The sequence below is a fragment of the Rhinoderma darwinii genome, chromosome 4 (assembly GCF_050947455.1).
Source record: "Rhinoderma darwinii isolate aRhiDar2 chromosome 4, aRhiDar2.hap1, whole genome shotgun sequence".
Classification (NCBI taxonomy): domain Eukaryota; kingdom Metazoa; phylum Chordata; class Amphibia; order Anura; family Rhinodermatidae; genus Rhinoderma; species Rhinoderma darwinii.
In genome coordinates this window covers 140,117,042-140,261,220 of record NC_134690.1, presented here as the reverse complement: position 1 = coordinate 140,261,220, position 144,179 = coordinate 140,117,042, and the positions used below count along the sequence as shown (strand labels likewise).

General features: G+C 42.0%; 2 protein-coding genes across 4 annotated transcripts; one reads left to right on the top strand and one right to left on the bottom strand.

The window, feature by feature from the left end:
- Positions 1-25,670: 25,670 nt before the first annotated feature.
- ECT2 (epithelial cell transforming 2) lies at positions 25,671-90,302 on the bottom strand. Of its 3 annotated transcripts, none has more exons than XM_075861625.1 (24): positions 90,195-90,302; positions 79,539-79,682; positions 76,878-76,957; positions 72,374-72,556; positions 71,978-72,067; positions 69,871-69,978; positions 67,792-67,865; positions 63,329-63,459; positions 62,663-62,778; positions 62,514-62,576; positions 61,287-61,509; positions 58,384-58,520; positions 58,147-58,266; positions 57,886-57,954; positions 56,548-56,658; positions 55,348-55,444; positions 50,496-50,577; positions 38,899-38,977; positions 38,598-38,717; positions 37,017-37,155; positions 34,646-34,800; positions 32,634-32,741; positions 32,193-32,339; positions 25,671-26,417 (listed from the first exon to the last, which is right to left on the bottom strand). In XM_075861625.1, the coding sequence occupies exons 2-24, from the start codon at positions 79,663-79,665 to the stop codon at positions 26,337-26,339; spliced, it is 2,640 nt and encodes an 879-aa protein (XP_075717740.1). In that variant the 5' UTR covers positions 79,666-79,682; positions 90,195-90,302; the 3' UTR covers positions 25,671-26,336. The 3 variants fall into 3 exon arrangements, with proteins under 3 accessions (XP_075717740.1, XP_075717741.1, XP_075717739.1); XM_075861626.1 differs by lacking the exon at positions 25,671-26,417 and adding an exon at positions 28,179-28,581; XM_075861624.1 differs by lacking the exon at positions 25,671-26,417 and adding an exon at positions 28,179-28,581 and having other exon boundaries at positions 61,287-61,506.
- A 14,416-nt stretch (positions 90,303-104,718) lies between these two features.
- On the top strand, positions 104,719-136,290 carry NCEH1 (neutral cholesterol ester hydrolase 1). The gene is made up of 5 exons (XM_075861623.1): positions 104,719-105,285; positions 112,242-112,470; positions 121,430-121,499; positions 127,905-128,076; positions 132,524-136,290. Exons 1-5 carry the CDS (start codon positions 105,148-105,150, stop codon positions 133,139-133,141), a joined length of 1,227 nt encoding a protein of 408 aa, XP_075717738.1. The 5' UTR covers positions 104,719-105,147; the 3' UTR covers positions 133,142-136,290.
- The last annotated feature ends 7,889 nt before the right edge of the window (positions 136,291-144,179 follow it).

The window sequence follows — 144,179 nt, the reverse complement described above, 5'->3', positions numbered from 1 at the left end:
CACTTCCATTCACAACGCCCAGCTAGTAAAACAAGTAAACACACCCAGATGTAACGAACACAATACACGCCCAGTTGGAAATAAGATTAAACACGCCCAGTTGTCCATAAGAAAGGCTCATTTGAATAAATATAAAAATGCTCATAACTTGGCCAAAAATGCTCGTTTTTGAAAAAGAAAAACGTTACTGTTATCTACATTGCGGCGCCGATCAGCTGCAATAGGAGATAGGGGTTTCAAAATCTGGTGACAGAGCCTCTTTAACCCCTACCCGCACCAGGACGTAACTGTACGTCGTTGCGGGAAGTTACTTCCCGCACGAGGACGTACAGTTACTGAGTTAATCCCGGTGCACACTGTCGGCGACAGTGTGCACCGGGAACCAGGAGGTCAGCTGTCGCCGACAGCTGACACTCCCCTCTTGCCGGCCAGCGGTCCTTTGCCGCTGATTTCGGCGCATTAACCCCTTAAATTCGGCGATCGGGTGCAATCGCCGAATTTTAGGGGTTTCTAACATATCGGCAGACCCCCGTCCGAAATCGCGGGGTCTGCCGATAGTTAGTATGGCAAACGGAAGCCAAACAATGGCTTCCGGGTCTGCCATGGACAGAAGCCCATCAGGACCAACCTTCGGCTGGTCCTGATAGGCTTCCTGTCAGAGTGACAGAAAGTCACTGTGCCGTTCCCGATGCACACTGTCGGCGACAGTGTGCGTCGGGAACTTGGAGATCAGCTGTCCCCGACAGCTGACACTCTCCAGTGTTGCCGATCAGCGGCTCATCGCCGCTGATTTCGGCAATTAACGCGTTACATGCGGGGCTCGATTGCGATCTCCGCATGTAGCGGGTTTGTAGCGCATCAGCAGCCCCCATGCAATCGTGGGGGCTTCTGATGCTTGTGATGGCACCCGGGGGCCAGACAACGGCCCCCAGGTCTGCCATGTATGTCAGCCTATGAGGATCAGCCTCTGCTGATCCTCGTAGACCAACTGTCAGAGTGACTGTGACGTCACACTGACAGTTGGAATACGTTACACTACCTAGGTAGTGTAATGTATTCTAGCAGCGATCAGAGCTGCAGGTCAAAAAAATAAAGTGTAAAAAGTAAAAGAAAAGTTAATAAACAAAAATATAAAGTGTAAAAAGTAAAAAAAAGTTAATAAAAATGTTTTATAAAAGTGTAAAAATAAAAGGTTTTGTTTTCCTATAATAAGTCATTTATTATAGGGAAAAGATGAAAACGTTAAAAAAAAAGTACACATATTTGGTATCGCCGCGTTCGTAACGACCCAATCTATGAAACTATAATGTTAATTTTTCCGCACGGTGAACGCCGCAAACAAAATAAACGGAAAACTGTCAGCATCGCTATTTTTTGGTCACCACCCCTCCCAAGATATAGAATAAAAAGTGATCAAAAAGTCGCATTTACCCCAAAATGGTACCAATAAAAACTACAACCCGTCCCGCAAAAAACAAGACCTCCCACAGCTTTTTTGACAAAAAAATAAAAAAGTTACGGCTCAGAATAGCGTGTCCCAGAAAATAAATTATTTTATAGAAACTTAATTTTATTGTGCAAACGCTGCAAAACTTAAAAAAAACTATACACATATGGTATCGGCGTAATCGTACCGACCGGCAGAATAAATTAAAACGTAATTTATTGCGCACGGTGAACGCTGTAATAAATAAAGAATTTAAAGCGCCAAAATCGCTGTTTTTTGGTCACCCTAGCTCTAAAAAAGATCCTGAGGGGCCAAAATGCTCACTATACCACTAGAAAAATTCCTTGAGGGGTGTAGATTCCAAAATGGGGTCACTTTTGGCGGGTTTCCACTGTTTTGGTCCCTCCGGGGCGTTGCAAACCCGACATGGCACTGAAAACCAATCCAGCAAAATCTGCACTCCAAAATCCAAAAGGCGCTCCCTCCCTTCTGAGCCCTGCTGTGGGTCCAAACATCAGTTTACGACCACATATGGGGTATTGCCGTAATCGGGAGAAATTGCTTTACAAATTTTGGGGTGCTTTTTCTCCTTTATTCCTTGTAAAAATGAAAAAATTCTATGTTTCCACAGAAAAATAGGTGATTTTCATCTTCACAGACTAATTCCACTAAATTCTGCAAAAAAACTGTGGTGTCAATATGCTATCTATACCCCTAGAAAAATGCCTTGAGGGGTGTAGTTTCCAAAATGGGGTCACTTTGGAGGGGTTTCGGCTGTTTAGGTACCACAAGACCGAGTCAAACCTGACATGGTGCCTAAAATATATTCCTAAAAAAAGGAGGCCCCGAAATCCACTAGCTGCTCCTTTGCTTCTGAGGCCTGTGTTTCAGTCCATTAGGACACTAGGGCCACATGTTGGATATTTCTAAAATCTGCAGAATCTGGGCAATAAATATTGAGTTGCGTTTCCCTGGTAAAACCTTCTGTGTTACAGATTTTTTTTTATTACAAATGAATTTCGGCAAAAAAAATGAAATTTGTAAATTTCACCTCTACTTTGCCTTAATTCCTGTGAAACGCCTAAAGGGTTAAAATATTTTCTGAATGTGGTTTTTAATACCTTGAGGGGTGCAGTTTTCAAAATGGGGTGATTTATGGGGACTTTCTAATATATAAGGCCCTCAAAGCCACTTCAGAACTGAACTGGTCCCTGAAAAAATAGCCTTTTGAAATTTTATTGAAAATATGAGAAATTGCTGCTAAAGTTCTAAGCCTCGTAAAGTCCTAGAAAAATAAAAGTACGTGAAAAAAAATGATGCAAACATAAAGTAGACATATAGGGGATGTTAACTAGTAACTATTTTGTGTGGTATTACTATCTGTTTCACAAGCAAATACATTTAAATTTAGAAAAATGCAAATTTTTGCAAATTTTTGCTAAAATTTGAAGTTTTTCACAAATAAATATTGAATTTATCGACCAAATTTTTTCACTAACATAAAGTACAATATGTCACGAGAAAACAATCTCAGAATCGCTTGGATAGGTAAAAGCATTCCGGAGTTATTACCACATAAAGTGACACATGTCAGATTTGAAAAAATAGGCTGTGTCCACAAGGCCAAAACAGGCTGTGTCCTAAAGGGGTTAAAGCCTTATTCACACGACAGGGTTTCCCGGCCGGGTGACGGAAGTTCATAAAACGGCTGTCACCCGGACGCAGTAGGAGCAATATACCCCTAATGGGGCTATTCACACGAGCGATTTTTTGACGGGCCGGGAGAACCGGCCGTCAAAAATGGGACATGCCCTATTTTCGGCCGTTCACCCAGCCGCCCGGCTCCCATAGAAGTCTATGGGGCCAGGTAATACACTGGAATGTTTCCCGAGTGACGGCCGTGTCTACCATCGCTCGCTCGCTCTCGCCTCACAGCGCAGAGTGCATGTGAGGAGGAGGAGTTTATGCCATTCGAACGAATCGCTGTAATCTGGAGGTAAGATTCTACAATGTGGGGGTGCTGTATACAGGGGGACTGTGTGGCAGGGCTCGGGTGTACAGCAGGTGGAAGGGGGCACTGCGCTGGCTCCCTTCCCCTGCTTGTTTTAAAAGCGCCCTGGCCCGGCGACACCTCCCATGGCCGATGGCGCCGCTAGCAGCTGCTCTGCTATGTGCTAGACCCACTTTAGCTCCCTGAAGGAGCAGAATCCCCGTGTGTTTGGGGATTCCGCTCCTGGACAGAACGCTTGATGTCTCTGTCCATATATGGACAGTGACATCAGGGGAAACTCCTGAAGCGGAATCCCCAAACACTCTGTGACCGGGGATTCCACACCAGGAGAAGCCAGTAACGTTCAGTGTCCATAAATGGACACAGACGACAGGGGCTTTTCCTGAAGTGGAATCACCGGCCACATGGGGATTCCACTTCAGGAGTTGCCCCTGATGTCACTGTCCATATATGCCCGGAACGGAATCGGAACAGATGCAAACCGGCCGGGAAAAACGGTCGACACTCGGACCCTGTCGTATGAATAAGGGCTAACTGTTCTATGATATAGAAACTAACAAAAACAATCGTCTATGCAGGTCACACACGTAATATAAAAAAAACGATACAACTTTAAGATAGATATTCGATAAATATTTGTGCCATCATCCAGATTCTGGTACATCTCCAAATACATACATTTTTTTATGTTTTATTGAGCACTACATGGAAGGAGACAAGTAGTTTGTATCTCATCTGCAGGGAAAATGCAGGAGACACAGATTGTGTCTTTGGTTCTAACCTGAACTCCAGTACGGAAAATAGGTTTTTTTTATACTTTTTTTGTATATTACTTACAGTATAAACAACAAAAATGTACTCACCGAAATGTTTATTTGCTGGAGTCCGTAGGCAGCACAACACGAACGGGTTTTAGTGCCCTAGGTACAAATAAAGAGGCTCTGTCACCACATTATAAGTGCCCTATCTTCTACATAATGTGATCGGCGCTGTAATGTAGATTACAGCAGTGTTCTTTATTTAGAAAAACCCATTTTAGATTTATGCTAATGACTTTCTTAATGCCCAACTGGGCGTGTTTTTACTTTTCGACCAAGTGGGCGTTGTAAAGAGAAGTGCACGACGCTGAGCAATCAGCGTCATACAGTTCTCTCCATGCATTTACTCAGCACATAGTGATCCTGCTAGATCATGATGTGCAGTCACATACTCACACATTAACGTTACTGAAGTGTCTTGAGAGTGAATAGACATTGCTTCCAGCCAGGACGCGATGTCTATTCACAATCCCGACACTGCAGTCATTAAGTCCCACACAAACGTTACCGAAATCATGATCTCGCAAGATCACGCTGTAAATGACAGCTTACAGCGTGATCTCGCAAGATCATGCTTGCTGTCATTAAGTCCCACACAAACATTACCGAAGTGTCGGGATTGTGAATAGACATCGCATCCTGGCTGGAAGCAATGTCTATTCACTCTCAAGACACTTCAGTAACATTAATGTGTGAGTATGTGACTGCACATCATGATCTAGCAAGATCACTACGTGCTGAGTAAATGAATGGAGAGAAGTGTATGACGCTGATTGGTCAGCGTCATACACTTCTCTCCACAACGCCCACTTGGTCAAAAAGTAAAAACACGCCTAGTTGGGCATTAAGAAATTAATTAGCATAAATCTAAAATAGGTCATAACTCCGTCAAAAATTATCGTTTTTCTAAATAAAAAAACACTGCTGTAATCTACATTACAGCACCGATCAGATTATGTAAGAGATGGGGCACTTATAATGTGGTGACAGAGCCTCTTTAAGCAGAGACAGGTTAATTAGCAAGAAGCATTAAATAATTAAACAATCAAGGACTTCCCCTATAAGTATGTACCGGTGACCGGGCCCCATCGTATTTTGATGAAGCAATAGATATAAGTTCTGCCAGGGAGGGAAGCTTGTGCTGCCTACGGATTCCAGGAAATAAAAATTTAGGTGAGTAAATTTTCGTTTTCCTGATCGTCCTTGGCAGCACAACACAAATGGGAATTGCCAAGCAATAGCTATATGGGAGGGATAGCAGACACCATTTCAAGCACTCTTTTGCCAAAAAGAAAACCCTCTGATGCTAGCGAGTCGTGCCTATAGTGCTTGATAAAGGTTGACGTGGATTTCCAGGCAGCAGCCCTGCAGATTTGGTCCAGGGGAGTATGTCCGACTTCTGCCCATGAGGTAGCTGTAGTGCGCATAGAAAGCGCCCTGATCTGGAGAGGAGATTGAAGTTCACTAAGATGATAGCATTTCTCAATGGTTGACCTAATCCACCTGGCTAGGGTGGCTTTACTAGCTCTTTGACCCTTGTTAGGACCGGCATTCTGGAGGAACAAATTTTCTGCTTTTCTAAAAGCCTTTGTTCTTTGAGTATAGGTGAGAACGGCTCTTCTCACATCCAGTGTATGCCAATTCTCCTGATCTTCACCTTGGGGATGAGGGAAAAGGACTGGCAACAATATTTCTTGATTGATATTTTTGAAAGAAGGAACTTTAAGCAAGAACCCAGGCATGGTACGTAGTAGAAGACAATCTCCAAGATCTCTCAAATAGTGTTCTTTGAAGGTGAGGGCCTGGAGCTCGCTTATTCGCATGGCCGATGTAATTGCCACCAGAAAGAAAGCCTTGAAGGACAGAAATCTGATGGATGACTCTTGCATGGGTTCAAACTGAGAATTTGTTAGAGCCAACACAACCACTGAAAGATCCCAGGAAGGAGAGGGTATTTGGGAGGCTGGGCTAAGGTTGAGAAATGGTTTTGCAGTTGGGCATTGATCGCTGTAAACAGCACTTTAAGGGTATTTCGTTTTAACCCTTTATTGAAGCCCTCCTGAAGAAATTGAAGGATTGTGTTCAAAGAGGCTGGGTTTGCTGAATTTCTAGAGCACCAAGAGACGAAAAGGGTCCAAACCCTGTTATACACTTTGACAGTTGAGGGACGTCGGCTGACAATAGGGTGTCAATGACCTCGGAGGAGAGCCCCAATTCCGTCAGATTCTAACGGTCAGTCTCCAGGCCATGGGATGTAGACTGCGAGGGTTCGGGTGATACATCCCTTTCTAGGACAAGAGGTCCAGTGATACCGGTAATTCCAGGAACCTGCCCTTTGAGAGAGATCATGCTAGGGAGAACCAGGCCCTGTGGGGCCAAAATGGCAGGATTGCAATGGCTTCCACTCCTTCGTCTTGTACTTTTCTGAATACCCTGGGTATTAGGGGAAGGGGAGGAAAAACAAATGAATTTTCCCCTCCATCTGATAGACAGGCCATCCAACGCTACCGCGTGGCGTGTGTGGTATAGAGAACAGAATCTGAGGACCTTGTTGTTCTCTTCTGATGCCATCGCATCCAATCTGGCATTCCCCATGTGGCAGTCAAACTTTTGAAGACTTGAGGGTTGAGACTCCACTCCCCCGGATGGAGGATGTTTCGGCTTAGGAAATCTGCAGTGTGGTTCATCCAGCCTTTGATGTGAACCTCTGAAATTCCTAAAGAATGTTGTTCGGCCCACCTCATAAGTAGTCTGCATTCAGCCGACATTGAGACAGTCCTTGTTCCTCCTTGCTTGTTTATATAAAAATCAGTTGCTAGGTTGTCCGACTGGACCAGGATCTGATGATTCTTTAGATGAGTTTGGAAAAACATTAGCGACAGTCTTTCGGTCCTGAGTTCCCTCATATTGGAGGATAGTAACATTTCCTTCTGACTCCATTTGTTCTGAACCCATAGATGATCTACATGGGCACCCCAACCCCAGGAGGAGGAATCCATTGAGAGGACTTCCTGTGGTGGGGGAACGAGAGACTTGCCGGACCGGAGAGTGTCTGGGATTAACCACCAGCTGAGGTTTTGAAGGAGTAAAGTTGGAGACTTTGAAGGGAGCATCCAGGTTTTTGAAATTCTTGTCCCAGGACCTGAGGATGTCGAGCTGTAACTACCTCATATGTGCTTTGGCCCAAGGGACCGCATCTGTAGACGAGGTCATTAGACCTAGGACTTTCATAGCCCCTTGAACGGATACCTTCGGATGGTGAATGAGGTGTTCTACTGAACCCTGTATTGCAGCAATCCTGTCTGGAGACAATTTGACGGTCATTGACCTGAGAATTCACTATGAACGCTAAAAATTTCAGACAACGTGATGGTGAGAGTTGTGACTTTCTGAAGTTCACCAGGAACCTGTGAAAGTGAAGAAATTCCAGTGTGGCATGATGTTCTTGGAGTAAAGATTTTGATGGCGCTCCTAATAGCCAGTCGTCCAAGTAAGGCAGCACACATATTCCCTTCAGCCTCAGTGCTGCTGTTAAGACCACTACAATTTTTGTGAACACCCGGGGTGCTGACGAGATCCCGAAGGATAGGCAGGTGAATTGGAAGTGCTTTATTCCACACTGAGTCTGGACCGCTAGTTGAAGGAATTTTTTTGTAAGCGGACAGAATAGGGACATGCAAGTATGTGTCCGTAAGGTCGATCGTTGCAAGAACATCGTTCCTCTCCAGAAGGTTCATCACCGACCGGATGGTCTCCATCTTGAAAGTTCTCCTTAACAGATATTGATTGAGGAAAGTCAGGTCTATAACCAGTCTCCAACTGCTGTCTGATTTGGGCACCGGGAATACTCTGGAGTAGACTCCTTGCCCCCTCTCTAAGACTGGAACATCTTCGAAGGCTGCTTTTTGAAGAAAAATCTGTAAAAGCTGATGGACTATCGCATTGTGATGCACATTGAGAACAAAATGGACTGAGGGCACATTTTGAACTCCAACGAGTATCCTCTCTTGATGATTGTCGTCACCCACTCGTCGGATGAAGTCACCGACCACCGAGAGGAGAACCTCTGAAGCCTCGCCCCTACCTGTAGGATGGGCGTCATTAATCACTGAGCTTTTGATTGGGGTTTTTCTTTGCTGTAAACGTGCGCTGACGGTCTGGAAACCTTCTTTTGAACTTTGGGGATATTCTTTTCCGATCCCGAAAATAGTGTCGGGTATCCTTCCTTTTAGGCTCCGGAGACCTGGCCCGTTTGCCTTCCCCAAAGGATTCACCACAATTTAAGCCAATGAGCTCTTCTGGCTGCATTCGAAAGGGATAGGGCCCTAGATGCATATTTTATGTTATCCAATTGAGAGTCACACAGGAACTCCGAGGCTGCCTTCATTACTGGGAGGGACTGGAGAATTTCTGCCCTTGGGACTCCTTCCTCTAGATCCCTCGACAAATGGCTCAACCAAAACTGAAGTGCTCTAGCCACCGAAACTGAAGACAAGGAGGCTTTGCACGAGCCCACCGATGTATAAACTTTCTTCAAGAGGGAATCCGCTTTGCGGTCCATGGGGTTTTTCAGTAATGTTGATGCATAAGAGGGAAAACCGCTTTCTTTGCCAATTTCACTACTGGTAAATCCACCTTCAGCACATTTTCCCACTCCTTTGAGAAGGATTCATCCAGCCTGTAAAAGGTTTCTGAACCGTGAGCCCAGATCTGCCTTCTTTTGCGGCCCATCCCAATCCCGTTTCATCCATTCCGTTAGGACAGAATGACTGGTAAAATTCTTCCCTTTGGAAATGGGAAAATAAAAAAAAGTCTGTCCTTTTTAGGTTTGTGTTCAACCTCTTTCCCCGTCTCCAACGTATCTTTCACCACTTTGAGAAGATCATGGAGCTTATCTTTGCTCAAGATATAATATTCCTCGGGGACGTCAGAATCTGTGGCATCAGAGACCACCTCTGAGTCTGAAGCACCTGCTGAGGAGGAAACCTCTTGGTACTGAGGAAGAGTGTCTGGCCCTTTTAGAATGGTGTGATGACTTGGCTTCCTCAAAAGCTACAGATAACTGCTGCTTGAACCACTGCATAAATCCCCTGGAGTCCTCCCTGGGAGAGGAATTAACTGGGGTGGAGCACAATACACAGAGCTCTGACTCAACATCAGGAAGGGGCTGATGGCCCTTCCTGCAAAGTCTGTGTCTTGATTTGTGGGTCCTTTTCCTACCTTCTCTTCTAGAGGCGGCCGACATTCAGATAAGAGCAGAGACAAAACGTATGGTAGAACAATACGTGCCTAGGAATAACAGCATAGGGAAAACATGCCGACCCATAAATCAGACAGCCATACCAACCTTAGCACGCAGAGGGCTGGACCAAAGGCAGAGAGTGCTATCCTTTCAAAAGACGCCGGCATACATGGTATGAGGAGGCTACGATTTCACTCTTCTACTCAAGCAGAATAATGGCCAGAATCTGACCCATTGTGGCCTGTCAAAGAATAGATATTTTTGTGTTATATCCTTTCTTCTATATTACAGTTTAATCCCTTACAGTTTCACCTTAAATTGATATAAGTGAATATGTCAAACCAACTTTGAAACTTGTGAGAACGTGATTTTTATTACAGATAGGATCAATATTGAGGGAGAACGGTAGTATAGGCTCTGCTCCAGGACTCTGGACATCACTGCCTATATATGGACTGTGTGTGGAATCTCCTGACCTATATGAGTCTTCCCCAGAGCTGGAGTCCCGGGCAGAGCGCTAATATAGGCTCTGCTCCGGGACTCTGTGGAATCCCCTCACCCCAGCGCCAGAGTCCTTGTGATAGCGCTACTTGCAACTGGCTCCTGACATTTGATTTCTTCTGATAGTTTCTGGTCTGCTGCTAGGGGGGGAAAAATTATGCGGAGGCGCTGTGATAGCGCAGGAGTGGGCATGTGTGGTAAACACAGCTAGTGTAGATACCACGCATGCTCAGAGACTAGCAGTGTTTCTCTCCCCTAGCAGCAGACCGGAAACTATCAGAAGAAAGGGAGTATCCGGTCCACCACTTCCCTCAGTGTACAGTGACGTCAGGAATGACGTAACCGTACATTGAACCAACCGGAAAACGGAACACAGATCATGGACGAGCTAGCGTCGGAAGTATTTTGCTACTGGAGACGGGTATTAGAAGATGAAAAATGTAAGTATATTACAAATTACATTATTTTTGTAGGTACAGGGGAATAGAAATTAGTTAATTGGTTCCAGAAAACCCCTTTAAGTAGCTGCTCATTGTCATCACAGGTTTATTGTAGCAGGGACATCACAAAACTGGACAGGGATTAAACAAGAGTACTGCAGAAAATGTGTAAGGGTATATTCACACAGTGCAGTTTTTGAAACCACACCCCAGAGTGGATTTGGTCACATGTTACAGAGAACACCCATAGTAATGTCACAGGATCGTTTTAACGCTGTTTTCTGTATCGGTCAGAGCATAGAGAACAGTTTGAGATTCCTCTGCTTAGCTTGCTTTGGTTTCTTGTGACTTTTTGACAGAAAAGATGAGCTTTAAACCTGTTGACCATGTCCTTTTAGCCTGGCTTCTTTCTCAGTGCTTTGGACAGCAATCTGCTATGCTTGACGAAAAACTGAGGAGTAGGAGGTATTGGGTTCATCCCATTGTCTCCCAACAGGTTTCTAAAGGGCATTTCCATACCCTCTACCATGACCTGCGACAGCACCCCGAAAAATGCCAAAATTTCTGCCGTATGTCAATCAGCACCTTTGATTGTCTGCTGGAGGCCATGCATCCTGGAATCACTCTCCAGGACACATATATGAGGCGCTGCGTTTCTCCTGAACAACGACTGATCGTTACCTTAAGGCCTCCTTTCCCCCAAAAAAACCAAAAAAAAACACAATGTCACCCTGGTACAGCTAGCAAAATGTAAATGAAATTCACTTAAAATAAAAACTTGAGTATTTTCAAAAATTTGTCAGATTTCTGGTAACCAGGTACTCCTTTGCCTCTCTACACTGAGTTTCTGCTTGGGAACACCACCATCTCTCGTATTATCCGGGCAATGAGAGAGGCAATCTTGCGTCTAGACAGAGAGACCGTGATGCCACAGCCAACGGCAGAAGACCGGATAAAAATTGCAGATGGCTATCTGGAATCCACCCAATTTCCAAACTGCATTGGGGCGGTTGATGAAAAGTACATTTGTGTGCAGAAGCCACCTCACGCAGGGTCCCAATACTATAATTATAAACAGTTTTTCTCCGTAGTATTGTTGGCCTTTGCGGACAGTAACTACAGGTTTATAATTGTAGATATTGTGGCCTATGGGAGCACTGCAGATGCTCGCATGTTCAGGGCTTCCAGAATGGGTGAACAGCTTCAATCAAAATCAGCTCTCCCTCCCTGAACCCAAACCATTACCAGGATCATCTGGACCGCCAGCCTCATTTTTAATTGCGGCTGACGAAGACTTTGCACTATCTCCCCACGTCATGCGTCCATTCCCTCATCGAGGTTTGGACAACAGGAGGCACATTTTTAAATATCGGCGGACACGCGCCTTTTGGATTTTAACTCATAAATGGAGCGTGCTAATGTCTGCCATACAGATGGATCCAGGCAATGTGACCCTGGTGACACAAGTGTGTGTGATATTACACAATTTCACCAGGATTCACTATACTTATTTGGACCCAGACGTCAAACAATATGCTGCTTCTGCTGAGGTCCCACTAGATCAGACGATATATAGAAGACCTAGATCGTCTAGACTGGCTATCTGTGAAATTTATGCAGACTATTTCAGAACCCCTGAGGGAGCAGTACCCTGGTAGCAGGACTCTATCTGTGCTGCTTCTTAACCCTTTCATGCCGACAATCTGTACATAGACGTCCTTTTCGCACATACTCCGTGCTGCCAGGATGTGTATATACAGATCTCTGCTCCAGCCGGCATAGCGCTGTGAAAAGCGCTCGGACTCCGGCTGTGTCAGAGAACAGGTTGCTGGGGAGCCGCAGACACTGACAGCCGAACCGATTGGTTCGGCTACAGAGAATATGATCACCTGTATTAACCGCTTCCTGACCGCCCACAGTAAATTCACGTCGGCACTTGCTGGGCTCTGTGCAGCGCCGACGTGAATTCACAGTGGGTGTTAAAAGCACGATCCGGGTGGCTCAGAGTAGTGCTGACACCCGGATCGCGCTGTCAACCCCTGCCTCTGGTCCCGGAGACATGACCGGGACCTGATTGGTTCAGGTCTCGATCATGTGATCGCAGGGAAAGTTTGTTGTAGCAACAAACTGGAAAGTTTGTTGCTACAACAAACTTTCGAGGGCCGATTGCGTGTGCTGCCATCGGTTGCATGGCAAAACCGGAGGCCATACAACGGCCTCCGGTCTGCCATTCACGGAAGCCTATGAGGACCAGCTGGTCCTCATACGCTTCCTGTCAGTGTGACAGTCAGCATCAAACTGACATTTTATAACACGTTACACTACCTAGGTAGTGTAATGTATTATAGCAGCAGTCAGTGCTGCAGGTCGTCAAGTAAAAAATAAAAAAAAGTTATACAAATGTTTTATAAAAGTGTAAAAACCAAAAATGCTTTTTTTCCTATAAGAAGACTTTTATTATAGGAAAAAAAATAAAACGTTAATAAAAGTACACATATTTTGTATCACCGCGTTCGTTACGACCCAAACTATAATATGATTTTTCCCGCACGGAGAACACCGCAAAAAAAAATTCAAAAACAATACTTGCATCACTATTTTTTTGGTCATCACCCCTCCCAAAATATAGAATAAAAAGGGATCAAAAATTTGCATGTACCCCAAAATAATACGAATAAAAAGTAAAACTACAACCCGGCCCGCAAAAAACAAGCCCTTACACAGCTTTTGACTGAAAAAAAAAAAAAAAATGACTCAGAATATGGTGACCGAAAATAAATTATTTTATAGAAAAGTGATTTTATTGCGTGAACGCCACAAAACATAAGAACTATATACATATGGTATCGCCGTAATCCTACCGACCTGCAGAATAAAGTAAAATGTAATTTATAGCACACAGTGATTACTGTAAAAAAAAAGGACAAAAAAAAAAAAAGATTGTCAAAATGTATGTTTTTTTTTAATCAAAATATCACATGTACCCTAAAATGGTACCAATGAAAACTACAGATTGTAATGTAACAAATAAGCCCTCGCAAGGCTCTGGTGGAGAAAAAAAAAATTAAAAAAGTTCTTCCGCCCTAGAATATAGTGACAGAAATTGTGCAGAGTGTCCAAAAGCGCATAAGATTGGGCACCATTTATCAGTGCGACACCGGCCACATATCTATGATTATTTATTTACTGCATGATTATACCCTCTTATTATGCCCTGATGTACTCCACACAGATTACATATACCCCTGATGTATTCTGCCCAGCTTACATATACCCCCACATTATAAAATTAAATACCAGCAAAACCCCAAACAGAACTATTACCAAGCAAAATCTGCGCTCCAAAAGCTAAATGGCGCTCCTTCCCTTCTGAGCTGTGCCATGGGTCCAAAAAGCAGTTTATTACCACATATGGGGTATTGCCGTAATCGTGAGAAATAGCTTCACAAGTTTTGGGGTGCGCTTTATTATTTATTCCTTAGAAAAAAAAAGTAGATTTTAATTTTCACAGACATATTCCAATAAATAAAGCAAAAGACCTGTCGGGTCAAGATGCTAACTATACCCCTAGATAAATTCCTTGAGGTGTGTAGTTTCCAAAATCACTTTTGGGGAGATTCCACTGTTTTGGCACCACAAGACCTCTTTAAACCTGACATGTTGCCTAAAATATATTCTAAAAAAAGGAGACTCCAAAATCCTCTAGGTGCTCCTTTGCTTGTGAGGCCTGTGTTTCAGTCCATTAGTACACTAGAGCCTCTGGGCAATAAATATTGAGTTGCATTTCTTGGGTGAAACCTTCTGTGTTACAGCAAAAAAAAATTATTACAAATAAATTTCGGCAAGAAAAATTACATTTGTAAATTTCACCTATACTTTGCTTTAATTCCTGTGAAGAACCTAAAGTGTTAATAAACTTTCTGAATGCTGTTTTGAATACTTTTAGGGGTGCAGTTTTTAAAATGGGGTGATTTATGGGGTTTATCTACTACATAAGACCCTCAAAGCCACTTCAAAACTGAACGGGTCCTTGACAAAATAGCCTTTTGAAATTTTCTTGAAAATGTGAGAAATTGCTGCTAAAGTTCTAAGCCTTGTAACGTCTTAGAAAAATAAAATAATGTTCAAAAAGCAATGCAAATATAAAAGTAGACATATTGGGGATGTTAATTAGCAACAATTTTGTGATTTTGTGTGGTATTACTATCCGTTTTACACGTAGATTACATTTAAAATTAGAAAAATTATAATTTTCTTTACATTTTGGTGTTTTTCACAAATAAGCTATGAATTTATTGGCCAAATTTTTCCACTAACATAAAGTACAATATGTCACGAGAAAATCTCTGAATCGCTTGGATAGGCAAAAGCATTCCAGAGTTATTACCACATAATATGACATGTCAGATTTGAAAACATGGGGCTAGTCATTGAGGTATCGATGACCCTTGGTCCTGAAAGGGTTAAATAATGCATTTTGAAGAATGGTTCTAGTTGTTCTTCGAGTCAGTTTAATTAGTTATACCTGTTTGGTTAGTTAGTTTAGGGACTCGCAAGACTATGAGGACCCTTGACGTGGGCTTGTGAGCTTATACATTTTTGCAAAATTAAAATTCTTTTTTCCAAAAAATATTAAAACAAAAACAAAATTGTAGTATTTGGTCTTGCCATACAACACCAAATTGATTGACTACTCAAAAAATAAATTTAGGAAAAATATAAACAAATACCTCATTAGGTGTTGAATGAGCACCCTGAACCATTGGGTATGATCAACGATCCATGTCAAGCTTTGATTAAAATAGAAATAAATGTAATATTAAAAATATATCTATTTTTCAATAAAACAATGTTGGGGGGCCTGAGTATCGTTAAAAAAGATGATCTTTTTATTGGCTCTGTCGACAGATACTGGTATTCAGCAAACATAGCTTTAAAAAAAATGGGATGTCAGTAATCATACCATGCTCAATAGATCATAGTATATGAACACTAAATCATCTGACGTGTAAAGCTATAAACACCCAAATACGCAACACAATCAGATTAAGACAAGTGTTTTTTTTTTTGTTTTTTTTTAAGAGAACTATTTTTTTTAACCCATTTAGGACGCAGTCTGTTTTAGCCTTGTGGCACAGCCGATTTTTTCAAATCTGACATGTGTCACTTTATGTGGTAATAAATCGAGTGCTTTTACCTATCCAAGCGATTCCGAGATTGTTTTCTCGTGACATATTGTACATTATGATCGTGGAAAAATTTGGTCAATATATACAATATTTATTTGTGAAAAACACCAAAATTTAGAGAAAATGTGCAAAAATGTGCATTTTTCTAAATTTAAATATATCGGTTTGTAAAATAGATAGTAATACCACATAAAATAGTCACTAGTTACCATTTCCCATATGTCAACTTTATATTTGCTTCGTTTTTGAACATACTTTTATTTTTCTAGGACGTTACAAGGCTTAGAACTTTAGCAGCAATTTCTCACATTTTCAAGAAAATTTCAAAAGGCTATTTTTACAGGGACCAGTTTAGTTCTGAAGTGGTTTTGAGGGTCTTACATATTAGAAACCCCAATAAATCACCCCATTTTAAAAACTGCACTTCTCAAAGTATTCAAAACAGCATTCAGAAAGTTTCTTAACCCTTTAGGCGTTTCACAGGAAATAAAGCAAAGTAGAGGGGAAATTTACAAATTTTTTTTTTTTTGCCGAAATTAATTTTTAATAAAAAAAATTCTGTAACACAGAAGGTTTTACCAGAGAAAGGCAACTCAATATTTATTGCCCAGATCCTGCAGTTTTTAGGAATATCCCACATGTGGCCCTAGTGTCCTAATGGACCGAAACACCGGCCTCAGAAGCAAAAGAGCACCTAAATGATTTTGGGGCCTGCTTATTTTTAGATTATATTTTAGGCACCATGTCAGGTTTGAAGAGGTCTTCTGGTGCCAAAACAGTGGAAACACCCCAAAAGTGACCCCATTTTGGAAACTACACCCCTCAAGGAATATTTCTAGGGGTATAGTAAGCATTTATACCTCACAGGTTTTTTGCAGAATTGAGTAGAATTAGGCCGTGAAAATGAATATAAACATTTTTGTCCACTAAAATGTTGATTTTTTTCATTTTCGCAAGGGATAAAAGGAGAAAAAGTCGCCCTAAATTGGTAACACAATCTCTCCCGTGTATGACAATACCCCACATGTGGTAGTAATTGATTTTTTTAATAGAAATTACTTAACCTTTGCAGGACTGATCCTTTTTTGCTTTTCCATTTTAGTTTTTCACTCCACGCCTTCCAAACGCTATAACTTATTTTTTCCATGAATTGAGCAGTGTGATGGCTTATTTTTGGCAGGACGAGCTGTAGTTTTTATTGGTACCATTTTTTGGTACATACAACTTTTTGATCACTTTTTATTTTTGGCCGTTTAAATTCTTTATTTCTTACGGTGTTCATAATGCGCTATGACAATTTTACTTTATTCTGCGTGTCGGTACGATTACGGCGATACCATATGTATATAATTTGTTTATGTTTTGCAGCGTTTGCACAATAAAATCACTTTTCTATAAAATAATTTATTTTCTGTGTCCCCATATTCTGAGAGCCGTAACGTTGTTTTTTTTCAGTCAAAAAAAGCTGTGTAAGGGCTTGTTTTTTGTGGGATGGGTTGTAGTTTTTATTGGTATTATTTTGGGGTACATTTTTGATCACTTTTTATTCTATATTTTGGGAGGGATGGTGACCAAAAAAATAGTTATTCTGGAATTGTTTTTAGTTTGTTTTTTTGCGGTGTTCACTGTGCGGTAAAAATAACATTACAGTTTTATAGATTGGGTTGTTACGAACGCGGTGATACCAAATGTGTACTGTTTAACGGTTTCATTTTTTTCCTATAATAAGAGAATTATAGGGAAATTATTTTTTTATTTTTACACTTTTGTAAAACATTTTTATTCACTTTTTTTTTTACTTTTTACACTTTTTTTTACTTGCAGCTCTGATCGCTGCTAGAATACATTACACCACTTAGTAGTGTAATGTATTCCAAATGTCAGTGTGACGTCACAGTCACTCTGACAGTTAGTCTACAAGGACCAGTTGGTCCTCATAGGCTTCCATACATGGGAGACCTGGAGGCCGTTGTCTGGCCCCCGGGTGCCATCACAAGCATCAGCAGCACCCACAATTGCATGGGGGCTGCTGATGTGCTAGAAACCCCCTACATGCGGAGATCGCAATCGAGCTCCGCATTTAACGGGTTAATTGCCGAAATCAGTGGCAATGAGCCGCTGATCGGCAACAGTGGAGTGTCAGATGTCAGGGATAGCTGACATCCCGGTTCCCGATGCACACTGACACAGACTCTGTCGCCGACAGTGTGCATCACGAAGGGCAGGGACATCCTGTGACTGACAGGAAGTCTATCAGGAAGCTGGTCCTGATAGGCTTCCGTACATGGCAGACACGAAGGCCATTACTTGGCCACCGGTCGCCATGCTAGCCATCTGCAAACCTCACGATTTCATTGTGAGGTCTGCTGATGTGCTAGAAACCCCTAAATTGCAGCGATTGCAATCGATCACCGCAATTAAGGGGTTAATTGCCCAAATCAGCGTAAATAAGCCATACAGTGGAGTGTAAGCTGTCAGGAACAGCTGGCCTCCCGATTCCCAGTGCACCGGAAACTGTGCAGTAACTGTACGTCCCTGTGCGCTAAGACACTGGCCAGCCGGACGTACAGTTGCGTTGTGGTGCGCTTAGGGGTTAAACTCAACCAAAGTTTATTAACAAAAATACAAAATGAACCATCGTTGTTCATATGCACCAACATGGTGCCAACAATTAAGATCTTTTCAATCTACAATCGAAGGTCATAAAGTTCATGACCTAATGGTCCAGCAGTAGAGGAAGCAGTCTGACACTTCGTGGCCCTGTTGATGCCCTTGGTAGGGGTATGCCACGTTCCCTTGGTAACTGACCGCTTTATGAGAGGCCATAGTAATCAGGCCGTAAGTCCATGCCTCTATCCTGGCTGAACAGGCTAGATGAGGGCTCGTATATAGGCCTATAACGGGTAGTGCGCTCAGGTTGCGCTACAGGAGTGACCGAGTTTGTTAAAGGCGCTCCACTATCAATGGGCTCATCGTTGTGGAGACGCCACAAATAGACTGCCCGGAAGATGGGCCTCGAATTGTTTGGTGGCATTGCTGCCTGGGGCATTACGATCATCGCTCCGTGTACTCGCAGCAGACGTTCTGGAGGAAGGCGTGTTAGATGAGGGATGGCTCAGAAGGAACATCTCCTCGGGATTTTCCACACTGCTCTTATTTTGATAATCTAGGACTTGTCAATTAAAGCCCTGGTGTCTGCAGCACTAGCAGCAGACCCATGGCTGCACCATGAAGTGCTCCAAGGTGCTGTGTTTGAATGGTTTGACCGTATGCTCTGTTGCCACATGAGGAAATTCACTTGTAGGAGTCGACCGTGCTTTGGTCTCCTCTAATTGAGTGGCATCCGAGTCCATTTCCTGGGCATCTTGGAGATTGTCGCATGTTCGGTTTAAGAAAATAAAAAGGTTAATAAAATCATAACAAGTACATTTTGTTTAACATTAATTATGCAAAAAGTAGTAAGGGATGCCCTATCCTCATAATAGGCCATCTACTGTATATCCTATTTGTGGGTGGTGCGACTACATGCACCCACGACTATCAGCTGTATTGAACGTGGCATAGCAGTCGTACCTACGGTCCTTACACGACAGGTTAGAACCTGTTTGTACGGTCAATTCCTGACAAACTTGTAGTGGGAGTACACAGAAGTGTGTACTGTGAATTGCGGCTCAAAGTGTGTGTGCGATTGACATTGCAATCAGGTTAAAAGAATGGAGGGTAAGCACGCCTCGTAAAAGTGCAGCTTACACCAAAAATTGTAAACATGCACGCAATATTTTAATTTTTTTTTTTAAATAATCCTCTAATTACATCATGACGATAGTAACATTGCTTTAATTTTTTAGGATCAAATTACAATAGTGGTTAAAAATTGCGCAAAAAAAATAAACATACTTACAGACGAAGTTCCATAACATCTGTCAAGAACATAAGCTGCTGCGTGAACACGTCCACTTTTTCCAACAGTGGAGCGCTCACGTCGAAATTGGTCTTGGCACGAATTCCAACAAGTTTTAACCTCTTGGACTTTATAAAAAAAAATACGTTATTATTGCACTAGACATAGAACAGCCCATATGTATGCTCGTTGGCGGTCAAACTAGATGCACTCACGTGGATCAGTTGAAGGAGCCGTGGCGATTGTGCGAGGTATCCGGTTTACCCTCTGACACTTGAAGCTGTGCATACTGTATACCACATACAATTGTATTTGTGAAGCACCGCAATGAATAGATAATCATTGAAATGGCCTCAGTGCTCTCACATGCACAGCGGCTCATTTCAACAAAACATTTTTGCGTGTGCGTAAAGTTGGACCACAAACAAGCATTAATGGCATAATAACAAAACAGGTCAGAAATAAAAAATTACAGTAAAAGTGCAATGTGTGTATATACTTGTTCTGATGCTGTGCACTTGTCCCTTGCGCCCTTTGCAAGTTCCTCCCACGCAGAATCCTTTTGATAGCGGTCGTGGTAGCATTCTGATTGTGTATCCCAGAGTTCTGGGTGGTCATGCACCATGCTAATCAATTTCTCCACATCCATCTTGTGCTGAATGCTGGGAACTTTGGCAAGCCCTGCAGTTACTTGGCAACGGATCAGTAAAAAACGGACAGCACACGGAGGACTTCCGTGTGCCGTCCGTTATTTTGACAGACCCGTAGACTTCAATGGGCCCCACGGTCACTGAATGACAGACAAAAGTAACGGAACGGATCCGTCAAACCAACGGAAGTGTGCAAATAAATGATCAGTGTGCCATCAGTTAAAAAAACGGAAGGCACCCTGAAGAATATAACTGAAGTGGGCATTAAGCCTTACTATAATCTTACCCTATGTTTTACCTGTTTAGATCATCAAGATAATCCCAGAAACAGGAGACTTCGGGTAGGCACAATAGGCGTAAATACTGCAGATTTTCCACAACTTCTTTCATTTCAGAAAATCTACAACGTATTACAGTAGCAGCAGTGTGTGAAATTTGAACAAAATCTGCCACACAAAGCGAAAAAAAAAAAAAGTCAAGAACACTTTCATAAATTGACCTGACGTGCGTTTAAGCAGCATGTCAATTTATGCTGCGGAAATCGCTGCTCTCCTGTTGTGGGTTTTCCCCATTGAATTCAATGGAGAGGTAAAACCCGCAACAAAGCAGCATGTGTTGCGACATTTGCGGCAGAAAGGTTTGCGACTTCGCCATTAAAGAGAAAAAAAAAACAAAAAAACACACAAACCGCTATTTTTCATTTGACATTAATAAAAAGAGAACTCCCCTCTCGCTATAGTCATAGCGACGCAATACACTATTCTGAGTGCAGCCCGGACCCCTGGGATGACATTTCATCCCATGTGACTGCTGCAGCCAATCAAAGGCTGAAGTGATCACAAGGACTGACTACAGCGTCATCCCAGGAGGCCGGGCTACGGACTGTAGAGTGGGGCGCGTCGCCATGACTACAGCCTGGCTAAGTATAAGCCTTATTTTTTTTCCTTTATTATTCCTGGAGGATCTCCGCATTTGACATCCTGCCTGAAAAACTGCACCACAATTTGGTGCATTTTTTCGGATGGAATTCCCTGCAGTTCCAGAGCGGCACCGTATTCGCCCAGTGTGCTCGCACCCTTAAGACTATTTTTTAATTTCCTCTTAATTTAGATTTATCTGTTAGTTTTTACACTTTGGCAACAATACAATTGAGGCGTGAATTGCAGTGAATCTAGAAATAACTAATGTATTTCTTGCTCAAAAACTTTACTTTGTTTGTATGACAGTAGTTTCATTAACAAGTACGGATTCATGTGATCGGACATCCTCCCGGCACATATAGGAGCTGTGACAACTACTGTTTCGTAGAGCAGTTGCCACAGCTCATTCAGCAAGGACCGATCGCGGTGTCCCCGCTGATGAACCCCTTAGAAGCCGCATTCAATAGCGAGCATGGCTTCTTAGGTGTTAAACCACCATCGACGTCCCGCTACATGATAGCGGGCGGCGATTGTTGCCATGGCAACCGGAGGCCTAACAATGGCCTCCAGCTATGCCATCTACGGAAGCCTACTGGATCCTGACAAAGCCAGGACCCACTATTCTTGTGGTCAGCGAGTAGCTGACAGCTCTAATACACTGCACTACGCACACAGTGCACTGTATTAGAATTGCAATCAGGGCCTCCTGGCTTCAAGTCCCCTAATGGGACAAAACAAAAAAAGAAAATTAAAAATAGTTGTAAGAGAGAGATAAAAGTTATACTGTAATAAAAAGAAAAATCCTTCTTTTTCCCTTATCAAGTCTTTTATTATAAAAAAAATAAATATAAAAATAAAATAAATAAAACTATACATAAATTGGTATCGCCGCGTCCGTAACGGCCTGAACTACAAAAGTATTTAGTTATTTATCCCATGCGGTGAACGCGATAAAAGAAATAAACCATACCAGAATCACAATTTTTTGGTCACTTCACATTGCAAAAAATGGAATAAAAACGAGCCCTTACAATGAGCCCTCAACACCACATGACTTTATGAATGGTAAAAATAAAAAAAGTTATGGCTCTTAGAAGATGGCAACACAAAAAGTAAATGATTTTTTATAAAAAAAAGTATTTTATTGTGCAAACGCCAAAAATATATAAAAAAAAACAAAACTATAAACATCTGGTATCCCCATAATCGTATCACCACACAGAATAAAGTGAATGTCATTTATAGCGCACGGTGAATGCTGTAAAAACATAAAAATGAATTAAAAACAACAAAAAGTAGAATTGCTGTTTTTTAGTCACCACACCTCTTAAAAAATAGAATAAAAACTGATCTAAAAGTCGCAGCACCCCATGAAAACTACAAATGAATTCCTCAAGGGTTCTAGTTTCCAAAATGGGGTCACTTTTAAGGGGTTTCCACTGTACTGGAACCACAGAAGCTCTGCAAATGCGACATGGCGTCCCGAAAACAAACCAGCAAAATCGACATGCCAAATAGCGCTCCTTCCTGAGCTCTGCCGTTTGTCCAACCAGCTATTTATGACCACATATGGGGTATTGCCATAATCGGGAGAAGTTGCTTCACAAATGTTGGGGTGCTTTTTCTCCTTTATAAAAAATAAAAATTTGTACCTTTTAAAATCGGAAATATTAGATTTTCAATTGCACAGCTTAATTCCACAAAACTCAGCAAATGCCCACTATACCCCCTCGAGGGATGTGATTTGCCAAATAGGGTGACTTTTGGGGGGTTTCCACTGTTTTGGTGCCACAAGACCTCTTCAAACCGGACATGGTGCCTAATAAAAAGGAGGCCTCAAAATCCACTAGTTGCTCCTCTGCTTTGGAGGCCGGTGCTTCAGTCCATTGGGACACTAGGGCCACATGTGGGATATTTTTTTTAAAAAAACTGCAGAATCTGGCCAATAAATTTAGTTACATTTCTCTTTTTTACAGAAAAAAAAAAAAAAATGAAAGAGTTTTCTGAGAATTTTTTTTTGTAAATTTCACCTCCACTTTAAATTCCTGTGAAACGCCTAAAGGGTTAAGAAACTTTCTAAATGCTGTTTTGAATACTTTGAGGCGCTAGTTTTTAAAATGGTGTTTTATGGGGGATTCTAATATAGAAAGCTGAACTGGTACCTTAAAAAAATAAAATAAAAAGACGACATTTTATTCAAAATATGATAAATTGCGGTTTATGTTCTAAGCCTTGTAATGTCCTAGAAAAATAAAAGAATGTTCAAAGAATGATGCCAACATATAGTAGACATATGGGAAAAGTGAACTAGTAACTATTATGTGTGGTGTAACCTTGTCTTACAAGCAGATACATTTAAATTCAGAAAAATACAATTTTTGCCAAATTCACAAAATTTTTCACAAATAAACACTGAATATATCGATCAAATTTCACCACTAACAAAGCCCAATGTGTCACAAGAAAACAATCTCAGAATCGCTTGGATAGTTATGAGCATTCCAGAGTTATTACCACATAAAGTGAAATGTCAGATTTGAAAAATGGGCTCTGAGCCTTAAGGCCAAATTAGGCCTGCGTCCTTAAGGGGTTAATGTGGTCAATGTTGATAGCCATCCTTATGTTCAGCCATAACAGAGAACCGGTCACTAGATTTTAGGGCAATAAACCACCAGCATGTTGTTCTACTGCTGGGGAAGTGTCCTAAACATGCCTCCTCAATACGGTTCATTATCGCATTCGGTCTAAAAAGTAGTTATAATACAGACGTGAGGTGTACCAGCCTCGGATTTAAATATCATCCACTTGCCTGCAACAGACTTTCGCTGCGTATTCTCTGCTTACAAATCCGGAAAAAAAAAAATAATCTACTACAAGCGCAGGTGACCTTCGAGGATCTGCTGCTAACTTCTTGATGCCAGATACCAAAGGACTTCTTTAGAGGTCTTGTGGAGTCCATGCCTCGACGTGTCAGTTGTTTTGGCGGCTCAAGGGGGAACTCCACATTAGACAGGAGGTTTTAATGTTATGGCTGATTGATAGCCATATGCTCTAATAGGGCATATACACCAAAGAGGGGGTGGCCTGTAGGGAGACGCTAGGCAAGAGAGGCTTCTGCATTGGTGGCCTCTGCCCAGGCATATATTACATTGTCGTTTAGGTGAAATGTTGTGTAACATGAAAATGAATAGAGTGGCTGGCAATATCAGCTGGAGCTCCAGGATCTGGACCTGTGGCAATGATCTTCTCACCTTTGGCCGGTGGTTTTAAGGTTATGGCTGAACAGTGTATATCCAAGACAGTATTAGTTTCTTTCTGTAACTCCAGTGATTTCCTAGAAGGATGGAGAAACCGCAGACGCTTAGGGTATGTGCACACGACAACGCCAAATACGTATGAAATTACGGAGCTGATTTCAGGAGAAAACAGCTCCTGAATTTGACGTTTTTACAAGTGCACGCGTTTTTCGCGGCATCTATTACGGACGGAATTGGAGCGGTTTTTCAATGGAGTCAATGAAAAACGGCTCCAATTACATCCCAAGAAGTGTCCTGCACTTCTGACGCGGGCATAATTTTACGCGCCGTCTTTTGACAGTGACGCGTAAAATTACAGCTCGTCTGCACAGAACATCGTAAGACCCATTGCAAGCAATGGGCAGATGTTTGCTGACGTATTGGAGCCGTCTTTTCAGGCGTAATTCCAGGCACAAAACTCCTCCATTACGCCTGAAAATTGGTCGTGTGCACATGCCCTAATACACCCAACACGTGGGCCGTTCAATGTTGGGCCCCATAGCAGTTGCATGCTGCCTGTATGGAAAGTGGACCATTACAACATAAAATTTTAACAATTGTTATCAAATTTTGTTCTCACCCACTTTAAAAGAAAATATCAGCAATCAAAGTTATGAGTTTAGCAATTTATTTATATACAAGTTACTGTTGCTGTGAACACAAACCGTTTTAAAATAAAGCGACTTGCTTTTGATAGGAGTTTGAGCAGCTGATATTTAACATACCAAATTTCCTATCCTAAAACAAATAACAATTATACTAGTAATAGTAGTGTTAGTACACATAACCATCAGACCACAATATCCCTGCATGACACAAATTGACTACAAATAAATATATCTGAATGGTTAAAACAAAATCAACACTTTCAATATTGTCTTAACCCTTCACTTTTAAATATTAAAAGTAACACAAACAAATCAATTGTCCTTTCTAGGTATTGCAGGTGTCTCAATTTTCTTAAATTGCGATTTGGAAATTATTCACATAATGCCCTAAGCAAAGAAAAAACAAAAATCGGAAAAATTAAAAAAGAAAAGGTTACATCCAGCAAAAATTTAGGGAAGAAAGTTCTATGTTGCTGGTGCAGATATTCAGAACAATCCTATAAAACAGGCGTTCCTTGATCCATTATCTGAACACATATCCTGAGAAATCTCAATTGCATGTAGGGTCTCAAACCGGACTTTGGTAAAGGGTTTGAAGACTCTGGCATGTGTCAGCTTTTCTCAGCAAGTCCCCACGCATTGTGCAGAGAGGAGACAGAGGGAGAGGTACAACAGAGATCGAGTTAAGAGTAAAGAGATGCTTCAATGTGCCAAGCACACTAAAATCTGTTATATACCTGCCCGACCATAACAAGCCAGTCCCCAGGGTATCGTCCTTTGAAGCTACTACCTAAATACACACCCAGCTTAGGACAATACCCTTACAAAACCGGCTTGTAGCATTAAATAGGTTATATACTTACATGACCTCTGCCTGCAATACACAAATTTTCCAGTAGGCAAGGTAGGATGTCATTCTGTAGAATGTTTATATACAAATGGACCAATGAAAAATTTACCATCATAATATTCTCATAATATATAGACTGTGAAACCTTATCTAAAACAGATATGAAAACAAGCCATTGCTTTAGCATGAACATAAATGGCTTGCAAGTCATTCTACATGCATGGATCATGGCGACACAAACATTTATAATGCACGGGACAAAACATGAGACGATCAATTTTTGAAATTTATACAAATTAAGCCTTCGCCTTGCACTTGGGTAGAGCACATTATTCGTCATATTTGCAAATCAAGTCTGTCTTCATTTGAAGTGCTACTGTGAAGTACCATACTGGAAAAAGACAGTCTTTAAGAACAGCCAGCTGCTTTAGTCAGTTATACCAATAAAAATAATCTTCATTCCTCAGATAAGATGAGTTGTTGAACGACTGAAGGTATGATACTTCCGTTCAAACAGGTTCACCATTGAAGGAGAAGGTACATTCTGTAAGGGGAAAGAAAATACTTAAGATGAGTGTCAAACAACCAAACCTTACACAATGAAGAAGGCGTTCTAGAGAAAGAGAATGGAAACAGAACAGAGATCCCATTTGTGCATCTGTGACCATGGTGGAGGTTTAGCTTTCTTTCCAAGTCTTTAACCAAATTATTTTTTTCTGCATGTTAATCATTATAGCTAAATGTCACTCATCCTACCATTCGAAAAACTGCTATATTTGCTCCCCTATTACGGCTGCAAACCCAGACCCATCTCCAGGTCTGTTGACCTGAACTAACCGCATCAAAGGGATTTTTGCATAAGATAACTACGTGATTGCACAAGATCTTAGGGACAGGCTTTTGAAAATTTGCCATTTAAAAGGCTATGTAGACCTTTGAACGCAAATAAGGTTTTTTTTAAAAATAAAACAATGTGATTTTAAGCAATCTTTAAAAATAGGTTTAAATTTAAAAAAATAAATAAATAACTTTTTGAGATACAAGTTCTATATGTCCTGTATACATAGAAGCTGTATCTTGCTGCCAAAGCTGAATCAGTCAGGTCATCAGGGCTGACGGCTCGGCTGAAATCTGGTCATGAACTTAGATGTGATCGATAACATCTGGATCCGGGGGGTGTCAGAGCTACGCAGGATCAGCTTTCAGCCAACCTGACTGATTTGGCGGCAAGGTTCAGCTTTTATATATAAAGGATACATTGGAAGCGGTTTATCAAAAAGGTACAAAAATAAACATTTTAATAAAAACCTATTTTAAAAAAAAAATGCTAAAAATAACATAATACGTGGTTTTATTTAAAAAAAAAAATTTGTTCAAAAGGTTTACATAGCCTTTAAGGATTTGTTACATGTTTTAGATAAATGTTTTTCATCACACAATAAAGAAGTTATGTACATTTCTAGTAAACCTTGACATTAAATTCCCGTGTCCAAGATATCTGCCTGCTAGCAGTGCACAGAAACATCCTTGCTTAGGCCCCATGCACACGACCGTAGAAATGCTCTAATTGCGGTCTGCGTTCACGGACCAATTAATTTCTATTTACCACGGACACCTTCCCATATTTTTACGGGAAGGTGTCAGAGCTGTAGATAGGAAAAAGATAAGACATGTCCTATCTTTTGCTTTTTACGGTCTGTGCTCCCATACTTTGAATGCGAGGACAGGCTGGAAATGTGGGTGGCTGTCCGCTGCAGTCGGCGGCCAGCTGTGCCCGCAATGACGGACAGGGATTATGGGCGCGGCTGTGTGCATGAGGTCTTATATGAAAATTGGTCTTGGTAATGGTCACACAGCTGAGGGTTTCTTACACTGTACCATTGCAAAAGCTCGGAACCTAGAGTTCAGGACAGAAGGGACATGTGCTGCTGACAGTGTGTCCTTAACTAAAATATAATAAACAAAAGCTGTGTTAAAGCAGGACTAGGTTAGAACAGGTTTTCAGCTCATGAATGTAACAAGGAGGTTTCCATTCACTGTTAGCAAGCAGACGTGTTTAAAAAACTAAAACAAAAGCTAAGGAATTGAAATTAGTAACCCGACTATTCATTAGGATTCCATTTTATGTAAAACTGGAAAGGAAGCCTAAAACATGCCTCCATAAAAGAAGAACTGAATCCTAACTAAAAGGATGAAACACTGCAAGCAATGTATAGGAAACAAACAAAGTATTTGGCTAAAATATGCTTTAAAAGCCTTGGAAAGAAAGACTAAAAACGAAACATTGTGCCTTAAAGTGTCTTTAATTCCCAACAGTGGACAGGTTATCACCAGTTCCCAGAGGAGGTGACCATTCGTGATAGTTGGAACACAAATCTATAGAGCTCACACAGTTCTGTGGTTCACAGCGTGGGCTCCGATCGAATTACCATAGACTGCTTGCTGCACAGAGTGTCTGTGCCCTGCTCACTCTGTTCTGTATAGTCTGTAGTGACTATTTGGGGAATAGTATACGTTTCACCCAGCTGACTAGTAGGATATAACTGAGGGGTAGACTGGCTTGCTTCTCCTTTCAAAGAGCGAGACAAAGAGCACAATATAGCACATGACCTGGGACTCTGCGAGTTCCCATCAAGGGAATTAGATCGTTGAACAGTAGTATGTTTAGCTGGTCCATTTATGTTGAATGTGGAGGAGGAACGTGTAATCTATAAACAGGAATGAATGATTTGTTAACACAGGAGGGAGGAAGAAGAAAAAGTTTAAAAGCGCACCTACTAGTATAATCTTATTTTTGCATAAATCAGTAGTACATGTGAATAAAATTAACATTTTAAAAGATCATATTAGGGCAAAGTGGCATCTTCCTCATCTACCAGTCTGCAAGTCCCCACCTCCGTCACCAAAAAATATCTCTAGTGCAAAACAGTAAATACAGAGAGGGAGGAGGAGGGGGCTGCAGCTGCAGTTTTTCGTTCAAGGGGTTTTTCCCCTTTCCACTAAGACCCCCACCGATGTCTAGAACAGGGGTCCCGACCCCCGTTCCTTCTCCCTGCATGATCGTAGTGAGGAGAATTTTGAATGGAGTGGCAGTTACACATGTGCGATGCAGCTCCATTGAATGTCTATGGGGCCGACGGAGTGTAGCCGTCAGCTGTTTTCATCGGCCCCATAGACATTGAATGGAGCGGCAGCACACCTGTGGGGGCGCCTCAACATTTAGAAAATAAGCCCCTATCGTGTGGATAGGTGATAATTCATGAATCTGGGCAAACCCTTTTAAAACAGAATTAGGGAGAAAGGGGAGTGGGAAAGCATCAGATTGTCTTAGAGCACCGCACAGCACAACCTCTCTCGCGAGAGAGACACACACACACACACACACACACACACACACACACACACACACACACACACTACAGCTGCCTAAGGAATGATTCTCATGTTTCTTTTTTGCAACGATAGGTTCACTGTGATCCTCTGTGTTTGTGATCCTGGCCTAGCTCTGTAAATACAGAAGTAGGGCACTATACTGGCTCAATGTGGATACATCTCAAGACTAAGCTAGAGAAAACGTTAAAGGGGTTTTCCGGAACCAATTAACTAAATTTATTTTTCGCTGCACATATAAAAATGATGTAATTTGTAATATACTTAGAAGATAAAATCAAAACATAACACCCAATTCCAGCGCTGGTCACGTGATGAGTCTCCAGCAGCAAAATCCTTACTTCAGGCGCTAGCCCGTCCATGATCTGTGTTCCGTTTTCCGGCTGGCTCAATGTACGGGTACGTCATTCCTGACGTCACTATACACGGAGGGAAGTGGTGGACCGGATACTCCCTTCCTTCTGATACTTTCCGGTCTGCTGCTAGAGGAGAGAAACACTGATAGTGTCAGAGACTAGCAGTGTTTACCGCGCATGCTCAGAGCATGCGTGGCTCTACACTAGCTGAGTTTACCACGCATGTCCTGCACCATCACAGCGCCTCATTTTCTCCCCCTAGCAGCGGACTGGAAACTATCAGAAGAAATCAGATGTCAGGAGCCATCTGCGCTATCATAAGGACTCCGGTGCTGGGGTTAGGGGATTCCACAGATCCCGGGGCTCTGGGGGAAGACCCTGACAACACTGTCCATATATGGGCAGTGACGTCAGGGGATTCCAGAGAGTCCCAGGAGCAGAGCCTATAGTAGCGCTTTAAATGAAGTTTTTTTTTACAATTATGTAAGAGTGTTCATTGATATAGCACGGATATGTTACAGTTTATCGTTCGCGCTCACTGATCTAATGAGAGCAGTAAAACGGCAATGGAGATTGTTTATAGCTGGGTGTAGTAGGCGCGATGTGTCCCTGCTGCCAGCGCATTGCATGCTGGGACAAAAGCGGTGCATGCCGGGAATTGCATGACCGGAAGAGCAAGACAACGAACACAAAGGGGTAAACAAACCCCTCAATGTAAACAAGAGTATAATGGTAAAATTTAAAAAATGTAGATAACGATAGTCATGGGGTATTAATATATGAATTGAGAAGCTTTGCAGTGATTAAAAAAAAAAAAGTATTGGAAAACCCCTTTAACATAGCAGCATCAACCACGGTCCTCAAAGAGATTAGAACAGTTTTACCGTAGTTTTTAACCTTTAGATTGAATAAATGGCTCAATGCAAAAAGATTGTTGTAAGGAAAATCCAGTGGAATAATTGGTCTCCCTCAAGGTAACTATAGACTCGTTCGATCATAAGGTAAACCTCTATATTAGGAAAAAGTTTAGTTAAGGGGCATGTTAGGAAAACAAATACAGGAGCGTGTGATTATTATAAATTGTGAACTTCAGTCATTCCTAAATCCACGGTGGTTAAAGCCAATGGGCCTCATTTATCAAAACTAACTGGCCAATTACAGTTCAGCTTTCATTTTTCAGCAGCTTAAGAAATTAAAGCTGGGCTCTGATTGGTTGTTATGGGCAACAAAGGTCAGTTTTGCTCTTAGACAGTTTTGATAAACAAGGCCCCATGTCTTGAGGGGCAGCCGTGGGTAAATCTAAAGATTGACTCCCTTATAGCTGAATTTCCAGCAAGGATGGATGAAATAATGAAATTAAGGAGCCGTTGGGCCATTCCAGGAACCAAACAGACTTTAGTGGCCTAGATTCATAGAAACATAAAAAAAAAAAATAATAATCTTAATCCGCTAAATGGTCTTTTGTAGTTAGAAATTTGTTGCTAACATTTTGGGTTGTTTTCTTAAGAGGTTTTGCCATCATAACAGGTGATCACACATTGCTAGGATGATCAGGGGGGTATCTTACCGCCGGGACCTTCACCGATCCTTAAAATTCTACCTTGCACAGCGGCACGCATTCAAGTGACTGGAGTTGTGCTGCTATTTCATGCGTATCAGGTAGCCCCAGTGAAAGTTGAAATTCTAGGAGCCAAATGGTCTTTGGCTATGTTCACACGGAGTATTTTGCCGATTTTTTTGACGCGGAAACCGCGTCGCAAAACTCGGCAAAAACGGCCCGAGAACGCCTCCGATTGATTTCAATGGGAGGCGTTGGCGTCTTTTTCCCGCGAGCAGTAAAACTGCCTCGCGGGAAAAAGAAGCGACATGCCCTATCTTTGGGCGCTTCCGCCTCTGACCTCCCATTGACTTCAATGGGAGGCAGAGAAAGCGTATTTCGCGCTGTTTTATGACCGCGGCGCTCAATGGCCGCGGGCGAAAAACGCCCCGAAAATCGCCGCAAAAATCGGCGTGCAGGGAGAGGAATATCTGCCTCAAACTTCCAAACGGAATTTTGAGGCAGATGTTCCTCCTGCAAAATACCCCGTGTGAACATAGCCTTTATACCTAGAAATTTGCTCCCCTTCACCCTTTGTTCTCGGGATTGATGCCAATGTTAATGTCATGTTATATCCAAACGATAGATCATAAAACATTATGTAATGGGAATACCCCTTATACTGGACATTTATATTTTTTTAGGCAAATTAACTATGTAGGTAATCTGCCCCTTCATAGTTTTCTTCTTAGCGCTCTTCAAATTGTGAGAAATAGTGTAGCCTTGCAAATTTCAGAAAGAAAAATGGGCGGGGGGGGGGACAAATACCATGTCTAGGGCATTACTGAGTTCTTTGTTCTATGTAAACAAAAGGATAAACAATACATGCTTCGACAATACATTCTATACAGCACAAGAATCTAAATACAATGCATGTGAATTAGTGGAGGTGCTTATGAAGAGATCAATATTAAAAATGACTTCTGACAGTCGTGGGGAGACACAGAAGGTGAACAGTATAATATGCTTTACATACTGCTAGAGAGGTGGTACTTGGCATACGACTGCTTGCAAATCCCTCTGCGCTTGTACCAGGGCTCCTTGAATCAGGGGTGTTATGTACCATGAGCGCCCTCTGCAGGGCTCTCTTGGGCGTTTTTGAGAAAGAAAATGCTCTTGTAACCTATAACAAAAGATACATAAAGTTAAAGAAACAAAAATGTTTTAAATCATTCGTACATCTAGATGGATGTAAACCGCAAGTATAAAATGGACACAAATAAAAGGTCTATAGAAGCAATACGGATGTCGTTACATGTACGTTTACCAATCTAATGCCTGACCGACGGTCGGTCAAGGACACGAAGGGTTACTCCTTATATCAGTGTAAATATTTTAGGCTGAACAAAAGAATGATTGAAAACAGTAATATAATGAAATTACTATCAGATAAGAGCAATACAACAACATAACTTACTTTCTTGGAAGTTTTCTTTATGGCTCTCGATGCTCTGCTCAATGTACTATCCACATCTTTTGTGTTCACTTCTAATGAATCGGGATCAGTAGTATAAATCAAATTTTCCTACAAAAAAAATAAAAAAAAATTCATGCAAATACAGAAACTTGTTCTGGTGAGATTGGAAATAGAAATTGCAGAAACAAAAAAGTCAAATTTGCAAGAGCCAAATAATAAACAAAAAACTCAAATGTAGTCCTTAGACCTATACTGCCATCAAGTGGAATTCTAGAAAACTGCTAAAACTCATCGAGGACCATTGATTTCTTATAATTTAAGGCCTCATACAGAGCAGTGTGCGCATTTTGGCCTGTATTATGGTGCGCAAAACTGAACCATATCGAGGCAACTGTTCAGTTTCATGGATCGAGTTTTTCCTCTAGAAGCTCTGAATTCCACACTTCTAGGGAAAGGACCATTGAAAGGCAGCAATACCGTACTTGAGATCCATGTTACACGGAGCCAAAATACGCTAGTGTGCATGAGGCATGTTCTGTTAAAGGGTTATTCCAGTCTTACGAAGTGATGGCATATCCCCTTATGATCACTGGATTTCCAACCTCTAGGACCTCCACCGATCCTGAGAATGAAGGGGCCACGGTGCTGTTTTAGTCCCCGGTGCAGGGAAAAACCATTGAAGCGGTTGCAGTACAAAATCAATGATGTAGCCGCTCTATTTCCACTGATCATAACTGGATGTATAGGCCATCGTTTTATAAGATGGGAATAATCCTTTAATGGAGGTGCGGTTAATGTAAAAAAACATTTTGCCAGCTCAGATGAAGCTTCAGTTGTGACATCTGTTTACACAGCGTACAATGCACGCTCTGTATTATTGGAATTGTGATCTCTTTTCTGCTTATACTGAACATTTGTCCACGTTTTCTGCTTTCTAATCTTTGCCATTTTCAACCTGGTATAACAATAAAATCTATTTCACATCCAACATTAGACAGCATTTTTGACATTTCATAAAATGCAAACACATATTTAAAAAAAAAAAAAAAAAGCGCATTTTAACAGAACTGCAGACTTAAGCAAGTGCTGATGCCTCTTTGACAGATTGTTTTTTTACCTAAGGTTTGGAAAACATCTACATTCAAAATGACTGACAAGCCAACCCACACAAATTACGTCACCGTGGACAATATTGCTGTCTCCCAAAACTTCTCACAGTTGCTTTTTGTACTAGTTCCCATTCTATCCAGAATGTGTCAGACCTATATCTGCAGATACATATAAAAAAAAAAAAGCCCACCTATTGTTTTGTCAAATTCTTACAGGTTTATGCTAAAAGTTTTATAGCCTCGTAGTCATAGCTGCAGATCTAAAGACTGAATTGGTGTTTGTGTCTATGTCCCTCCATGGGGTTAATGCAGTTCTGTGCAGCCTCAGAGTTGTTAGGGGATGTAATATGGTGCCCATAGAGGTGTATGAGGCTACACACGACCTCCAACATCATACAGTTTATTGCCTGTCAGATTCTGGAGGACTTCAACAGAAAAAGAATCCTGCCAATGCTCATTGGATACCATATTTCGGAGTTATTTTCCTTTGGAAACATGGATACTAGGGGAGAAAAATTCTGTAACATGGCACAATATAATGCATATGGATACCTAAGCGGTAATACAAAGCCGCAGGAACCACTTGTGATTCTATACAGGCTCCATGTACATGGCTCTGCTATGTGCATAAGGTCAATGCGACTTTTACATTTCTGTCCAAGTAACGTGTGTGATACATGAAACCTACTGGCGACAAAGGACGATGCAAGGAGCACAACTGAAAACTGTGCTCGGTCACTAAGTTAGGCAAGTGGTATTATGGGAAAGAGAGGGGGGGGGGCGGGACAAAACCATGACACATTAAAAAGGTGGTCAAATATGCATATTTATAGCCATCAGTAGTCCTTTGAATGCAGTTTAAAACAGTCTAGTGGATATAGCAGAAGGGAGAAAACGACTTACAGCATCTGCTTTACAAATAGTGTTGGCGATGTGCCGGCAAAGCATCTTCAGCCAATCCAACTTCGGAGGCTCCTCGGTTGTCAGCTGGAAGCTAAATAACTGGTTTCCCTGTTCTGTTGGAGGTCGCACTACCAATGCAAATGCATTATGGCATTCTGTAGACCCAAATGGAAACGTTAGTCAAAAATAAACAATGTTTTTAGCCTGTACAGATTCTGCTTTATGTCCCACTTATGATATAAAATACAGACAAACAATGTACAGCTTATTAATGAGATTCTGCTTAAGGCACAGTACAACACCGCGCTTCGCATAGCACAGCGGACGTTAGAGAGGGAGCGCTCAAGCATCAACAATTCCGCACTGTCTGGGAATTAATATTTTTAGATTTAGAATGTACTCTTAGCTGTGTAGCACTATATAATTACATAGCTATGAATGTGAAGTTTACTCTAGGTCTTGCTGTTAATTCACTGCAGCTTTTATAATGGCAGATGGGCACACTACACTGGCATGCTGTGCCCAGAAAAACAGCTTTTACTATTGAAACAAACCTAGTAATAGCTAGTGATAAACTAAAAGCTTTATATAGCTTATTACTATAGAGTACACGCACGTATTCACAGGGTTACATACATACATATATATATATATATTTATTTTAATTATATATTTTTTCCCCCTTCACTTTTACCCCAATACCCTTGATGTGGCCAAGGTAATAGGCAAAAGCAGAGATTAAAACAAACCAAAAAAAAACAAAACATGGAGGAAAGGACAAGTGCTTAAATGTATGCCTGAGGTGGGTGTCATGCAATCTCAAAGCATTTTCCAAATCCTCCTTTTATCGCACTAACTGGTTTTTGATCTTTACCTAATGGTTATATTTTTTAAAGAGAATCTGACTAAACGCAAGTTTTTGAATTACTGTATTTAGTAAAAGAAAAGAAAAATACACACCCAACACTCATAACCCATAGGATAACATAGCACTCCTAGTAACGCAGCTAAGATATATCAAGCGGTCTGAACACATACAGGCAAGGTTGCAGCCAGTTCTGTTGAACGTAAACCTCACTATACATAGATTACCTTACCAGGAGATGGAAGTAATCACCACAGGGTTTCTAGAAGGAACGTAGAAACTTGTACACAAACTAAGGCTGGGATGACACATTTGTTGTGGCATAAGCACCAAACCTTCACAGCAAGGTACAGTAGAGTGTAAGGCTATGTTCACACCTGTGTCAGGGCAATCCGCTCTGCTCCGTCAGAGTAGCAGAACAAGGGAAAAAAAACAAACACAAGCGACTGTTCCGTTGCACCACGGGTACCGCCAGCAGCTGACGGAAATAAATTACTTTAATGGGTTCCGTCGAGGTGTACACGGTATTGCCAGGAAAAAAAAAATATATAGTGAAGCATGCTGCGCTAACGCTTCCGGTAATCTCGGCTGGATCTACGACGGAGGCCCCTAAGGCCGCCTCTGATGAAGATGTAAACAGAGCCCAAGTGCGGGAACGTTCACACCTGAGTCAGCGTGTCCGTTCTGAATCGTCAGAGGAGCAAAAGAACGAAAATACCGGAAGTGCTGGTTTAGTTGCATGACAGACACCATCGGCGCCGGACGGAACCTATTGACTTTAATGGGTTCTGTCGGGTTTCTGTCTTGGTATCCGTGGCTTCTGGTATTTTGGGCCAGATCGGTGACTGAGGCCTCCAACGCAGATGTAAACAGTCCCTAAACGTTTTTTTTAACAAACCCCATTCAGAAAACCACTTTAAAAAATATGCTGCAGATTTTCAAGTCCATAGCATGCTTTACCTGTTGCATATTTTTACTGCAAATTTCACCCGATGCAGTGGGTAAAATATGCGCCAAGTCACATGTAACACATGAACAATCTGTTGCGGATTACTGAGCTGTATGTATGTATGTATTACTATTTGCTCAGGTTCTTTATGCTTCCAGCGGGTAAACATAAGAGGATAACGCCACTACGTAGTGATTTGTCAGTGTGCATCCTATAGTAACCATTTTACTTCAGAAGGATTTTATTACGCACCTGTACAAAAATAATTCCGACATGTGATATTACTGGTTTGTAATATTGAATATCTGTAACGTGTATAACATTTTTGCTCATGCATGGCAAGAGAAGTAGTCCAAAATGGCAATTTTACATGTTTTTGGAGTGTAACCATCAAAATGGATATCCGGGCAAGATGGGACAAGGGTGTCATTCAAATATTAGCCGAGCGTACTATATCTAGCCTGTATGCTGTATTTCAAGACCTGCACATAATGGAAACATAACATTGTATACAGTAATGTGGAGTTTAGCGATTAGACATTAAAAATATCACAGACCTTCAGTTTCCCGGATATCAAGTACTTTCTTTATCTGTGACAAAGGCATTAAGCTAATATGCTTCAGAGATGCAGGGGGTCGTGTCTGTCCATGAGGACTCTTGAAAGTGCCAATAACTTTATGCCGCTTCCTTGCAATCTGAAAATACAAACTCCTTTTTTTATGCATATATATATATATATATATATATATATATATATATATATATATATATATATATATATATATATATATATATATATATATATATATATAGGGGCTTGGTCACTGAAACTCTGTACATTTACAAAAACATATGGGACATACATCCAGCAAAAAAAATTTCTGAATATCATCCGACACAAGAAGTGGAAGTCGGAAATCTAAGAAATGAGCATTTTCAACCATTACAATCAGAATCTATGTGAAAATATAGAATTTGAACACATTCCCATGCACATACTCTATCTCTGAATTTCCTTCCATTAAGTATATAGGAAGTAAAGGAATTCTTCTTAGAATTAAATACACTTGTTGGTAGAATCTCTGGGTCCGCTGGTGCACAACTGATCAGGGGGAGTCTGCTATTAGGACCCCCGAAGATCTGTGGTTATCGCCACTTCTCCTGTAATCGGCATGATATCTGTGTAACATGAGCATCCTAGGTCCTCTTTGTAGCTGCTTTCCACTAGGTCATATAAAAGGAAGGGTTTGTGCTCTATCAAGTGACATTAAAAAAAAAAACCTAGGTGCGGAAAGCTTCGTGTGTTCACAGGGGTTTTTTGCAGCGGAAACAAAGGGCCGAAATTGCCTCCCATTGATTTCAATGGGAGGCGGAGGTGTTTTTTTTTCTTCCCGCGAGGCTAAAAAACGTTTGCGGGAAAAAAAAAAAAAGAGACATGCTTATCTTGAGGCAATTCGCGCCTCAAGAATCCCATTGAAATCAATGGGAGACTGAAATAAAACACCGCGAACGGCCACAGCGTTTGGAGGCAAAATTTGCTTGCGTTTTTTTTCCTTTGCTTGTTTAAGGGGTAAAAAAAAACGCCTCAAACAAGCGGAAAAAAACGCCTGTGGAGCAAAACCACAAAAAAAAAAACAAAAAAAAACAGAGCTGATCATTCCAGGCAGAATTTTCTGCCTGCAAAACAAAAAACTCTGTGTGAACAGGGCCTTAGGATCATAAACTTAACTTGGGAAAACCCTTCCACGCTAACAGACATTGATCGCATATCGTATTAGTGTTTCACAAAGGTGAATACCACAGGTCTATAATTCAGGACCAGTATAAACGTAATGTATGTAGTCATTCAGCGTTTTATGTGCATCTGTATACACACACTGTAAAATGATGTTCAAATGTGGACACATTTAAAAAAACCCGCAAAAAAAACAAAAAAATATATAAATAAATAAAAATGAAAAAGGCTCGGAACCAGAATTGATTAAAGTGTTCTAATTGCAGCCATAAGAGGAATTTTTTATTTATTTTTTTCACCGAAGAAGCATAACACGTTCATTTCCACACATTTTAAATGTTCGGCAACTTTTTCTTGCATTAAAAACTTCCTACCACATGTTAACATTTAATATAGTCTCACCTCAAGGCAATCATTAAATAGAAAGAGTGTGACTTGTTCTCCTCTGTCACATAAATCGTCCCCAAGAGCTACGGTTTCCACTCTCTGCACCAGCATCCTATGGGAAGATAACAGATTTGCCTACAACAAAGAATAGCAATAGACAAAATGACATTAGTTTGGGGACAGTCAAGGGTAAAGAAAAATAAAAGATGCCTTAAAAAGGACCATTCATTTGACTAAAACGGGTAGTAAGTGTATTTCACTAGTGATCAGCATCGCTATAGTTAATCTATGAACATTAAACAGATTGAAGACTTACAGGACATCCATCCACTTCATAGACCACATCAAATATTTGTCGCTGCCCTTCAGTTTTTCTTTTATCTTCGTTGATGTGACTGCCAATTTGAAAAAAAAATGTAAATAAAAAAAATAAATAAAAAGTATCAATTTATGTACTGTAAAGCCACCACATCTTTCTCTTTTTCAGAACTTAATACGGATGTAACCAGAAATATATAAAAAGGGTTGGTTTTTGAGGAGACAGAAGTAAAAGCTTTGTTTGGCTGAAAGGAACAGATAAGTAATTACATATCAATGTGAAGTTGCTTGTTTATCTGGTTGCTCCTCGGAATATACAATGCAGAGAATGTCATGACAGAAAAATATTTTTTATGTGGTCAAGTGGAAGATTATGTATTATAAAGATTTTCCAGGAAAATGTATTTCAAAACGCCTGTCAAAAGCCCAAAACGGTGCACTATTATTGGACTGAAGGTTGATTGAAGGTTACCGGCTCATTTAGAAGATATTTGCGTTATTTTAAAACCGACACCATTGATAAGTGGATGCTGCACGGATGCGAAGAAATAAAACCTTGTACGACACAATTCTGAGTGAGGAACAATGTAGTGTGGTACCACGATGAATTGCTTATTTCAATGCAAATTGTGTAGAGGTAGTAATAGTAACAAAATAATTGTAAGATATTTTTCTCGATGTATTCATTGGTGAACGCAACACCATGGGTATAGGCACTTGCCACTAAAAGGCAACAGTAGGTTGGAAAAGCCTTGGATCCGCACGGGTACACCATACCTTTCCACAGACACTGGATAAAACCAGTCTCTAAAGTAGCAGTAGAAAAAAAAAGTCAATGATCAGGGGAGAAAAACCAACAAAAACAGTCAGAAAAACAGGTCCTGGGCTTGAAACAAACCAATGTCCCTTAGGGTATGTGCACACACACTAATTACGTCCGTAATTGACGGACGTATTTCAGCCGCAAGTCCCGGACCGAACACAGTGCAAGGAGCCGGGCTCCTAGCATCATACTTATGTACGACGCTAGGAGTCCCTGCCTTGCTGCAGGACAACTGTCCCATAGTATAATCATGTTTACAGTACGGGACAGTTGTCCTGCAGCGAGGCAGGGACTTCTAGCATCGTACATAAGTATGATGCTAGGAGCCCGGCTCCTTGCACTGTGTTCGGTCCGGGACTTGCGGCCGAAATACGTCCGTCAATTACGGACGTAATTAGTGTGTGTGCACATACCCTTAATGAATACAAAGAAAGGGTTTTTAAGGGGTGTCAAAAAATCCTATCTTCTCGTTTAAATCATTGGGGGGGGGGGGGGACACAGCACCATGGGACGTCCTAATGCAGCTTCAAAAGATGGGAAGTAAATTAAAGGAAGAAGTACAGCTGTGCAACGCACCGAACTCACAGCTGCCTGCAGCACCCTGCGACCCAAACTGGCACCAGAAGCGACCAAAAAATTTATCTGGTAAATTTGGTGAAGGTGCGCACTGGAGCCCAGAGAGCAGCCTTGCAGACCTGAGCAACTGAAGCTAGATGCCTGACCGCCCGGGATGCACCAACAGCCTTTGTAGAATGGGCAATGACCCGAAGGTAGGAACTGTACACTTGATCCGATAGCTTTCAGAGATCACAGACCGGAATCGAAAGCACAATGGTGGCCTTGAGTGCCGCCAATCCCTTGTGTGGCCCTTTAGGAACGACAAAAATAATTAGAAGCAACCTAAAATACTTAGTCGCAGCCAGATCGATGCGGATAGCTTTCTCCATGACAAGGCAATGAAAAGCCCGATCCCTCGAATGAGATGGAGAGGGGCAGAAGGAAGGGAACCACCCCTTGCAAGAAAGTCTTCACTTGAGAACGAACCGCAAAAGTTTACTGAAAAAGTATTGACAGGGCAGAAACCGGACCCTTAGGCCTTATTCACACGAACGTATAGTACGTCCGTGGAAATCACGCACGTCGCACGAACGTATGTTAGTGAATGGGGCCGTTCAGACTGTCAGTGAATTTCACGCAGCGTATTTGCGCTGCGTGAAACTCATAACATGTTCTATATTTGCCCGTGTTTAAGCTGACAGCTGTTACTGGTCACTCATCTTGGATCCGTCAATGGGGGGGGAAGAGTGACAAGCCACTGGAGGGGAAGAGTGATGGTCTCCTACCAGCACAACTTCTAAAGAATCCGAGGGGGAAGGAGAAGTAGAACTATCTTATAGCCTCTCGTCAAAACCTCCCGAACCCACCTTGAAGCGGTTTCCCCCAAAAACTAGCAGTATTTACTCACCCAGGTGCATGCAAAGGCTGGGTGGTGCAGAGCAGAACTTGCAGTCAAAAATGCAAACTGTTTGGTAGTCCAACTGCTTGCCAAGAAGGTCAATAGGGAATCCTTGATTGCAAACACGGAGAACAGAATGGAGTAGGCTGGCCGCATGTAAACTTTTTCTTGAGATCGCTAGAGGCATAACATGTAGACATGCCCACTTGCGCCAGCTGCCTGGTGGGATCCTCCCGGGAAGAAGTCATGTCACAAGGGTGAAGGAACATAAGACGACTAACAGACAAGCAACAGTGTATGAGGGGAAAAAAAAAAGAAGGCCTGGGAAAGCTGTACAAATGGAAAAAATTTCATGTGACTGTTTAAAAAAAACCAGACAATTCAGCCAACGAGAGACAGCTGGCTGGTGCGGTGTACTTCTAGACAGAAGACTGGAGAGACCGTAGAGACTTGAAAATGGCTCCTGGAGCAAAAGACTGGGAAGTGAACCTTCTATGGAGAAGCACTGGGTAACGGCACTGGCGGCCAGAGTCTGTGCAAAGCAATACCGTAGGAAGGGAAAGGATGGAAAGGAACAGAAGCGCAGTGTTTGGGAAACTAACTCCCTGCTGCTAAGACAGATTTCTCAGGATTAAAGGTTGTCACGATACCAGAATTTGGCCTTCGATACCGATACTTAGTGTAGAATTGCCATACTCTATACCAAAAATACTTTGCCAACAATAATGCCTCATGCACACGACCGTAGCCATGTGCACGGCTGTGATTTTTCAGGTCGGCTGGCTGCGGAGTGTCACCCGCGAACCAACCGCAAATCGCGAGCCGTGCACATGGCCATGTCCATTATCTTCTATGAGCCTGGACCTGGAAACCACGGTCGTGTGCATGAGCCTATTGAAATGAATGGGGACGCAATTCACCCGTGGACTTTCGGGGGAATTGCAGCCGCAAAAGCACATTCGTGTGCACGGTGCCCTAATAATAATTTTAAAAAAAGTTCTACCATTTTCTGATGTCATAATGGACAACATTGGGTTAATGTGAGGTACATGATGGGGTTAATTACTATTAATGTGAGAATGGAGGTTCAAAATTCATACCATGTGCCTCACATTAATAAGTGAAAAAAAGCAATTTTATTTTATAACAGCGTAATCATCATAAATGACGGTATAAATTTGTTATTACGGTCGCGTCTATTGAGAATGTGTGTATTTTATGTATTGACTTATTAGACAGCAAATAAAAACAGTGCTGGCAGACAGCCCCCCCCCCCCCCCCCCCAGGATCATGTGACCACCAGGGGCTGTGGCATAAGCTGCCGACCTGGAGAATTGTGGCCTATCGCTGAAGATAAAGTCAGGGACTTGGAGTAAAAACATGGACTGCAGAGCTGACTGGATGAGATGCGAAAAACAATGTTTTTGGTTGTCGATGGCTAGCCCCTCACTGCCATCAAATTGGTAGTTGGGAAAAAAGGGCTCATACTGTTCTTGCACAGGAAACCTGTGCTGTCGGTGTCTGCCCCTTACCTATTGTCAATGGTGGATACGGTTATCTGCCTCCTCCTTTAGAATATAAATGCTACCTTTCATAGCAATCCTGCCTCATTAGAGGACTGCTGAGAAGTGATTTCTACAAAGCAGGCAGGTTCAGTCCATTTTGAGGGCTCAGAAGTCAGTAGATGATTAGTTTTTTACTGTAGATGGCAACATGAAAAATAAAAAAACATGTTTAATGTAAAAACTTGACTTAACCCCTTAATGGCCAACCTATTTTAGACCTTAACCCCTTCCCGCTCCTGGACGTATTATTAGGTCATGGTAACCATAGCGTTCGCGCTCCATGACCTAATAGTACGTCTCGGGAGTAAAGGCCGTTTCGGCCGTCCTTCCGACACATGCAGGAGCTGTGACAGCTGCTGTCTCGTACAGCAGCTGCCGCAGCTCCTACAGTGGGGACCGATCGCTGTGTCCCCGCTGATTAACCCCTGAAAAGCTGTGTTCAATAGCGATCACGGCGTTTTAGGGGTTAAGCTGCCATCGCCGGCCTGCTACACGATAGCGGCCGGCGACGGTGACTATGGCAACCAGACACCAAACAATGGCGACCGGCTATGCCATCGACGGAAGCCTAGTGGGTCCTGACGAAGTCAGGACCCACTATGCTTGCTGTCAGTGAGTAGCTGACAGCTCTGATACACTGCACTACACATGTAGTGCAGTGTATTAGAATAGCGATCAGGGCCTCCTGCCCTCAAGTCCCCTAGTGGGACAAAGTAATAAAGTAAAAAAAAAAAAAGATGTGTAAAAATAAGAAAAAAAAAAAAAAAAAAGATTTAAAAAGTAATAAAATTAAAAATCCCCCTTTTTCCCTCATCAGTAATTTATTAATAAAAATATATAAACAAATAAACTATACATAATTTTTATCGCCGCGTCCGTAACGGCCTGAACTACAAAATTATTTCGTTATTTATCCCGCGCGGTGAACGCCATAAAAGAAAATAATAAACCGTACCAGAATCACAATTGTTTGGTCACTTCACCACCCAAAAAATGGAATAAAAAGAGATCAAAAAGTCGCATGTACCTAAAAATGGTGCTGATCGAAACTACAGTTTGTTACGCAAAAAATAAGTCCTCGCACGGCTTTATTGATGGAAAAATAAAAACGTTATGGCTCTTAGAATACGGTAACACAAAAAGTGAATGATTTTTTACAAAACGTATTTTATTGTGCAAACGTCATAAGACAGAAAAAAAAACTATAAACATCTGGTATCGCCGTAATCGTATCGCCCCGCAGAATAAAGTGAATGTCATTTATAGCGCACGGTGCACGCTGTAAAAAAAAATAAAATAAATAAAATAAAAAATCTAATAAAAAAACAATAGTAGAATTGCTGTTTTTTAGTCACCACGCCACCTAAAAATAGAATAAAAACTGATCAAAAAGCCGCATGCACCCCAAGAAAACTACAATGAATTCCTCAAGGGGTCTGGTTTCCAAAATGGGGTCACTTTTGGGGGGTTTCCACTGTTTTGGCACCACAAGACCTCTTCAAACCGGACATGGTGACTAATAAAAAGAAAAAAAAAAAAAAGGCCTCAAAATCCACTAGGTGCGCATTTGGTTCGGAGGCCAGAGCTTCAGTCCATTACCGCACTAGGGCCACATGTGGGATATTTCTCAAAACTGCAGAATCTGGGCAATAGGTATTAAGTTGCGTTTCTCTGATAAAACTTTTTGTGTTATAAAAAAAAAAAAATGGTATAAAGAGGATTTTCTGACAAAAAAAAAAAAAATTTCAATTTCACCTCTACTTTGCTCTAAATTTCTGTGAATCACCTAAAGGGTTCATAAACTTTCTAAATGCTGTTGTGAACACTTTGAGGGGTCGAGTTTCTAAAATGGGGTGTTTGATAGGGCTTTATAATATATAGGCCCCTCAAAAGCAACTTCAGAACTGTACTGGAACCTAAAAAAAATAAATAAATTAGGTAATACTTGGCTTCTTACCTTATACTGATAATGAGCCGTGCCCACCCCGAGATGACCCCAGTTTTGACCGTTTGTATAAACAGAGACCCCTATTAGACCGTTTCAGTGCCCGGTTTTCCCAAGCATACACCCCCGAGAAGTGTATTTCTATTGATGAGTCCTTGGTACATTTTAAAGGGAGGGTTCAATTCCGCGAGTACCTGCCGGGTAAGAGGGCAAAGTATGGCGTGAAGATGTATAAGCTGTGTGACAGTGCATCAGGGTATACCTACAAATTTAGGATACATGAAGGGAAGGACACCAGTATTCAGCCCCCAGAATGCCCCCCCCTTACTGGGAGTTAATGCAAAAAGTGTGTTGGATTTAGTGCACCCACTGCTGGACCAGGGTTACCGCCTCTACCTGGATAATTTTTATACCAGCGTCCCACTCTTCAAATGCCTCGCTTCCAGAAGTCCTGCGGCATGCGGCACTGCTAGAAAAAAATCTGAGAGGCCTCCCTAAGACTCTGCTTGGGCAAACAAGAAGGGGTGAGAGCAGGGCACAATCCAGCAGCAACATATTGTGTGTCAAGTACAAGGACAAGAGAGATGCCACACCAGTACCCATGTACCTGTACGAGGTACCAGTACAGAGACCCCCAAACCAGACTGCATCCTGGACTACAATAGGTACATGGGAGGGGTGGACTTGTCAGATCAAGTCCTGAAGACCTACAGCGCCATGCGGTGTGGTATAAGAAGCTGGCCGGGCACATCATACAGATGGCATTGTACAATGCGTACGTGCTACGTCGATCTACAGGCCAGAACTTTCCTGGAATTTCAAGAGGTGATTATCAAGAACCTAATCTTTAGGGACCAAGAATGGGGGGGCACCCAGTACTTCTGGAAGCGAGGCCACACGCATCGTACCAGGGCAACACTTTCCAGGAGAAGTTCCCCAAACTGGCAAGAAGGAAAAAGTCCAAAGAGGTGCAAAGTCTGCTAGAAGAGGGGGATAAGGAAGGACACAATATATCAATGTGACACGTGTCCCGAAAAACCAGAGCTCTGTATGAAAGGGTTTTAAATTTATCATACATCGCTTGGTTTATAATTTACCCCAATTTTACTTACCCTGGTGTACTCCGCACAGCTTATCCCCCCTCGTCTTTCCCCTCTGGGCCCTGCTGTGTGCCCAGGCAGCTGATAACAGCCACATGTAGGGTATTGCTGTACCCAGGAGAACCAACATTACAGTTTATGGGGTGTATGTCTCCGGTCAAAATGCTCACTACACCTCTAGATGAATGCCTTAAGGGTGTAGTTTTTAAAACGGGGTCACTTCTTGCGGGTTTCAACTGTACTGGTACCTCAGGGGCTTCTGCATACATGACTTCGCACCAGAAAATACCCAGTAGGCCAAATGGTGGTGCTTTCCTTCTGAGCCCTCCCATGGGCCCAAACGGCAGTTTATCACCACAAATGGGGTATTGCCGCACTTAGGACAAATTGGGCAACAGAATGGGGTATTTTGTTTCTTGTGAAAATAAGAAATTTTCAGCCAAAACTACATATTATTGGAAAAAATTAATTTTGTTTCAATTCCCAGCCCAATTCAAATAAGTTCTGTGAAGAAACTATGGGGTCTAAATGGTCACATTACCCATAAATGAATTCCTTGAGGGGTGTAGTTTCCAAAATGGGGTCACTTCTGGTGGGTTTCTATTGCTTTGATACCTCTGGGGCTCTGCAAATGCGACATGGCACCCGAAAACCAAACCAGCAAAATCTGCACTCCAAAGAACACACAGCACTCCTTCCCTTCGGAGGCCTCCCATGGGCCCAAACGGCAGTTTATTGCCACAAATGGGGTATTGCCGCACTAAGGACAAATTGGGAAACAAAATGGGGTATTTTGTTCCCTGTGAAAATAAGAAATTTTGATCACAAATTACATTTTGTTGGAAAAAATGACATTTTTTTCATTTCACAGCCCAATTCAAATAGGTGCTGTGAAAAAACTGTGCGCTCAAAATGGTAACAACCATAAATGAATTCCTTGAGGGGTGTAGTTTCCAAAATGGGGTTACTATTGGGGGATTCCTACTGTTTTGGCACCTCAACACCTCTTCAAACCTGGCATGCTGCTTAAAATATATTCTAATAAAAAAAAGAGGCCTCAAAATGCACTAGGTGCTTCTTTGCTTCTAGGGCTTGTGCTTTAGTCCACGAGCGCAGTAGGGCCACATGTGGGACATTTCTGAAAACTGCAGAATCTGGACAATACATATTTAGTAATGTTTCTCTGGTAAAAGCTTCTGTGTTACAGAAAAGAAATTGAATAAAATTGAAATTCAGCAAGAAAAATGAAATTTGCAAATTTCACCTCCACTTTGCTTTAATTCCTGTAAAATGCCTGAAGGATTAAAAAACTTTCTAAATGCTGTTTTGAATACTTTGAGGGGTCTAGTTTTTAAAATGGTGTTTTATGGGGGTGTCTAATACATAGGCCCCTCAAAGCCCCTTCAGAAAAGAGGTACCTTAAAAAAAGGCTTTTGAAATTCTTAAAATTATGAGAAATTGCTGTTTATGTTGTAAGCCTTGTAACGTCCAAGAAAAATAAAAGAATGTTCAAAAATGCCAATCTAAAGTAGACGTATGGGAAATGTGAACTAGTAACTATTTTGGGTGGTATAACCGTATGTTTTACAAGCAGATGCATATAAATTCTGAAAAATTATATTGTTTCAACATTTTCTCTCAATTTTGCAATCTTTCACCACACTGAATATATCGACCAAATTTTACCACGAACATGAAGCCCAATGTGTCACGAGAAAACAATCTCAGAATCGCTTGGATAGGTTTAAGCATTCCGACGTTATTACCACATAAAGTGAAATATGTCAGATTTGAAAAATGGGCTCTGAGCCTTAAAGAGGCTCTGTCACCAGATTTTGCAACCCCTATCTGCTATTGCAGCAGATAGGCGCTGCAATGTAGATTACAGTAAAGTTTTTATTTTTAAAAAACGAGCATTTTTGGCCAAGTTATGACCATTTTTGTAGTTATGCAAATGAAGCTTGCAAAAGTCCAAGTGGGCGTGTTGAAAAGTAAAAGTCCAAGTGGGCGTGTATTATGTGCGTACATCGGGGCGTTTTTAATACTTTTACTAGCTGGGCGTTGTGCATAGAAGTATCATCCACTTCTCTTCAGAACGCCCAGCTTCTGACAGTGCAGATCTGTGACGTCACTCACAGGTCCTGCATCGTGACGGCCACATCGGCACCAGAGGCTACAGTTGATTCTGCAGCAGCATCAGCGTTTGCAGGTAAGTCGATCTTACCTGAAAACGCTGATGCTGCTGCAGAATCAACTGTAGCCTCTGGTGCCGATGTGGCCGTCACGATGCAGGACCTGTGAGTGACGTCACAGATCTGCACTGTCAGAAGCTGGGCGTTCTGAAGAGAAGAGGATGTTACTTCTCTTCAGAGCGCCCAGCTAGTAAAAGTATTAAAAACGCCCCGATGTACGCACATAATACACGCCCACTTGGACTTTTACTTTTCAACACGCCCACTTGGACTTTTGCAAGCCTCATTTGCATAACTACAAAAATGGTCATAACTTGGCCAAAAATGCTCGTTTTTTAAAAATAAAAACGTTACTGTAATCTACATTGCAGCGCCTATCTGCTGCAATAGCAGATAGGGGTTGCAAAATCTGGTGACAGAGCCTCTTTAAGGCCCAAACTAGGCTGCGTCCTTAAGGGGTTAATGGCCACTCTTTTTTGAGTCTTAAATTTACACCGATTACTGTGTGATATAAATAACAACTTTATTCAGTAGGTCATTAAGAACGTGGCAATACCAGATTTATATAGATTTTGTATGTTTTACTACTTTTTACACAGTAAAATCACTTTTTTCTAAATTATCTGGTTTTGTGTCACTATGTTTTAAGAGCCATAATGGTTTTATTTTTATGCTGATGCAAAAAACAAGCCCTCCTACAGCTGCAAGACGACTTCTAGTTTTTATTGGTACCATTTTGGAGTACATGTGACTATCACATTTTTTTGAAGGCTGGATGAACAGAAAACAGCAATTCTGGCATGGTCTTATATTTTATTATTTTACAGTGTTCACAGTGCGGGTTAAATAACGTAATAACTTTATAGGTGAGGTCGTTACAGACGTGGCGATACCAAATAGGTGTAATGTTTTCATTTTTTTCATATTAGAGTATTTTATAAGGGAAAAGGTGGGTTTCATTTTTTCTTTGGGATATTTATTTATTATAAATTTTATTAAAACTTTTTGATAACTATTTTTAGTCCCACTAGGGGACTTCACTATGCGATCTTCTGATCGCTTTTATAATATACTGCAATACTTCTGTATTGCAGCGTATTATTGCCTGTTAGTGTAAAACTGACAGGCACCTGCTAGGTCATGCCTCAGGCATGGCCCAGCAGGCATCTACTACAGGCAGACCTGGGGGCCTTTGCTAGGGCCCCGGCTGCCATCGGCACCCTGCGATTGCAGTGTGCCGACGGGGTGAGGGAGCACGCTCCCTCCAAAACCACTTAGATGCGCCGCTCAATAGCAACGCCACCTCCAAGGGGTTAAACGGGTGAGATCGATGTTGAAATCGATCCTGCCTGTTAGAGCAGGTGCCCGGCTATCTTTAGACCACCCGACAGCCGCTTTAGCCAGCACAGGACAACCGTGCCGGGCTTATGTCACAGCTCCGTGAAAAGGCAGCGCTCTGGCATAAGTAACCTTAACGGCTGCCGTGAAAAGGCGTATTGGCGATCATTAAGGGGTTAAAGCGTACCTAACTGTTCAGGGGACTTTTCAGAATAAGTGTGTACATGAGGAATAAGGCCTCATGCACACGGCCATGATTTTCGGGTCGGCCGTGGGCAGGGTCACCCGCAAGCCGCCCGCAAATCGTGGGCCGTGCGCAGAACACGGCCGTAATAAGACTTTCTGCGGTCCAGGTTTCCGGGCCATGCATGGACCGTGAAAACCACGGCCATGTGCATGGCCACATAGGAATGAATGGGGCTGCAATTCTCCCGTGGATTTTCGGGGGAATTGCGGCCACAAAAGCAAGTTCGTGTGCATGAGGCCCGACACCATTTCTGCCCATTATGTGACTTGTATTCTGCATTATTTATCAGTTTTCTCCACTGTAGGCTCTCGCTCATTCTCAGTGGTCTCTGAGCTAGTAGGCAGAGCCTAACTGCTATCATGTCTGCTATACACTGCACACAGATAGGAGAGGAGGATTTTCTCTTCTATCTCTATCACATATAAAGACATGGAATTGTTACCATCCCATCTGTGTGTTTCTCTCTGCTCTTGCTTCCTCCCCCCCATAGACTTCCATGCAGTGTGTGTTGCCGAGTAACTCTTTGACCCCCCCCTCCCTTCTCCATAGGAGAGACGCACCCCCACTTTCTACAGCCGTCTCTTCTGGTCTGTAACCAGGGACAGCCAATGCTTAAGAAGTAAACAGCAGAATACAGGAAGGGAGACACCTAGTGGCAGTAAGTTCACACAGAAATTGCCTGGATAAAAGAACTACATTTTAACAGTAAGTAGATTACAAAGATGTGCACTATCAGGTATACTACTAGATTAGATTTTGCTTTTTGAAAAGTTAGTATCCATTTAAACAATAGCTAATTTTCTGATACATTCCCCTTGACAGATATGTACTAGAAAATGATGATATTGTGGCAGAATTAAAAGGTCACAATCAAAAATAAGCTGCATGTTCTAGCTAGCCATTCTCTATGTATGCATGGATTTACTTACGTCATTACTTCTTTTAGTGATTCAATAGCTTTCTCAAGCATCATTTTATCTGGATTGTCTTCAGAAGTATGTTTCTTGAGATCTAGAAACAAAGAAAATTAAAATGACAAATTTGCCCAAAATATATCTTTGTTTGCAAGATACAGAAGACTATAGTGCGGTCTTCAAGAGGCTCTGTCACCAGTTTATAAACGCCCTATCCCTACATAATCTGATTGGCGCTGTAATGTAGATAACCATGGTTTTTATTTTGGAAAACGATCATTTTTGAGCAAGTTAAGAAACTAATTAATATAAATCTAAAATTGTTCATAATGCCCAACTAGGCGTTTTTTTTTTCACTTTTGACCAAGTGGGCGTTGTAAAGACAAGTGTATGATTCTGACCAATCAGCGTCATACACGTCTCTCCATTTTTAGCTGTACTCACGAGATCACGCTGTGCTATCACATACACACACCGTAACATTACCAAAACGTCTTGAGTGAATAGACATTGCCTCCAGCCAGGATGCGACGTCTATTCACACTCCCGACAATTCGGTAACGTTTCTGTGGGACTTACTCACACAGCACAGCGTGATCTCGCTGTGCTGTCATCCATGTCCATTTGTACTCACAGCACAGCGTAATCTCGCAAGATCACGCTGTGCTGTGTAAGTCCCACAGAAACTTTACCAAAGTGTCGGGAGTGTGAATAGACGTTGCATCCTGGTTGGAGGTAAAGTCAGTGTGGGAGTATGTGACAGCACAGCGTGATCTTGCGAGATCACACTGTGCAGTGAAAGAAGCTGGACTGGAATGAAGAGAAGTGTATGACGATGATTGGTCAGCGCCATACACTTGTCTTTAAGCCAACTTGGTCAAAAGTTGAGACGCCCAGTTGGGCATTAAGAGACTAATTAGCATAAATCTAAAATTGTTCATAACTTGCTAAAAAATATGTTTTTTGCAAAATAAAAACCACTGTTCTCTACATTACAGCGCCGATCAGATTATGTAGGGGATAGGGCACTTATAATCTGGTGACAGAGCCTCCTTAAAGAGAATGGGGGAAATTTATCAAAACTAGTACAAAAGGAATACTAGAGTAGCTGCCCATAGCAACCAATCAGAACCCACCTTTCATTTTACAGAGGTCCTTCAGAAAATGAAAGCATGTGCTTGTGTGCCCTGGGAAATTTCTCCACCTTTTCATTGCACAAGTTCTAATAAATCTCCCCCAATGGTACTGGTAATGCGAAAAATAGTGTGTGATCCTGGCCTAAAATGGGTTGAGCTACACTGTTTCCGTAATTCATGGTCGGAAATCACACGATTCAGCCACAACACAGAGCAGGAGAACGGGGTTTAGGGTCCCCCGTTCTAGAGATATGTGTGGGTCCCGAATCTGACATTTATGACATAACCTGTGGATTGATCATAAAGGTCTCTGATGGGAAAACCCCTTTAAGAGGTTTTCCCACGAGGGACATTTATGACATACCCTCAGGATAAGTCATAAAGGTCAGATGCGGGTCCCACCTCTGGGACACGCACCTATTTCTAGAACGGGCCCCCTAAACCCTGTTCTACCTGTCGGCTGATTTCCGACCATGAAGGTTAAACCAGCGTAGCTCGCTGAGCTACGCTGTTTTCGTAAGCCCCATAGAACTGAATGGTTGTTATGGAAACAGCGTAGCTCACGTGCTACGATGCTTCCGTAACTGCTATTTCACTACTATGGGAGTTATGGAAACAGCGTAGCTCAGCGGGCTACGGTATTTCCGTAACTCTCGACCATAAAAAGTCAGGAAGTGGCCGGGAGTCAGTGATAGCAGACAAAGCTAGAACGGGGTTTAGGACCTGTTTTAGAGATAGGTGGGACCCGGATCCATCTGATATTTATGACATATCCTGTGGATATGTCAAATGTCCCTCGTGGGAAAACCCCTTTAAGTCATTTAAAAAAAAACGGGTTCACATAGCCACATGAAGCAAACAGACAAGACCGCCCACTCTTACACTTGGTCACGTAAAATATTCCTGAACCTTTGTTCTGCTGAGAGATCAGACTGTCTCCCTTTCCCCATCAGAATAAGCTAAATGTAATATTAGACAAAGGGAACTTCAGTAATTATGCAACATGTTTTTTTGAATTTCTGCATTCTTTTAAAAAAAAATAATAATCTGTCACCGCTGCACATGCTGCAATAATCATACAGTAAACATCTCCATGACTTGGGCGCTCCTGCTATGAACAAAAAATTGCTGGTGTGGCTTCATTGGGAGAAAGTACACGATACTTAATTTCCATTCGCAACATTATTGCCACCGGTGATTTGTTTTTTTCCCATATAGCGCTAATAAAATGGCATAAGGGCCTGTTCACATCAGCGTTGGCTTTCCGTTCCGGGGTTCCGTCGGGTGAACCCAGCAACAGAAAGTCAAACTGAAACCACAGCTTCCGTTTCCGTCACCATTGATATCAATTGGGACGGAAACATTGCTAATGGTTTCTGTTCGTCAACATTCCGGCAGGTTTCCGTTTTAACGACGGAATCAATAGCGGAGTCCACTGCGCTATTGATTCCATCGGAAAAACGGAAACCTGCCGGAATGGTGGCGAACGGAAACCATTAGCAATGTTTCCGTCACTACTGATACCAATAGTGACGGAAACGGAAGCTGTGGTTTCAGTTTGACTTTCCGTTGCAGGTTTCATCCGACGGAAACCTCAGCCGGAACCCCGGAACGGAAAGCGAACGCTGATGTGAACAGACCCGAACTTACATTACTCTATGGCAGAAGGTTTGGACCAAGGCGAGTAGCCATTGGAACTCCTCTTACAAAGATCTTAATTGTAACATATTAGAGAGTTGGCATCCTCTTGAAGCTAGGTTTTATAGACCCGGAGAGGTAATGCGCATGAAGTATTCAAATATATACCTCATCAAAATTCTTACCTATGTTCTAAATCTAACGGCATCTATTCAACGTGGCACTTACCTAATGGCATCTATTCATAGTGGCACCTTTTTTGCGTGCTTATTTTAATCTGAGCTAATGATGTCTCGCAGCTAGACAAACATAGTGAATAAGTAATAGACTTCCAAATTATAATTTTTTTTCTACCTTTATTGTCTATAAGCATAAAAATCACAGCATTAAAGATTATGTGCAAACCTTTACAGATTATGCCGTGATGTATAATACACAATAATGACAGCGCTAAATACTAAGTAAGTGGAGATAACATCCTGATGTATAATAGTTAGCGCAACAGCCGCAGTAATCCCATGGTAGATGTGATGTGTAAGAGGCACTCAAAACTAGGTGAGTTACACAGGCTATGAGTGCGCAGAAGCCCTAAACCACTGGTAATGGGAGAGGTAGTATGGATCTAATGCACAGGCGACCTCTGACATGGAAGATTGGAGGCAAGACACAGATACGGTTTGGCTAAACAAAGTGCCAATCAAACAAAATATATAGACACTGCCAGATATAAAATAACTGATTGGTTTGTCAAACATGTCACCCCCCGTGTGACGTCACAGAAGGTTTTAAAAGTTCAAAGAATCAAGGCTGTGCTGCCGTAGCCTTGCTACCCCCGAAGGAGCCGGTGCTGCAGCAAAACATGCCGTTGGAGGGGGTCAGGAACTCAAAGTTTTGAACATACTGTAAGCAAAGTGATACCTGCCCTGTCCCGATACAATATCCAGGCAAGAGTGAACTGCAGCCAAAATACGGCTACATGTAGCACCATACTGCATTGCATCTACAATACTCGTTACAACTAGATGAGTACATAGGGACAAACATTTTATAGGGTACAGCTTTGTGTTTTTAAATACTTTGTTCACACTTGCTATTAATTTAAAATAAAATAAGGTCTTATTAAATAGTGGGAGGGAGTCTAGGGAAATGTATAGGATACATGTGCTCCAGAATTATTATTTTTTTTATGGGAAATAAAAGTTGTTGGTAAAATAGACATGACAGAGGGCTGACAGGCCCTCTTTTAAGCTCTAGGCATTTTTTACCCCATCTACTTTATTGCCATCATGTGCAGCATTGAACTTGAGCACAATAATAGTTGATACTGCGACGTGTGGAAGCGCAGTGGCAAAAATGACAACACCTTTGTACTGGTGCTTTCGTTTGCATAAATGGGGCAAACGTATCTGGGGCTTAAAGCTACAGACATCTAGTTTTGTTCTTGCCGAAAGCTGGAGCTCCTGTGTTACTGAGTTGCACGGTACATGATTATAAAGTATACCTCCATCAGAGTAGGTTTAAGGTACAAGTTACATACCCAAATCACACATGTAAGGGTATGGTCCCATGTAACGGTGTCTGCATGTGGCCGAAACCTGAAAATATGCAGTGGCAAATGGCCTTGAGATTACAAAATCGGTAATACCCGGCAAAATCGTGCGACCATTGGCCACCGCAAGTGAGCAGTTATGGTCGCATGTGGACACCGCTACGTGGAAACATACCCGAAAAGTAACTGCACATTAGTAAATTAGCTGACCAATTAGATTCAGCTGAAAAATTGGCTGGATCTGCCTAGGAGTATTTGCGAGAAATTTACTAGAGACCGCACAAGAATTCTTTAATTGTATGTCATTACTCAGATTCCTTTTAAGTTTACATTTTAAAAACTAGAAACTAAACTAATGTGAAAAACAGTAGAAGAAAAAGTAAATAAAAAGAATGTACTCTAATTTGAAGAATCCTGGAATACATTCCAGTCACTCATTCTGGACCACAGTCAAACACTTCGTATATGGGAACAGAAACTCATTTTAGATCTAAGAACTAAATGCATTCTGTAAGAAGCTGGAAATGTTAATACAGTATCTTACCATTCAGAAGAAGAGCAACACTAGGCAATCGCTGAACTGGACGGATCAACAACTCAACTAATGTTTGCCTCCCGCATTCTGGCTTTGTTTGATTAATCTACAAATATAGAAAATTATTTTACAGACTGACGTGTTCTTCTAAAGCAATGAGTACCTATATTCACAAAAGAGATCAAAACTAGGATCTTGCTGAGCCTGGCTACATATTGAACTTTATTATAAACAAAAATGATCCCCAAATGCATCTATCTATACTTGGAGGATAACAAATATTATGAATCAAGAGTCATGTGAACATATTTGATATACTAAAAGTTCTGAAATGTTATAGTACAATATGCAATAGAACAGAAAAAATAGGGAATTGTATGCATTTTGGCACTTCAGAAATAACTTATGGTTAATTTCAAGTAGGGCTTGGCAATTAAATCGAAAAAAAAAACAAAAAACTGAAATTCAGCACAAATTAACTAATGTCATCTTGCGCGTTTCAGTTTCTATTTATTTTTCGCGGTTTCAATTGTCCTCAGTACGCACATACAGTTGAAGGCAATGGTAGAGCAGGGAGCCGTATGGTCCCTGCTCTACCATTCACTTTGTATTGACGGACGCTCACGGCTCGGTGCAGACAGGCGCGAGACAGTGATGTCATCGCACCTGTCTGCGCTGAGCCACGCAGACTAGAGGAGCAGAGGGATCACCACTTGTTGGAACGGGGTTAGGGGAGTATGTATTTTATTAGGCACTATTGAGGCTGTGTGGGGGCATTATACGGTGTGGAGGGCAGCTACAGGGAGCATTATGCAGTGTGCAGGGCAGAAATATGGGCGTTCTGATGTTTGAAGGGCAGCTATGGGGGCATATTATATACAGTAGAACAGCAGGCTCAGGGGATATATGTTAATTCAATGGCATATCAGGCAAATAGGGGGCCTGGTACGCAAAAAGGGGTGTGGCCTAAATAATCATTCATTAATTGTAATCGGGGGTTACATGATCAATTAATCGTGATTTAGTTCATAATCGCCCAGCGCTAATTTCAAGTGTTTGAATCTTAGTGTAGTGGAAACTAGAATTTCACAAAAATAAAAACCCAACAATAAAGACCAAATGATTTAATACTCAAAGGGGTTGTCTCAGCGTAGACACTGGTGGCATATCCCCACATACATTTTAGGTGTGTTTAAGATGGAGGAATACCTTCAGAAATGCATGGAATCTCGGTTTCTGCCTCTCACACGTTATAATAGTTTCCTTACTCATTTCAAAGAAATTTACAAATGGCGGATAAATCTTCACCAAATCCTTTGACTGAAAAAAAGATGTTCAAGCTCATTTAAAAAGGATTCAAACAAAATACAAGATTTAAAAGGGCATTTCATTTTAGATTAATTCGATTTCCAGTAAGTACGGACGTGTCCTATCTTAACTTCTCTCAAGCTGACGTACACCAAGATGTAAGGTGAGATGGTAAACAAAGGAAAAAAAACAAAAGAAAAAGGTCTACCTCTGACGGTATAAAGGAAGGTAGACGCTTGCATTTTTACTTGATGGCTGTGACGGAGCCTCTAATGTATGCCATCCGTCACCCATATACTCATTTTCTGACTATACATTCCCTTAAAAAAAAAAAAAAAAGGGAAATCGGTCAGAAGTTTTGGCTGCTGACAGCACCGTATAGAGAATAGGGAGAGCAAGGGAACGGTGATTGTTATGCAGGTTGCATGACCAAGAAATCCAGGTTTTTATTCGGCGACACGAAGGCAAGTGCTATGGTGCTGGCCCCTTCAAGTTCGGTGCTCTTCTCTTCACTGAATGCTCGTGAGACCCTTCCCCCTGAGTGACAGCTCTAGCATCTAAATCATGAGACTGCTTGAGCTGTCACTCAGAGAGAGGGAAGCGGCTGGGCAGCGTTTAGTGCAGACAGCACGGAGCACTGAACATGAAGAGGCCGCCTCCGTGCTACTTGCAAACAAGCCACCGGGCACATTAAAACCTGCATTTCTTGTTCCTGCAACCTACATGACCATCATTCCATGTATCGTTACACTGCTCTCGGTCCTATATTTAGCCATGTCAGCAGTTTTAAGGAGTCCAAACCGCTGACATTCCATTAAAAGAAATAAATATGGTCTGCTATCTATATAAACTACAATTAACCCTATAAGAACGCCACCAACTTTGGCCTTCATGCCCAGAATATTTTGCGGTGTTCAGACATTTTTTAATTTCACCTAGTTTTCCATGGGACAGGTTCAATTTTTTTTTAGGCGTCATATTCAGATACACAAGTTCAAAACACTTTTTTAGAAAACTTTCGATTTTAAGTATTGCTCCTAGTGTAATATTACATAGACTTTCAATCTCATTAAACCTCCATCAGTTCGAGTCACACCAATCAGGTTTATAGAGAACCGGAATGTGATAAGCCGAAATATCCCACAATTTATAGCAAATCAGTAAACTTTAAAATGTCCTCAAACACATTAAAGGGGAAAAGATTCAACACAGTGTAAATCATTCAATCGAAACACTTACATAACAAAGAATTACTTCTCCAATACTTTTGGTTTCTGCCCAGTCCATCATCATTTTTTCTAGGTCACCCTAAAAAAATAAAAAATAAAAAAAAAATCGTAATACAAAAATAAAACGTGATAGGTCGCCAATGAGTAAAGCACTGTCCGATACAGTCAGAAAGATGACAGCCGGTAGGAATCTGCTTTCAGGTGAACATTTTTCCATAATTCTATAGTCTACGGAGTCAGACAGCAATTTTACGTCACACGGATATCATACCTTTATATTTGTGTGCACATCCAAAATATCTGGAATGCTTCCAAAAATGGTCTTTATTTCTTCTAAAGCAAGAATTGGTCCTCCTACCTGTCCCTCTTTTTCTAATGGAACTTGAAAAAGCTGTTTAGAAGCAAAAATTTACTAGATTAGTAATACACAATGCTAAGGTTCGTGTTACTGTTGGCTGTAAAACCCAATGTACAGTATTCACAGCAGGTGTAGGTAGCATGAAGTTACCTGCACTATGGTGGTAAGAATGTCAACATAGTTGCTCTCGGTCTGATACAGCTCCATTGCAACCTGCCATCTTGCTGACTGCTTTTGGGGTACAGGTGTGAAGATCTTGGACGGTTTGGAAGAAATCTTGGGGGTATCTGGTAAAATTAAATTGTAATAAAATTAGGTAGGTGCCCTGTGAAACCGAAATATGTAAAAAACAAACATGCATCACCGCGCGATCCTCATTTCAATTTGGCATGAGGGAATGACACGTGCTCCAAAATAATGCAACATCTCATCCACTGGCACGGCGGTTGGGCAACGTTTGATTGCTTAGGGTAATGCCCTATTTACCAAGGGAACGGCACGATGCAGAGGACTAAGAAAAGATGCTTCAGCGTTGTTTGTTTTAGGAATAGTTTGCATTCCCAATAAACACACAAGTGATGAGGTAATAAGGCCTCTAAGCACAAAATAAAAAGACAATGCTTCGTGAAGAACCGCTAACACCAAAGCCCATTCTTAAATGTACGTACTGTAAACCATAACAAGTGGCGAATAAGACCATATGGACAAGAATAAATGGCAACTCACCCGGTTAAACATGAATACAAGTAGCATTCTGGATGCTCTTCTTGAAAGACATAATATTAGTTTTTTTGTTCTAGGGAACTGGAGATGCTTCGTTTAACCAGGAATTTATTCGATTTGCCATATTTGGAGCCAAGAGGAATTCCTTCCCCCTAAGCTTGATGGACTGGACTCTTTTTGTCAACCTTATTAACCCCTTAGTGACCAGCCTATTTTAGGCCTTAATGACCAAGCTATTTTTTAAATTTTTCCATCGTCTCATACAAAGAGCTATAACTTTCTTATTTTCGAGTCAGCATAACTGTATAGGGTCTTGTTTTATGCGGGACAAGTTGTATTTTATAATAGCACCGTTTTGGGGTACATATTTATTGATTAACTTTTGGGGGGGGGGGGGGGGAATAGAAAAAAATAACAGCAATTTCGCCACTCTTCTTTGCGTCCTAAATTTACACAGTTTACCATGTGGTATAAATAACACTAACTTTATTCAGCGGGTTGTTACGATTGCAACTCTACCAAAGTTGTATAGTCTTATGTGTTACTACTTTTACACAGTAAAAACGCTTTCAAAATTATTTGTTTTTGTGTCTCCTTATTTGAAGAGCCGTAACTTTTTTATTTTTCGATGCAGCTGTATGAGGGATTTTCTTTTTTTGCGGGATGACTTGTAGTTTTTATTGGTACCATTTTAGAGTACATGCAACTTTTTGATCACTTTTTTTTTTTTTTTTTTAAGGCAGGATTCACAGGCAACAGCAATTCTCTCAATGTTTTTTATGGCGTTCGCAGAGTTGGTTAAATAATGTAATCGCTTCATTGTTGGGTTCTTTTTCCAGACAGGGCGATCCCATATATGTGTAAATTTTATACTTTTTTTTTGTTTTTTTAATAATGAAGCATTCTGTAAGGGGAAAAAGTGGGTTTTTAATTTTTTTTTCACTTTTACATTTTCATTTATCTATAATTAACTTTATTAAACTTTTTTTTTTTTAACCTTTTTATTAGTCCCACTAGGGGACTTTACCGTGCGACAACCTGATCACTTTTATAATACACTGAAATACTTCGGTATTGCAGTGTATTACTGCCTGTCCGTGTAAAACAGACAGGCATCTGCTAGGCCATGCCTCTTAACTAGAGGCAGACCTGGGGACCTTTATTAGTCCCCGGCTGCCAAAGACGACACTGGCACCCTGAGAACTTATCGCAGGGTGCCATTGAGGTGAGAGACAGAGCTCCCTCCAAAACCAGACGCTGCGCTCGCTATTGAGCGCCTCATCTGAGGGGTTAAACGGGCGAGATCTATATTTCGATCTCGCCCATTGAGCAGGTCTTCTCCCAACTTTACCTGCTCTCTGCTGTGTTTCTTTATTCCGATGCAGCGCCGTAAAAAGGCAATTGCATCGGAACAGAGCCCGTTAGTGGCCGCCATAAAAACACCTATTGGCTGTCACTAACGGGTTAAAAGTGTTACATACATCATATTTGCATGGGGTGCAGCTTAACGGGGTTTTCCCCATCTTGGACATTTATGGCATATCCACAGGATATGTCATATAAGTCCTATAGATGCGGGTCCCACCTCTGGAACCTGCACCTCTCTAGAACTGGGCTCACTGACCCCCGTTCTAGCTTACTTGGCTCCGTTGCCTCCCAGCCACTTCCTGGTTAGGTGGTCGGGAGTTCCAGAAACCACCGAGTGCTCGCCTTGCTACGGGGTTTCAGTGACTCAGATTCACTACTATGGGAGTTACGGGGGTTTAGGGGGCCCAGTTCTACAGAGGTGCAGGTCCCATCTATAGGACTTAAATGGCATATCCTGTGGCTATGCCATAAATGTCCAAGATGGGAAAACCCCTTTAATACTTTTATTGTAAAGACAATCGAGCACCTCGTTTGAATATGCAATTAAAAGGTTTATTTGGAAGTAGGCAACAAATTGAGATTTGCAACGTTTCGGCCAATACATCTGGCCTTTGTCAAACTCTATTGCCGCTGGTCAATAGGGAAGGTGGTAGAGGAGAGATAGCGCTGCAGTAAGGGGCATATAATACCAATGAGACGCCGTTATTGACAAAGGCCAGATGTAATAGCCGAAATGTTAGATCTCAATTTGTTGCCTACTTCAGAATAAAGCTTTAATTGTATATTCAAACAGAGTGCTCAATAGTCTTTACGGTATTGATGGGGTGGGAACCCCAACTACAGCTCCCGGAAAAATCGCAGAGTGCCGCAGATGAACACATTTTTAGGTCTGCAACCAGAATACTACTCTATATGTCACTCATGCCTTCGTAACCCAGTCCTAAAAAAACAACCACATTTACCTGAAGTGGACTTGCCAGACTCTGGTGTGTTTGAGATGTCAAGCAATGATCCCATAGACAAGGAATGTTCTGCTGAAGGACGTTTTCGAGGTGGAAATGGCGAAATGTCAGTTTCTCTGGTTATCTGTGCCAGAGTATCTTTCAGTCTGCGTTTCTTGCGGTTACTACTTGGAGTATTCAATGAAAGCAGCGATACAGATTTTTTGAGAGCTGGGCTATCCTGCTACAAAGAAATCAAATATTCATTAGGATATGTCCTGAGGTACTGTACTAGATTATCGCATTTTTAAAAACCGTGAAATTCGTTAATTCCCCAGCAAACAAAGTTTCAGTTTACATCTACATAAAAAGTTGTGCAATTTAGAATCCGTACAATAACCAGTGATACAAAAGGGTTTACGGAGGCTTTGTTTTTCTTTTATGATAGACACATAGCAGCTTTTAATAGGTGTTAAACATTCTGCTGGTTACGTTCAGCTTAAAACAGACATTGACCTCCCCTCTGCGGTCACCTATGACTTAACGGCTAGTTTCTTAATCTTGGCTTAGCTGTCAGCCATCTCCCATAAACATGCCCAATCTAAGAAAACGAGCATGCATGTTTACTGCAGGGGGACATGCCCACTGTCAAAGTTCAAAGGACATATACATCCAATGCCCCCCCCCCCCACACTCTGCAATGGTAGATGTCAGAGCTGTTGAGCAGACCACATATTTGTACAGAAGCTTAACTGTATAACAGTCATCCCAAACTCTCATCCCCACACAGTATTGACTGTCTGAACGGAGAATAAAACATCATGTAAATAAGGACCAGCACAAGAATAAAAGTATTTACGTTACTCAGCATTTTATGCAGATGTAAATTTTATTATAAAAGGTCATTCACAAATTGTTCTACCAACTACGTTAAGGGAAACACCACTTGCAGAACAGTTGATCGGTTCCCACTTAAAAGTTAAAAGAACATGTATACATCTTACACCTTTTAAACAGTGAATCTACTTTTTCAGAAATATATAATTTTTATATTGACTTCGGAAAATAAAAATAGCACCCCCTGCAGTCAGAGAGGTCCCTGAGATGATCCCTCAGACTGTATTTCAATATACAGGGACCATTTAGAGTGCAGTTAAAAGAGGGAGAGATTAGAGGATAGAGATAGACACACACACACACACACACACACACACACACACACACCCCTTTGAAAACAATGTAAATTACCTTTTCGAAGAGGTACATGGTTTCTCCAGCTCTGGCATCCATCTGTATGCTTCCCCAAAACCACTGAAGAGGCAAGAAAAAAAATATATGAACAAAATCAGATTACATTCTTTAGCGCCGGCCATCGGGTCACAACATATTCCACTCACCTCTTGCTTCACAACATATAGTTTTTTAGGAGGCTCAAAGGGCAACTCTTTGACAGAATTTTCTTCAACAACTAGATGAGTGCAGTTTTCATCCCCAACTGGTAAAAACTGTCCCCCTGAAGGGTGAAAATATTCACATCATTAAATAGATTATTATTAATCGTATTATTCAACATTTTTGTGAAAATAAGTGCTTTTCTACTCGATGCCTAAATATTCTTATATGTGCTGAAAATCAGTACTGCCTATTTCAATCTATTATTAAAGACGATCGGACACCTCTACTGAAATGTCTGTTTTAGTAAATAATTGTATTCCCCATAAAATAATATTGGAACAGCTTTTCCTAGAAGAGTTCGTTGCACTATTCCTCTGTTAATCCTCCTAGAAATGTATGAATAAATTTACTGGGTGTCACCAGTTGGGAGTGTGTCAGCGCTGATTAGACCGTGTCAGTCTGTGAAGCGACAAAGTGAGACTATAGGAACAAACCTAGTTTTTACATTTCTAGGAGGTGTAAATGGTACTATGTGGAAAAGATGTTCCAGAATTGTTATTTCATGGAGAATACAATTATTTACTAAAACAAAAAGGTCAAGCGTGTTGTCCGGTCCTCTAACCTAGATTTTGTTAAATAGTCAAAGAACCAAAAATCACACTCTGTACCTTGCATTACTGTCATTTCTTCCATGCTGACTTTATCATCTTCAGAAAATCCAAGAAAACTTAATATGCAGTCCTGAAATGGTGAGACCTTAAATTCACTTTTGAACTCCTCATCTGATGCACTGAACTCTCTAAAGAAATGAACGGAATAATCATTAGTCATTTGCAGACCGGACCACATCCTAATGTTAAAAAGTGGGCAAAACCCATTTCATGCTTTGTACACTTCTGCAAGTTTTTTTTAATGAAGTCGATGTTTTAGGCAAATTTTAAAAATGTACTCAGAAAAACTAAGCAAATATCTTAATAATACAGCTTCTATATATCCTGTATATATAGAAGCTATAATGTTCTCTATGAGACGACCACGTCAATTTAGCTGAACTGACGGCTCAGCTGAGAGCAGGTCCTGTGTTTCTCTAACACACAAGACCACCATAATATTGATCACATCTAAGTTAATGAACTTAGATGTGATCGATATTATGGTGGTCCTGTGTTAGACACACAAGACCCGCTTTCATCCGAGCCATCACTTTAGCTAAACTGACGAAATGGTCTCAAAGTGAAACTTCTTCTGTGCCTAGAGGATACATAGAAGCTGTATAAAACTATTTTTAATAAAAGACAATAAAAATACTGTAACTGCAACAAAACTGCAATCTGAGCCGGTCCATAACTGAACGTCAGGCTTCCTGCAATCTCCTGAAAATGCCTTGCAAATATTTTACACAGAAAATAGGGGTCCATGTCCTCCAGATAGAGGGCTGAAACTTTTATTGCATGTTCCCCTATTGCAGAAAGAGCAAGTGGGATGAGGTTGCTTCAGCAGCAAGTGGCCCGTGATAAACAACATTTTACAATTGCTTTATGGGACAGAGAGCAGTTATCGTGGGAAGTATTTCTCTTTTTTTTTGGGGTGCTCGGGGGCTACTGAAGTGTATTTCCATATTTAAAACAAAGCATATTAAGTTATACATTTAGAAACATTTGAATGCACAATCAGGGCTAAGAGCGATTCTATGGAGCTCAGATTCCCTGCGTCTCAAACTATGCATACTTTTTCTATTGCTTTTATTTGGGAAGTAAAAGGGACAACATCTCCATCTATTTACCCAGACAATTTACCTAAGGAGAACCTGTTCTACACATGGTAAAATTGGTGTTGGCAACTGTTACCAACTGTTGGTAAAATCAGTTGGCGGCAGTGATTAGAGGTCGTCCATATTTTGCTGGATTGGGTGACTATTATACGGTCTCTGAATTGGGTCAGCTTCCATCACACTCCTGTTCATCCTTTCTTGGGGAAAATACAGATAAGCTACGTTGGAATTTTCTTGGCTTATGCAATTTCACATCACACTAATCCGGCCATTGAGCTATCTGGCTGAGCTACAGTCTCCTGACAACATTAATGGAAACATTAATACTCAGGCAGATTTATTCAAGCATCAATAAGTGCTAGGATATATTATGAACATCAGACAGATGCCCAACATCCAGATCTGGAGGCTGGAGAGAAGTGGTGTCTTGCAACAGTGAAGGCCCCTTGACTAGCTGAACACTTTTCCGTGGCTACACTGGCTATTTACGTGGGAAAGGGTTATTTAAAAATGGCGCTGGCTCAGAAGCTGAGCAGGCGCCATAGCCGCCGGGTTTCTGTTACACAGCAGCAATGCTCGCGATCAGAGACATCTCTGATCACAACCATTCCACCCCTCAGATGTGACCACCAGCATCGGAGTTTGTTTTTTTCTACTTTCTTTTTCACTTCAGGGCCAGTCACCAGCACGGCAAGATCGTGGGAGACGGTGTTCCTATGGCAGCCGGGAGTCTTCTGAAAGCTCCCAGCCCTGCTATAGGAATATTGCTATTGAGTTCTGCCTGTTGCAGTTCTCAATAGCAATGCACTGATTTTGCCATAAACGGCAACATTTTAATTTTGCAGTCTATGGCATAAGCAATCTAATGATCGCAGGTTAAAGCCCCCTCGGGGGGGGGGGGGGGGAGAGCTATAGAAAAGTAATTCAAGAAAGTAAAAATAAAATTAAGCTTTAAAAGAAAAAAAAAAAAAAAAAAAAAAAAAAAGAGTCGTCTCATTTTCAATTCCTTTCCCTTATCCTTGATGACATAAAAACAAACAAAAGACAAAATACATTCGGCATCCCCCGCGTCAGAAAATGGCCAAACTATAAAAATATTTATCCTGTACGGTGAATGCCGTAGCAAGGAAAAAGATAAAAATGGCCGAATCAGTTTTTTTGCCACTTCAACTACACAAAAAACAATAGATAAATACTATAAAAATATGCCGATACTTCTAAAAAAAATAAAAATGTAACCCGTTAGTGACCGCCAATACGCCTTCATCAGGATAAATAAATATAGTAGGGAGCTGTCAAATCTCCCTGCTCTCAGCTGCTAGAGGCAGCTGAGGGCTGGGAGCATCCCTGCTCTGCCGTGTGAGATCGATATTAGTATCGATCTCACCCGTTTAACCCCTCAAATGCGGTGCACAATAGCGTGCGCCACATCAGAGTGGTTTTGGAGAGAGGGAGGGAGCTCCCTCTCTCTCCCACCGACACCCGGCGATAAGATCGCCGAGTGTCTGTGTCTCCAATGGCAGCCGGGGGCCTAATAAAGGCCCCCAGGTCTGCCTGTAGCGAATGCCTGCTAGATCATGCCGGAGGCATGTCCTAGCAGATGCCTTTCCGTTTTAAACGGACAGGCAGTAATACACTGAAATACAAAAGTATTGCAGTGTATTATAATAGCGATCGGAGAATCGCATATTAAAGTCCCCTAGTGGGACCAGTAATAAAGTAAAAAAAAAGTTTAATAAAAAGTTAATTTTAAAAAAATACAAAATTTGGAAAAAAAACGAAAAACCCACTTTTTCCCCTTACAAAATGCTTTACTATTAAAAAACCAAAATTAAGTTAAAAAGTTACACATATTTGGTATCGCCGCGTCCGTAACGACCCCGACTATAAATCTATTACATTATTTAACCAGCACGGTGAACGCCGTAAAAAATTTAATAAAAAAACTATGGAAAAATTGCTGTTTTCTGTGAATCCGGACTTAAAAAAAAAAGTGATATAAAGTGATCAAAAAGTCGCATCTACTCCAAAAAAGTACCAATAAAAACGACAAGTCTTCCCGCAAAAAAAAAAGCCCTCATACAACCGCATCGGCGGAACAATAAAAAAATGTTATGGCTCTTCAAATATGGAGACACAAAAACAAATAATTTTGAAAAGTAATAAAACATACAAAAACTATACAAATTTGGTATCGTTGCAATCGTAACAACCCACTGAATAAAGTTAGTGTTATTTATATCACACGGTAAACGCCGTAGATTTAAGACGTGAAAGAGTGGCGAAATTTCAGGTTTTTTCCTATCCCCCCCCCAAAAAAAAAGTTAAATCAATAAATATGTACCTCAAAATGCCGCTATTAAAAAATACAACTTGTCCTGCAAAAAAACAAGACCTTATACAGCTATATCAACGCAAAAATAAAAAAAAGTTATAGCTCTTGGAATGAGACAATGGAAAAACGTAAAAAATGGCTTGGTCATTAAGGTTTAAAATAGGCTGGTCATTAAGGGGTTAAAAGGCACTAGAACATAAACAATATAAATTTGGTATCACCGTGATCGTAGCGACCCACAAAATAAAAAGGTAATGTGTCATTTTCACCGTACAGTGAACACTGTAAAAACTAAACCCATAAGAAAAACGGCAGAACAGCTGTTTTTTTCCAATTCCACCCCTTCCTGATTTTTTTTCCAGCTTCCCAGTACACATATATTAAAATTAAGCCCTCATATGGTTGTGTCTACGTGGGGGAAAAAAAAAAAAAATGAACATTTTTGGAGGTGGGGAGTAAAAAACAAAACTCCAAAAAAAATTAGTCTGGTCCTGAAAGGGTTAAGTGTGCTGGAGACGCCACAATGCTTTCTACCAAGCTTGACCCCAAAACCAGTTACAAAAGTCTGGACAATAGATCACACATTATTCTTACATTCAGATATCTTGGAATTAAACTATTTAAAGCACAAGCCAAACTAAAATACAACACATAAGCTCATGACTCAAGGTTTTCAGAAAATAAATCGAAGTAGTAACAAGTAGTGTTGTAAAGTGACCCGCATTGTCCTTTCTATGCAGGTATCTACTGCTTGTTCTAAAAGAGCGATGTATAAATAATCCAGAGCAGCAGGTTCTCATTCAGTCGGACAGTCTGGATCTTGTTGCTCAGGCAGAGCAGCAGGTCCCCACATAGGCAGCGTGACCGCATTATATCCACAGGGTAAACTAGGTCCTTTATAATGGAATACATGTATCGATGAACATTTGGTCTGGTCAAACACAGGACACATTTTTGAGGTTCTAGTCCCATGCAATAAAAAGTTAGTCCAAGAAAAGACTATTTGGTCTGACACCAACACTTACAATTCGTTCCTTTTTTCCCATGCTTTTACTATCCAATCAGCTTTCATGATGGGGGTTCCTAGACTGACAGCCACCTATGGGAAACCCAAAGAAAGTTAGTAAGAAGAAAAGTTCATGTGTTTTGTACTGTCATTTAAGGCCCAGAATCCATGGCGACGAACACCCTCCAACTATCACTGCACTTTGCCATCACTATAGAATGAAGTGCGATATTACAGGTTACAGATGCGGAGACAACCATAACTCATGCATGGGACTTAATTCAAATAGGAGCCGTGCATGAGACTCTTCAGGTGTTGTACAGTTGTCTGAGCAAACGTACTGCCCAGCATGATAACGCAATTATAAGGACTTCAAAAAATAGGAAAACATTTTGTAAAAGACTAAAAACCATTGATGTCGATTTTTCAAAGTATATGTTTTTGCATACTAAATTTGTCTAACACAGTAGAAAAAAAAAGTTGTTTCGTTTTAGCGCTGCAGCTTCTATGTATCCACTATACGTAGAAGCTGCATAACGCAAATCCGTCAGCTGGACCGACAGGCTCAGCTCCCAGCAGCTCCCAACACACAAATTAACCCTTATGCTTAATGCACAATTCGCAGCATAATACAGTACCAGCAAAGTAAATGAGATTTCAGGAAATCTCATGTGTACACAGTTTTTTTCGGCACATAAATTGACTGGCCGTGTGTATTTTAAAATCTGCAGCAGGTCAATTTATCCTGCGTTTCCACTTGTGAATTGTATCTGCCTAGTTCTAAGGAAAAACGCACCAAAACCAGCAGCATGAAAACGGCCCGATTTTCATATCAAAAAGTAAAAATCGCACCGAAAAACGCTCCATTAGGTGCAATTTTATCCTGCGAATCTCCTGCGGTTTTGGGGTGTATTTTTCGCAGAAAACGTGTGCATATAGCCTAATACCGATCAAATCGAAGATGCTCAACTCTCAGCAGTGTTATACAGCTTCTATGTATAGTAGATACACAGAAGCTGTAGCGCTAAAAAAAAATATTTTTATAAAAACTATTAGGCTATGTTCACACTGAGTATTTTGCAGGAGGAATATCTGCCTCAAAATTCCGTTTGGAAGTTTGAGGCAGATTTTACTCTCCCTGCACGCCGATTTTCGCGGAGTTTTTGTCCGCTGCCATTGAGCGCCGCGGGCATAAAACACCGCGAAATACGCTTTCTCTGCCTCCCATTGAAGTCAATGGGAGGTCAGAGGCGGAAGCGCCCGAAGATAGGGCATGTCGCTTATTTCCCGCGAGGCAGTTTTACTGCTCGCGGGAAAAAGACGCCGACGCCTCCCATTGAAATCAATGGGAGGCATTTTCGGGCTGTTTTTGCCGAGCTTTGCGACGCAGTTTCCACGTCAAAAAACTCGGCAAAATACTCCGTGTGAACATAGCTTTAGGCTGGGTTCACACTGAGGTTTTTTACGCGAAAACTGCACTGCAAAACTCGCCAAAAACCGGCCGAAAATGCCTCCCATTGCTTTCAATGGGAGGCAGAAGCGGTTTTCTCCCGCGAGCGGTAAAACCGGCTCTCGGGAGAAAGAAGGGACATGCCTTATCTTCGCGCGGTTACGTCTCTGACCTCCCATTGAAATCAATAGGAGGCAGAGAAAGCATCTCTCGCTGCGTTTTATGCCCGCGGCGCTCAATGGCCGCAGGCGAAAAACGCAGCAAAAATCAGCGTGAAGGCAGAGGAAAATCTGACAAACTTCCAAACGGAATTTTGAGGCAGATTTTCTGCCTGCAAAAAACTGTGTGTGAACCCAGCCTTAGAAAAATTTGTATGCAAAAAAACATCATACACTAAGAAAACATAAAAATAAACCTTTATGTCAGCCAGCTTTCAATAGGCTACAGTGAATGCAAATCCAGACAGGACAAATCAACCCAAAACTTATATGCAGCTTGAGGTGAAATTCAGAAAGACAACCTTAATATCTGTATAAAAGGTACAATAATTGTAACCCAACTATTATCCATACAAAAAATATATATATTGCTCAAGCAAAATATCTTACACATGAGATAAGATAACGTACAAACATAACAGACACAAACCCTAAATTTATCTCCATGAGTAGAACTGGCAACAAGATGTGTCACTTTAGAGCTGAAGTCTTTCCGGATGGTTCCTCCCATATGGTGTACGAACGTCACCAGCTTTACCTATGAAAAACATGTACAAAAAAATATCTACACATTTCATTTTGAAAAGTAAAAAAAGCCTGAAATAAAAATGAAAAGATTGGACAACATGTTTTCACTTCTAGCATTGCAAAATATCACAGTGCATTGCCATCTTCCTAACCGGACATCAATCAGGATTCAATCAGGCTTTATCCTTTATGGAACTCACAATAATATACACTATTTGGACAAAAGTGTGTCGACACTTTATCAGAGGAGCAGAACGAGAGAATAATGGAACCAACGGTTCCACCTGCACAACGGACACCGCCGCTTCCCGATACAACCCATTGACTAATAGGTTCCGTCAGATTTCCGTCGGGGTGTCCGTGATTTTACTGGACACAATAGCGCAGAATGCTGCGCTATAGTCTCCAGTAAACCCTGCAGGACCTGCGACGGCGGCCCCTAACGGAGTCTCCGACGCAGATGTGAACGGAGTCTTAAACGAAATTGTACGTGAGTGACCACCTTTCTGGATTGCCGCAGGGGAAGCTCTGAATTACAAGCATGTTTATTTTTAAATCATGCATCACTTGGGCACCTTACTTTAACATTACCCTTCATGGGAAATAAGACGCCCATCTCAGATCCTTCAAAAACCGCTCCAGACCATTATCCCTACTCCACCAAATTTTACAGTAGGCACTATGAATTCCGGTAGGTAATGTTCTCCTGGCATCCACCAAACACATTTGTCCATCAGACTGCCAGTCTAAACAGTGTATAACGGGGGATTATACGTATAAAAAAAAACAACACTTATTGATGCGGTTGTAAGGCAAAAAACGCATCGGGTAGTCACACACAGATTAGCCTCATTGAAAAGGGCTAATCTGGGTGCGGATCTGCAGTTTAAAACCGTGGCCGTAATGAAGGTCAATCTCGGATTTCTGCCATGAATTCTGGGCCAAGTCCACATCGTGTGACCATAACCCGAGGCTTGCGTGCAGCTGCTCAACTATTGAAATCCATCCAATTTAGCTCCAGAGGATAGACTATTTTTACATGCCACAGCTCTTGATGGCCCCGCTGTCAAATTGCGTGGTCTGCCACTTCGTGGCTAAACGGTTACACCTCGACACTTCTACTTCACAATAAGACTTTCAACTGGAACAGACCTAGCAGATCAGAAATTTTGCAAACTGACTTGTAGCTAAGGTGGCATTCTAGGTCAATGCCACATTAAAAGTCTGTAAGCTCTTCAGTACATCCTATACTACCACCACCAATGCTTTCTATGGAGAGTGCATGGCTGTGCTTGAATTTAATGCACCTGATTGCAATGGGTGTGACGAACACTTTAGCCATATAGCGTATTGGGGAGCTGTATTAAACATCTATTCTTTAATGTACACATTGTTTGAATCACACCAGGGAACTCAAATGGCAAAGACTGCAGATGTCCACATAACTACCTGTGTCAGCAACGCTGCAGCATTGGAATACGTTAGGGTAAAGACATTACGAGACTCCCTAATAAAATACAGGAGATTTAGCACAGTAGAACCTACGCTGTATACTATTACTTTAGGTTTTAATTGTACATCAAGTTTAAAAATCTACAGACATGGCATAGAAACATGTCAAACTCTCATTGCTGGTGACCCATGCAATGGGACACCAACCCCCCTCCCTATTCATAGCTACTGCTATGCTCTACAGAGCCCCATGCCCTTTCAACTCCTGGCTTCTTCATGTGGAACAGATGAAGATGGCCTATATGCTAATGAAAGCTGTGACCTGTCCTAAATGAGCATAGAGACGCTGAAGGCCACTGCGGCAGATCGCAGCTCTGTCTAGTGCCACAGCCTCTCGGTTGTAGCCATCAGTGGGGGCGTCACAGAACATGGGCCCTACCAATAACACACATCTCTTGTTCATTTAGAAAATTGAACTACAGTCCCGATGCAAAATAAAGTTTATTGTGGCACTTCTAGTAGAATTACGCACACACTTTATAGACCATTCATCTTACCAGTTCTTCCTTTTTCCTGAAGCCAGTGAAGCACAGGACTAGATTTAACATGCTTGCACAATACAGAGGCCGAGAAGTGAACGGCATAGGCTAGAAGAACAAAAAAATTATAATTTGACAGATTACACCAAAAGATTGTAACAAGTAGCTCTGGTTTAATTTTTTTTTAAATTTATTTTAAGCTGTTTATCAACCTTCTGCATCTAAACCATTAAACTAGCTCTGTTGCCCATAATCAACGTTCCCCACAAACAAAATACACTTGTACGACAATTACTGCAGCTCACAGGTGAAGTCACAAGATTTAAAAAAAACAAAAAAACAATAGAATAGCAAACAGCATTGCCTAGTAAACAGAACAATAATAATAATAATAATAACAACAACAAACGATACCTCGCCTTTTTGTGCACAATACAAGATAATTGGAGGGCCCAACACTCTGCAGTCCGCTTTATAAAGGTATCGAAAGTATGGGTGCTGGAAATCGGATATAACAAATATGTTCTCAAATTCTGGCGCATCGGTCTCAGCATATTCTTCCACAGACTCTGTAGTGATGTAGGGATGCTTGATTTCCTGTTTTTGTCCATAAGAAGAGAGTTTAAAAATTGTTGCTACTACAGTAACTAAAACAATGGCGGAGATCTATTAAAGTTGCTGCAAAGGAATGGCGGATCAGTGGTAGCAGAACTTTGTTATTTATCTAGTGGCAAGACCTGTCTACTGTATGTCAGCATGTCTCAGCAACGTGGAGTCACTGAGATTCTATAACATACAAGGCGGTTACAATGTTGCGCTACCTAGTTGACCCAAAAAAGCTGGCAAGTGGACAGAGTGCAGCCCTAACCCATGTTCAGAGGGTTGTATATTCAGTACTTTTAGGGAACACTGGATTAACCTTTTATTAACACCCCAGAGATTCCTCCATTTAAAAAGGAAAAAATATGAAAAGGCCCATAAGTGAAAAAGTAGAAACTGTTCCATTTATCCAGAAAAATGACCGCTTAAAGTTACATGTCACAACCACTGCCAGGTTGTGAGGACACGTCGTATTTGGTCAGGTGTAATGTGGTCATGGAAAATGTCAGGGCGCAAAAATTTATCTCAGGGGGGCAGTTACTTTTCACACGGGGTCAGGCAGGATTGAACAGCATTTCTCCTTTAATAAATGCAAATACTTTTTCACAGAACTGTAGAGGTCCTGGAAATGAAGGGGATCAAATGTACATCTGAATTGGAATAAAAGGGGTTTGGAGGCAGACACCTAAAGTCAAGGGGAGAGAGCAGCAATATGGTGTGTCCGCCCCTCTGTGTCCACGTGTTAGCCCTGGCATCCTCAAACCTTCATTGGTTTTCAGTCTACCCTTTTCCCCCCATGTGTCGGTCTGGTCATTCTCGCTCAGGGAGCTCGGTTCAGCGGTTTATTGCAGCACCCTGAACACTGCAGTGTTTCCGGTAGTCAGAGAGACTGTTTCCCCTGCACCGAGACTAGGAGGGAGGAGTGCAGCATCAAGGTGGGCTTGATCTGAGCCCAGCAATGACGCACCGTAGCAGCGCCATGCCAACTCAGCAGATTGGCTGGTCACCGAGGAGGGATGAGGAATGTGACATCGGAGAGTTGCATGGCAGAGTGGGATACCAGCGTGACAAGTGCATCAATCAGTGCAGTTTATCAATGGGAAGACTATATTAACCCTCAGTATTCGTCTGTTCAGGAGGGTGGGCCCACTACATTTTTTGCACTGGAGCAGCAACAGGAAGAAACTTAGTCTAAGGGGGTATTCACACGAGCGTGTATTCGGTCCGTGCGGGCCGCGTGGTTTTCACGCGGCACACATGGACCAATACAAGTCTATGGGGCAGTACAGACAGTCCGTGCTTTTTGCGCAGCGTTTGTCTGCTGCGCAAAAAGCGCGACAGGTTCAATAACTCTGCGTATTTCGCGCATCACGCACCCATTGAAGTCAATGGGTGCGTGAAAACCACGCAGGTTGCACGGAAGCACTTCCGTGCGAACCGACTGAAACAGCGCATCAGCTGTCAAAAGGATGAATGTAAATGTTTCCGAACATCCAAACGGAGTGTCTTTGCGATGAGCGAAGCCGGACAAGCGAACCGAACTTCACCGGGTTCGGCCGAACTCGTTTTGGCCGAACCCGGCAAAAAAAAAATTATCGGTACGCGACGTCAGGAGATAGTCACTGTCCATGGTGCTGAAAGAGTTAAACTGTTTCAGCACCATGGACAGTGACTTCCGATCCCAATATACATGAACCTGTAGAAAAAAACGAATTTCTGACTTAACGATAACTCCCGGCGTCTTCCTCCAGTCTGACAATTCAGTCCAAGTGACAGCTCCAGCCAATCACAGGCTGCAGCGGTCACATGGACTGGCGCGTCATCCAGCGAGGTGGGGCCCGATGTCGAGAGGCGCGTCACCAAGGACGCGTCACCAAGGCAACGGCCGGGAAGTTCTCGGTAAGTACGAACTTTTTCTTTTTTTTCAACAGGTTTTTCGATATTGTGTTCGGCATTCACTGTCGAGGGTGCTGAAAGAGTTAGCTCTTTCAGCACCTTGGACAGTGACGGGCGTCGACTAGCCTCATCTCTATGATGTCGGCTGCGCGAAAATCACGCAGCCGCGCATCATACACGGATGACACACGCAGCTGTCAAATGGTTTTTGCGCGCGCAAACCGCCGCGTTGTTTGCGCGCACAAAAACGCAACGTCCGTCTGTATCTGCCCTAAAGGAGAGAAGATAAGTAGAAGTAATAACAGACTCTATTTCGATCTAAAATATCTTAGTTATCAATTTTTTGATAAATACGGTCCTAAGATTGATAGAATATAAAGTATTATTAAAGTAAAGTAAACATGCAACAAGCGGTTCGTTTTATAAATTAATTCATTAACCCCTTCACGACTATATATGCTCCAACTGCCGATGCCCCGTATATAAAAACATTGGCAGCCTGGAACGGGGTGTGCAGATCCTAATCACTAAATAAATGGATGTCCCCACATATACACAGACATAACCGCCACAATTCAAGCCAGTAGGATGTATATACTGTGGTCGTGGAGAACATGTGTGGATGAAAATGTCTAACTTCAATACTACACCTGACAGAAATCAGAATCTCTATCAAAATCATAGCAAAGTAGATATTAATATTTTCATTACACAAATGGGTTATTTCTAACTTCCCTCCTATAAAATATTTTTTTATGACAGGTACACATGTCTGAAGAGTGTCTGCAGTAATTTAAGGGAGGTAAAAAGCATTTCCCAAAATTCATTTAAAATAAAATTTCGTGCAAGTACATGATGTTTTGGTGACGATTAAAGAATGAGGGATTATATGGACAGTTGTGACCTTTCTTTTTTTTTCAAATGGCATGCATTCAGTAACTCCCTGTAGGAGGCAAACCTAGAACAGGCCACAAAACACTTCGTGTCATTCAACCCAAGCGCAAAACAGAATTGCCTTCTAATTTGCCTAAAACACATGAATGGTCACTCTGTATAGGTTGGCTTATTCAATAGCCTGGCTAAAATACCTGCTACAGGTGAGTGCACGCAAACAAAAAATATCGGCATCTGGACTCCCGAACTTTTGTCAATTGATTGTAAGAACTTACTGGGTTCATTATCTATAGCCTACTTACAAAGCGTGGTTGACTGGCAAACCGGGTGTATAACTTGATGCACTAGGGGGGAGACTAATCGATAGTATTGTAGAATGCATGTATTTGCGGGTCAGTGAAAATTATGCAAATTTGTCAAAATGGCACACCTCACTAGGCATGTTCCACACATTTCTCTTCCTCATGCTACCTTTTGGCTGGCGTACATATATACCTAAGTTTTGCACGACACAAATGAAAAAGTCTAACAAAAATTTTAAAAAGCGTCAAACTTATTAGCCAGCCCGCTTATTCTAGACACTTTTTAAAACTGCCGAGGTAGGTGTAAAAAGTGTCTAACACATAATATGTACTCCATTTAATTAAACACACAAAAAAATCTGGCCTAGTACATCTCCCACATTGAGTCTCATTTATCAAAACGGTCTAACAGAAACTGGACACGTGGCCTATGACCACAAATCAGAGTTTAAAGAAATGTTTTAACCTGCTCTTGAGAAAAATGGAAGCTGCACTGTTACTTGATGCTATTGGTCAGAGGTGTAACTTGAATCTCTTAGGCCCCAATGAAAAATCTGTAAGCCTCTTCCTACAACCACGTGCCATTTAGAATACCGTTTCTTTCCTATGGGGCAGAAGGGCCCCCTTGGGCAACAGGGCTCGGGGTGCAACGGTTACCGCTGCACAACCGATAGCCACATCCCAGCTATTGCCAACAGTTTTGATAATTGAGGCTCAACATATTCGCACCATATTGTGCCAAAGTGACAAAAATGAATAAACAGTGGTGCCAAACAAGATAAAAGATAAAACCAATCACTGATTCCTTAGGGGAAAAGATCCTTCACCACGTGTAAGACCCAAGATATTAGTTAACCCAATTACTTGAGAACCCAAAGAGGAAATCTTGGCCCTGTGTTAAATATTGCAGTGGTAAAGCAAATGCAAACTTCTTCACAATGGAATATTAGTGGTGCAATTTAAGAGCCAGTTGTGAGGTGCTGCATGCAAGATCAGCTGGTATGAAGAAATAACCATACCATATTTACAATACTTTTTATAAAAGAGTCTCTGGATTTTTCATGACAATTTTCCCTTATCTTTATAACTGGAACTTCCATTAGCTTAACTGTCTGTGGAAAGGAAGATTCAGAAAGTATTATATAAACACAATATATAGGTACTTCCCCAAAAAAAAAAAAAAAAAAAAAAGAGAGAGATACAACAAAGAGTGGGTCATGACGTACTTCAAGAGCTTTTAGTAAAGCTTCATTCCTTCCAGCATCCTGAACGAGAACCACTCTCGTCTCGATTTGTGGCATTTCTTCTGCAAACACAGAGAAATCATATGTAAGCGTAAAATACAAAAACACAACTTCCAGGATAGGCAATATGCCCACTCTAGAGATACTCCACCGTTAAGAAAAGAAGAACTGGTGACATGTAGAAACAATGTAAAAGAGCAATTCATAACTTCGGACACTGTCTGTAGCAGATTGGACAGTGTCACAGCGATGTTACACGCCCCATCCCAATTACACGCCCCATTGACAGTCTAGGGGGTTATTTAAATATCGGGCGCCAAATATAACGGCACCGATATCTAAATAACGCAGGAAGATAGGAACATTTTTTTATAGTGAGACGGTTTGTACAGCCCTGCCCATTACATGCTGCACATGTATGGGCAGGTGAAAGTCTCTTTAAAAACGTATGCGTTGGGAAGCTCCAGTGACATAACTGCCCATATAGGGATAGTTATCACTAGAGCTTCCCCAGAGTAAGCCCGGATCACAATCCCAGAGGCAAAACGAGTGTGCGGTCAGGGCAGCAATCCAGAGGTGGCTCTCCTCGTTTCCCCCGGCCCCATTCCGGTGGCCTTTGTGCCCAGCAGTCCCAATGCTTTTTATCTCTGCCCGGGGAAGGTACATCACAGCTTTCCTGTGGTAGCCCACATGGACTGTTACATCCCTGGGGTTACCCCAGGGAAGCTCCAGTGATGTAGCTTTCCCAGGTGGAGATAAAAAGCAACTGGGGACTATGGCTGATATGAAGGTTGTGTAGTTGCAGGCGTTAGCCAGCCTGCCGTGGCAGTCATGGGAGGGCTTCTCTGGCCAGAGCAGGATGACTTCAGGCGGAGCGTCAGCAGAAAGACCGCAGAAATAGCGCGGAGGGAAACTAAAAAGGAGCTACCATTGGCTCAAGTTCCCATAGGTAAAATAAGTGTGCCGGAGAGGCGGCCATCCAGACTCCCTCTTCTGTCAGTAAAGCTCCAGAGATAACGGTCAATATACATTTAATGGAGGCCTGTGACAGGTGCCATACAGTGGTATCCTCCACCCATAAGCTCCACTATGTTGAAAACCTTTTACCAAAATTTAAAGGATAATATGGGCAGCCTGAAAGGGACAGGAGATAAATAACAGCCATGTAGAAGATTACAGGCACATGGTGTGTGTGTGTGTGTGTGTGTGTGTTTTGACATCTTGATAAGTTACAGTATGACTTGACTAAATCCTTATTTCCTCATCTTTGTATATCTGATGTGATGAATGTAAAGATTTGTTATTGATTTAGTCTGTCAGTGGTTTTCGCTTTGGTCATTTGAGGATCTGCGTACCCACCCTGTTATATATAGATATGAAAAAAAAACAAAAAAAAAAACATGTATACTTTTTTGTTTTATGTGGGATGAAAATGTGGAGACTGTTATTCATCCTTTTTAAAAATTAAAAAAAAAAAAAAAAAAAAAAGCCATATTGACGTATACTAGCCCAGAGGCCAAAACGACATTCTTGAATTACTTCAGGCTAATGGAGCTCTCTGGACACTTTTAGCCTGGCCTTAAAATTTTATGTGGCTAAACAGCCTCTTTAAAGAGGCTCTGTCACCACATTATATGTGCCCTATATCGTACATGATGTGATCGGCGCTGTAATCTAGATTACAGCAGTGTTTTTTTATTTAGAAAAACGATCATTTTTGACAGAGTTATGACCTATGCTTTATGCTAATGAGTTTCTTAATGGACAACTGAGCACGTTTTACTTTTTGGCCAAGTGGGCGTTGTACAGAGGAGTGTATGACGCTGATCAATCAGCGTCATACACTTCTCCCCGTTCATTTATACAGCACATAGCGATATAGCTATATCGCGATGTGCAGCCACATAAACACACTAGAATGTTACTGCAGAGTCCCGACAATGAATATACATTACCTCCAGCCAGGATGTGATGTGTATTCAGAATCCTGACACTTCGCTAATACAATCCCGACACTACAGCATAGAAAGCGTATATAGGGCACTTATAATATGGTGACAGAGCCTCTTTAAGGTCTTTTTTTCAAATTATGTTTGTGGTATCCGTTTAGCGTCAGTCGGGAAATGTCCCGTTGTACACGCTAAACAGGGAAAACAAACGTGATGTGAACAGGGCCTTAAAGAGGTTGTCCAGCCACATAAAAATTTGTACAGAGCGTACACTGCTATAAAACAAAATAAATAATACTCACTTTACCAATCCGGCCGGTCTATGTTCGTCCTGCTCCAGGGATGACATGTCACCACCACGTGACGCTGCACGGGTGACAAAATGTCACCTCTACAGCCAGTGATTATCTACAGCAGTGACATGTAGTGTCGAGACGTCATTGCCAGAGCAGGAGCAAAGACTGACGCAAGGACCCAGGAAGAATTGGCACAATAGCATATTTTATAGCATTGTATACCCTATTAAAGGAACAAAAAAAAAAAAAAAACTGTGGCTGGAGCACCCCTTTAACTACAAAAGCAAGTTTTATTTAGGCAAGCTTTGTCGACACCTACTCTATGCCTGTATGATTTTTAGTGGAAAACATACAATATTAACAAATAAACAAAACAAAAATGTAATGTTGTACTTTACCATCAACGTCTGCTGAGCCTATAAATACATTTTCTTTTGAAGTCTCTGTGATTTTAGAGTCAAAAACAGAAGAGTCTGCAAGTAGACTCCTGCCAGCAGCAGGTACCAGGATACTGTTGTCAGTCATGATGATGTATTAGCAGCCTATGAAATATCAGACAGCAATAAATAAGACAACACATGGCAAGCCTGAGCGTACACTTCATGTGGTTTCTGGTTTAGATTTTAATAAAAAAATAAAAAAAGCTAGGTACACTTTAAAGAGGCTGTGTCACCACATTATAAGTGCCCTATCTCCTACATAAGGAGATCGGCGCTATAATGTAGGTGACAGCAGTGCTTTTTATTTAGAAAAACTATCTATTTTTACCACGTTAGGAGCGATTTTAGCTTTATGCTAATTACGGTCTTAATGCCCAAGTGGGCGTGTATTTATTTTAGACCAAGTGGGCGTTGTACAGAGGAGTGTATGACGCTGACCAATCAGTGACCAATCAGCGTCATGCACTTCTCCCCATTCATTTAGTCAGCGCATAGTGACACTGCTAGATCACTATGTGCTGTCTTATACTGACATATTAACGTTACTGAAGTGTTTAGACAGTGACTAGACATTCCTTCAAGCCAGGATGGGATGTCTATTCACAATCCCTGCACTTAGTTAACGTTTCTGTGGTACTTACAGCAGAGCAAGCGTAATCTCACGAGATCACGCTGTGAATGACAGGTTACAGGGAGATTACGATTTGCTCTGCTGTAAATACCAAACAAACGTTACCGAAGTGCCGGGATTGTGAATAGACATCCCGACCTGGAGGGAAGGAATGTCTATTCACTGTCTAAACACTTCAGTAACGTTAATATGTCAGTATAAGACAGCACATAGTGATCTAGCAGTGTCACTGTGAACTGACTAAATGAATTGAGAGAAGTGCATGACGCTGATTGGTCACTGATTGGTCAGCGTCATACACTCCTCTGTACAACGTCCAGTTGGTCTAAAGTAAAAACACGCCCACTTGGGCATTAAGAAACTAATTAGCATAAAGTTAAAATCTCTCCTAACGTGGTAAAAATAGATTGTTTTTCTAAATAAAAAGCACTGCTGTCACCTACATTATAGCGCCCATCTCCTTATGTAGGAGATAGGGCACTTATAATGTCGTGACAGAGCCTCTTTAAATGAAAGAAAATTACAAGCTAATCGTTTTGTCAAAAACTATATAGTGCTCAGTGGCTCTTCCATATCATACAGTTTGTTCTACCCGAAAGATCCACTTTTTACTTTTAAAAAATTCTCCACCTAAATTTACTTTTCCAAAAATATGGTTATGTTCTGCTAACCTGTACTGTATAACAAAGATACAAAATAACCCAACAGAACAAAACAAATGGTATATCTAAACACTAAGGGTATGTGCACACACACTAATTACGTCCGTAATTGACGGACGTATTTCGGCCGCAAGTACCGGACCGAACACAAGTGCAGGGAGCCGGGCTCCTAGCATCATACTTATGTACGATGCTAGGAGTCCCTGCCTCGCTGCAGGACAACTGTCCCGTACTGAAAACATGATTACAGATGTCCTGCAGCGAGGCAGGGACTCCTAGCATCGTACATAAGTATGATGCTAGGAGCCCGGCTCCATGCACTTGTGTTCGGTCCGGTACTTGCGGCCGAAATACGTCCGTCAATTACGGACGTAATTAGTGTGTGTGCACATACCCTTACACTAAAGATTGCACACACTGTTTCGGGCGGTGACTTTAGTACTCTTGGTGATGCATTTCACAGGTTATTCCGAATTGAAAAGATTTACAAAGCCAATGTTTTTAAAGAACGTCTAATCATAATTATAAAGCGCCAACATTTTCCACAGCGCTGTGGAATAGGTTACAAGACACAATAACATTCGATTACAATTAGGTACAATATAAACATAAGGAAAGAGGGCCCGGCTTGTAAGCTTAAAGAGGCTCTGTCACCACATTATAAGTGTCCTATCTCCTACATAAGGAGATCGGCGCTATAATGTAGGTGACAGTAATGCTTTTTATTTTAAAAAAACGATCTATTTTTACCACTTTATTAGCGATTTTAGATTTATGCTAATGAGTTGCTTAATGCCCAAGTGGGCGTGTTTTACTATTGACCAAGTGGGCGTGTTTTTACTTTAGACCAAGTGGGCGTTGTACAGAGGAGTGTATGACGCTGACCAATCAGCGTCATGCACTCCTCTCCATTCATTTAGTCAGCGCATAGGGATCCTTTTAGATCCCTATGTGCTGTCTTATACGAACACATTAACAATACTGAAGTGTTTAGACAGTGAATAGACATTCCACGGGATGTCTATTCACAATCTCTGCACTTCGTTACTGTTTCTATGGTAGTTACAGCAGAGCAAGTGTAATCTTGCGAGATTACGCTGTAGAGGACAGGTTACAACGAGATTACGCTTGCTCTGCTGTAACTACCACAGACAGAGTAACGAAGTGCAGAGATTGTGAATAGACATCCCGTGGAATGTCTAAACACTTCAGTATCGATAATGTGTTAGTATAAGACAGCACATAGCGATCTAAAAGGATCCCTATGCGCTGCCTTAATGAATGGAGAGGAGTGCATGACGCTGATTGGTCAGCATCATACACTCCCCTGTACAACGCCCACTTGGTCTAAAGTAAAAACACGCCCACCTGGGCATTAAGCAACTAATTAGCATAAATCTAAAATCGCTAATAAAGTGGTGAAAACAGATCTTTTTTTTTTTTTTAAATAAAAAGCACTGCTGTCACCTACATTATATTGCCGATCTCCTTATGTAGGAGACAGGACGCTTATAATGTGGTGACAGAGTCTCTTTAACCCCTTCCGTCTTTGGTCACTTTTGACCTTCCTGACAGAGCCTCACTTTTCAAATCTGACATGTTTCACTTTATGTGGTAATAACGTCTGAATGCTTTTACCTATCCAAGCGATTCTGAGATTGTTTTCTCGTGACACATTGGACTTTGATACTGGCAAAATTTGCTCGATATGTTCAGTATTTAATTGTAAAAAACACCAAAATTTAGGGAAAAATTCCAAAAAGTAGCATTTTTCTAAATTTAAATATCTGCTTGTAAGACAGGCAGTTAAAGCACACAAAATAGTCACTAGTTACCACCCCCCATATGTCTACTTTAGATTGGAATAGTTTTTTGAACAGTCTTTTATTTTTCTAGGACGTTACAAGGCTTAGAACATAAACAGCAATTTCTCACATTTTCAAGAAAATTTCAAAAGGCTATTTTTACAGGGGCCAGTTCAGTTGTAAAGTGGCTTTTAGGGCCTTATATATTAGAAACCCCCAGAAAGTCACCCCATTTTAAAAACTTCACCCCTCACAGTATTCAAAACAGCATTTAGAAAGTTTCTTAACACTTTAGACGTTTCACAGGAGTTAAACCAAAGTATAGTTGAAATTTAGAGATTTAATTTTTGGTTGATGCAGAAATTCATTTTTAATCCATTTTTTTTCTAACACAAAGTTTTACCAGAGAAATGCAACTCAATATTTATTGCCCAGGTTCTGCAGTTTTAGGAAATATCCCACATGTGGCCCTAGTGTGCTACTGGACTGAAGCACCGGCCTCAGAAGCAATGGTCACCTAGAGGATTTTGGGCCTCCTTTTTATTAGAAGATATTTTAGGCACCATGTCGGGTTTGAAGAGCTCTTGGAGGTGCCAAAACAGTGGAAATCCCCCAAAAGTGACCCCATTTGGGAAACTACACCCCTTAAGTAAATTATCTAGGGGTATAGAGACCATTTTGACCGCACAGGTTTATTGCAGAAATTATTGTAAGTAGGCCGTGAAAATGGAAATCTTTTTCAAAGAAAATGTAGGTTTAGCAAATTTTTTCTAATTTCCACAAGGACTAAAGGAAAAAAAGAACCGCAACATTTGTAAAGCTATTTCTCCCGAGTAAAATAGTACCCCACATGTGGTTATAGATGACTGTTTGGACACACGGCAGGGCTTAGAAGGGAAAGCGCACCATTTGGCTTTTGGAGCTCCAATTTAGCAGGAATGGTTTGCGGAAGCCATGTCGCATTTGCAAAGCCCCTGAGACCCCAAAACAGTAGAAATCCACCACAAGTGGCCCCATTTAGGAAACTACACCCCTTGAGGAAATTATCTAGGGGTATAGTTAGCATTTTGACCCCCAGGTTTTTTGCAGAAATTATTGGAAGTAGGCCGTGAAAATGAAAACCTACATTCTTTCAAAGAAAATGTAGGTTTAGCTTATTTTTTCTCATTTCCACAAGTACTAAAGGAGAAAAAGCTCCACAACATTTGTAAAGTAATTTCTCCCGCGTAAAACAATACCCCACATGTTTAGCTCAAAAGTTAAATAATGGAAAAAAAGAACCCCAACATTTGTAAAGCAACTTCTCTGGAGTACGGAAATACCCCACATGTGGTCATAAACGGCTATTTGGGCACATGGCAGGGCCCAGTAGGGAAGGAGCGCCATTTGGCTTTTGGAGCACAGATTTTGCTGGATTGGTTTCTTGACAGCATGTCACTTTTGCAAAGCCCCTTAAAGGTACCAGTACAGTGGAAACTACTCAAAAGGGACTGCATTTGGGATACTACACCCCTTGAGGAATTAATCTAGGGGTGTAGTGAGCATTTTTACCCCACTGGTGTTTTATATATTTTATTTCAATTGGGCAGTGAAAATAAAAATTACAGGACTCAGAAGGGAAGGAGCGCCATTTGGCTTTCGGAGTACAGATTTTGCTGGATTAGTTTCTGGGCGCTAGCTCGCATTTGCAAAACCCCTGTGGCACCAAAACAGTGGAAACCCCACAGAAGTGACCCCATTTTGGAAACTACACCCATCAAGGTAGTCACTTAGGGGTGTAATGAGCATGTTAACCCTGCAGGTGTTTTGCATAAATTAGTGTGCACTCGATGTTGCAGAGTGAAAATGGGATATTTCAAAAGATATGCTAATATGTGGTGCCCAGCTTGTGCCACCATAACAAGACAGCTCTCTAATTATTATGCTGTGTTTCCTGTTTTTAAAATCACGCTACATGGGGCACTAATCTTTTGCCTGGACATTTGACAGGCCTCAGGAGTGAAAGTGTACCATGAGAAATTGGGGCCTAATTTGGCAACATATAAAGTATTGGTTCACAATTGCAGAGGCTCGGATGTGAAGTAATAAAAGAAACCCCTGAGAAATGACCCCATTTTAGAAACTACACCCCTCAAGGCATTTATTAAGGGGTGTAGTGAGCATTTTCACCCCACAGGTCTTTTCCATAAATGATTGCGCTGCGGATGTTGCAAAGTAAAAATTAAACATGTTCCCCAGATATGCCAATTCAGTGGGAAATAGGTCTTGCCCAGCTTACGCCACTGGAGACATACACCCCAAAAACTGTTAAAAGGGTTCTCCCAGGTATGGCGGTGCCATATATGTGGAAGTAAACTGCTGTTGGGGCACACTGTAGGGCTCAGATGGGTGGGAGTGTCATTTGGCTTTTGAAGCGTAGATTTTGCTTGGTAGTAGTTTAGTTTGGCGCTTTACTGGTGCTTCAGTTTATAATGTGGGGCATATGTAAGCTGGGCAGAGTACATCAGGGGCATAGTCAGGTGGTATAATAATGGGGTAAACAATAAAATAATCCATAGATATGTGTTACGCTGTGAAGAAATCCTTTCTGCACAGGCCGGTGTCGCACTGATAAAGGTCTTTACTTAACCCCTTTTTGGTCCACACTCCGCACCTTTGCAGTTTGGGGAATTTTGCTGGGAAGTGTTGTCCTGGTATAATATGGGCACCCTCGCTTCTAGCAGATGTTTGGGCCCTCCCATTCCTGGTATAATACGGGCGCCCTCGCTTCCAGCAGATAGGCTTGAGCCCTCCCCTTCCTGGTTCCCTAATTTTAGGGCCCTGATAAATCACCTCTTGAAACAGACTAAATGTTCCCCTCTGATCTGCACAACCGCATATGTTTATTTCCTGACTTATTGTAGCCTTAACTAATTTTATTTTTTCATAGACGTAGCAGTATGAGGGCTGTTTTTTGCGGGACGAACTGTAGTTATTATTGGTACCATTTTGGGGTACATGCAATTTTTTTGATCACTTTTTATCCTATTTTTTGAGAGGCAATGTGGCCAAAAACCAGCAGTTCTGGCATAGTTTTTTTATACAGCGTTCACCAAGCGTTATAAATTACATGTTAACTTCATTCTGCGGGCCAGTACGATTCCGGCGATACCTAATTTATAGCACTTTAAGTTTTACAACTTTTTGCACAATAAAATTATTTTTGTAAAAAGAATGTATTTTTTCTGTCACCATGTTGTGAGAGCCATAAACTTTTTATTTATTTTTTAGTCTACGGAGCTGTATGGGGGTTTGTTTTTTGCGAGACGTGCTATAGTTTTTATAAGCACCATTTTTGATCACTTTTTATATAAATTTTTGTAGGGCAAAGTCACCAAAAACAGAAACTGGCATTGTTTATAAAGTTTTTTTTTTACGCCATTCACCACGAATAAATAACATAATATTTTTATAGTTCGGGCCGTTACGGTCTCGGCGATACCAAATATGTATGGTTTATTTATTTTTTTCAATAAAGGACTTGATAAGGGGAAAAAGGGCGATTGTGTTTTATTTTATTACTTGAAAGTTTTATTATATTTTTTACAACTTTTTTATTTTACACTTTTCTTTAGTCCCACTAGGGGACTTGACGTTCCAACTGTCAGATTTTTTTTCTAATACATTGCACTACCTATGTAGCGCAATGTATCATTCACTAACAAGCCGATTAGGATTCGCCTGCAGGGAGGGCCTAATCGGCTTCCGTAATGGCAGACAGGAGACCATTGTTAGGTCTCCTGTTGCCATAATAGCAGTCGGCAGTCGTGCGATTGCAGGGCACAGCTGCCAATCTGCTAACAACCACAAAGATGCAGCGATCGCTGCATCTGAGGCGTTAATGGCAGGGATCGGAGCTAGCTCCGGTTCCTGCCGTTACAGGTGGATGTCAGCTGTAACATACAGTTGACATCCACCGCTGATGACGCCATCTTGCCGGCAGCTACGGAAACTTTTCAGGCCCCGCCTCCGGGCAGGGGCTGAAAGTTTTCCGCGCTAGGCACACCGAGAGGCAAGTATTAGGCCTCCAGTTGCCATTGCAGCCACCAACAGCCCGGCGATTTCATTGCTGTGGTGTCGATGAGCTGCAAACACCTTAAATGCAGCGATCGCTTTTGACGGCTGCATTTAAGGGGTTAATGGCGGGGATCAAAGTTAACTACGGTCCCTGCCATTAAAGCAGGATGTCCGCTTTAAGATACAGCTGACATCCGAGAGTGAAGGAACCCTGACTGAAACCATAGATTTCCGTTTGCATCACCATTGATTTCAATGGTGACGGATCTGGTGTAAATGGTTTCCGTTTGTCTCTGTTTTGCAAGGGTTTTGCAGTTTTGACGGAAGCATTACCGTAGTAGACTTCGGTATTGCTTACGTCAAAACTGAGACAAAAACGGAAACCATTTGCACCAGAGCCGTCACCATTGAAATCAATGGTGACGCAAAGAGAAACCTATGGTTTCCGTTTGTTTCAGTCAGGGTTCCGTTCTGACAGAAAGCTCAGATGAAATGCCTGAAAGGAGCCCTGACAAAGATGTGAACAAAGTTATACATGTCTGATAGATGCAGGTCTCAACTACGGGACCTACATCTATATTCAAGAGGGCAAGCTGCAGTTCCAGGTGGGGACTAGCATAGAAGGGGCCGCGCAGGGCTCTCACCACTCAGTACTATGGGAGTTAGGGAAACATCTGAGCAAGCACAGCCCCCACTACACTAATACCCACCTAGAATCGGCAGCTTGTGGCTGCCAAACCAGGCAAAACGACAGTTGTGTGACTCTTGTTCTAGATATAGGTGCAAGTCCCATATCCGGTGGACATGTCATTCATGTCTAAGGCCCCATTCACATTGCGTTTGTGCTATCCGCTGAGCATATACATTTTTAAACACTAAAAAAAGTATTGAAACATTTAGCTCGGCATATACCAAGACTATAAGGGGTCAAACGTAGACCAAAATAGCATCTGTTTGGTCTAGGTTTGTCATTGTACACGTTGGGATACTGTTTTTTAAAAGTACTGAAAAACAGCCTGCTACGCTAGAGGAGGCTGATGAGCGTTCCTGTGAGCTCATCCTCTAAGCAGGAGCTGTGAATAAGAGCTCCTGATCTTAGAGTAGCCTGCTGAATACAGCTGGGGTCAGAAAACATTCGGACCCCAGCTGTTTAACACTTTGATCGCCACGGTCCTTGATCACGGCAAGAACAAAGGGAAATCTCTGCTTTGATCTGGTCATTGGAAACCCGGTGACGTGATCAAACACCGGGGAATCCCTCTGCAGTCAGCCATGGGGCCCTACAAAGGACCCCAGGGTTGTCTGTTCAGTATGTCTGCTAGTGTGCCCTAACAGCAGCCTGTGTCATAGTGACACAGTATGATGTATTCGCATACAGGAGTATGCGAATACCTAATAAGTAAGAAAATAAATAAAGTTATCACTTAAAGAGGCTCTGTCACCACATTATTATTGTACATAATGTGATCGGCGCTGTAATCTAGATTACAGCAGTGTTTTTTTTATTTCGAAAAACTATCATTTTTGACTGAGTTATGACCTATATTAACTTTATGCTAATGAGTTTCTTAATGGGCAACTGGGCGTATTTTACTTTTTGACCAAGTGGGCGTTGTGGAGAGAAGTGTATGACGCTGACCAATCAGCATCATATACTTCTCTCCATTCATTTATACAGCACATAGCGATCTAGCTATATGCAGCCTCATAAACACACTATAACATTACTGCAGTGTCCTGACTGAGTATACATTACCTCCAGCCAGGACATGTGTATTCAGAATCCTGACACTTCGCTAGCGTCTGTGTGATATTCACAGCAAGGCAAGCGTAATCTCGCGAGATTACGATGTAACCTGTAATTTAAAACGAGATTAAGCTTGAAAACACGCCTAGTTGTCCATTAAGAAACTCATTAGCATAAAGCTAATATAGGTCATAACTCCGTCAAAAATGATCGTTTTTCTAAATAAAAAACAACTGTAATCTACATTACAGCGCCGATCAGATTATGTACAATATAGGCCACTTATAATGTGGTGACAGAACCTCTTTAATGGGAATATAATAAAAAAAAGTAAAAAAAAAAAAAAAAGTTATTATTTCGCATAAAATATATTTTATTGCCCCTACACTAAATAAAAACCCTACACATATTAGGTATCTAAATGAACATAATAACCTGAAGAATTAATCTAACTGACTATTTAGCGTGAAACGTGAACGGGATAAAAAAAAACAAACAAGAAAAACGATTCTGAGAATCGCTTTATCTTATATTCACACCATAAAAATAATTTTTTTCTACCTCGAAACTATGGAAAAAAAAAATACAATTTCTCCCACATAAAACAAGTCCCCATCCGGCCACATCAATGAAAAAATAAAAGAAGGTTATGGCTGCTGAAATAGTTGTATAAAATTAAAAACGTAGCTGGTCATAAAAGTGTAGCTAAACGTTAGACAAACTTCTGAGACGTCACAGTGACATGTCAGAAGTTTGGATTGGTGGGGGTCCGAGCACGGAGACCCCCACCAATCGCTAGAACACAGCAGCTGAAGTGCTCAATGCAGCGCTCAGCCGCTTCGTGTGTGTTCGGTTATTTCCGGAAATAAATGTATCGTGTACGGACTTAATAGAAAGCCTATGAGCCCGTACACCTATACATCTGCTTTCCGGAAAAAGCCAGGCACTAAGCGGCTGAGCGCTCACATGAGAGCTTCAGCTGCTTCGTTCTAGCAATTGGTGGGGGTCTCAGTACTCGGACCCCCACCAATCCAAACGTCTGACATGTCTCTATGACATGTCAGAAGTTTGTCGAACGTTTAGCTACACATTAAGACCTTTTCAGTCCCAGTCATTAAGGGGTTAACATTAATAAGGGTGTCTGTCACTTCTTTATACTGCCCAAAGACCGGCTAGCAGAAATATCTGGCTGATCCACTTTAACAGTTTTACCATTTAAAATAGAAGAAAAAAGCCACACACACACAATCTGCCAGCTGAAAAAAATGGCACAATTCACTGACATACCTTGAAAACGGTGGGAAAGTGAGAGTATATTAGAAAGTGGCAAAACTTTTGATAATACAGTGTCCCCAGTGTTCATTTATACTTGTATACAGTGACTTATCTGTACGTCTGTGGCCGTATAAACGCGATCATTGTAGAGATCATCGAGATGCCCAGACTCGTCCGCGCTGGGCAGGAGAAGGGTCTGTGATTGACAGGTGTCACTAGTGCGCGACTAGACACACCGGGGGCACAGGAGCGGTGCACATTCATCCTGCACACACTACCCACAGCCGCCACCATTAGGAGCGCATACCGGGAGGGTGCCAGTCTGCAGCATACACGCTGGGCTGCTATATTGCCTCACCCCCCAGTTACCCTTTAACCAGTATTCAGCCACGCCGGCCCCCAGAATACAAACCCCCGATATTCCAACATGTAATTTACCAGTCAGAGGTCTGCGGTACAGGCAGGGTCGCACCGGGACCGCACTACTGCCGGCAGGTGCCACTCATTCACTACACAAGTCCAGCAGCGGCGATCAACCGTATTCAAAACTCGAGCCAAAGCATAAGCCCTCCTCTGATTGGTGGTACGAAGGCAAGTTGCCTCCCAGCCGGTCATTGGGTAAAACGGAACCTGACGGGGCTTACGCGTTCTATGATTGGCTGCGACGTTCCCTCCTGGTCTCAGGGGACTACGTCATTCAGATTGTGATTGGACACTCATAAGTTTGAACGATTGGATAACGGACTCTAAAAGAATACACTTACTTCTCCAGACTGTCTGGTGACGTAATGAATAAAGCGCCAAATGATTGGTGGACATTGTTTACTTTCCGTAGCTGTCTGGCGTGACTTCCACATGCTCGGGGAGGGAGGACATGCTGTGTTGTCTTCTATTTGCTGTGGAACTTCTGTCCTGATAAGCTGGGAGTTGTAGTTCCACAGCTGTTAGACAGTGAGTGGATGAGGGATTGTACGTGGAGAAAGTGCCTGTGTTGATGGAGAGTGTTGTATTGAGAGCTGCAGAGCCGATTCTAGCTTTTCTGCTGCCTTTTAATCCGAACGGTCCAATGGAACCTACCAAAAAAAAAGTAGTTAGCATTTACGAATGTTTTTTTTTTTTTTTTTTACATAGTTTTCGTTTTTTTTGTTTGCAATGTTAAATACTTTTGTGTCAAAAAAGACAAAAGTATTGTAGGTATGATACCTTTATTGGCTAACCATAAAAGTTCTATATGCGGCTTTCAGAGCACAGAGGCTCCTTCTTCAGGCAAGTTCAGAAATGAATGACTCAGGCTGGATTCACACGAGCATGTTCGGTCCGTAAAGGACGGAACGTATTTCGGCCGGAAGTCCAGGACCGAACACACTGCAGGGAGCCGGGCTCCTAGCATCATAGTTATATACGATGCTAGGAGTCCCTGCCTCTCTGCAGGACAACTGTCCCGTACTGAAAACATGACTACAGTACGGGACAGTAGTACCACGGAGAGGCAGGGACTCCTAGCGTCGTACATAACTATGATGCTAGGAGCCCGGCTCCCTGCACTGTGTTCGGTCCTGGACTTCCGGCCGAAATACGTTACGGACGTAACATGGTCGTGTGAACCCAGCCTTAGGAAAAAGCACAACATTTAAAGAGGCTCTGTCACCAGATTCTCAAATCCCTATCTCCTATTGCATGTGATCGGCGCTGCAATGTAGATAACAGTAACGTTTTTGTTTTTTTTTAAAAACGTTCATTTTTGGCCAAGTTATGAGCTATTTTATATTTATGCAAATGAGGTTTGAAATGGACAACTGGGCGTTTTTTTTTTTTCGTTATGTCCAACTGGGCGTGTATTGTGTTTTTAACTGGGCGTGTTTACGTGTATGACGCTGACCAATCAGTGACCAGTCAGCGTCATACACTCATCTCCATTGATTTACACAGCAGCGATGTGCAGCCGCATACACAGAGATTAACATTACTACAGTGTCCTTATAATGAATACACATGATCATCCAGCCTGGACGTCATGTGTATTCAGAATCCTGACACTTCTGACTCTTTTCTTTGAGATTTCTAGCAAGGGAAACGAAATCTCGCGAGATTACGGAGGTAAACGAGATTTCGTTTCACTTGCTGGAAATCTCACAGAAAAGATTCAGAAGTGTCAGGATTCTGAGTACACATGACGTCCAGGCTGGATGATCATGTGTATTCATTATCAGGACACTTGATTAACGTTAATCTCTGTTTATGTGGCTGCACATCGCGGCTGTGTAAATCAATGGAGATGAGTGTATGATGCTGACTGGTCACCGATTGGTCAGCGTCATACACGTAAACACGCCCAGTTAAAAAAACAATACACGCCCAGTTGGACATAACGGAAAAAAAAAACGCCCAGTTGTCCATTTCAAACCTCATTTGCATAAATATAAAATAGTTCATAACTTGGCCAAAAATGAACGTTTAAAAAAAAACAAAAAACTTTACTGTTATCTACATTGCAGCGCCGAACACATGCAATAGGAGATAGGGATTTCAGAATCTGGTGACAGAGCCTCTTTAAGATGTTACACAAAAACAATTAGTACATGAGGTGATACATCATTAACCCTTTCCCGCCGCAGCCATTTTTCGGATTTTCACTTTGCTTTTTTCCTCCCCACCAAAAGCCATAACTCTTTTATTTTTCCATCAATATTGCGTATGAGGGCTTGATTTTTGCGGGACGAGTTGTAGATTTTCACAGCACCGTTTTTTGTACCATATAATGTAGTCGGAAACGAGAAAAAAAATATATGTGGAGTGGAGTAGGAAAAAAAACAGCGATTCCTCAAACTTTTGGGTGGTTTTGTTTTTAAGGCGTTCACCGTACGGTAAAAACGGCATGTTAACATTATTCTGCGGGCCAATACGATTACAGCGTTACTAAATTTATATAGTTTTCTTTATGTTTTACTACTTTTACAAGGAAAAAACTGATTTGTTAAAAATAAAATCGTTTTGTTGCCACATTCTGAGAGCCATAACGTTTTTATTTTTCTGTCGATTTTAGCCGTGAGAGGGCTTATTTTTTGCGGCGCGAGCTGCAGTTTACACTTGTACCATTTTTGGGTACGTGAGACTTCTTGATCACTTTTTATTTCATTTTTTGTGGGAGAAGAAGGGACCAAAAAACTGCAATTCTGATGTTTTTTATTTTTTACGGCGTTCACCGTGCGGACGAAATAATGATATATTGTAATAGTTCAGACTTTTACGGACGCGTTGATACCAGTTATGTTAGCTTTTTATTTTCCATCATCGCATTCCAAGAGCTATAACTTTTTTATTTTTGCATCGACATAGCTGTATAAGGTCTTGTTTTTTGCGGGACAAGTTGTATTTTTTAATAGCACCATTTTTAGGTACATATTATTTATTGATTAACTTTTATTAACTTTTCTTGGGGGGGGATAGAAAAAAATCTGAAATTTCGCCCCTCTTTTTTGCGTCCTAAATCTACTCCGTTTACCGTGTGGTATAAATAACACAATGACTTTATTCAGCGGGTTGTTACAATTTCAACGATGCCAAATTTGTATAGATTTTGTATGTTTTACTACTTTTACACAGTAAAAACTTTTTTTTTCAAAATTATTTGTTTTTGTGTCTCCATATTTGAAGAGCCGTAACGTTTTTATTTTCTCGCCGATGCGGTTGAATGAGGGCTTTTTTTTTGCGGGATGACTTGTAGTTTTTATTGGTACCATTTTGGAGTAGGTGCGACTTTTTGATCACATTTTTTTAAAGTCAGGATTCACAGAAAACAGCAATTTTTCAGTCGTTTTTTATTTAATTTTTTACAGCGTTCACCGTGCGGGTTAAGTAATGTAATGGCTTTATAGTCGGGGTCGTTACGGACGCGGTGGTACCAAATATGTGTAACTTTCTAACTTTATTTTGGTTTTTTAATAGTAAAGCAGTTTGTAAGGGGAAAAAGTGGGTTTTTAATTTTTTTTTCACATTTTTTTTTTATTAACTTTATTAAACTTTTTTTTTTACTAGTCCCCCTAGGGGACTTTAATATGCGATTCTGAGATCGCTATTATAATACACTGCAATACTTTTGTATTGCAGTGTATTACTGCCTGTCCGTTTAAAACGGACAGGCATCTTGCTAGGTCATGCCTGCGGCATGATCTAGCAGGCATTCATTACAGGCAGACCTGGGGGCCTTTATTAGGCCCCCGGCTGCCATGGGAGACACAGACACTCGGCGATCTTATCGCCGGGTGTCAGTGGGATGAGAGGGAGCTCCCTCCCTCTCTCCAAAACCCCTCAGATGCGGTGCTCGCTATTGAGCACCGCATCTGAGGGGTTAAACGGGTGAGATCGATACTAATATCGATCTCACCCGGCAGAGCAGGGACGCTCCCAGCCCTCAGCTACCTCTGGCAGCTGAGAGCAGGGAGATTTGACAGCTCCCTTCTCTGTTTACTTATTCCGATGCCGCGATGTAAAAAGTCTATGGCATCGGAATAAGGCCCGTTAGTGACCGACGTAAAAAGACTATGGGCCGGTCACTAACGGGTTAAAAAAACCTTTATTTTGCTGTTTTTTTACTTGTCCCCCTAGGAGACTTTAACCAGCGATCGTTCGATCGCTTGCACGATATACTGCAATACTAATGTATTGCAGTATATCGCGATTCTGATAGTCTCTCCGGCAGGGCTTCATAGGAGTACAAATATGGCGTACCTGGGGGACTTCGTCAGGCAGCTGTGCCAACCAACGGCTTCCCCCGAACTTGATGCGGGGGGGGGGGGCGGTTGGGATGTTACAGCGGGTCGCCTAGTCATTTAAATGCCGCGATCGCTATTGAACACGGCATTTAACAGGTTAAAAAAGCGGGATCGCACTCGTTACCTGGAAGTGTCGGCTGTAACACACAGCCGACACACTCGCTCTACGGAGGGGTCTCAGCCCGTGAGCCTGCTCCATATTCCCCCACCTGGTGGATGGAGGAAGGAAAGGAAAACAATAATACAGCTCGGTGAAGTTAAAATTAAAACACGGTTTCAATTTTATTCCGATATCTTTAAAACGGGAAATAGCTTCCAGGTACAAGGATATACAGTGTGAATGTTGCCTACGTCCTTCCTCATGGCTTGTTAATAGAGGAATAATGCTACCTCCAGGCTTATATCCGCTGATCACAGGTGGAGTAGATTGCGGTACTCCTGCTGGAACGCAAAAATAGATACAACAGGTAACATCCATTATCCAGGAAAGTGAAGATATAAACCGCAGATACAAGGTAAGTAAATGTAATTGATGTTGGGATGTAATAGCTGTTAAACTGTACTAGCTGTGGTAACTGTAAAATAAATGAAAAATTGTAATGTGTCATTACTGGATAATCGGATAGAAACCTCGTGGTGAACACGAGCTCACATCGTGGTAATAAAAAGATACATGGAGCTGTGCAAAGTGATTTTGTGAATTACAATGAATCTAAATTTAAAAAAAATTCGATGGCTGGACTTAACGATAGAACGAATGATCATGCATGTCCAGTGCCATAATTTATTCATCAAAGATGGTGACAGCATGACAGATGTATCATACATGTTGGGTATGTCGAAATATTAAATATGGCTTCTTTGTACAGGCTCAGAGCAATACTATATAACTGAATCTAACGATGTCCGGATGTCGATCATGAGGTTCATAGAAAATATGAAGTAACTGCTACTGATGCACAGTTAATAAGTTCCCAATACACAATAAGCATATTTGTCAGGAATGGTGAGAAGGAAGAAATTAGTATTAAAGGGACCCTAGGCAATGGTAACCATTTTCTTTGTCTTCTATACGAAAATTAGTTTTATTTCCTGTAATATGTAAAGAGATATAAGATGTTAGGTATTGGATTTCCGTGTGAACAATTTCCAATTGTCTGGATAACATTGATAGCCTCTAGTGTCCTATGGCTAATAGTGGAACATAAGTTCCTTTCTAAGATTTAGACCCCTAGGGAATCTAGTTTTTAATGTATAAATCCAATACGCTTCTCTTGCTAGGTATAACGGTTCTCACCGGTTTGTTTGTGGATCCTCTGTGTCGTCTGGGAGATGGTGCTTGGAACCCAGGCAACGCTTGGCACAGCGGGTAGAGGCGGTCGGATGGATAGGCAGAAGTCAGGACAGGCAGCAGACGTCGTAACGGGTATGGCAGCAATAGGTCAAGGCAGGCGGCAGACAAGGATAGCCAAGTTCAAGCCGAGGTCAGTAATGGGAAATCCAGACTAAAGGCAGAAGGAACGGAAACAGGGAACTAGGGCACAGGGAATCACGGGGAACTTGGTTGAACAAGCAGGGATGGAAGGGAGGAGGAACCTTAAATAGGAAGTCCTGGGAATTAAGGCGCGCGCTGGCCCTTTAAGGCAGGACGAGTCAGTGCGCGCGCCCTCTAGTGACTGCAGCCGCACGTGGAGGATGCCGACCGCGGAAGGAGGTAATGGCTGCACTCACCTGACGCCGTCCATGGCCAGCAGAGCGTTCGGACCGGTAAGTGGAGCTCGGGACGAGCAGCTGATGAGGGAGGGCGCCGGAACCGGAGCAGAGGCCATGGGAACGGCGCGGCAGCCGTTACACTAGGATTTTATGTTTAATGTCACCTCCCATGATAGGAATGGTGACTCCCTCTATTGCACAGCATTTGAATGTGGAAACTGATCTGTTGTGTTGTATTATAAAGTGTTTGGCAGCGTTTGAAATGTTTGTGAGATTTTGATTTCAAATATAACCAAGGTGTTCCGAAATTCTGTTTTTTACATTTTCTGCTACTGCATCCCACATATAGCAGATTGCACATAGTGCATTCGATGATGTAAACCACTGCCACACTGTTACAATTGATGTATGTTTGTATTGAAAACGTTTTCATTTCATCTGAGTCTCGAAATACTTTGGTGGGTTTAGCATAGAAACAAATTTTACATGGGTTAGAACCGCATCTGTAGAAACCCTTATGATGGAGCCATGTAATTTTGGTCACATTGGAGGAGAACATGGAAGGGGAAAGTGAATGGCCCAGTGATGGTGCTTTACGTGGTACTATGCGACAACCATTTCTCAGAATACTTTCCAGTAGGTCATCCTCCATTATAATAGGTAAATATTTCATGATGATCTTTTTGATTTCTTGAAACTGATTACTATATTGTAAGATCAAAGTTGGTTTCTGTTAATCTTGGTGGTTTAGGTTAAAAAAGTAGAAGATCACAGGGTTTATTTGAGACTATTTAGGTCGCTCTGTTTAAGGACCAATCAGGATATCACCCTTTTGCGAAGTCTGTTGCAAATAAGCTTTTGTTCTGCTCTATAACGGTTGTCAGTGCTACAATTTCTCTTGGCCCTGTACAATTCCCCAACTGGGATAGATGAGATTGTTTGTCTGGAGTGGCTGCTTGTGGCATGCAAAATAGTATTACCTGAGATAGGTTTACGGTACGTTTTGGAGCAAATTAATTCGCCCTTTGTACCCGTAAGTTCCACATCCAGGAACCGGATGGTGTCTTTATCGTGGGAATAAGTGAATCTGAGATTTGTTGAATTGTCATTAAGATACTCCATGGACTGCGGAATGGCAGATACATCGCCCTCCCAGATAAACAGGAGATTGTCGATGTATCTACCATACCAGTTGATGGAAGATCCGAACGTGTTGTTCATAGAAAAATAGTGAATTCCTCCCACCATGACATAACTAAATTGGCCAATGAAGGCGAAAATTTTGCTCCCATTGACACTCCCTTAACTTGCAGGTAGAGTTGACCATCAATTCTATTCTATTCCTCTATTAACAAGCCATGAGGTAGTACGTGGTACACGTCTGAAACGCGTAGGCAACATTCACAGTGTATTTCCTTGTACCTGGAAGCTATTTCCCATTTTAAAGATTTCGGAATAAAATTGAAACCGTGTTTTCATTTTAACTTCACCGCGCTGGATCATTGTTTTCCTTTCTTTCCTGCTTCACTGCCGTGTGCCGTCACGGCGATCCTGGCGCAGCCCGTGGTTGAAACCTGCTAAATGGTGAGCTGGAGGATTCCTCCCAACATTTTTTCTTATATATGTCGGGAAGGGGTTAAGATAAGCCAGGGCAATAAAACGGAGGTTAAAGGGGTGATTACATAGTTACATAGTTTGTACGGTTGAAAAAAGACACATGTCCATCAAGTTCAACCAAGGGATGGGAAAGGGGAAGTGGGATGGGAAAGGGGAAGTGATGACTTAGGAGATTTTGACACAGAAGTATTTAACATTGCATGTTATTTCTGGCTAACACGGTACTATACTAGTTTTTTTGTTTCAATTTACAAGTGTGAATGATCCAATAGAGGTTGGCTACTTGGATTTCTTATGATTTTTTGTGGATGGTTGGGTTTGGCACCATTTTAATTTTCGAGGCCCCATGCACACGACAGTATTTTCATCAGTAATTACGGACCCATTCATTTCTATTGGCCAAGGACACCTTTCAGTATTTTTACTGATGGGTGTCCGTGCTGAAAAAATTATAGAACTTGTCCTATTCTTGTCAGTAATTACGGCAAGGACTCTCCAGGGGTGTAGCAAAAGGCTCATGGACCCTGGTGCAAGAATTTAGCTTGGGCTCCCCAACACCACCAGTCCGCTGCGCACGCCTACGCCCAGCTGCCTTGCCCGACGGATCCCATGAATGCCCCCACAGTATAATGCCCCCCATAGCTGCCCCCACAGTATAATGACACCACACAGTATAATACCCCCCATAGCTGCCGTTCACACATTATAATGCCCCTCTACACAATACAATGCCCCTCATAGCTGACCACCTAGTATAATGCTCCCCATAGGTGCTCCCACACAGTATAATACCCCCCATAGCTGACCAGCACATTATAATGCCCCCATAGCTGCCCCCACAGTATAATGCTCCCATAGCTGCCCCTACAGCATAATGCTCCCATAGCTGCCCCTACAGCATAATGCTCCCATAGCTGCCCCCACAGCATAATGCTCCCATAGCTGCCCCCACAGTATAATGCTGCCATAGCTGCCCCCACAGTATAATGCTCCCATAGCTAACCACACAGTATAATGCCCCCGTAGCTCCCCCCCACAGTATAATGCCCACCATAGCTGCCCCCCAGTATAATGCCCCATAGCTGCCCCCCAGTATAATGCCGCCCATAGCTGCCCCCACAGTATAATGTGCCTATTGTTGCCCCCACAGTATATTGCCTACCCATAGCTGCCACATACATTATAAAGCCCACCATACAGTATAATACCCTCCATAGCTGCCACATACAGGATAATGCCCCCCATTGCTGTCCAATACAGTATAATTCTCCCATACAGTATAATGCCCCCTCAGCAGCTACTATATGAGACCCCCCCCCCCTCCCATACCCAGTATAATGCCCCCATATGTATGTACCTAATAGAATAATAACATAATTACTTACCTATCCCAGTTCCCACGACGGGTGAAGGATCCGTCTCCTCTGCACTGTGCTGTGAGTGACTCGGTGCAGACAGGCGCGATGACGTCACTACATTGTGCCTGACTGCGCCTAGCCGCTCGCGGCACAGTGAATGCTGGAGCAAGGCTCCAGCATTCAACCCAATTGAATGTGCGCCCTGTGGACGCATAGTCAGTTGGAAGCGGCACAAGCGCTGTGTGGCAACGGGGTTCCCAGTCGCCATTTCGACACTTATAGCTGCGCCACCGGACTCTCCAATAGAAGTTTATGGGAGCTTCCGTAAATACGGACGGCTACTGATGTGCATCCGTAAACCGTCTGTATTTACGGAAGCATTGCTAGGCAATATGTTAATGACATGATTTGCAGCCTCGCTCTTTTTGTACGGATCCGTATATACGGATGGAATACGGACTGTATTTACGGACAACTGGCATTATTAAGGTGGTAATAAAGTTGGAGAAAAAAAACGGGCATAAGATTTTTTTTTTTTTTATTGAAATGAAAACTCCCCCACACAACCCTCTTTCACCATTTTATTTTGTTAAAAAATAAAGCGTACGTCATCGCGGTAGTCCAACGAATCTTCGACATAGTCCAAACGGTCCAGCGGAACCTTCAAAACAAAAATGTAGCCATATGAAAAATAAAAAAAACATACTCCCCTATATCAGTCTTCTCTTTTCCCTTGTGCCACAATAGAAACTAGACGTCAATGAACACTAATTTCTATTGTGGCGCACAGGACCTAGAGATGCGCCAGAAATATTAATAGATATCTGGGAGATCCTGTGCGCCAGAAAAAGCTAACACATGGACTCCTAATAAAAATTATAACACCTTTCCTTTAAAGTGTAACTAAACTTTTAAAAAATTTCTGAGATGTCAAAGTGACATGTCAGAAGTTTTGGTCAGTGGTGGTCTGAGCAGAGACCACCATCGATCGCAAAAACGAAGCAGCAGAACTGCTCGGGTGAGCGCTGTTCCGCTTCATTTCTGATCGTCATTTCCCGGAGTGGTGTACGGGCTCAATAGAATGTTTGAGCCTGTACACCAACTCCTCGGCTTTCCAAGAAAATGGTGGGGGGGGGATTACCCTCCATAGAGCCCTGTCAGCAAGATGCTCAGGCCCCTCCCCCCCTACTGTGGGCCAATCAGTTAAATTAGTGGGGGCAGGAGTCTAAGCGCAGTAAGCAGTGCTCTGCCAGCCTTGCCTTACAAATCACAGGCCGCTCCGCTCCTCCTGCTGACCTGCTCCTCTCTGGGTTGGAGAGAAGTGTTCTCGCAGACGTGCACCTATCATGCTGCACGTCTGCTAAATAAGAGCAGCCTTGCCCCTTGCGCATAGGGATCCTTTTAGATCGCTATGTGCTGTCTTATACTAACACATTAACGATACTGAAGAGTTTAGACAGTGAATAGACATTCCACGGGATGTCTATTCACAATCCCTGCACTTCGTTACTGTTTCTGTGGTAGTTACAGCAGAGCAAGCGTAGTCCTGCGAGATTACGCTGTAGATGACAGGTTACAACGAGATTACGCTTGCTCTGCTGTAACTACCACAGACAGAGTAACGAAGTGCAGAGATTGTGAATAGACATCCCGTGGAATGTCTATTCACTGTCTAAACACTTCAGTATCGTTAATGTGTTAGTATAAGACAGCACATAGGGATCTAAAAGGATCTCTATGCGCTGCCTAAATGAATGGAGAGGAGTGCATGACGCTGATTGGTCAGCATCATACACTCCCCTGTACAACGCCCACTTGGTCTAAAGTAAAAACACGCCCGCTTGGGCATTAAGCAACTCATTAGCCTAAATCTAAAATCGCTAATAAAGTGGTGAAAACAGATCTTTTTTTAAAATAAAAAGCATTACTGTCACCTACATTACAGCGCCGATCTCCTTATGTAGGAGATAGGGCACTTATAATGTGGTGACAGAGCCTCTTTAAAGGACTGCAATGTTCTTATATCTATCTTCTATTTATTACCTAATCTAATAGGTGCTTTAATGTAGATCACAACAGGTTTTGTTTTTTAAACTTTTATTTTTGACCAAGTTATGATCATTTTTAGTTTTATGCCAATTTGTTCTAAATGCCCAACTGGGCGTTTTTTTTTACTTTTCACCAAGTATGCATTGTAAAGAAAAGTGTATGACGCTGACCAATCAGCGTCATACACATCTCTTCATTCATGCGCAGCTTGTTTCACTGCACAGCGTGATCTCAAGAGATCACGCTGTGACAGGATTTCTTCCCATAGGTCCTTCACCGGAGCCATGGAAGACTGAACAGACATCGCCTCCAGCCGCTGCAGATTCGGAAAAATGTCCTGGCACAGCTGGAGGCGGTCTGTTGACTCTTCCGTCGCTCCGGTGAAGGACCTGTTTCCGTTGCGTGAAACTCACTGCAGGTCCTATTGTGGTCCGTTTTTGCGGACCGCGTCGCCCATTAAAGTCTATGGGTGCGTGAAAATCATGGACAGCACACGGACCTCATAAGTGTGCTGTACGTGTTTCACAAATCACTTGCTAAAGGAATGCTGAGAAAAAAAATGTGCACCAACACGGAAATTGACCTCTTCCTGCTGCGGCCACTTTTGACCTTCCTGACAGAGCCTCATTTTTCAAATCTGACATGTCTCACTATATGTGGTAATAACGTCTGAATGCTTTTACCTATCCAAGCGATTCTGAGATTGTTTTCTCGTGACATATTGTACTTTATGTTAGGAAAAATATTCCCATATGTCTACTTTATGTTTGCATAGTTTTTTTGAACATTATTTTATTTTTCTAGGACGTTACAAGGCTTAGAACTTTGGCAGAAATTTCTCACATTTTCAAGAAAATTTCAAAAGGCTATTTTTACAGGGACCAGTTCAGTTGTGAAGTGGCTCTGAGGGCCTCATACAATACAAAACCCCATAAATCATCCCATTTAAAAAAATGCACCCCTAAAGGTATTCAATACAGCATTTAGAAAGTTTCTTAATCCTTGAGGCGTTTCACAAGAGCAATGTAGGGGTGAAATTTACAAATTTTATTTTTTTAAAGAAATACACACAGAGGGTTTTACTAGAGAAACGCAATATTTATTGCCCAGATTCTGCAGTTTTTACAAGTATCCCACATGTGGCCCTAGTGTACTAATGGACTGAAGCACCGGCCTCAGAAGCAATGGGCACCTAGAGGATTTTGGGGCCTTCTTTTTATTAGATTATATTTTAGGCACCATGTCAGATTTGAAGAGGTCTTGTGTGGGCAAAACAAAAGAAACACCCCATAAAGTCCCCATTTTGGAAACTACACACCACAAGGAATTAATCTAGGGGTGTAGTGCGCATTTTGACCCCACAGGTGTTTCATAGATTTTTTTTTTTTTCAATAAGATGTCGTTTTAGCTACAATTTTCACAAGAAATAAAGAATAAAAATCCCCTAACATTTGTAAAGCAACTTCTCCAGAGTACAGAAATATGTGGTCATAAACTGCTGTTTGGGCACATGGCAGGGCTAAGAAGGAAAGTAGCGCCATTTGGCTTTTGGAGAACAGATTTTGCTGGATTCGTTTCTCGGCACTATATACACATTTGCAAATTCCCTAATGTACCAGTACAGTGCAAACTCCCCAAAAGTGACTCCATTTAGGAAACTACACCCATTGAGGAATTCATCTAGGGGTGTAGTAAGTACTTTTACCCCACAGGTGTTTCATATTAGAATTGGGCAGTGAAAAAAAACCAATTTTTTTTTCAATAAGATGTAGCTTTAGCTCAAAATGTTTCATTTTCTCAGCAAATAAAGGAGAAAAAGCACCCAAACAATTGTAAAGCAACTTCTCCAGAGTACGAAAATACCCCATGTGTGGTCATAAACTGTTGCTTTGACACAGTATGGAGCTCAGAAGGGAAGGAGCGCCATTTGGCTTTTGGAGCGCAGATTTTGCTGAATTGGTTTCTGGGCACCATGTCGCATTTGCAAAGCCCCTGTGGGACCAAAACAGTGGAAACTCCCCAGAAGTGACCTCATTTTTCCTCAATGTATTAGGCGGGGCCTAATCGGCTTTCGTACTGGCAGACCAGGAGGCCATTGCTAGGCCTCCTGTTGCCATAGCAGCTGTCGGCAGTACCTGCCATTACAGCAGGGTGTCAGCTATAACATACAGCTGACACCCGCCGCTGATGACGCAGGCTCAGCTTCTGAGCCTGCACCATCTTCCCGTCGGTACCGGCAGCCGTTTAGGCCCCGCCTCCAGGCATGGCCTAGGAGGCTTCCATACTAGGCAGGACGGGAGGCCAGTGCTAGGCCTCTGGTTGCCATTGCAGCCATCAGCACCCCGGCGATTGGCTACAAACACCTTAAATCCAGCAGTTGCTTTTGACCTCTGAATTTAAGGTGTTCGCTCCGATCCCCGCCATTAACTTTGGGGGAAGCACTGGCTTTCCATGAAGTATCTATACTACAAATGTCGGGAAGAGGTTAAAAACTGATGCCACACGGAACTGAAATGCATTAAATAAGGTCCTTTTGTTCAGATGCAAAATGGACACGCTCATCTGAATCCGGCCTTAGACAGCTATTGTGTACAGATTCGTACACAATAGCTTAACAAAAATTCGTACTGAACAAACTGATACAGTACGGTACAGTATTATGGCAGGAGTCCCGTTCACCTGTACCGCGGTTGGGCCGGGCAATCCGGCCGACACATGGACCGTTTTTCATGTCCCAAACTCGGTCGTGTGCAAGAGCTGTAATAAGTGCAGACAGAGTGAGACCCTTTGACAATAGGAATCTTAACACCCAATTTATTCATAGATTTCTAACCGGAATAACAGAGGAACGGCACTACACGGCGTTCTAAGAAAATATGTTACAGACTTGTTATTTCATGGGGAATATAAGTATTTACTAAAAATAGACCTGTCAGGAGAGGCGACAGATCCTCTTTAGATCATAGGCAAGAAGAACACTTTTAGGGGTTATCCCGAAAGTTAAATCTTTTTCTTAGGGGCTGCAAGTGAAATGAATAAAACAAAAAAAGCAATACGTACCTGTCCTGGCGATCCAGCACTGTCGCTCTGCAGCAGTCCCAGTGCTTGTTTACATGCACTTAGCAGGTGACCGCTGCAGCCAATCAGAGGGCTCAGCGGGGCTGAGCGGCCATATATTGTATTATTGTCATTATGCCAGAAATACGATTCGTTACCAGCGAGCCCCGCTTAGCCCTCTGATTGGCTGCAGCGATCACATGCTACGTGCATGTAAACAAGCTGGGACTGCCACCAAAGCGACAGCGCTGGATCGTTCGGAGCAAGGACAGGTAAGTATTGCTTTTTTGGTTTTGTTCATTTCAGTTGCAGCCCCTAAGAAAAAAAAATCACTTTCAGGATTTAAATAAACGCTCATGGCCACATAGAAATGGCATTAGTCAGATCATTTTACAGTAGCTATTACACTTACAGTATGAATGTATTTCTATTGCGAGGCGATCATTTGACATCTGGTATATTATCTTCTCTCCTTCCCTGTAATTATTCATAGTCCTAGTCTTCTATCCCTCTCTTATCTGGGTTATTTATCAGAGGCGTGTTGCATTGTGGGGTGGAGTCCCGTCCTCCTGCCATTCTTGACTTCGCCCGATCCTGAAGGCAAGTGCACACACGTGCAGTCAGTCAGCCACTGGGTGGCGCTGCTGAGCACATCTGGCTGCAGGCTTACATTACACAAGGACGTGACACTGTGCTGTATGGCTTCCTATTTGCTGCTGTCTGATTGGTTACTGCGGGCAGAGCTTCTTCAATGAGACCAACACAAACTTGGGCTGCGAGGAGTTTGTATATGCAGCAGAGCTGTGCAGTCTGCCAGCTGTCAGCATGAGGACTCTGCCTGCCCTGCTCACCGTACTGACAGCTCTCACAGCCTATTATGTGTACACCCCGCTGCCCAGCACCCTGTCCGAGCCCTGGAAGCTCATGTTTCTCGATGCCACCTTCAGGTTTGCGCAGGATCTGGTGAGTACATTGCATTGTTTGGGTGTAAATGGCTTCCTGCAAGTAACAGCTGTGACCGGCAGGATCCTCCACTGGCTGCCTGACTAATCTGCCTTATAATAATACATCAGTAGAAATAGGTCACATTGTAAAGAGCTGGGGGATCATCTATGTGCAGCACCAGTCCAGAGCTGTGTATTGTGTCCAACACTAGACAAAGGCCTCCACATCTGCCGTCCTGGCTGACATAAGTGCCTGGGCACAATGATCAGCAAGTATCAGTGCTGTCACCGCTATATAGTGTGCCTGATGAGTGCATCTGTACCCACTGCCAGGCAGGAGAGGCACAAGGTAACATGCTAGCCCCAGACACTTTTAATTTAGCCCTCCTAGCCAAATAGTAGCCACAAAGAAGCTCACCTCTTCCACCTGATGTAAGGCCTGTTCACACAGAGTTTTTTTGCCGGCAGAAAAATCTGTCTGCAGATATTCACCTAGTAATTAGCACCTATAATACCCCTTGGGCAGCATAGTAACCCTAAGACATAATCTATAATTGAGAAATCCTATATACTCCTCATATTAATGTATACACAAGACAATAAGTCTTCCAGACATATGTTAGTCCAAAAATATAAATGTTATTCCACAATTGGAATACCCTCCCAAAGATACCCATACAAGTACATACAGAATTACAGAGACCGAGATCATCAATTCACCACCATGTCCCATATGTTATAATGATGCATAGTATACAGCAGGTAAATAGCAACACCAATCACGGGAAGAGTATAAAGTCTCCAAACTGATATCAAATCATATAGTATCAGTCTCCCCACTATCTGGGTGAAAATCTATCAAAATTGTTATACTGACCACCATACATAAATACTCAGCATAGTTGCATATCAATTACCTGTGGCTGACATGATGGCTATTGATGGTAGAAACACCTCGACGCGCGTTTCGCACCCTTCGTCAGGAGTTGGAGACCACCACCAGTGCCCAACACCATCTATTCATCTATATATGGATGTACGCACTTTATGTACTCAATGGCGGGCGGTTTTGGTAATTTTTTGGCGCTAATTCCGACGCGGTTTGCGAGTCAAAATCACTTAGTGTGAACAGGGCCTAAGACCCCCTCAGGGCTACTGAAGTGGCCGAGCGAGCTCGACGAGAGGCGGCATAATAAAGTGCCATCAGAGTAGCCCGCAGTAGGTGCGCTTTTATGCCTTCCTATTTTTGTCGGTCTATATGTAAATTCCTTGAAGTGACCCATAACCGATAAGGAGTATAGCATGTGGCACGAAACTAACTCTTATGTGTGAAGCCACTAAGACCGATGCATATTGATTTTAAGCGTCTTTTTTAGGTATAAAAAAAATGGCGTACCCTTTTTATAAGTGCATTACTGTAGGTGTGACTGTCTAACTTCGCTCCCTTATAATGATCCGAGAAGTGGACGGTAAATTCCCAGAAGGGCGGAATTAATAAGAGACATGTTGTGAGCTCCAACGTTATCTAGCATGCATATACCAACTCCTGAGGTGAGACACATTGCTACATGTGCCCCATTCAATGCCCAGTATTTTATATTTACTCCAGGTTTATCTTTAATGGGTGTTATATTTATTATATCGACTTTCTGCTAGAAATATTCAGTTTACTTAGGCTATGTTCACATCTGTGTCAGGGCTCCGTTCCGTCTGAGCTTTCCTTCGGAACGGAGCCCTGACTGACACAAACTGAAACCGTATGTTTCCGTTTCCATCACCATTGGTTTCGATCCTTTGCCAATGGTTTCAGTTTGTCTCCGTTGTGCAAGGGTTCAGTAGTTTTTACGGGATGAATAGCGTAGTCGATTAATGTGAACTAGTCACGCGACTGCATCCCCCAACGGCAGTGGTCCTAGTGCTATAAGACACGTGACATCACCTGCAGCCGTATTGTTTACATAAGACCAAGTATTTCATGAATAAGTGTCATCATTTTACTAAAGGAACATGCTTTAAAGGGATTGTACAAGCTTAGAAAATAAGTCTGTTTTTTTTTTCCAGAAACAGCACCACTCTTGTCCATGGGCTGTGTCTGCATTGGATTGCAGGTCAGCCTGACTCACTTGTTGGGCTGTGCTGCAATACCAGGCACAACCCATGGCCAAGAGTGGCGCTGTTTCTGAAAAAGACCCTTTTTTCTAAGCTTATACAGCCGCTTTAAGATCTCATAAAATGCTGAAGCTTTGTATCCTCAAAGTGGTGCCCATGCTGAGATGTATGTTAACTGGTTCCCGACCGCTGGCTGTGTTTTTGCGGCCCGCGGTCAGAGTCCTTAAAACCTGCGCCGTAGACTTTTTACGGCGCGGGTTTTAACTTTCTGCCCGATGTCGGGTCTCTGGCTGTCAGTGACTGCCGGGGACCCTGAAGAGAGGATAGAAGCAGCTTTCGCTGCTTCTGTCTCCTCTGATCACTTGTACACAGCGCGCAATGAACACTGTGTATAGGAATAGAGGCCGCGCCGCTGTCTCTCTTCCTCCCGGTGATCATGTGACTGGTCACATGATCGCCGGGTGCCATTAGTGACAGACTGCTGCTGGTTCTTACTAGACCCAGCACAGCCATATTAGTGACAATCGTCACTATGAGATGGCTGATTTCCCCTGTAACTGGGGCTGCTGTGCAGCTCCAGTTACAGTGGAAAAACATGGTGTAAAAGAAGGAAAAAAAAATTATAATGTTCCCCAAAGGTCTTTTTTGACCTTTTGAGGGACAGTCCATAGTAAGAAAAAAATAAAAGTAAAGTGCAAAAGAAAATGAATAATAAATACACATAAAAAAACCGTTCCCCGCCTATCATTGTTGTAGCCCGGACCCAATTACCCTAATACAGACATGTAATATATTAAAATTTACGGTAGACAATGGCGATCACAAATAAAAGGTCTATTTTAGGGTAAAACTGTTATTACCAAAAAAAATAGCTGAAGAAAAGTAAAAAAGCTTATTTTTTTTACTATTATTTTCAAACTTTTAAGTATAAAAATTCTAAAATACCAAAACGGATGTGTATAAAAATGATAAAAAAAAAAGAAATCTGCATTGTCTACGGAAAAAAACATCGCAAAAATCACGTCGCTAGTCCAACAAATAAAAAAGTTGGAGCCATTTAACTAATGAGTGCTAAAAATAGCTAAACCGTGTCTGGTCCTGAAGGCGCAAAATAGCCTGGTCCTGAACTGGTTAATGTATTTCTTTAGCCTATAGTAATCCTGCTGGTATGTTCAGTGTGTCCATAGACGTATGGTATAGATGTGCACATGTGGGTAGTCGCAATACTCCTTAAATAATAGTTTATAACAATTGATAGTAAAATAATAGGATATTGCATGCTTCTTACATCTCTGTAATGACATTTATAATGTACATATGTGAAAGCATCTGCAAATAATAACATGGGGAAAATCTATGCCACTAGGACCCCCCTGACTCACACGTGGTGAGGGTCATTGACCTGTCCCAGTGGTGCCGGCAGATCACCCATTAGCCTGACTTTCAGTAAACTCTGCACAGACTAGTCTGGAAAAACATCATTTCTTGTGGTTTCAAATTGTGTAATCCCCATAACAATATAGAAATCCTCCACAGCGTTCCAGTAATCCATTCTACAATAGAACCCGATCTTCTTTACATTTTTACAATACGGCCCCATTCACAGGGATACTCTGGAAACCGGGCAGTTAAAAAATGGAACATGCCCTATTTTTGACCGTTCTCCCGGCCACACGGCTCCCATAGAAGTCTATGGGGCCGTGTAAAACACGGCTGTCACTTGGATGCGATCCGAGTGACGGCCGTGCTTTCTGCCGCTCACTCTCTCCTCTTCCTCGCAGTGCGAAGTGCATGTGAGGAGGAGGTGATTTATTTATTTTTTTGCTGCCACAGGTCCCTTGTAGATGACACCCCCCCTGTAGATGACATTAGCTACAGAGGGCAGTGTGTGGCATTATCTACAGAGGGCAGTGTGTGGTAAAAAATTTACAAATTAAATTCAACCTTTCTTAAAACGGACAGGGGAAAATACGGATGCTAAACGGGTCAAAATCTGCCGTTAAAAACTGAAACCCGGCGCAAAACGGCCGAGAAAAACGGACCAAAACGGTCGTGTGAATAGAGCCTGAGGTGATAGAAGTAATTCTAGAAGAGGGGCAGTTCTTACACTGCAGAAGAATGCCGGGCTTTCAGAGCTTTACGCTATGTACCAATGACCTTTCCCCTACTTCTTGCACGCTCGCCAAATATCTCGAACTGCTGAATGTGGTCACAGGACATTAGGACATTCAATAGGACTATATGCAGCACGCCGAGTTACACCCTCAGCTGAAATTGCCTGCCAGTCTTTTTTGTATTTCAAAATACTAGTATGAGTACCAATCATAATGTCCAAGGACGGCTTGTGCCAGTACAATGTCCATGAACTGAGGCATGTACAGTAAAATTCCTTCCATCCAGCATCTGATAGTCCAGCACAACGAAAGAACAGAAACAAGACGGCGTTAGGCCTCCTTCACACATAAAAACGCTTCGAAAAACGCTGGCGTTATTAAAATGTAACATGCGTTTTTAGTGGCGTTTTTCATTCTATAGAGAAGCCTATGTGAGAAATGCCTAAAAAAAGCCAAACCCAGAGCACGCTGCGTTTGGGGAAAACGCCACTGACCGCAAAATTGCCTTAAAAATGCACCAAACCAAAATTTTAGATTTTACTATAGACTTTAATGTAAGATCTGATTGCACTAAAAACACAGGGAAAACGCCATTAAAAACGCTACGAAAGCGCATAAAAACGCAGCAATCTGCTGTGGGTGAATCCAGCCTAAAAAGAGTAATTATGAGAAATAAAAACCCGGTAATTGTAGCACATTTTATGTGACTAGTGGATTACCCTGCCACCTTCTCGTAGGTTCTTCACCATTAGGCCTTGTTCACACAGTGCAGATTTGCTTCAAATTTTGCACGTATTTTGTAAGTTAAAAGCAGGAACAAAACCTAAACAGAAGTAGTATTTAAAGGAAGGCCTTAGGCCCCATGCACACGACAGCAAAAAACCTCCGTAACTGCGGTCCGCAAAAACGGAGCCATTCACTTTCATTGAACACTGACACCTCTACGGAAGGGTGTCAGTGCCGTGGAAATGTTCCGGGAATTATGGAACATGTCCGTTCTTTCGCATTTTGCGGGCCGTGCTCCCATACTTTGTATGGGAGCACGGCCCGAAAATGCGGCAGTCAGCGGCCGGCCGTGCCCGCAATCGCGGGCCGTGATTGCGGGCACGGTCGTGTGCATGGGGCCTTAGGGTACGTGCACACACAAACTAAAAATGTCTTAAAATACGGAGCTGTTTTCAAGGAAAAACAGCTCCTGATTTTCGGCCGTTTTTTAATCAGTCGCGTTTTTCGCGGCGCTGTTAACGGACGTTTTTTGGAGTGGTTTTTCTATAAAGTATTGAAAACGGCCCCAAAAACGGCTGAAGAAGTGACTTGCACTGCTTTTTCGTGGGCATTTTTATGCGGCCCCGTAAAAAAATGCCCTGTCGGAACAGAATGCCGTTTTTCCCATTGAAATCAATGGGCAGATGTTTGGAGGCGTTATGCTTCTGATTTTTAAGACGTTTTTCGGGACGTTTTTGGCCCAAAAAACGGCTGAAAACACTCATTGTGAACATACCCTTATAGTTCTGCTTTCCAGGATCCAATTATGGTTTTGGCTTAAAATGCATACAAAATCTGCAGCACGTCTGCACTGTGTGAACATGGCCTTACAAGTAACTTATATTTCTTTTCTATAACCAATCTATAAACCAGAACATTTGACCACACTTAGGTCCCATTAGAGGGGTTTTCCCAACTTATTCAAAAAAGGGGCAGGGTAAGGGGGGGGGTGTATTAATAAAAAAAAAAACATTACTCACCTCACAGGTCTCTGGCGTTCCAGCCGCGCCGCCCCAGTCCTTCCCGCTGCTATTTATTGACATGATTGCAGTGATGATGTGCTTGTATACCCACATGATCGCTGCAGCCAATTACTGGTGTTGGTGGGTATACTGCATAAGATAGCTGAGGCCAGTGATTGGCTGCAGCGTTCACGTGGGTTTACGGATACGCCACCCCTACAGCTGTGTCAACAAACAGCGGCAGGGATGCCAGATTAATGGAATTGTATTGTACAATCTGAACTGTTACTTTTATCAGTGAGTAATCTGAGGGCCTGTTCACATCAGCGTTGGTTTCCGTTGAGGGGTTCCTTCTGACCTTTCCATAGGAGGAACCCCTCAACGGAAATTCAAAGTCAACTGTAGGTTCTGTTTGCATTACCATTGATTTTCAATGGTAATGTTTCCGTTGCTAATGGTTTCCGTTAGTGACCGTTGTGTAAGGTTTCCGTTTTTTGACAGTCAATAGCGCAGTCGAAAGGTCCGATGGAAACCCTCAACGGGAACCAACGCTGATGTGAACACAGCCTAAAACTGTTTTGTATAACTCTGTTTAAATCTCGAGAGCAGATTCTCCTGAAAATAATAGAAAAATCATTATATGACTATACAGAAATGTCCATATACAGTACATTAAAGTGGATCGGGCCGATATTTCCGCTGGCCTGTCTGGCGGCAGCATAAGGAAGACACGCTAATTTTAGCATGCTATCACTTATTAGTTTGAGTATTTAGAACTTGCGGGGTGCGGCCAGCACTAAAAGTATGAGTACAAGTATATGCATATGTTCATGCTCCGTCGCAACCCCCCGCGCCATCCAGCCGCTGATTGCAGCTTTTCTCCATATTTACAATAATCTGCGTGTCTGTCTCTTCTTTATACCGTCCTCAGACAGGGCAGCATGAATATCTGGCCGGTCCAATTACCAGTAGAGTTTCCATTATTGTCGTGAAATTAAAAATGTTTCCTGTGTTTATTTTTGCAGAGCAACTTGGCTCATTATGTGGGTCTTAGTCACCACTTGCGAGTTCTAAACTTTGTGTGCAACTACTTTGACAAGTTAGATCCAGTATCATCTGCCCATTTAAAAGTTACAGACACTTTGTTTGATGGTGTGAAGGTCAGAATCTTTGAACCCAAGAAGGAGACGCGTGGATCATTACAACGCAGCATCGTCTATGTCCATGGCGGAGGATGGGCTCTTGGAAGTGCAAGTACGTTTATATTCCAGAGAGAGAGACTCCTTTAAATTTGGGAATCTATATGTAATAATATATTGTGGTAATCTGTACAGTGACACACCCTATATCTCCAGCAGCCAAGCACTATGGGTGCAGTCACACGTGGCAGATTTGGTTGCAGAAATTTCTGCGACTGAAAATCAGTTTTCATTGATCTGAATGGAACTTGCAGACATCCAGGCACCTGCTGCAGAAACAACCCTATTCAGATGTATTGAACAGATTTTCAGAAATGTTTGCCATGTGTGAATTAACCCTAAGTCTATGTTCACACGGCGAATTTTGCTTGGCGGGTTCCGCCGCTTTGTTCCTGCCGTCAGCAGGAAGATTCCTACTACCATTCATTTCAATAGGAGGTTTGAGCTGAATCCGGCCGAAGATCTGGCAGGACGCTTCTTTTGTCTGCCAGCTGAAAAAAAATTAGCTTGCGGTAAAAAAAGCGTCTGCCTCCCATTTGAAATGAATGGGAGGTGAAATTCTGCAGCGGTATCCGCGGCGGATTCTGCCGCAAAAATTCCTCCGTGTGAACATGTGAGTTTAGGGCTCAATTCACACCAATGTTTTACATGCAATTGGCAGTATATGTATACCAGGAACACCCCACAAGACCTGCCGTTTTGGGGATGCTCTGACCTGATTCTAACACAAACTTTAAAAAGTGACTGTTCACTTGCTGCCTAATATATTCCAACCCTTGACCGGTGCCATTTTAATAAGATAATGTCAGTGTGTATGTAATGTATATATGAAAAAGTAACCGCACCAGGACTTTCAGAATCAAAGGAGAAGTGTTGATTTATTCATCACTCATTACATCTGGTGTAATGCGAACACCGATTTCCACCATAACGTTATACCAACAGTCAATCATGGTGATGGTGAGGCGTAGCAGACTTCCGCCATGAGACGACACACTGAGTAAGTCAAAGGTGAATGCCAGCCCCCAGCGTTAGGACCGCCACAAACTCCATGATCGCATCCGAGAGATTGAAACAAGTGTCTCACAATTGGAGGACATCACAGTCCTGATTCCTGAGAACATAAATGGCCTAGAAAAAAGCTGCCAATATGTGATTGGATGACCTCAAGGACCGGCTCTGCTGAAAAATCTTGCTACCTGAACGGTCAGAAGGATGAGATTTTTGTGCCTTTTTGGAGCAATGGCTTAAAGCCGCCTTTCCAAATTCTATCTTATCCTTGGCCTATGCAATTGAGAGAGCCCATAGGGTTCCTGCTCGCCCTCCATCTCCAGGGGCACCCCTTGTCCATTCCTTGCCCAGTTTCTTAGCAGGAAAGATCGTAACGCCGTCTTACAAGCTGCTAGACACAAGGGAGGAATTACCTATCAAAATACGGTACTTCTATTTCTATCTTCCCTAACGGCTCAGTGACGCTCCAGAAGACAAGAAAGTGGTGATCTAAATGAGAGACTACACTTTATTATATAACCCTGTTCTTGATCAATTTTACCTGCAGGGCCCTCCTCCTCAACCCCCATACATTTCTCCCCTCAAGGAATTTAACTGATCAGATACAGTTGGGTCCAGAATTATTTGGACAGTGACACAATCTTCATGATTTGGGCTCTGCGTGCCACTACATTGGATTTGAAATGAACCAACTGAGATTCAATTGAAGTGTAGACTTTCAGATTTAATTCAAGGGGTTGAACAAAAATATCCTGTGAAACGTTTAGGAATTGCAACAGTTTTTCCACACCGCCTCCTCATTTCAGGGGCTCAAAAGTAATTGGCAAATTAACATTACCATAAATAAAATGTGTAATTTTTTTTACAATACTTTGTAGAGGAGCCTTTGCAGGCAATGACTGCCTGAAGTCTGGAACCCATGGACATCGCCAAATGCTGGGTTTCCTCATTTGTGATGCTTTGCCCGGCCTTTACTGCAGCTGTCTTCAGTTGTTGCTTCTTTGTGGGTCTTTCTGCCTTAAGTTTTGTCTTAAGTAAGTGAAATGCATGCTCGATCGGGTTGAGAGCTGGTGATTGACTTGGCCATTGCAGAATATTCCACTTCTTTGCCTTAAACTCCTGGGTTGCTTTCACAGTATGTTTTGGGTCATTGTCCATCTGTACTGTGAAGCGACGTCCAATCAACCTTGCTGCATTTGGTTGAATCTGAGCAGAAAGTATATCCCTGAACACTTGAGAATTCATGCAGCTGCTTCTGTCTTTAGCTACATCAATAAACACTAGTGACCCTTTGGCAGCCATGAGCCGTTCCAAGCTGCCTTCATACTTTCTTCCTCTCATCATTCTGGTACAGGTTGATCTTAGTTTCATGCTGTTCCAGAACTGGGCTGGCTTCTATACATGTTGTTTAGCAAGGTCTAATCTGGCCTTTCTATTTTTGAGGCTGATTAATGGTTTGCACCTTGTGGTGAACCCTCTGTATTTGCTCTCATGAAGTCTTCTCTTTTTGATAGACTTAGATACTGATAAAACTACTTCCAGGAGAATGCTCTGCACTTAAGTAGATGTTGTGAAGGGGTAATTTTCTTCACCATGGAAAGGATTCCGCGATCATCCACCACTGTTGTCTTCCGTGGACGTCCAGGACTTTTGGAGTTCACGAGATTACCAGTGCACTCTTCTTTTTTTTTTTTTTTTTTTTTTTTTCCAATAATGTACCAAACTGTTGATTTGGCCACTCCTAAAATTTGTGCTATCTCTCTGAATGATTGCTTCATTTTTTCAGCCTAATGGTGGTCTGTTTCACTTGCATTGAGAGCTCCTTTGACCTCATGTTGTGGGTTCACAGCAACAGCTTCTAAATCCAAATGCCACATCTGGAATCAACTCCAGACCTTTTACCTGCTTAACTGATGATGGATTAACGAGGGAATAGCCCATGCAGCCCATTAAATAGCTTTTGAAATAATTGTCCAATTACCTTTGGTCCCTTGAAAAAGAGGCAGAAACATATTAAAGAGCTGTAATTCCTAAACCCTTCCTCAAATTTAGGATGTGAATACCCTCAAATGAAAGCTGAGAGTCTGCACTTTAAGCGCATATTGATTATATAACTGTATGTTCAATATGTTTTGGTAAACCACTAAAATGCCAAAACTTGTGTCACTGTCCAAATAATTATGGACTTAACTGTATGTGGTGATATCACCACCACATTTTCAAAGCATACACGTTTTACTCCAGAACATGTTCAGTCCTGGAGTCTGTCTTTTACCAATCCAGAGCAGTGTCTGACCATTCTTCCGTAATTGCAGACTTACTCCAATACCACTTAACACCAATCAACATAACTGAAGAATACACCCTTTTTGTCTTCCCCTTATGAATAACCAAGATAGAATGCCTGACCAGCTCCAAATCTTTTTGGTCACTAATAAATCTAATGAAAACCATTCATTCTTTTAGGACTGCTTCAAAACGTATTTCCAAGGCTGTCTTTAATCCGTAATTTCTTTCATAAAAAGGGAATCTGCTACAGAGGGGCTGGAGTTCGCATGAAACTGCAGACATCTGAAACAATACATGTGGCTGACCCGTCTGAGCCTAATCGACTAGCCTAGCTCCAAGCTGGACGAAGATAATTGTTCCATGAGTACTTTGAACTAGGCAACCAAGCTAGTAGTCTTCTTGCTCATCTTATACATTAAAACAGCGCCTCTCCTATTATTCTTAAAATTAAGTTGACACAAGACTAAGATACTCCGAAAGTGACATTGTGGCATATCTGAAAGACCTCCAAAGCCCGTCTCTGACTGCAGTCCAGAGAACTTTTATGATTAATCCTATTCCATCAGATGAGATATCGGGAGATCTTTCAGACATGACAAAGGGCAAATCCACTGGCCCAGACTGGCTTCCCTTGGATGTTTTTCTAAAATACTAGAATGAAATGAAACCCATCTTTACTGGAAGTGTATCACACCTCCTATGAACAAACCTTCCTTCCAGACTCCTTTTATGAGGCAGCCATTATTATCATATTGGAGGACCCGTTGGAATATGGCTCTTACAGGGCTATTTTGCTGCTAAACATCTTTTTTTTGTTTGTTTTTTGGCCACTTGCAAAGGTCCATGCCAATAGGCTTATTAAAGTCATTACCACACTGATCCATCTGGACCAAACCAGCCAAAATGCTTTGGATAATATCCGAAGAGTGCAAATTGTCTCCCAGATGGGAGAGTCTGGACTGGAGGATTGGGCTTTGCCTCACTGGATGCGGCCAAGGCCTTTGACTCCATTAAATGGCCCGATCTTTTGAATGTGCTCCACAAAGTTGGTCTCGGACCTAACTTTATCACCTGGATTTCTAGATTATACAAACACTCTTAACGGCTCGTTATCTACCCCCTTTTTCTCTTTTCAGATGCACCTGACTGTGGTGCCCGTTGTCATCCATGTTTTTTTTTTTTTTTTTTTACATTATCTGCGAAACCACTGACCGTTCATCTCCGATATGATGTTCCCTACAGTGGTATATCTCCTCCTACTGTGGCTAAGATTAAATAGACCAGTACACAGATGACTTAATGGTGTTTATAGCACACCCTGACACTTCTCTTCCAAGAGCAATCCAACTGAATGAGGACTTTGGAAAATATTCTGGACTGCATATTAATTGGACTTAGTCATTTCTAATTTATTTATCTCCAGATAGATCTCATCTAGTGAACTCCTATGGTCAAGGGCTTAAAGGCGGTTGACCATTTTAAATATCTAGGCAATCTACTGTACATCGACAGGGATTTTAGCAAAATGTTGCCCCTCAGTGTTAACCTGTTAATTTTAATTTGTCTCTAAATAGAGATATTATGGGGATCCTACCACTTTCTATATCGAGCCGTATAAACCTTACTAAAATGTAAGTGCTATCCAAATGACAGTTCCTTACCCCTATACTTAAAACTTTCTTCCAATACCTTGATTCGCAGACTATATCTTTCATGTGAGGCTGGACTGGATCACTGCTCCCGCTGCCATGTACTTACCGGTCCCTGGCGTCTTCTGGCTCCTAGCGCCACTCTTTTCTCCCAGTCTATTCTGCTGGTGGCCTCCCCCCACACCTCTCCTCTACAGCTCCCCTGTCGGTCACTAATGTGCCTTGACTCTCCCTTTCTTAAAGGACGTGTGTTGAATTTACCCAACTTTCCCGGGTACTTAAGGTACTTTTGCTCTTTGCCTGAGCAATTAGGTTCACAGCACAGTGTGATTGTGCAGTGAAAGAAGCTGGGCTGGAACAATGAGAAGTGTAGGACACTGATTGGTCAGCCTCATACACTCCTCTGTACAACACCCAGTTGGTAAAAAGTAAAAACACGCCCAGTTGTCCATTGAGAAACTCATTAGCATAAATCTAAACTAGCTCAAAACTTGCTCACAAATGATCGTTTTTCAAAATAAAAACCACTGCTGTTATCTACATTACAGCGCCAATCACATTATGTAGGAGATAGGGCACCTATAATCTGGTGACAGAGCCTCTTTAAGTTACCAACTGGCACCTGCCTTGACCTACACTAGTACGGACCCTGCATCTTGCCTGCTGTAATTTGTATTTTGACTGTCCACGTCGGTTGCTGCTAAAAGAGACTACTCTGGGGGTAGTGACCTGGGGATTCTATCGGGCCAAAGAGGTTAAAGAATGAACACCTAGCTATCCCTTAGACTCTGCTTCCCAGTTTAGCCCTTCGCCAAAATGGTTGGCAACACAGTGGATTTATACCATATTTTGTTGACTCCGTAACAGTCACCAATCTCTCCCAGCCCTGTGACAGAATGAAATATATTTATAGGAAAAAAAAAACAATTAAAATTTCACACTTGCTTTTGCATTAGTTCTGTAAAAAAAAAATAAAAAAAAATGATGGGATCTTAATGCTTACTACACCTCTAGGGGTATGGTTTTAAAAATGGGGGTTTTCTAATGTTCTGCACTTTGTTAATGCAATCTTGTCTTGGAGCATAAAAACAAAATGGTCTGCAAAGTTTCAAAAATTACTGTTGTATTTGTAAGTATTAAAATATACTAAACCAAATATACAAATGTAAGCACATTTTGAAACAATTTGTGTCAAAATTAGGGAAAAGCAAAAAAATATACACCATTCAGCCATAACATTAAAACCACTGACAGGTGAATTGAATAACACTGATTATATTATTGCAATGGCGCCTGTCAAGGGGTGGGATATCGGCAGCAAGTGAACAGTCCGTTCTTGAATTTGATGTTTTGGAAGCAGGAAAAATTGGCAAACGTAAAAATCTGAGTGACTATGACCAGAAACAAATTGTAATGGCTAGACGACTGAGTCAGTGCATCTCCAAAACAGCTTGTGGGATGTTCCCGATATGCAGTGGTTAGGGCCCACCAAAAACGGTACAAGGAAGGACAACCGGTGAATCGGCAACAGAGCTCATTGATGTGTATGGGGACTGAACGTTAACTGGTACGATCCAACAATAGAGCTACTGTAGCACAAATTGCTGAATAAGTTACTGCTGGCTTTGATAGAAAGGTGTCAGAATGCACCGTGTATCGCAGCTTGCTGTATTTAGGGCCGCTTAGCCATGCATCGGGCAGAGTGCCAATGTTGTACCCTGTCCACCGCCGAAAGTGCCTGTAATAAGCATGGGAGCATCAGAACTGGACCATGGAGTAATGCAAGAAGGCGGCCTGGTCGAAGGAATCACATTTTTCTTTTATCATGTGGACGGCCAGGTACGTTTGTCACTTTCCTGGAGAAAAGAGGGTTCCAGGATGCATTATGAAAAGAAGACAAGCCAGCGGAGGTAGCTTGATACTCTTTGCAATGTTCTGCAGGAAAACGTTGGGCCCAGGCATTCATGTGGATGTTACTTTAACACATGAGACCTACCTAATGCTTTTTGAAGATTTAATACACCCCTTGACGGCAACAGTATTTCCTAATGGCAGTGGCCTCTTTCAGCAGGATTGTGCACCCTACCACATTGCAAAAAATATAGTCCGGAATGGTTTCAGGAACATGACCAAGAGTTCAAGGTTTTGACTTGGCCTCAAAATTCCACGGATCCCAATCCAACTGCACATCTGGGATGTGATAGAAAAACAAGTCCGATCCATGGAGGTACCACCTCGCAACTTAAAGGGTAACTAAACTTTCAGAAAACTTCTGACGTGTCATAGTGACATTGGTAAAAGATATTCCACAGCACTCATGTTTACACCACTTCACTTCAATTTAGAGAGAGAGAGATGCAAATTCCAAGCCCAGAAATCCCATCCAGACGGGTATTGGTATAAAAAATTGAGGACCGCATCCATATGGCAAAAATATATCTGTGTTTATTAACACATCCCAAAAATATCAAAGAAGCTACGTTTCGACTGCGCAGGAGTCTTTCTCAAGCATAGTGGCATGTCAGAAGTTTTGATCGGGGGTCTGAGCAAACAAACTAAGCTGCAGAAGCGCTCGGGTGAGCGCTGAGCCGCTTAATTTCTGATCTGCGTTTCTTTGAAACAGTTGATGTATGGGCCCATAGACTTTTTATTGAGCCCGTACACCAACTGCTCGGCTTTCCGAGAAAAGCTGATCAGAAACAAAGCTGCTTTTGCCACTTCGTTTTAGCGATGGTGGGGGTCTCAGTGCTCAGACCCCCACCGATCAAAACTTATGACATGTCAGAAGTTTTCTGAAAGTTTAGTTACACTTTAAAGGACCTAAATCTGTTGCTAGCGTATTGGTGCCAGATACCACAGGACCCCTTCAGAGGTCTTGTGGAGTCGGTGCCTCGACAGGTCAGAGCTGTTTTGGCTGCATGGGGGGTCCTATATAATATTAAGTAGGTGATTTTAACGTTATGGCTGATGTATATTTAATAACATAACATATTACAGTGTGTGATGTGTGTATATATATATATATATATATATATGGGGCTTATAGCAATTATTAGTAAATATTAGGGAGGAACTAGGTGATCAAGGCAGAAAAGAGCAGTATTCGGCAGAACTGAATAGGGAAAGACTAATGTTCCTGCTGCTGTTGACTGTCACATTTTTACACCCTTCTTTTCTATCATCAGGACTACATAGAATTAATAGTAGTTATGAATTTTCATGTTTAAAATAATCCTGTCTATTCTTTTTAATAGTAATTATTAAAAGTTGAGTATTACTTTATATTATCTGCAGTGGATACACGCCAGGAGCTGATGTGTCTTCTCTCTTCCGACGCCAAGGTTGAAGGACCTGTGGGTGACGTCATCATTCCCAGCCAGCTTCTTTCACTGCAGACACACAGCGTGACGTCACCCACAGGTCCTTCAACCTTGGCGTCGGAAGAGAGAAGACACATCAGCTCCAGGCGTCAGAGGGTACAGTTGAATTTGCAGCAGCATCACCATGTGCAGGTAAGCATAGTAAACTCCCTAGAGACGAGCATATTAACCTTTTGGACGCCTGGAGCTGATGTATCTTCTTTGTCCGACGACAAGGTTGAAGGACCTGTGGGTGACGTCAAGCTGTGTGTCTGCAGTGAAAGAAGCTGGGTGGGAACGATGAGAAGTGTATGATGCTGATTTGTCAGCGTCATACACTTCTATTCACAAAGCCCAGTTGGTAAAAACACAATACACGCCCAGTTGGTAAAACCAGTAAACACGCCCAGTTGGTAAAACGAGAAAACACGCCCAGTTGTCCATTGAAAAGCTCATTTGCATAAATATAAAATTGCTCATAACTTGGGCAAAAATGATAGTTTAAAAAAAAAAAAAAAAAAAAAATTGCTGTTATCTACATTGCAGCGCCGATCACATTCAATAGGAGATAGGGATTTGATAATCTGGTGCCAGAGCCTCTTTAAGGGATTAAAATATACTTTTTGTTACTTCAGCAGGGCTCAGCATTACCTAGTAGATTTTGTCTTTTCCATATTGATTATATTATTTATCATTAATTTTTTAGGAACGAGATCCTACGACAGTCTATGTCGAAAAATTTCCGAAGATGTGAATGCAATTGTCGTTTCTGTTGAGTAAGTTTAAACAATGATCTTCCAGTTTCATTCTTTAGAATAGAGCACATTTACAGAAATCAGTGACCTAATTTTATAAAATGCCCCTAGAAAGGAATCCTATTTGCAATGTTGTTCTCACGCCAACTGTTAAAATATGTCCAGCTATTTTAGATATTATCCTATTAGTTAAGTGTTAAATTAATCAAATATTTTGTCAGAAAATGGTGGCACCGTCAAGCAAAATGTGTAATATGAGCATGGAGTGAATATGATGTGGCTCGGCTGTTTCTGTGACTCCCGTAGAAATAAATTGAGGGAGCTGTGCACATGCGCAACTACCTCTCCATTCATTCCCTGCCTAGATGCAGTGGATGCCTCACCAGACAGGATGAGGGTAGGGTGACCCTTGTTCTTTTAGGGTCCCAGAGCGAAGACCCACACATCTAAGACAATTATGGCATATTTCCTAGATATGCCATAAATGTTTCATTTGGAAATATTTATTTTCATACAACTCTGGTCCCTCACGGTGATGTGTACACTATAGGTTCCTGATAGGGTTGTACAGAATTATAAAAAGATGGCTGCTTACTTCCAAAAATGGCACCACACCTGTCCTTCAATGAATCTGAGCTGCAATACCAGACACAACCTATCGACCGGTATAGTACTGTTTCTGGAAGAAAGTAGCCATGTTCTTCTAATCCTGCACAACTCTTATAACACCATAGACCATAATAAAAATGCTGCAGGTGACTGGGCTGTACAGCAGTAGTCGCCAAAATGACACCTCCCCTCTCTGACATCACTTCCTCCTCTGCAGTTATTGGCTGATTCTGCACATCATAGACGTCATACTCTGCTGAGAGTTCTCTGCTCCATTTTAGCTTCTTCCTCATGCATTTGAACCTGCATTATCTGCAAGAAAACCACGAGATCTCAGTATTACCAGTGTTCTGTGCAGAGTGAATTCAGGGGGTAGGCAGAGCAGGAAGTGTGTATGGTATAGCTCCTGGAAGTGATGTCAGAGTAGGCATCGTTTTGGCAACTTCTCCTGTACAGCCCAGTAGTCCAGTCTGGATTCATACTTTAGGTAGCGTGTTAACATAATTTACGTAGTGTTAAAGGGGTTATGTGGGGACTGAAAAGTATGAGAGTACACTTGCTAATATACATTCTGGTCCCCAGTCGCGCTGATTTATGAGATTTTAATAGATTTCTATAGCGCTGGCGGGGAACTGGAAGTCTAGTGGCACAGTCTTCCTTCATGCCGACACGACTCTTTACATAGACTACAGTGGGGCTGGTCAGATGACAATCGCTACATAGAGTACAGTGGGGCCGGTCACATGGAGAAGAGTCGTGTCGTCATGAAAAAAGACTGCCACTAGACTTACTGTCCTCGCCATCGCTATAGAAATTATTAAAATATCATAATCAGTCCGACGGGGGACTGGAATGAGTACATACTGCAGTGAGTACACCGTGTCGTGGAAGTCAATGGCTCATAATATATTAGACTGAAATTTAGACGAGTGTTCCAACAGACGCTCACGCCAGGCACTTTATCCAGCATCCTAATCAGGATATGTCATACCGAGATATATCGAGAGAGGAGAAAAAACACACAGACGCTGCTGATATGCTCAAAATACTCCTCTGGGGGTTTATTTCCAAACTCAATTGCAATACTATCATTCAGAAGGGGTGTAGGCTTGAGGTTAACCAATCCGAGACAATGTGACAATATTTGTTATTCAGCCAATTACAGGCATACGATACATTCCAGATACATCATTATAATTCTTCACACATCAGGTTTGCAGGTGGCCTTATCTCTCTTGGGCAGAATGTTCCTGTAAGATGGGGGAGGCATTCCCACACGCATATTTGCCACCCTCCCATCTCACTCCCTGTGCCTTCTCTGCAAGCTTCGTATGGGAACCAAGGTCAAAGATAACTGACTAAGAAACATACGAAAATCAATATTAATATGCTTGTGTTAAAGGAACAATGACTTTCCTATTCACTACAAAAGAACCAAGATGGGAACTCCAGACAAGATGGCTGCTGCACGAAACGAAATCATTGAAACATTATTATAATCACTTTCACATATTACATATCTTAGTAATTCGGCATCCTGCTTCATAATTCACCATGTAATTTCATACAGAGAAATATAAGCAAATAAACCATCTTTCTCAACTGCCAATACTCTTTGGTCCCCACATAACCCCTTTAACGATTAAAAACACTTGTAATTGTTTATTGATTCTTTGTAGTAATTGACTGAACAATTTGCTTGGATAATCCTCTTATTAAAACATTTGAAGTTCAGAGAAATGTGTCCGGAAGGTATTGGCGTGGCAGTGATTATACCAAATTTTCTGTTCAGTGACGTCCTCTACCTTGCTTTTCCTTTAATGTACGTAGCAGACAGAAGGTAGAACACGATGTTCACATAATACCAAATAAGCGTTCCATGTCTGATGGTACAGAAAGCTGTTAATAAGCTTCTATTACACAAAATAAATGTTTATTAGCTTCATTGGCTAGCTGGATGCACTCTGCATTATTTCAATGTGGGGCAGAGAAGGAGCAGAGTTGGAGTACTGCAGCTCTTTACTTCATCTTTACTGCGAGAGATCTAGTTAAACTAACTGAATAACTTTGTGTGTGTAGTGGGAGATGGCTAACTACTAAACTCCTGTAATTACAGTACTTCGGTACTGATTCAATCAGGCAGTCCCTCTTTCCAGTGTGAAAGAATGTACGAACAGGAGAGTGGAAGGGTATGGCAAGTGCAATATGAGCTTGCAGGCTTGTAGAGACAGTGAGCATGACCGGTCTGCATCTCCACTCTATGGGCTGATGCACACAGTGTGGTCATATATATATATATATATATATATATATATGTGTGTGCTATGACCACACTGTGTGTGTGTGTGTGTGTGTGTGTGTGTGTGTATATATATATATATATATATATATATCATTTTTTGGCACAATAGGACTGCAACGTGTGAACAGGCCATAACTGTAACATGACAATGATAACTTCTAGTTAGTGAATTAGAAAGATAGGTCTGCAGCACAAATGGCTACGCTTTTAAGGGAAAGACTCCATAAATGAACTGCACATGAGCACTGTGAAGTTTTTCCTTTTCACTGGTGGTGATATTCTTTAAAAGCAACATAAACAACATCCAGTGCACCAAATATGAATGTTTCCTTGAGTCTGAGGCTGCTTCAGAAACTGTAATCCAACAATATGTATGTCTTGTATCCAAGAGACATGGTCATGGCTGACCATGGTATGAGGGGGGCAAGCTATCATCTTGATGGTCTCCTAACTCCCTACTGCTGCGGTGTGTATTTATGTGCCGCTAAGTCGAGAGATCACGGCACAGAACCTGCAGCATTGCATCATCATAGGTGTATATTATATGTATAGCGCGTGTATTATTCTGATAGCACAGTGTTTCTTAGGGCAGAGATATGAATCATACTGCACCAGACCCACCAATATTCCGCTCCTTACATCATAAACATTACAGACGACACAGCAGTGGCACAAATGATGTATTGTATTACAATATGCCACAACATTTTTCATATGTTAAACTACTGGACATAGAGTGCTAAGCCATGACTATCCAATTTCAATACGATCTATGCAGACAGAGGTGCAGCCCCTCCTGCCCCTCCTTCAGCCATCTTAAATAATGAATAGCATCAGTGTAAGCAGGAGTTATTTATTTATATATATATATATATATATACTGATAAACAGACCGGGAGCACCGCAGTCCATGGAGTTGATGTCTGGGATAGTATATAGACAACTGTGATTTTTAATCAGAAACATATAATCCAATAAAACATCTTCATGAACCTCTTAATCTATTTGTTATCTTTATGTTAAGAGAAAAAGCTATTACAGTTCAAAGCTGCGGCCCCTTGGGGCGCTCCTTACCCGTTTTTGTGTCACCCTTGTTGCCTTCAAAATTCTTGAAGGAATTGCCTGCAAAATGCTCAGTGTGAATAGGGCCTTAACCCCTTAGTGACCAGCCCATTTTAGGCCTTAATGACCAAGCTATTTTATTCGTTTTTCTATAGTCGCATTCAAAGAGCTATAACGTTTTTATTTTTTCGTCTACATAGCTGTATGAGGACTTGTTTTTTGCGGGATTAGTTGTGCTTTTTAATGGCACCATTTTTGGGTACATATAATTTTTATATTAACTTTTATTAACCTTTTTGGGGTGGATTATAAAAAAAAACTGAAATTCCGCCATTGTTCTATGCGTTTTTAAATTGACGCCGTTCACTATGCGACGTAAATAACATGTTACCTTTATTCTATGGGTCGGTACGATTACGGCGATACCACATATGTGGAGGTTTTTTTATGTTTTACGACTTTTGCACAATAAAAACACTTTTGAACTAAAATTATTTGTTTTTGCATCGTCGCTTTCCAAGAGCCGTAATTTTTTTATTTTTCCATCAATGTAGTGATTTTTTGGGCTTGTTTTCTGCGGGACAAGACGTAGTTTTGAATGGTACTGTTTTGGGGTACATGGGACTTATTGATTCATTTTTATTGTGACTTTTTTGGGGAGCAATGGAAAAAAATTGCAATTTCGCCATAGTTTTTGGCGTTTTTTTTTTACGGTGTTCACTTTGCATTTTAAATTACATATTAACTTTATTAATGGAGTCATTACGGTCGCGGCGATACCACATATGTGTACTTTTTTTTTTTTACACTTTTACTAAATAAAACCACTTTATGGAAAAAAATGGTTTTATTTATTTTTTTACTGTACTTTTTATTAATAATATTTATTTCACTTTGATGACTGATTTTATTAGTCCCACTAGGGGACTTTACTGTGCGATGTTCCGATCGCTGCTATAATGCTCTGGTATACTTCGTATACCAGAGCATTATTGCCTGTCAGTGTAAATCTGACAGGCAATCTGTTAGGACGTGCCTCCGGCGCGTCCTAACAGGAATATGTCCAGGGCAGACCTGGGGGCTTTTATCAGTCCCCCGGCTGCCATGACACCCCATCGGAGACCTGCGATTGCATTCGCGGGCCGCCGATGGGTGAGAGAGGGAGCGCACTCCCTCTGTAAACAAAGTTAAATTGACGGCGGCATTTAACGGGTTAAACGGCCGCGATCGAAGTAAACTTCGATCGCGGGCGTTGGAGCAGGAGCTCAGCTGTCATCAGACAGCAGAGCCCCGGCTCCTGCCTGCACGGGAGACCCGTGCAGGACTTAGACTAGGCTGACGTGAAAAGGCGTCAGCCTAGCCTAAAGCCCAGTAGTGAATCACGTTAAAAGACGTATTAGTGGTCACTAAGGGGTTAAAGAGTCTCTGTCACCAGATTATAAGTGCCCTATCTCCTACCTAATCTGATTGGCGCTGTAATGTAGATAACAGCAGTGGTTTTCATTTTGAAAAACTATCATTTTTGATTAAGTTATGAGCAATTTTAGATTTATGCTAATTAGTTTCTGGGCGTGTTTTTACTTTTGACCAACTGGGTGTTGTACAGAGGAGTGTATGAGGCTGACCAATCAGTGACCAATCAGCGACCAATCAGCGTCATACACTTCTCATTGTTCCAGCCCATTGTTACAGTGTGATTGTGCAGTGAAATAAGCTGGGCTGGAACAATGAGAAATGTATGACGCTGATTGGTCGCTGATTGGTCTGCGTCATACACTCCTCTGTACAACGCCCAGTTGGTCAAAAGTAAAAACCTGCCCAGTTGGTCATTAAGAAACTAATTCGCATAAATCTAAAATTGCTCATAACTTAATCAAAAATGATCGTTTTTCAAAATGAAAACCACTGCTGTTATCTACATTACAGCGCCAATCAGATTATGTAGGAGATAGGGCATTTATAATCTGGTGACAGAGCCTCTTTAAAGATGGCTTGCCACCAGCGCGTAGACCGTACTGACACCTTGTGAAGGGAGCATGACGTCTTCTAATCAGCACAGTGTGGCAACTTGATACTTTTCACAGCACAGCTCTTGCATCACACCAGAACTAGATCTAGATCCAGTCAACAAGTGTGGAAAGAAAAATGTGCATTTACTGAAATCAGCAGAAAGATAATATAGAAAAAAGACCCAAAATACATCTACACCTGCCAAAGCTCAGTCCAGCATCCCTGGAATTGGCTGCTTGTCTATCATTTTCATATCTGTTAAACTGGGAGGTCTAAGATGTGCTACTTCAATGGGTGTAATATCTTTTGTATTAATAATTTTCTATTTTATAGGAGTATAAATCCCCTCACCCACTTGTATTTAGTGAGCATACTTGGTTTATTACAGCTGTGATCATCTTTCTCCAGTACGTATGGTTTATATTTGTCTATTATGTTTGTAGGTACAGGCTAGTGCCAAATGTTCATTTTCCAGAGCCAGTAAACGATGTTTATGCAGCCACAAAATACTTTTTGCAACCAGAAATTCTCGCCAAGTATTCTGCCGATCCGAACCGGATTGCAATTTCTGGAGACAGTGCTGGAGGAAACCTGGCAGCTGCAGTGTGTCAGCAGGTACGTGTATAGACTTGTCAGTCGTCTTCCCTTATTTCTTACAGCAGAGAAACCGGCAAACTATTTTATCTTGACATGTATCAGCGATGTCCAGTTGAGACATGGGTTCAGTTAATCCTTGGATAAAGGCCTGTTCACATCTGTGTTGGAGCCTCCGTTAGTTTCCGGTAAAACCAAGGACACTTCGACGGAACCTGGTCAATGGGTTTTGTCATACAACGGAAGCGGTTCTTCTAGTATTTTCGTTGTTCTGCTCCTCTGACAGAGCAGGACAACGGAAAGATCAACGCAGGTGTGAACAGGCACTAAGCTGATTTTAGGTCTAAAGATTTTTTATAATGTGGCAATATTTTTTTGTTAGCGCAATTCATTTTGAAACTGACATACTTTTAACCCTTTCATTGCTGGGACAATTTCCACACTTGTGACTAGAGATGAGCGAACTTATGAAAAGTTCGGTTCGGCTGGTTCGCCGAATTTCTTGAAAAAGTTCGATTCGGACCAAACCTGTAATTCAAGAAAGCCCATAAAAATCGTGTATGGAGCTCCCGTAATGACGGGTGGCTACATGTGTGCACCCGGCATTACGGCAGCGTTGCTAGGCGACGTCAGTAAATAGTCACTGTCCAGGGTGCTGAAAGAGTTAACTGATTAGCAGTAACTCTTTCAGCACCCTGGACAGTGAATTCCGATCACAATATAGAGCAACCTGTAAAAAAAAAAAAAAAAAAAAGACGTTCGTACTTACCGATAACTTCCTGCTTCTTCCTCCAGTCCGGCCTCCCGGCCGTTGCCTTGGTGACGCGTCCCTCTCGACATCTGGCCCGACATCCCTGGATGACGTTTCAGCCAATGTGACCACTGCAGCCAATCACAGGCCAATCACATGCTGCAGCGGTCACATGGACTGCCGCGTCATCCAGGGAGGTCGGGCTGGATGTCAAGAGAGGGACGCGTCACCGTTGCCTTGGTGACGCGTCCCTCTTTCGGCATCCAGCCCGACCTCCCTGGATGACGCGGCAGTCCATGTGACCGCTGCAGCCTGTGATTGGCCTGTGATTGGCTGCAGCGGTCACTTGGACTGAATCGTCATCCCGGGAGGTCGGACTGGTGGAAGAAGCTGGGAGTTATCGGTAAGTAGGAATTTCCTTCTATTTTTTTTACTGGTTGATGTATATTGTGATCGGAAGTCAGCACCCTGGACAGTGACTATCTCCTGACGTCGCGTACTGGAAAATCAGTGACTCATAAGCCGGGTTCGGTCAAAACGTGTTCGGCCGAACCCGGTGAAGTTCGGATTCGCTGCGAACCGAACTTTTCACGATGTTCGGACCGAAACCGGGTTCGGTTGTGCCGGTTCACTCATCTCTACTTGTGACCTACACAAAGAAAATCTGAATTTAACAATCTGAAAAAATTATATCACAGCCCCATACTGTTACTGAAAGTAGATATCTGGCACCTTGTGAAAATGCCACCAAGCACATTATCTATAAAACATCATGTTAGTGGCTCAAACTCTGACCCAATCAGACCCTAAGACGCATAACACCTCCTAAAACGATCATCACATAGTCATCAAAACTGAACAGACCAAAAATCTCCTGGTATCTGGATCACAGAGTCGACAAATGATCCGATTAGGCGCAGGGGATGATTAAATAAGAAACTGCTCATCTTCTCACCACTAGGTTGAGTTCACACGTAGCGTAAATACTGTGGGAAAATCCGCAGAATAATCTAGTAGTAGCAAAGTGGATGAGATATGAACAAATCTCATCCACACGCTGCTTAAATGATAAGCGGACTAAACTGAAATTGACCTGCGGTGCGTTTTTTTTTTTTTTTTGATCCACAGCATGTCAATTGTATTTGTGTAAGCGCTGAATATTTGTTGTGAGTTTCCCCCATTGAATTCAATGGGGAGGTAAAACCCGCAAGAAATAGCAGAAGTTGTGTTTTTTCCGCTGCAAAAAACGCACGCAGCGTAAACGCTGTGGAATTTCCGCAACGGAATTGTGTGCGGAAATTCGACAGCATTTAAAGTAGCAGCAAAGTGGATGAGATTTTGGAAATCGCATGCCCACGCTGCGGAAAAAAAAATTACGTGGAAATGTTAATAAATTGACCTGCGGTGCGGAATTTAAATCCACAGCTTGTCAATTTATGCTGCGTTTATGTTGATTTTCTGTTGCGGGTTTTCCCCATTGAATTCAATGGGGATGCAAAACCCGCAACAGAAAGCCAAGTGTTGCAACTTTTGCGGCGTATATGCCGCAAAAATCACAACTACGGAAAACAAAAAAAGAATCGTACCCAGAACGCCCTCCTTTTTCCTCCAGTCCGGCCTCCTGGGATGTCGTTGCATCCCATGTGACCGCTGCAACCAATCAACGGCTGCAGTGTCACATGGCTTGCAACGTCATTGTAGGAGGCCGGACTACGCACCGAGATGAGGGTGCGGGTAAGTATCAGTGCGTTTTTGTTTTTTTCAAGCGCTGCAGCGGATATTCTTTCCGAGGAACTGCACCACAATGGCGGAGGGACGTGTCGCCATGTCCTACGTAAGTATGAATTTTTTTTTATTTCTTCCAGGTGCAGATTGTCGCAGCGAACATTCCGGTCGATAAACTCCACTACGATTGATGCAGTTTTTCGGCAGGAATTCTGTGCGGCGCACAAGGCGGATACTCTCTGGGCTTTTACTCAGATACACAGCGTATCTGCCCTGTGTGAACATACCTCTATAGTAGAAAAAGGATCCCTCTAACCACATAGCCACTGTAATTGTTGATAACATGAAGAAAAGTTTAGTATTTTGCCCACTGGGGGTCAGTAGAAGGCTGTACAGGGGAGAGATGGCCGTAACAGGCTGTGATCTTTCTTGCAGTTTACCCCTCCATTACACATATACGCACACCGAGAAACCAGAAGTGAAACTTTTAATCATGATACCAACTACAAACAAGTGCTGCACCCTGAATATTGCACGTAAAGCTTTGACCCTGGTATCGTTTGTTTGCTAAGATTTTTTAATATGACACCAAGATCTAAGCTATATCCCCTATTTGCCTAGTTGCAGCAATTGTTTAAAGTTATGATGCATTACATACTTCCTTGTTAGTGTAAGGGTTAAAAGATATTTGCCATAATGTAAATGATTTGCCCCATGGAAAATAATTTTTAGCATAGGAAATATTGTACCATTGTATTGTTTCACCTGTTTCTTCCTACAATACAATGTTTGCCACTAAAGACTAAGGGCTCATTCACGCATCAGTTAAAGGGGTTATCTGGGTCTTTATAATTGAAGACTGATCCTTATTATAGTCCATGAATTTTAGATTGGCTGGGGTCCGAATCTCGGCATCCCCACCGATCACCTGTTTTAAGGGGTCGCGGCGCTCGCACGAGTGCCGCAGCCTCTTTATTGTTTACATAGTTTTCTTCCTTGCTCATAATTGGACGCGCCATTCCATTTGTAGCGGCATGGCAAGGTATTGCCCCACTATCCCATTCGCGAGCGCCACAGCCCCTTCAAACAACTGATGGGCGGGGGTGCCAAGAGTCAGACCTTCATGATCTAATATTGATGGCCTTTACTGTCTGTCTCGCCCATTCAAGTCAATGGTTGGTTAAAACAATAGACCGCACACTGCAGGGATCCGTATGTGGTTCGTTTTTGCGAATCCGTTTTTTGCGGCCATACAAAAACAAAGAAGTGTGCATGAGTTTGAAATGTGTAGAATAAGTTCTCTGGGTGATATTGCAGGTTTCATTTATAGTTTTAGCATCATACACAGAATTGTTATCATTGACAACCATAAAATCATTTAGATTGTTAATGATAACTATCTCTATTGCCAACCTTGAGGTTTTCGTAATTGTTCACTGTGGCCAAATGGCTGTTTATGGCCGGGGGAAGGGAAAAGTCAATTCTTCACCATTTTTTTTAAGATCTTTTCTTGCTGTCAGTGAATGGTAATGGTTTTCCACAGTTGCATATTCAGTTTAGACAATCTTTCCTTAACTGAACAGTCAGGACTTCAAGCAAATATGTTTTACCTACACTGGTACATTGTAGCAAACTACCAGGACTGGATATTCTTGCTACTGATGTATTTATCTAAATTTGATACAATTGTGTTCACCTCGTCAGCTATGAGCGGAAGTAGTTTTCATTCACTGAAAGTAGAGATCTTGAGAATGCTAAGGAGATTGAAAGGCCTCATACACATGGCTGTATTCGGGATCCATATCAAATGGATCCAATAGCCTGCTCTGGGCCCATACTATACCTCTGTGTGCCTCCAATTTTACACAGAGGCACATGGATGTCCTGTTATGGAGCTAGCACAATTTTGTTCTATTGTCTGATGAGTGAGGTCCAGGTTATCAATATCATATGATACTTTTGTTACTCTTTCTTATTTTTATTTCCATACAGCTCATACAAGACGAGAACGTAACAACCAAAGTGAAATTGCAAGCTTTAATTTATCCAGTGCTCCAGATAATCGATTTCAACACACCCTCCTACCAGCAAAATATGGACATGCCAATACTGTCTCGCTATGTCATGATAAAGTTCTGGCTGGACTACTTAAATGGTAGCCACTCTTTTGCCCATGCCATGCTGGTTAATAATCACACGTCTTTAGACGTAGGTGAAGCAGCTGCACTTCGGCAACTTTTAAACTGGAATTCATTGTTGCCTTTGTCCTTTAAGAAGAACTACAAGCCTCTGATACAAAATATAGGCGCCCCCACTATTGTTCAAGAGGTACCAGCTTTATTTGACATCCGGGCATCTCCATTGATTGCACACAAGGAGACCCTTCAGAAGCTTCCAAAGACCTATATCTTAACCTGTGAACATGACGTCTTGAGGGATGATGGCACCATGTACTTGAAGAGGCTGGAGGAAGCGGGTGTTGATGTCACTCATGACCATTATGAAGATGGCTTTCATGGCTGCATGCTCTTTGCTTCCTGGCCAACTTATTTTTCAGCCGGTGCCAGAACAAGAGATGGATATGTCAAATGGCTTATTGAGAATCTTTAATGAAAATGACAAACCAAATTTACAGGGACTACGAAAGCCAGATCAGGAAAAAAAATGAGACTTCCTTTTAGTTCTGAAGGACTTTCCTCCTTCGCAACTGAACAGGACAAAGCTCTTCAGTATTTATTTACAGTATGTCAGTATACTTGGATATGCCACAGCAGAACTGGAATTTTATTAGAACACTGTCTGTTACATGCTTCACCACTGTTTTAGTCGTTACTCTTGTTATTACACTTGAAATATTGTATGTCAGTCTCAGGCCTCATTCACACTTGCGCGTTTTGACGTATTCTGCCCATATTGAGTAGTTGCAGAATATGGACCTAAGGTTATTCTCGGAAGGTGTTCACACCTTTGATGTGCATGGATGTTTTCCCACACAAACTGTGTAATACACAGCATTTTATATTGGTTGCTGTATAACTCCCCATTGAAGCTCTGATTTCAGTTCTTATAGGAGGGAATACAGTGGGGGAAATCTATCAACATTTTTACGCCAGTTTTCTTGCCTACTAAAGTCGCAAAAGGGCTGAAATGTCGGAATTTGCATTGCAAATTGCGACTTTTGACCTTTTTACACCGCTCTTGCCACTTTTATGAAAAGCATAAGTGGCTTTGCAAAAGGGAATTGGGGCCACAGCTGCCCACAAATGTATTATAATTTACCCCAGAAAATGTGCGTAAATTATAGTGGCTGGGTTCCGCACTGTACCTCCTAAGATCGGACTACACCCACAAAAATTCTTCTCACCTCACCGCTCCTCTTTTCCCATCTGGGTCCCCTCACGCTCCCTCAAAAAGTTGCGGCTCATACAAGGTCCTGACGTCGATGTATATGACACTGCACTGATAATGTTGAGTGCTGCATCACATATTAGGCCCTGACGCTGCTCGCTGTCAGGACCTTGAATAATCCGCAGCATCTGCAGTGAACCCGGTGGGGAGTAGTGAAGTAAAGAGGAGCAGTGAGGTGAGTAAACTTATTATATTATGTCCTGCGGGAAGGGGGAAATGGATGGAGCACAGCTTGTAGCCACGGTCAGGTGAAACGTGACGCATTTATTAGGGGGCGTTCGCATAAATGTGTGGCTAATTGCCCCAACTTTCTTTGGCACATGAAACGCCAGAGTTAATAAATTCCCCCCAGTGTGTTTTACAGCATCTCTATAGAACAGCACTGAATGTGATACAGCTCCGTATTTCGCATTATGTTACAGCCCGAAATTTATATTGAAGTGTGAATGAGGCCTTTGAGAAGTAGAAGGGCTATGCAGGTTTGCAGTTCATGTGTAACATGAGTATTGTCTATTGTATCAGTGTAGTATAGGTATATTTTTTTTCTGCCCATAAGATTAATTTTCTAACCTGTAAGTGAGGTTACAAACACTCCATCGCCTCATACCAAACACACCGTGGAATGAAATGCAAGGAATTTGAGTTAATCACTTGGTAGCTTAACCTAACTTTCTGTTGTTTTCGTCCATAACTCATGACTTAATACCTGCTGTAATGATTTTGTTGAACAACATTGCAGACTTTGCACTAACCTTAACTGACCCTCATTGTTTTAAAAGTGAAAGCAAACGCCTATGTGTCTGGCCCCTGTCCAGAAGCTTGTGTAGCGTCTCCTTATCTTGCTTCATAGGTTTTACATGTGGATGTCCTATATGTTTTAAGCTACATACAAGTTCTTTTTACCTCCAGCAAAGGAAATCCATGCAATTATATGTTAAAGGCGTTTTCCCACGAGGGACACTTATGACATATCTGATGGATATGTCATAAATGTCACATGCGGGTCCCACCTCTGCACTTATTTCTAGAACGGGGCCCCCTAAACGCCGTTCTACCGCTCTGTGCTTCGGCTGACTCGTGTGATTTCTGACCGTGAAGAAGAAATCTGCGTCGTTTGCTGAGCTACACTGTTTCTCATAGAACTAAATGTTTTTTACGGAAACCGCATAGCTCGCATGCTACACTGCTTCTGTAACTGCCATCTGCTACTTTCGCGGTAACGGAAACAAACGAGCTACGCTGATTTCTTCTTCATGGTCGGAAATCACACGAGTCAGCGCAACTCCCGACCATATTGTAATGACAGGGGGTAGGGAAACAGACAGTGAGCCCTAATCTACCCACCACTCAGACCCTGCCTACTTGCAACGACCCGCCCTAGGCGACGGGGTACAACTGGGCGACGGTCCCTACGCTCAGTAGGTGCACAACAGACAAGGGGACACAAGCAAAGGGAAATGGGGCAGTTGCCCACGGCAACACCGTGAGCAACAAGAGAGGTGAAGGAGCCGAGTCAAACCAGGAATGTACGAGGCACCAAACGCAGAGCAGGAGAGTAGTCCGTAAGCCGGGGTCAGTATGAAGCAAGGTCAAATAGCTAGGAGCTGCAGCATGGCCAGGAAACCACACGAGAAGAATCACAAGCAAAGGAGGAACAGGAAAGGCAGGTATAAATAGACAGAGGGCGGAACTAGCTCCGTCTGGCCAGGCTGCGATAGGCTCTCCCACTCCTAAGCCTGCCATCCTGAGTGGTGGAAGATGGAGTCAGTCTCAGAGACATAGAACCAGGTGCAGACTGATTACCCATGGGCGTATACACAGAAGTGCCTGGCAGATCCTTTACACATATAGTCAGGAAGTGGTCGGAAGTCAGCGGGACCAATAAGAGGTATAATGGGGTTTAGGGAGCCCCGTTCTAGAGATAGGTTCGGGTCCCAGAGGGGAGACCTGCACCTATCTGACATTTATGACATATCCTAAGGATATGTCATAAATGTCCCTGATGGGAAAACCCTCTTAAGTTTCTCAGTAGTGACAGTGTAGTATTTTAGAAATGTTTTCTGTAGTAGTGGGCATTCCTTATTTGGCATTCTGCTCACTGAGGAGAATGGGATGTGTAGAATTTTTGTGCTTTTTTTTCCAAATGTTTTCTTGGAGTGTGAATAGAAGTAGATATCAACGCACAATTAACCATGTAATGCACCATTTCTTCACATGTAAAGAGAAGATCCAATTTGGCACCTATTAGGGCATATGGATGTAATAGAAAGAGGTAGCCTGCTTGGGACCCCTCTCTGAGCCAGAGCGGAGAGCTGAAGAGCACAAGCAGCATCTCTGGTGGACTTGGCCAATCCATGTTTTACATGGACGGCCATTCATCTGAAATGCCCCCTAATAATACTACATTCCCTTGCAGTGACCATTGACCAATCCCATACTGCAGGAATTGTATGTAATTTCATAACCCCTCTTAATTATTGCATAATGAAAAGTTCTACAGCTTCCTAATACACGGGGGGGGGGGGTATTTATTGAAACTGGAATTTCATATCCTGTCTTAATAGAAAACAAGCTGAAGTAAGGCGCATCACTGAGTGAAATCTGTGCCAGCTACAAATTTCAGCTACAATTTCCACCAGAAGCAGTGCACGAGCAATCACCACGGGAGTCTGGCTCCCTCTATGTAACATTGTGGTCTGTCTGCATTCCCATGTGGGTTGGTGCGTGTATATGCCATTGTGAGTAGGTTTGGCGTTTTCAGTGAGTCTGGCATTGACTAGCAGTCGGGCCCCCCGCTGCAACAGACAGAGAACTCCGGTCCCAGCCATTTAATTCTTAAATGCCACTTTCCATAGCAATTGCAACATTTAAGGGGCTTGACAGAGGGGGGCCGCTCCCTCTCTTGCCCATTAGCAGAGTGCAAACACAGTTGCTGCCCAACGATAGTTTGCCATTGCTGCTGGGAGCCTAAAAAAGGCCTACCACAGCGGTACTCCTATTAGGCAGTGCCAGAGGTTTTTTTGTAAATAAAAATTAAAAAATACACATTTATACATATGGTATCGCCACAATCTTAATGACCCGAACAATAAAGTTATTACATTATTTCAAACGCAGGCTGAACGGTGTATAAGAAACGACTGAATAGCTTATTTTTTTTCCATCCTCATTCACAAAAAAAAATTAAGAAATGTAATCAATAAGTCCCATGTGCCCCAAAACGGTATAAATAAAAACTATGCAAAAACAAAAAATATATGAAAAAAAAATGTGTTTTATAGTGCAAAAGTAGTAAAACATTTAAAAAAAAATAACTATACAAATTTGGCATTGCCATAATCATATCGACTCATATATTTTAGAGACCCTATAGCGGTCCCATGGTAGGTACGTGACTGAGAATGTTCCAATTTACTGAAAGCAACAGAGCTTTTGAAAATGGTGAGGCTACCTCCCCCTAAACCGTTTATGGGCCCCCTCCTACCACAGGCTCTATTGCAGTCCTGTGCCCTGCCCCTAAGGTAGGTACATAACTGATAATGTTCCTGTTCACTAAAAGCAAACAGATCTGTTGAAAATGGTGAGGAATTGAACCACAAAGCGCCAGATTTATTAAGACTGATGTTTCACACGCCAGTCTTAATATACAGATCGATGGAGCAAGATGTGCCTAATTTATTACAGGTACATGCCCCTATATAAATTAGGTGCATTTCAGGCTGTCTGTGTGCCCTAAAGGGAAATGTACGCCAGCGATGGTCTGACATAGATTTCCGCTATAATTATGCAGGGATGTGGCGTAAATGAGTGCAAACGCTTAAGTCACACACGCTTTTCAGAAAAGTGGCGGAGACAGCGTAAAAAGACAAGAGTTGCAAAATTGTGAGTTTTCTATGCCCCAAAATGTTTTAGAAAGTTGCAAATCTTTTTGCGGATTAGTGGCAAAATCTGTGGTGGAAATTATATTATTCCATTCTTTTAAAAACCACTCCCTGTTTGGCCTAAAAAAAAAATTATTCTTTGTTCAATACCTGTTCATGTAGGATCTGTAAAAAGTCGGTCTTTTTGAAAGTTGAGAATTTTCTGCATGGACTGTACCAGTCGCCTAAACAAATTAATGGCAGGTATTTTGTGGCCTGAACAGTGTACATAAAAATTCACTGTGATTCGTAAAACCACTGAAGCAAATGATGTCATCTTATTTTAAGTGAAGTGACAACCTGGGTATAGGTTCACTCCAAAAAGTGCTGTTTTTCTTCTCAATGTGCAGGTGACATCATAAACCACTCCCTACTGTAGTAAAATGTGAATATAGCATCCACCATATAGTACATTGCAGGTTATTCTATATTAACCAATCTACTTACATTGTTGCTTTTATAATGAATAATCGCTAATCTGATACAAGTCATCAATACCATATAGAAATATTGCCTTACGATACTTTCCACCAGATTGTCAATGTCGGCATATATTTTATGAATATTTCCAGATTGTGAACAGAAAATAAACAATAAATTAAATGTGAAAATATTTTTGTTTCTTTATCGACAATTTTTATTAGAGTATAAAACATAGCATATAAAACATTTCACAATATCTCAAATATTGCACGCAGTGCAATGAAATCAAAACTGTACAAGATACTTTTACAGAGACCGAAGAATAATTTGAGGAGGTAACCTCCCAGACATAAAAAATAATAGCAGCTAATGGTAAGTAGCATCACTATAACCAGAATCAAAGTGCAATACGTAGGGAAACCAGTCCCAAGAAACCAATACCAATGATATGTTAAGTGCGAAAATTCAACATACAAAGTTACAAAAAAAAACCACAAAGACAAGACAACAAAGTGAAACACAAACAGACAAAAGTGGCAGAGAATTGGCGTTATGAGCATTCATAAGAGGCCATCCAACCAGAGAGGCAAATCAGCGCCACCCCGAAACAAAGACCACACTGACCAAGTATGAACAAAGACTTCAGATTTACCCCGATCAGCAGACATCAACTCCTCCCTTCTCATAATACCGTTCATCTCAGTTACTCACTCCTGCAAAGAAGGCACATTAATGGACTTCCAATGACGTGGTATTACAGTCCTAGCCATCAGAAAATGCTTAACCCCTTAAGGACGCAGCCTAGTTTTGGCCTTAAGGCTCAGAGCCCATTTTTCAAATCTGACATATTTCACTTTATGTGGTAATAACGTCGGAATGCTTAAACCTACCCAAGCGATTCTGAGATTGTTTTCTCGTGACACATTGGGCTTCATGTTCGTGGTAAAATTTGGTCGATATATTCAGTGTTTATTGGTGAAAAATTGCAAAATTTAGAGAAAATTTTGAAAAAATTGCATTTTTCAGAATTTAAATGCATCTGCTTGTAAAACAGACGGTTATACCACCCCAAATAGTTACTAGTTCACATTTCCCATATGTCTACTTTAGATTGGCATCGTTTTTTGAACATTCTTTTATTTTTCTTGGACGTTACAAGGCTTAGAACATAAACAGCAATTTCTCATATTTTTAAGAAAATTTCAAAAGCCTTTTTTTTAAGGTACCTCTTGAGTTCTGAAGTGGCTTTGTGGGGCCTATGTATTAGAAACCCTGATAAAACACCCCATTTTAAAAACTAGACCCCTCAAAGTATTCAAAACAGCAGTTAGAAAGTTTTTTAACCCTTCAGGCATTTCACAGGAATTAAAGCAAAGTGGAGGTGAAATTTGCAAATTTCATTTTTCTTGCTGAATTTCAATTTTATTCATTTTTTTTTTCTGTAACAAAGAAGGTTTTACCAGAGAAACACTACTATATATGTATTGTCCAGATTCTGCCGTTTTTAGAAATGTCCCACATGTGGCCCTACTGCGCTCGTGGACTAAAAGACAAGCCCTAGAAGCAAAGAAGCACCTAGTGCATTTTGAGTCCTCTTTTTTATTAGAATATATTTTAGGCAGCATGCCAGGTTTGAAGAGGTGTTGAGGTGTCAAAACAGTAGGAATCCCCCAATAGTGACCCCATTTTGTAAACTACACCCCTCAAGGAATTCATTTAGGGTTGTTGTTACCATTTTGACCGCACATTTTTTTCACAGCACGTATTTGAATTGGGCTCTGAAATGAAAAAAATGTCATTTTTTCCAATAAAATGACATTTGTGATCAAAATTTCTTATTTTCACAGGGAACAAAATACCCCATTTTGTTGCCCAATTTGTCCTTAGTGTGGCAGTACCCCATTTGTGGTGATAAACTGCCGTTTGGGCCCATGGGAGGGCTCAGAAGGAAAGGAGCGCTATATGTTTGTTGGAGTCCAGATTTTGTTGGATTGGTTTTCGGGTGCCATGTCGCATTTGCAGAGCCTCAGAGGTATCAAAGCAATGGAAACCCACCAAAAGTGACCCCATTTTGGAAACTACACCCCTCAAGGAATTCATTTATGGTTGTTGTTAGCATTTTGACCGCACAGTTTTTTCACAGCACCTATTTCAATTGGGCTGTGACATTAAAAAAATGTCATTTTTTCCAATAAGATGTAATTTTTTACCAAAATTTCTTATTTTCACAGGGAACAAAATACTCAATTTTGTTGCCCAATTTCTCCTGAGTGCATCAATACCCCATTTGTGGCAATAAACTGCCGTTTGGGCCCATGGGAGGCCTCAGAAGGGAAGGAGCGCTGTGTGTTCTTTGGAGTACAGATTTTGTTGGATTGGTTTTCGTGTGCCATGTCACATTTGCAGAGCCCCAGAGGTATCAAAGCAATGGAAACCCACCAGAAGTGACCCCATTTTGGAAACTACACCCCTCAAGGAATTCATTTATGGGTAATGTGACCATTTAGACCCCATAGTTTCTTCACAGAACTTATTTGAATTGGGCTGGGAATTTAAAAAATATATATTTTTTCCAATAATATGTCATTTTAGCTCAAAAATTCTTATTTTCACAAGAAATAAAATACTCAATTTTGTTGCCCAATTTGTCCTGAGTGCGGCAATACCCCATTTGTGGTGATAAACTGCCGTTTGGGCCCATGGGAGGGCTCAGAAGGGAAGGAGCGCTGTGTGTTCTTTGGAGTACAGATTTTGTTGGATTGGTTTTCGTGTGCCATGTCACATTTGCAGAGCCCCAGAGGTATCAAAGCAATGGAAACCCACCAGAAGTGACCCCATTTTGGAAACTACACCCCTCAAGGAATTCATTTATGGGTAATGTGACCATTTAGACCCCATAGTTTCTTCACAGAACTTATTTGAATTGGTCTGGGAATGAAAACAAAATTATTTTTGTCAAATAATATGTAGTTTTGGCTGAAAATTTCTTATTTTCACAAGAAACAAAATACCCCATTCTGTTGCGCAATTTGTTCTGAGTGCCGCAATACCCCATTTGTTGTGATAAACTGCCGTTTGGGCCCATGGGAGGGCTCAGAAGGAAAGGACCACCATTTGGCCTACTCGGGATTTTCTAGTGCGAAGTCATGTATGCAGAAGCCCCTGAGGTACCAGTACAGTTGAAACCCGCAAGAAGTGACCCCGTTTTAAAAACTACACCCTTAAGGCATTCATCTAGAGGTGTAGTGGCCATTTTGACCGGAGACCTACACCCCATAAACTGTAATGTGGGTTCTCCCGGGTATGGCAATACCCTACATGTGGCTGTTATCAGCTGCCTGGACACACAGCAGGGCCCAGAGGGGAAAGACTAGGGGGGATAAGCTGTGCGGAGTGCATCAGGGTAAGTAAAATTGGGGTAAATTATAAACCAAGGGATGTATGATAAATTTTAAAACACTTTCATACAGAGCTCTGGTTATTCGGGACACGTGTCACATTGATATATTGTGTCCTCCCTTATCGCCCTCTTATAGCAGACTTTGCACCTCTTTTGACTTTTTCCCTTCTTGCCAGTTTGGGGAACTTCCCCTGGAAAGTGTTGCAGCCCTGGTACGATGCGTGTGGGCTCTCTTCCAGAAGTATTGGGTGCCCCCCCTTCTTGGTCCCTAAAGATTAGGTTCTTGATAATCACCTCTTGAAATTCCAGGAAAGTTCCCGTCTGGCCTGCACATCGACGTAGCACGTACGCATTGTACAAAGCCATCTATATGATGTTCCCGGCCAGCTTCTTATACCACACCGCATGGCGCTGTAGGGCTTCAGGGCTTGATCTTACAAGTCCATCCCTCCCATGTACCTATTGTAGTCCAGGATGCAGTCTGGTTTGGGGGTGGCCTTTCCTTCATATATCCTAAACCTGTAGGTATACCCTGATGCACTCTCACAGCTTATACATCTTCACGCCATACCTTGCCCTCTTACCCGGCAGGTACTCGCGGAATTGAACCCTCCCTTTAAAATGTACCAGGGACTCATCAATAGAAATACACTTCTCGGGGGTGTATGCTTGGGAAAACCGGGCACTGGAACGGTCTAATAAGGGTCTCCGTTTAGACAAACGGTCAAAACTGGGGTAATCTCGGGGTGGGCACGGCTCATTATCAGTATAATGTAAGAAGCGAAGTATTGCCTCATTTATTTATTTTTTTAGGTTCCAGTTCAGTTCTGAAGTTGCTTTTAGGGGCCCATATATTAGAAACCCCTATCAAATACCCCATTTTAGAAACTAGACCCCTCAAAGTATTCACAACAGCATGTAGAAAGTTTATGAACCCTTTAGGTGTTTCACAAAAATTTAGAGCAAAGTAGAGGTGAAATTTACATTTTTTTTTTGTCAGAAAATCCTCTTTATACCATTTTTTTTATAACACAAAAGGATTTATCACAGAAACGCAACTTAATACGTATTGCCCAGATTCTGCAGTTTAGAGAAATATCCCACATGTGGCCCTAGTGCGGTAATGGACTGAAGCACCGGCCTCCGAAGCAAAGGAGCACCCAGTGGATTTTGAGGCCTCTTTTTTATTAGGCACCATGTCCGGTTTGAAGAGGTCTTGTGGTGCCAAAACATTGGGAACCCCCCAAAAGTGACCCCAATTTGGAAACTAGACCCCTTGAGGAATCCATTGTAGTTTTCTTGGGGTGCATGCGGCTTTTTGATCAGTTTTTATTCTATTTTTAGGTGGCGTGGTGACTAAAAAACAGCAATTCTACTATTGTTTTTTTTTCGTTTTTTTTTACAGCGTTCACCGTGCGCTATAAATGACATATTCACTTTATTCTGCGGGGCGATACGATTACGGCGATACCAGATGTTTATAGTTTTTTTTTTATGTCTTATGGCGTTTGCACAATAAAATACGTTTTGTAAACAATCATTCACTTTTGGTGTTACCTTATTCTAAGAGCCAGAACTTTTTTATTTTTCAATCAATAAAGCCGTGCGAGGACTTATTTTTTGCGTAACGATCTGTAGTTTCAATCATTACCATTTTTAGGTACATGCGACTTTTTGATCTCTTTTTATTCCATTTTTTGGGATGTGAAGTGACCAAAGAATTGTGATTGTGGTTCGGTTTATTATTATTTTATTTTACGGCGTTCACCGTGCGGGATAAATAATGAAATAATTTTGTAGTTCAGGCCGTTACGGACGCGGCGATACCAATTATGTATAGTTTATTTGTTTGTTTATATATTTTTATTAATAATAAAGGACTGATAAGGGAAAAGGGGGGATTTTTACTTTTATTACTTTTAAATCTTTTATTTTCTAATTTTTACACATCTTTTTTTAACTTTTTTTTCACTTTATTACTTTGTCCCACTAGGGGACAAGAGGGCAGGAGGCTCTGATCGCTATTCTGATACACTGCACTACATGCGTAGTGCAGTGTATTAGAACTGTCAGCTACTCACTGACAGCAAGCATAGTGGGTCCTGACGTTGTCAGGACCCACTAGGCTTCCGTCTATGGCATAGCCGGACGCCATTGTTTGGTGTCCGGTTGCCATAGTCACCATCGCCGGCCGCTATCGCGTAGCAGGCCGGCGATGGCAGCTTAACCCCTAAAGAGCCGCGATCTCTATAGAACGCGGCTTTTAAGGGGTTAATCAGCGGGGACACAGCGATCGGTCCCCGCTGTAGGAGCTGTGACAGCTGCTGAACAAGACAGCAGCGTCACAGCTCCTGTATGTGTCGGGAGGACGGCCGAAACGGCCGTTACTCCCGAGACGTACTATTACGGCATGGAGCGCGAACTATACAGCTGCCATGACGTAATAGTACGTCAAGGAGCGGGAAGGGGTTAAAGACGCCCCTTTTAAGGTGTGGGA

Coding starts and splice junctions, on each gene's coding strand:
- ECT2 (XM_075861626.1), bottom strand. CDS start 79,665: ATGACTGACAACAGTATCCTGGTACCTGCTGCTGGCAGGAGTCTACTT. Junction 62,577..62,662: donor TATATGTTGTGAAGCAAGAG/GTGAGTGGAATA, acceptor TTGCCTCTTCAG/TGGTTTTGGGGAAGCATACA. Junction 38,978..50,495: donor TCACTAAAAGAAGTAATGAC/GTAAGTAAATCC, acceptor TCAAATTGGCAG/TCACATCAACGAAGATAAAA.
- NCEH1 (XM_075861623.1), top strand. CDS start 105,148: ATGAGGACTCTGCCTGCCCTGCTCACCGTACTGACAGCTCTCACAGCC. Junction 105,286..112,241: donor TCAGGTTTGCGCAGGATCTG/GTGAGTACATTG, acceptor TTATTTTTGCAG/AGCAACTTGGCTCATTATGT. Junction 128,077..132,523: donor CAGCTGCAGTGTGTCAGCAG/GTACGTGTATAG, acceptor ATTTCCATACAG/CTCATACAAGACGAGAACGT.